The following is a 103,663-nucleotide window of genomic DNA, read 5'->3' on the forward strand; positions in this document are numbered from 1 at the left end:
GGAAACAAAAGAAAAGGACACAGATGATTGTGTGGGCCTGGTGTCGTGTGCACGTGGGGGTCGACATCATTATCACCTTCCATGGTTGGGTCTTTTATTTGGTTGTTGGGTTAAGGCCATTGAATGTGACAAACCTGTTGTATATGCAATGCATGCATGGCGAGTAAAAAACTCTCTCACTCACTGCCATGAAAGAGAGGGAGAAGCTTTTTTGCGACCACGACAAGTCATGGTTGATGTAAGTCCTTTCTTTCAACGATGGTGATAACACCCCTTTTCCTTTTCCTATCTGATCTTCGGCCGACATGTTTGTTTCATTCCTGTACCCAGAACTTGGCTTTGTATTGCACATTATGCAGTGAATCAATGATATATATGCAAGAGCTGGCAATGGGCCACCTCAGTTTTTATTTTATATTATTAGAAGACTCATTGAAGGCTTTGAGAATAATTAAGATTGCTTCTAACTTGGGCCATAGAAGGTTATGGGTTTACATGAAGACGGCAAAGCCTATCTCTTAATGGTCCAAATATATAGGCTACTCAATGCGTAATTAAGCTTCTTCTGGATCGCCTTCCTTGTCCTTATCCTTTTTCTTCTTCTCCCTATATTAATTAGCAAAGGTTGACTATAGCAAAGTAACAAACACGGTTTACTTTCACAGCTATTGCCAAAAATATCATTTTTTTAAAAGTAAGTACGTACATATACATACACACCAAACACCCACAAGTATTACAGATACATATATAAGTCAATATTGTACAATATATAAAAGAAAGTTTTTGTGCTTTCACTACAACTCAAGTTTTTGAGAGGGTTGATTAGTCTCTATGTACATATATATATTATTTAAGTTTCGAGCCAAGGCTTCAACCAATTTGGCAAGTGGGGTTCGTCATTATTATTCCATACTTTAATTAATTTCAATTTTGCTCAACCATATTTAACGGGGGGGTTTGTGAATACTCTGCCGTTAAAAATAAGTTTCTATCGTGACGTAGCTGTAGAGAATACTTTACCTAAATAATGAGTTGCTTTCAATTCATGATCCTCCATTATAACTCTCACCTAGTTTGAAATTTGTCAATGAAAACTTAGGAATGTGATATGAAACGAAAAAACAAGTATGCAAAACAGGCACCCACGTCAATATATGAGAAGAATGAAATTTTACACTGTATATAAGATAGGATAATAATGTTTAGAATAGTAAAAAATGCTAACAATGCACTTTTTAATAAAGTTTAATAGAGATTGTTATATAGTAATGCATAATCGTTGGATGAGATGGTCCCCACCGCAGTTAAAATACAACCCCATTATTTATTTATATTCTAAGTGGAAGATGCCTATCTCATCATAACTTCAACCAATGAAAAGTTGCCATGTCTAAACAAGAGGCTTTAGTTCACGTGTGACATGTTATAATTGAAGGTTGTGGCTCGTGGGGCCTACATTATTAATTTTTTATTACAAGATGGGAACCATCAACTCCTTGCTATCGAGCCGAGCCGACAAGCCGACAGCCCTCGTCCTATATTCTTGGGCTGGGCATGCATAAATAACGAAGCTAGGTGCCCAAAGAGGGCCCACCAAATTGTCAATGGACCAACTATGGACGTTACTCTATTCACACTTCAAAGTTCTCCATTTCCCATTTTTAATTATTTCAGAAATTTGTCAAATTACCATGAATAGGGTTTAAAATTAAACTGATTCCGAAGTTTTGAAGAAGCTGAGCATGACATTTGAGTGTGGGATTCATGTTAATAGTTGTATGATCATTGAAAAGAGCTTGGTAGAATTCAAATTTTTGAACTATTTCTACCTACCTAACTACACACTAGAATGTAGGTTACGTTAAATATTTTGTTTTTCCTACTTTTTTTAATAAGATCATGATGGTATTTGTGCATTCTTTGAGTATGATATTAATTTTCACTCGAACATCAATTTGACTTTAAGCATTAGGTACTTAATAAATTTAGAATCTAGGTGCATGTAAAATCTATTCACAAGCAACTTAATTTTCCAAATATGTCATGCCTGATGATGTGATAGATTTATCGAAATTATAATATAACCTATTCAAACTGCTATGATAAATTTTTATGTATAAGTTATTGACATATATTAAAAAAAGTTTAATTTATTTATTCCCTTCAAGTTAAGCAATCTCTGTGTTACCATTTCTACTGTTAGGTGAAGAAAAACATTGGTGGGAATATGTATAAGAGAGGTTGAAGAAATGCGATGGGAACCCATTGACTGAGCTGTAATGATGGGGTGCATGTGAGAAGCTGAGACTATATGGCTGCTCAGAACTGAGACCCCTCATTGTCTCCGCCAGAGCAATGAAAACTTCAAATAACATTCAAAGATAAAACTAAAATGTGATGAGACAAAATGCCATAGCCAACTTCCTTTCTCTGTCTATTCATTTCACTGCCTTTGCTAGCCTGCCAACACGTTGAATGTTTCAGTCCTCTCCACTATATTATCTACCACCAATTTTTTATATATAATAAATAATTAATTAAGTTATCATTATTAATACAAAATAATTATACATTATAGATATATTTGTTGTTACTTAAAGTATTTCTTGTTACTATATTTAAATAAATTTTGTTTAAAATATTTTGTATAATTTTTAAAAAACAAAAATAACAATGGACATAAACGAGTGACAATAAACACTCTGCTATTGTGAATGCCCCAAAAGAAATAACCTATGAATACATGTATGCAAGTCATATCCTTTCCATTTCCAGATTCCAATTGGTCATTATACTTTTTTCCTATGAATACATGTATAGCACACTTTCATATAGATGTGTACATTTAATCAAGGGATTGGAGAAGATGAGATTGGGGTTCCCTGTCCTTAATACAAACAATGGGGCATCCATTTACATAAAAAGCAGAGCTGAGATGCAGAGGAGTACAATATATTAAGCAAATACCACAAAGTTGAGTCATCCGGTCCATAAAGTTTTCAATTTGGAGCAGTTTTAAGTTGCAAAAAGTTGAATCTTAAATCAGTAGATTCCTCAAAGAATTTACCACCCCGACTTAAACAAGTATATTAGTAGAAAGTGAAAACATCACAAAGCTATGATTAAAACTATGATTAACAGAAATCTTTGAAAAGAAAGTAATGCTGTAAAAGATGCTTTCACTTTCACTGCAACTTTACAGTGCGCATGGAATATAGATAAACAACCAAAAATAGGTCAGAGTTTTCCCCACTTAAAAAGAATACAAAAGCAGAAAGATAATAAAATAAAATATTCAATTAACTGAGATTCAAAATTCTCATGCTCCCCGTCTGCAAAAATATAGTCTTACACACCCAAAAGCCTTATCTTTTCCAAAAACCGTTGTTTTGCTCAAAACTTTTAAAACATATTATAATAGCCTCTCAAATTTTTTTCCTCTCATATTACACGATCAAATGCCTATTTATTATACCAATTCCTGACATAATTGTTCAAGTTCCAATTTATGTTTTTTAATTGTAAAAGCTTATACCTTTTATTCTCCCTATCTATATAAGCTTCCCTTCAACAAACACACACTGCATCTGTACTGGTCTTCCATGGCATCTGAAGGTACAACTTTTATTCTCCCACTTTCTATTCTCTGGTCAGTTTTGTTAAATGTATCTGGTCAATGTTCTATAAAACACACAACTTAAAGTCATTAGGTTACTGTTCATAATAAAACATTATATAAAATTCAGTTACCCAATTTGACATTGTTTGTTTTCTTTCCCTTTATCACAATTTTCATACTACAGAATTGAAGAAGGCAGTTAATGCTACAGCCAGATTATACCCAAGTTGACATGAAACCTGCTTCTAATCCTCTTCTATTCATTTGCTAACTCAAGCAAGAATTCTTCTGGTTTTGGAAGCAGCTGGATCTAGAATTGGTAAGCCCTTCAACACTAAATTCATATTTTAACATAAACATATATAATTACACAATTTGGATATATATTTATATATGTTTGGGCCTATTTATGTTGTCTGATATATTTGTTTTCAACATGATAGGTAAGAAGGATCAACTTCAATTAGATCTCTTTTAGTTTCACTTCACCAGTGGTTGTTGTCAACTAGCTATCTATGGATGGTCTAAGTTGGGATGCCTCATCGCAGCTTATTGCCAACATACCGGTCTTGTGGAGCGCTCAGTCTCAAGACCTTGAAGAAGAATACTACTCCATGGCCAATATAAGTTCAAGTGTAGTTAATCAAACATGTTATCCATATCCCAGTTCTGAAAAAGTGATTGACATGGTTCAGTCATCAGCTGCTACCACTTCTGAGATAACAAACATGATGCCAAACACAAATCTGTCACATAGAACAGCAACCATGCCTGTGAAATCAGGAGCAGCTGGAGCCAGTTGGGAAGATGCTTTAACATCTCAACCATGCCCGTCCCTTTCAGTCAACGTGAAGCAAACTAGCAATTATATGCCTGATTTCAACATGGCCCACCAACAACACCTCATCAATGGCTCACAAAAAAGCAAGGCTACTTGCTCTCCTGAGTCATTTGATTGCTTGCTTTCAGCTACTAATAATAGCAATACTGACACGTCGGTCGAAGATGATGGCATTTCCATGATTTTCTCTGACTGCAGAAATTTGTGGAACTTCAGTTATGGCAGTGCAGTTTCCTCTGGTGAATCTGAGAGCAATGCTTCCAATACTAGAAACAAAGACGTGAGGTATGCAGTCAATGAGCTCGATGAAACAGTATCTCAAAGTTCCTCTGATCAATATCTCAGTCAAGGAAAAATTATAGACTATGAAGTTAATTGCACCAAAAGGAGCAATGATCATTATGAGTTGATCAAAGTTGCTGCCAGTGATTCCTGCTTTAGCATTGCGCAGAATGCTTCTGACACTGAAGGTGGTTTCAAGCTTATCTCAGAGAATTCACCGAAGTCCAAGAAACCCAGGTGGGAGAAGCGTCCGGGTTCATCAAATATCAACTTCCAGGAACCAAATTCATCCGTGTCACCTTGCTTTGAAGAACCCGATCCAGAGGCCATAGCACAAATGAAGGAAATGATATATAGGGCTGCAGCTTTTAGGCCAGTGAACTTGGGCATGGAAGTGGTGGAAAAGCCTAAAAGGAAGAATGTTAGGATATCCACTGATCCACAGACCGTGGCTGCCAGGCAAAGAAGGGAGAAAATAAGTGAGAGGATTAGGGTTTTGCAGAAGATTGTGCCTGGTGGAAGCAAGATGGACACTGCATCAATGCTTGATGAAGCTGCAAACTACCTTAAGTTTCTCAGGTCACAAGTCAAAGCACTAGAAAATCTAGGTAACAAGCTTGACACAATGAATTGTCCTCCTACTAGCATAGGCTTCTCTTTCAACCCTTCTTTTCCTATACAAACAAATTTCCCCATCAGAAACCCTAGCAGCCACATCTAACATTCCCAGGGTTGAAAACTTGAAATGATTAATATCATGGAAGAGAAGATGCAAAAAGGGGTCTTGTAACCACTAATTATTTCATCCAATGACTATGATTAACATATTCTAGTTGATATCATGTCCTAGCCAGAATTGCAATTTTTTTCATTTGTTGTCAATCATGTAATTTAATTTCTCCGCAATATCTACAGTGGGACTTGTTTTAAATTCTCATTAATGATGAGAATTTCTAGTTGCTATCATAAATTATATGCATGCATGAGGGAATTAAGTACTTTTTGTTACCCTAATGCTTTTGATGCCTCCACTGATTAAAATTTTCTTCAAAGAACGAAAATGGTTACAGTAAAAGTAGTGAAAGTAATGAAAGTGAATTACATAACCTTTTTGCTTACAGAAAGGTATAGCAATTATAACACCCATGATTAAGATCAAGGGCTAGAAAGTGATTGCCACTTTTAAGTTTGTTTTAAGATAGTTTAATGCAATCTATGTACTTAAAGTTAATTTTTCTTGGAGATCTTCAAGGGCTTTTTTAATCAGTATTTTGTTAGCAAACCAATGCAAGAGACATTCTCTTAAGAGTAGTGAGCTCAGTCAGTGGTCCTGTCTCCTTGATTCAACCCGAAGCGTGCCCTTGAAAATCACTCTAAACTCGTTGCTCAGCACGTGTATATTCTTCTTTTTTGGCAGGAGTGTTTGTCATAAGCAATATATATATAAAACCTGTGTCTTATTTAAAAGTTCTGAAGAAGTTATTAAATATTAGAGTAACTAATGATATTGTTAATGATGATGACTATGATAACGACGGCTACAACGAAACACGAGGTGGGTTGGCGCTAATGTTATAGAACTTGGATTATTTTAATTTGGCTCCAATTAATATCTTCACTAAGCACATGCCTCTGTGCTTCTGTATCAGAATGTACCATTTTCTAGTGCAAAATCAAACCCTTTCGGCCTTTCGTCTGTCATGCTTAAGAATTATTCCTTCTTTTTTCCAAGTCGCTATAATCTTCCACTTATTCTTCTTTTGACCTCAAGTCTAAGTTTATAAATTAGGTCTTTTATTTTATTTTAAAATTTAAATGAGTTTCTATTTTGTCCTCAAGGCCAATAGGTGAGACTAACCCTCAAGTTGAGAATTGTATTTAGGTAAACCCTTACCTAGAGTGGTGATTTCATATGATTCAAATTCTTGTAGAACGATCTCATGAGGCTTTCTATATGCACTATTTTTTCACCTCAATCTTATTTTTTATACTCATTCTTTTATCCCACATTTCTTTTGTATATATTAGGATAATTGCATAGTGTATGAACAAGTCAAGTAGCTTATTTCTCTTAAAAACTGCAATTCGAAGCGTTTGGATAGGAAGCTGTTAAAATGTTAACTTAAATGCTTTGATTTAACTTAAATGATGAATTTTTATATTATTAATATCTTTTTTAAGGTAATTTTTAATAAAACTATTTGTCATTTTTTAATTAATGTTATGAGGACACTAGTTAGCAAGATCTTTAATCAGTTAGTTAATTATAACTAACACTTGCTTAACTTGTCAACTTTCAATTTTTATCTATATATAGCAACTTCTAGTTTATTTCTAAAGCATCTAAAAGGTTTTGATGGTATTTATTATAAGATTTTTTTTTATATTTTTATGAAACATTTATTATTATTTTTATTTATCTTTAATAAATTCAGTTAGTGAAAAGTTAAATTAAAAATAGTAAAAATAAATATTGATAGAAAAAATAAATTGAATAATAATAAAATAAAAAAATTAGCAAGTTATGGTATTGTTTTGAAAGATCAGAAAAATAAATTAGCTTTAGTTATTTCTATTAATCTATATAATCTACTTAGATATATCTTACAAAAAGAATAAAAAAAAAGTAAAATTTTAATTTTTAGTCACATTTTATTTGCTAATATGCCAAACATTGTCATTTTCTCTTTTTCTTTCTTTCTAAGGTGTATATCCTACAGAACTTTTTCTTTTTTTGTTTTTCCCTTGCAAAAATGAAATTATTTATGCTCATAACATTTTAAAAGAATTGCTGACCTTCAGTATGGTTTTAAATATGTGGGCCTTGGTCATGGAATTGCAGCTTGGATTGAAGGCTAAGGATTGAGAAAGGGAATTAAAGGGACCATCGTAGTTTGGGCTCTTTGCTAATATACAAATTCAGTGGTGAAAAGGGACCAATGAAGGCTTTGTTTGGATTCTCTCCGTTGAATTTGATATTTCAATCAGTAAATTGCGTGTCTTGAAAATTAACGTTACCGTGATATCGATCGTTGTCTTGTTGGCTTTTCCCAAGTGGGAAGGGAGAGAGACATTTTGACTTTGTTGTCATAACTGTGTTGTCCAGATAGTTTATATCACAGTAATACATATTTATTATTATTATTATTATTTAATTAAAAATTAGCCTCAAAAGTAAATAATATTTTTAATGAAAATTATTTATTTTAAATGCTTAAATTTATATCTAAGAGTCGATGTTAACAAATGTGTTACTTTAATTACTAGTAAAAAAAGGTTCTTACCACACTTTATTATTATGATAAATAAGACGAAAAAAAAACTCAACTGAATTTATCTCTTTTTTTTTATTATTATTATAAAAGGAGGATGTAGAGATGATGCGCGAAAAAAAAAAAAAAACAGGATGTGGTAAAAATATTTTCATTTTCTTCTTATAATCTGTCTAGGATTTTTAGGGATTTTGTGCTCAAATGTTGGTGATTTCCCATGTAATTCAAAGGCACCCCATTCTTATCTCCAGGAAAAAAAATGATGTCATATAATAGGAAGAAACAATAAGCAAACACATTTAGACTTTAATTTTTCCAAATGTACTATCTTTCTAAAGAACTCTCTCCACTAATTCTATCAAAGGAGACAGTGATTAAACTGTTGGGTAAACTCTCATGATTGCCAGATTCAGAAGGATAAGTCACTTTTTCTGCCAAACATTGTTTGAGTTCCTTAACTACATGGCTCATGGTTGGCCTATTAATGGAAGTGGAAGCTACACAAGCCATTGCAGTGTCTAAGGCCTTCTTTGCAGAATCAATATCAAATTCTCCTTGTAATCTTGAATCCACAATATCATTGATCTCCCTTTCAGGCTTCATGGAACCAACCCATTGAATTATGTGAGTTTTCTCTTGGGTTTTGATTATAGCATATTGGCCTGTAATTAACTCAAGCAAAACTACACCAAAACTGAAAACATCACTTTTTTCATTCAACCTGTTTAATCTATTGTACCTGCAGATTAAAATTTTGCAACTCACTCAGTGTTTATGCACCAATCAAAAGTTGAAAGAAAATAAAGGTATTAAGATTCTAGACCTTTGCGACTTGAGTATGATTATAGTTGTTTTAAACTGGAATACATTGCACATGACAAAAAAAATAAAATAATTTTTTATTAAAAATTATAATATTTAATATCATCAAGTCATTAAATTACATTAAATTATATATTTTTAATAAAATTTTATTAAATATAATTTCTTATTAGGGTCAATAGTTAAAATAATAACTTACTCTGGGTCAAGATAACCAGGGGTGCCAGCAACCACTGTGGACATATGGGTGTCACCTTCATCGGGGTAGATCTTGGACAACCCAAAATCAGCAAGTTTAGCTCTGAGTTTCTCATTCAATAAGATGTTTTTAGATTTAACATCTCTGTGAACAATCGGTGGATTGCAGCCATGATGCAGATACTCCAATCCTACAGTTAAATCTTCAGGTTACTTTCTGTTCTGTTGCATAAAACTCTGACTCATGTCAAAAGGATTCTTTCCATATATACTTACCTTCTGCAGCATCCACTGCAATCTGAATTCGTTGGTTCCAACTCAATGTATTTTCGTTTTTATCTGCATTTTTTAATCCATCAAGGAATGCATGAATTTAAAGCAGGGAATAGAATAAAAGAGGGAAAAAAACATCATTCTTGGATTCCAATTCATACAAGCATAACTGATCTTTGACTCAGTTTTTGGGCTTCATCTAAATGTATTATTTGAATTGTTTGTTTATTTTTATTGGCAGCCATCGATTGTTTAAAAGTTTTATGAATATTTTTGACATTTATAGAATTAGAAGCATTGACTTTCAATCAGCATATTTCGTCTAGCAGAAGTGGATACAAACTTGAATAAATGTAAAAGCCCCTAAATTGTAACACGTTAGTGAGAAATAAAATTAAATTGGTTCAAATGATTATAATATTAATACCTGATAAATGCTTTGCCAAATCTCCATTAGCCATGTACTCATAGATGAGAGCCATATTGGCGCCATCATCACAATATCCTATAAGAGCAGTCAAGCATTTATGATGAACTATCGCAAGAAGTTTGGCCTGTAAATCATAAATAAAATATCATTAATGAGTATACGCATATATATAGGTATGATGGTATTTGATGTTAATCATAGTACCTCTGCATGAAATTGCAGATATGCTGGAGCTGAGGGAGAGAGCATTTTGACAGCTACTTCAGTATCATCTACACAGCCATAGTAGACTGTTGCAAATCCTCCTTTTCCCACAACCCTTTCAAAATTTCTAGTAATTATCAAGACTTCATCATAAGTGAATTCTTGCTTATTTGACTCTAGTTCCTCCCTTATTCTGGAATATGCACTCTTCTTGCTAATATGAGGAGAAACTGGGAGAAAAAAATAACACCGTCAATGTACATGTATACATGGATAATATGCACGTTAATTTTGTGGTATTTATATTTTATGCATAGAATAAAATATAATGCAATCTTAGATAACCTTGCATATATTTTATCTTCAAGATAAAAGTGCAATTACAAATCAATAAAAAATAATAATTGCATGGCAAATACCTGGAAAGAAAAATAAAGGTTTATCAATCCAAATCCATCCAAGCTTATATTTAAAATTAAATTGAGAATGTTACAAATCACAGCACTTGCTTTTCCTTCTTTTTTATTTGAGAAACGAATGTGATGTTTCCATACTCTCTTGTTCTTGCCACAATTTTCAAACAATGATAATTTTTCTTATTTAATTTCTATCTCTCTTTTTCTTTTCTTCCCACAATTTAAAAATAGAAAATAACATATACCTTGTTGTCTCCTTTTGTATACGCAGAAAGAAATCATTGATACTATTAGTATCATGAAAGCTCCACCAAGCGATGACACCAGTGGAATTACAACCTGATTTCCATTCCTGTTGTTGCATGAACCTAGGGAGCAAAGATTTGGATTTCCACCAAAACTTGCATTTACAATAAAAATTAAACATGTTATGCGACGTTGTCTTACCAAATGCAAACCTTCACCAACATGTTAGTTATGCCATGCATTGTTGTTAAAAATGAGACAAATTGCTAGCGCATGGAAAATGAAGTCATAACAGAAGCAGAGCATAATCTAAAACTAATTTTGAAATGGAACGTACTTGAATTCAAGCAAACCATTATTTGAACGCACATCGAGTTGCATTGGAATTGTTCCTGACAGCTGATTTCCTTCTAGGTTTCTTCAATTAAGACAAAGTAAATAATTTATAAATGCTTCCATAAAAAAAAAAACTCCAACTAAAAAAGGGGTGAAAATTCTATGCGGAAGTGGACTTGGTTGAGATTTTTACGGTAAGATGCACATTGACATTCTTACCATGGTTTTTTGAACAACTCAAGCAAAAAAATTCATTGAAAAATCAATTCCACTTAGGAGAGATTAGCCTCTTGAAAACTCTAACTCTCTATAGAATATCCTCCAATCAAAACAGTTTACTTACAAAACTCTTAAGAAGCGCAGTTGCGAAAGGAAATCTGGCACATCTCCAGTCAAGCTATTGTTTGACAAATCCCTGAAATGGGAACAAATTTTCTTTTACTCAACTTTTGGAACAGGTATCATTTTTTTTTATTATCAACTATATAGCTTGCTATGTGTATCTGATGGATTCAGTGACTTACAAATACTCTATGGACTTCATATTAGATATGCCAAGAGCTATTTTTCCTATTAAACCACTGGAAGATAAGTTCCTAAAAGCATAATTGTATAGTTCATTAATATTATTGAAGACAAAAATATAAAGTTGCAGTTAAAACTAAAGGATCAGTATATGTGTATTTCGTGCAAAACTAACAAGTATACAATCCTTGGTGAACCAGATCCAGCATAGCTGCAGTTAAGACCATCCCACAAGTAAGCCAGTGGAGCACAAGGATCTCCTTGCCAGTTTCTCTTGATCCCATAAATTGACTTTACATCTAAGATAGCATCAACTATTGTCATAAAAATAAGTAATTCAGTAAGTAAGTAAAATAGTAATGTGAGTAATAATAAGATTAGCGCATGTGCATAATGATGTGCAGGTCTTTAATTAATCATAATAAGTTGATACTAGGGAGCAAAATCAACATATATAAGAACATACCATCAGTTTGATATGTTTCTGATTGTGAGAGATCTTTTGTCATATATATCTCAATGGCATTGACAAGAGGAGGAAGAGTTGATCTACTAGTTTTGTTAAACCATAGTTCCAACTGAGGTTCACTCATAGCTGCTACATGATACAGGCTCTGCAGGTATGAAGGATTGACTGGAGCATTATTTAGAAGCTTCCCATTTACAAAAATGTTGAACTCTCTAATTTGATTTGCTTGGAGTTTCTCGATTTCAGCAAAGAATATGTACACATAGTATCTAGAGGCACTATTATTATACTTAGGAAGAAAGTGGAATTCTATATTGTGGCTGACATTTGCTGGAATTGCTGCAGTTCCCATGACAATGGAGGGTGGCAATGGTAAAAAATTGAATGAAGAAGCTCCGTGGTCTATGGTGAGGGTGGTATCTATCTGTTTCCAGTCAATTGAGTTATAAGGTGTCCACATTCTATCATAGAAATCCTCTGGATGTCTTTGGGAAATAAAAACAAAGGGGAAAAGCATGAGCATTATATTTAAAGCAAATTTTAATTAGTGTCCCTGTAGTACTAGTTAAAATATTAAAAGTAAAAAAGGTTATTAATGCATTCCTAGCATGATTTCAATAAAAAATCTATTTATTGATCGCTTAATCAATGCTAAGACCCAGTATTAAAAAAAAAGAAAAAAAAATCATTTTCCCTTTAGTGGTAGTAGTTCCATGATATATGTTGTAACAATGCTCACCTGATTATTTCACCATCCTTTAAGCCTACATCAAACCGTGCCAATAGCTCCAGAGAGTTAACTAGATAGGCATCGCTGTTGAGAACTCTAAGCTCTAAAACTGAAATAAAAGGTGTACCCTTCTGGGTGTTGAATAAACAAACATGAACATAATCTGATGAAGCAGCATAAATGATTTCCTTGGTGATTACACTCGATGCATCCTCAAATACCACAGATCCCCACCATTTGGCTCCAAGATAGATATCAAATTCAGGAAGAGAGTCTTTGCCATCGTAATTTCCATATGCAAACCTGGCCCTCACTAAATACTTCTTGTTACTTCCTTGAGGAACAACAAGGGTATAGCAGTTCCTTGTTCCTTCTGGGAAGCTTCTAACATTCCAAAACTGTTTGTCAAGCAAAGCCTCATATTTTGGTGATATGCTATGGCTTACACCATTGCTTGTGAAGTTAACATCTGAAGTATAATATATGAAAGCTGTTCCATCTGTGTAGCTTGGTTCATCAAGTCCACAATCAATACTAATGAAGTCTGTGAAAGGAGCAAGCATTAGTTCTAAGAACTAGAAACAGTTGTAGGATTCAGAATAACTACAAGATATTACCAAACCTGATTGACTCTGGGCATGAACAATGATAAGAAGAGTCAGAGAAAGTAGAAACATTAAAAGTAGAAAGTTTAGTCCTGCCATTTGTGAACTGTGTATAGAGAATTGAAAACTTGTTACGCATTCAATCTGATGCTGGTGGATATTGAAACTTGAAACCTCCTGGTTATGTTTTTGGGCTCATAAGCATCTCCATGAGATTGAAGAATGAGAGTAAACAAATGATTTACAAGAATAATTGAGCTTTGTTCTTCAATGATGACGTTCATTCTAATCTCCATGTTGAAGTCAAATTTTGCTGCTTATGAAGTTCTTTCACATTTTCTTTATTAAATATTAGAAGCTTCTAAGTTGAATTGTCCAAAATCTCAATCACACTTTTATTGCTTTCTTTACCATTTCTTGAGTTGGACGAATAAGCTTGCAATGATATTTTGCAGGAATTTATTTTTATGTTATGACAAAGAATGCTTGTATATACGCATTTGACCCGACGAATTTTCAAACATGAATTTAATTTAAATTTATATGTAAATATTTTTTAATATTTATGATTTAAGATTTAGCAAGAATAGGAAATTTCTGTAATAATTAATATAAAAATTATATTCACAATATATTCAAATTAATTAACAATGTAAATTTTTTTACATTAATATAACCCTAAAATTAAACTCTTCTCATATTATATCACCATTATTACTCATTTCATTATGTATGTACGCATTGAAAAAATTATTTTATCCATCTATTTCGATCTATTGATTCTTAAAAAGAGAACATTTTCAAGAATTACTTTAAACAAAAACATTTTAGGAAGAATCATTTTTTTCTCGATGCCATATAATTTTTTTACATTAAATATTTAAATTTTAGAATTTTTATAAATTTTAAAATATTATATTACATTTTAATTTAATTTGATTTAATATAATAAAATATGCATTACTAACAATATATTTTAAATTTAATAAAACTATTAAACATATAAGAACAAGGCATAAACAAGTGAGAACAGAACTCCATGATGATCACATCCCTCTCAGGCGAGATGTGTTTGAATAGAAAATAGCAGCAGTTAACCGTAAAATTCAAATCCCAATCCGATGAAATTGTTCTTCTTTTTTTTTTTTTTTTCCGTTTCGCCGCTGAAATCCCTTCTCGCAATCCAAGCCCATGGTTTTTATTTAGGGCCTATCTCGTCTTTGAGTACGTCAATTATACACTCTTTTTTGGCGAATAGTTTTCATGATTGTTCAGCCGATTTTGGACAATGGATGTAGTAGATGTAGAGAAATTTTGATAAGTTAGTATTTTTATGCTATTTATATGTAATTTATGGTAAATTGTCTCAACGGTTTGCTTCAAAACGCCTTCTTTGATGAGGAACTTGTTATTGTCAAAAGAAAAGATGATATAGAATCACCTTTTTGTAGCTTTCAAGCCAGCATGGAGCGTCTTAATCACATTTTATTCATGATGACGATGCAAAGCCTAAAACTTGGTGAAAGTTAAGAGAGGGAAATAGTAAATTGGCTTTAAACATATCATAGATTATTAATGCTCATTGATATTTAAAAATTGTGGCTTTCTAGCACCTCATTGTTGTATCGCAGTTGATGTACTTCATAGTTTTGTAGATTCCAGAGAAAAAAGAGAACGGACACAGTTATGGTCCCTCTTTTTCAAAGTCAAGAAAACATTGCTGTGAAGGTATTTTATTTATTAATGCTCTTAATATTATTGAGTGTAACTTAAGCATGCGTTATTGTTGAAATAATTTTATTTACAGTTTCCTGTCATGTTCAGATTACTATAGAACCAATGCAATGGAAGAAGATTGATCACAATGGCACAGAACTTGAACTCCTTTTACAGATAGCTTTGTCCGTGACTACTCAATCTAACTATTAAATGTGGGAATGGAGAGAAAACGGAAGAAGCCAAATGGGATTTTGTTTCTTCATGTACTTCATTGACCCATAAGATATATATTTGCATTATTTGTCACTAGGTATGACTGTATGGCGAGGATAATGTTAAGTAGTACTTGCATTTGATGCATGTAGTTTTTTGGCTAATCATAACATTTTCAGCAAATTATTATTTAAGAAAATAATGTTGTCAAGACACTATACGATAATGAAAGCAAGTTGTTATTGTATTTTGTAGCATTTTCGGTAGTTTCCCTAAGAAATTTCCCTTATTACTCAGGCTATGTTTGACCTATGTATCTCTTTAACAAAGCTAGAGTTATGGTTTCTCTAGTCCCTACTTGAAGTTCACTTTGGTATTTTGAGAATATTTGCTACTTGAAGTTTTTGGATTTGTTATTTTCTTGTTAAATTGTTCTATGTTTGATATTTAAATTGATTCTTCGTCGTTTACCTAACAGACATGATGGTCCGCTATACTGTTTTTCTGTCTTAAATTTTAGTTTGTTAGTGATTGGTGAAGACAAAAAATATTCAATTCTGAATTTGTATAAAACAGGTAAAGTTGTTATCTGACTGTTTGTTTGGTACACATTTATTTGCCAAAGTCAGTTTGGAATCATTTCATTTATTCTTCAACTTGCAGAGATGTATTCTGACGGAGGGAATTTTTATGACTTCACTTCTCTTGGTGAGTAACTGAGCATTCTGTTTCTTCCCTTTTAGATTGGAAATCTACTACTTAGTTGTAATGCTGCTATGAATTACTCTTTCTGCTGAGAAATAATTGGTAGGGGAGGAAAAGAGAACATTATCTTGTTTACCCTTTCTTTTGAATTAATATAATGACTACTTGTCATTCTGCTTTATAGTTCGTCTTAAAGGTGAATAAAATTTGTGTAATTTCTTATCTCATGCTTATGGTTTCATTGTTATAATTTGGTATAATTTAAAATCAAAGCAGTTAAGAGGTAGGTTTGGTAAATTTTAGCAAAACATTCAATTGTAGACAAAATTTCATTTAAAAGAATGAACAAATAATATTATTTTAAAATATGAAATTTTGTTCACACCTAGTAGCACACTCCACTACAATCACCACTTCCAGACGCAGAGTCTCATGGAGGACAAGAGTAGCATCAAAACAATAGTCAATACAAAAAAAAATGGGGCATGATACTCACTTCTCATGCAAAATCACTCCCATTCGGGCTTGATCTCATTCTGAAATTGCTAGAGGAAGATCACTTGCTGAACACATCTCAATCTTCACAGGCTTAAGTTATTTATTATAAAATGATTTTATTTCTCTTATCTTGCATAAGCTTTTATCTGGCCAGGGGAGCGAAATCAGTATTCAAATCCATAGTGAACAGCGAATCTCTTGTATCGGTAACACGGCTGCTATATTTGGTTCGAGATAATTCTGTTGCTAAAGACTCCTTTAGTTCAGCCACTATCACACTTATGGTTGGCCTTTTGTTGAGATTTGAAGACAAACAAGCCGTTGCTATTTCTACTGCTTTCCAAACTGAGTTACTGTCAAAATCTCCTTCTAACCTTGAGTCAACAATGGCCTTGATATCCCCTTTTGCGATCAAAGAGTTAACCCATTGACTTATGTGAGTCCTTTCTTGATTCTTTGCTATCACTGGTTGGCTTGAGATTATCTCCAAAAGAACAACTCCAAAGCTGTAAATATCACTTTTCTCTGTTAACCTGTTGGATATGTAGTATCTGCAAGACAAGATATATAACCCAATTTATTTTCTGTCAGAATTTGTATAGATAACTCTGAATATGCACATAGAATCACTCTATTTTCCATGAAAATGTTAAATCACAGGACAATTATAAATAATTGAAGTACTTACTCTGGGTCCAGATAACCAGGAGTACCAGCAATTACAGTTGACACATAAGTTCCCCCGTCATTTGGGATAACTTTGGATAGACCAAAATCAGATAATTTTGCTTGGAAGTGTTCATTCAACAATATGTTCGTAGATTTTACATCTCTATGGATTATGGGTGGCCTGCAACCATTTTGCAGATACTCCAATCCTGAGACCAAATTTTATAGCAAACATTTTTAGAGAGAAAATGAGTAGTTAAGAAAACACATTCCGAGTTAAGTGTACTTCCTGACCTAAGGCTGCATCCAATGCTATACGAAGTCTGTCTTCCCAGGTCAAGAATTTTGTTTTGCTGTGTATACCTGCAGAACAAAGTTCTATAACTTCCTTTCTATACAAGAAAAATTTCCATATCGAGAGTTTTTTTTATTTTTACTTTGTTCTTTGATCGGGTATTCCCACAGGCAAAGTGGTGAAACCAACCCTTAAACCGAATGATATTCATATCCAGAATTTCAAAGTTTAGAATTAAAAAGTGATTAGGAAATTTGCCCAAATTTAACTAGAAAACAAATTTATTTGGGAACTAACCAGAGAGATGCTCTTGTAAGTTTCCATTAGCCATGTACTCGTATATGAGACCCTTATTGGTTCCTTCATTACAATACCCCACAAGGGATGTTAGATTTCTATGATGAACTCTCATTAAAAGTTTAACCTGGAAATAAAAAATCACAACAATGTTTAACCATATTTATTTGTTGATCTCAAAAACTTAGTGTAAAGTGATAAATAACTCACCTCTGCCTGGAACTGTTGATAACCATGAACTGACGATGGAGAAAGCATCTTCACTGCAACAGGAATGTCATCAATATAGCCCAGATAAACTGTTCCAAACCCACCTTTTCCAACAACTCTATTGAAGTTGTTGGTGATTTTAAGGACATCAGAGTATGAATATATTTGTTTTTTGAATTGCAGAAATGAATCATCTTGTTCTGTGTATTGCCGCGAGATCTCACTTTGATCATTTTCTAGCATCCAATCTGTTAAAAATCATGCAATAGTTTTAAACATTAACAGGTCAAGATTGAATTTGTTTCGCAAATTATAAATACAAATTACTGAACTTTTATGATGGAACTTGGAAGCATCACCTTTTGGTTTTCTCTTTTTAAGGGTCCACAATATAGCTGCCACGGCCACGATAAGGATCAAAACCCCACAAATTGAAGCTACTATAGGTGCAACAATGTTCTTCTTCTTTTTCTTCCCCTCGTTGCATTGACCAGATTCACATAGATGGGGATTTTGGCCCACACTAGAATGAAAATCACAGAAGATTTATGCAACTCTTGGTAAATCTCCCAAGTAATTATCAATTAATTTTTTAACATGTACCCAATGATATACAATCAAAAATCAATTAACAAAATTTTTTATTGAAAATAATATTTTTAATATATTAAATCTTGAGATTTTTATAAAAAAAGTTATTGTACATAGATTTTTATTATGTCCCTGTTAACACACGTTTGAAAAATTATTAATAATTTTATTATTAATAATTTCAGCAGACACTTCAATTTATTTTGCATAAACGACTGTCTACGGAAAAGCATAGCCTGATACTGATATTTAATGTGAAAACTAATTTAATGAGTCCACAGATTCAATTCTTCTTTAGATGGGCTTCAAGCGTTCAGGTGAGTGAGGTAAAATTTTGTATAGCCCATGATGACCCCATGGATTCAGAACAACATAAAAAAGTATGGTTGAAAGATAACAATAAAGAAAAAGTTTTGCTTCCATAAAAGAACCAAAATATAACTAATTGACAATTATTACCACAAATAGCAATAACAATATTATGAATTTGAGGAATTACACTAAGATCCTATTGGAAGTGAAATTAAATATTTTTAACGATTGTATTAAATTAATAGAACACGAACATGATAAGAAGAATGATGGCGGTAGTTGTTACATGTCTCTTTTGAAAGAGACGAGAGTGTTTAATGACTTATTTTTTAAAGTATAGTTTAAGTGCTAAAACTATTTTTTTATTTTAAAAATTTAAAACTATTCTTAAATTGAGTAAAAATTAATTTATTTTTATTTTAGCTAAACATATTTTGTATTAAGTTTCTTCATTTAAAAACTAACATCTATTCCAAATAGGTCTTTAACTTTTCATTTAATAAAATATCACCCCAGACAGTTATTTACCTTAGCAATAATGAACCTTCCTTAGATTTTTGAAGTAGCGTCGAGGGAATTGCTCCAGTGAGGTTGTTGTTCTCCAAGTTTCTGCCAAATTAGAAAATTTGTAACGTCCTTTTTATTTTCTGATCTAAAGGATCAAACAGTTGTTCATATATGTAACTAACGAAGCAACTTACAAGATCTTCAAGTTTTGTAATTGAGACAGAAAATCAGGAACTTCGCCAATTAATCTATTGTTTGATAAATCCCTGGAAAAAAAAAAAACTTGCCTCATTATGTTTAATTCCTGACACTGTAACTACATAGCAGAAAGAATCAAAAGATTTAAAAAATAAGAGGTTTTTCTGGTCTTGTGTTGGACATAAATAAAATACTCACAACTTCTCCAGCATGGTGAGCTTTGAAATTGAAGGATTTATCTTTCCTGACAATCCACTTGAAGATAAATTCCTGTTTGGTAAAATCAATAGTTATATGTGTAATTATTATCCTTGAAGTTTTATAAAGCTATAACATTAATTTGAGAAGCATGACTTACAAAGTTGTGATTCTTGGGGAATCATTTCCACGGTATGTACAATTTAAGCCATCCCACAAGTAGGCTAGAGGGCTACATGGATCACCTTGCCAATCTCTTGTCACCCCATAAATTGACTGGATCGTTGTAATTGCATCAACTATTATTTTTAAATGCAAAAAAAAAAAAAGAGAGTAAAAGTTAATTTAGATCATGTATATTAATTAGTGTATACACTAGAAAACGGGTTTAAGATATGAGAAATCAAATTTTCTAGGCTTACCATCTCCTTGGAATGTATCTGATTGCTGAAGTTCTATTACTTTGTAAATTTCGATGGCATTGATGATGGGAGGCAAGGTTGAATTCTTGGTCTTCTCAAGCGAAAATATAATTTCTTTCCCACTCAAGGCTTGCATGCTATATATTGTGTTTACGGCTTGGTTATCTGGAATTAAATTGTCATACCATAGAGCCCCATTTTGGATGATGTTGAATTCCCTTGTCTGATTCTTTGCTAACACTTGAATCTCCAGGAAGTGCATGTAAAGATAGAATTGCTCATTTTGATCTTTTGGCTCCCAACTTATTACTAATGGAGCACTTGCATTTTTTGGTGTACTTGCAGTGCTCATGACAATAGCTGGTGGTTTGTAATCGTTCTGGTTTAAAGAATCAGCATCAACCGAAGCACTTAGTTGTGTCCAATCACTGTTGTTACCATAGCCATTCCAGTAACGATCATAAACATCGTAGCTGTACCTGTGAAAAAAAAATCAAAATAAGTCTAATAAAATGAGTTGGTTTTGCAGGAGAAAAGAAACTTGGAATACCAATTTTTCATTTTTACTAAATATGGTCTAATTTAATGATTTTTTAAAAATAAAAAAATAGATTAGCATAAATTTCATATATTAAAATTTTAGTTATTTTTATAAATATCATATAATTATATTTAAAAATAAAGTATTTATTCCATCTCTTTTTTCACAATTTTATAAATGAATGAGAGTAGAAAAAAAGATTACAATTTGAATTAAATTCATTTTTCAATGCAAAGGTATGGGTTCATCACCTGTAGTCTTCGTCTGAACCATAATTCCACCGTTCGTAAGTTTCCAACGATCCAAACTGAGGGACATAAGTATCATTTTTCAAAGTCCTCAATTCTATAGATGATATAAATGGTGTCCCAGAGCCCGTATCAACCAGACAAATGTGTATGTGATCCAATGAAGATACATGTATAATCTCGTTGCTTTGGTCTTCATTTGCATTCTGAATAGTCACTGTAACCCACCGGTTTGGCCCAAGAAGAATATCAAACTGTGGTAACTTATTTAGGCCATCATAATTTCCATACAAAAAAACAGTCCGAATCAGATAATTAGAGCCTCTTGTGATGTTTATTTTGTAGCAGTTCCTTCTTCCTTGCGGGAAGCTTCTGAGATTCCACAGTTGTCGCTGATAGCGAGTTTTGAGTTCAGTTGCTATTGTTCTTCTTACACCACTATTTATGAACTTTGCATCTGAAGTATAATTTACACCTGTTGTCGTCACAGTATAGCTGATACCCGCAGCACCCCCGCAATCTATGCTGATGAACCCTAAAACATGTAAAAATGTGTTGGACTTGGGCTTTGATTACCTAAAGTTTTATGTATAAAATAATCCATTTTTAACCTTTGTCGAAGAACACCCCCATAAGAATTTTTGTGTGTAATAACTTTTTACTACAAATCAAAATTTAATACGTTAATAATATTAAATGTTACATCTTTAAATAAAAATTTACTATTTATACCACATGTTAGAAAAATTGTAAAACAATTTATGTTACAATGAACTTAATGTTTTGTTATCAAACCTGATTGATCTTGGGCTTGAATCAGAACTGCAAGAACTAGACCACCTAGAAAAGAAACAAGGAAATTCATCGGCATTCTCATTTTTCATCACCTCCTGGTTTTTGAATTTGGATGGCGTAGAATGTGTCGTGACCATTTATATTTGAAAAGGAACTAAGTTTTGGCGACATAGTCTATGCCAACAACATGTAGTTTAAGTATAACCATTTGCTAATAATCAACAAACATGTTTGTGTAAGACCAGAACATCCATTTGCTTGCCTAGAAATTCCTGCCACTTGATCAATTATGCATCAGCATTATAAAAAACAATACTAAACTCACAGTTCAATCAATGTAAATGAAAATAAAAATTAATTAGGGAAGAATATATCAAAGCATGCGTTCTAACAAATATCAAATCATGAAAGTTTATTACGTAAACTTAACATTTAAGTTGGATATACTTAAGTCAATAAAATGTTGATATATATTATTATTAAAAATATAGATATAAGAATATTGTGTTGGGAACAACAAAGGGCTTAATAACGATTAAATCACTTACATATCAATATTTTACCCGTTTAGTATATTTAATGAATTACACCAAATTTATAGTATTAAAAAAATTTAACAAATCATTGTGGATATATATGTTCTTTAAATAAACTTGTATATTTCCAACGAGTAAGTTTTTCATAAGTTGATTTTAATAATAAATTAAATATATTTTTTATTTTTATATTTCAAAAGATTTTAATTTTATTCTTTTAATTTTTTGTTTTAGTTATTAATTTTTTAAAAAAATTAGCTATTTTATTTTTTAATAACTATTATGATTTGATTAACTAAAGAATTGTTATATATCAATTTTTTTATTTTTTTTTACAATTGGGGCACATCAAAATTAACAAATTAAGAACTAAAGTTAAAAAAAAAACTAAAATTAAAATCTCATAAACATATAAAGATTTTTAAAAGAATAACTTCTTAACCACACAATGCGATAATTAAATACACCCACTTTAAAGCATGTCAAGGATTGACCAAAAACGTATGTGACTTTTTTTCTAAACCTATGTCTAAAAGTACATAATAAGAATTTATATAGTAAATTGTTATTAAAAATTATAAAATATTACAAAATTTAATGAAATAATTTTAAAAAATATTTAACATTTAATAATTTTTTAATACATATTTTTAAATATATGGTAGAAAATAAATTTATAATTAAAAATATATGCATGCATTGATGAATAAAATAACTTGATTTTTCATAGTTTGTTTGAGAGTTATTTTTTTTTTTTTGGAGAAAAGAGAGAAAAAATTATATAATGATTATCTTTGTTATAGTGTTTTTAAATGAGAAGGTGAAAGTTTATAAACTTTTCTAATATCATATTTTTAATTTTTTTTAATTCTTCTTAGTTTAAGAAATTTTGTATCAACTTTTTTTTTTCGTTTTTTCTTTCCTTTTTAAACTCTTTTATTTTCTCATTTTTCAAACTTTCAAACAAAGTCTAAAGTATTTTATTTTATTTTGTTATATTTCTAGCTACAATAATTTTCTGGTACTTAGTAGTATTTGTTTTTCAAAAAATGGGTTCAAGTAGTATTAATTTTGCATTTACTATATACCAGCTTGCTTTTATTGAAAAAGATTCGCCACCAATTGACTTAGAATTAGAAAGTATCAAAAGAAAAGTCATTAAAACAACGTGATTTTCAGATTACTCGTTTAGAAAGAAAATGGCTATTTTGTCCAATTTATTACATATAGTGTATGATAATCATGTTATACAAAATTTAAACGAAGTTGGTTGATTTAATCAGTATATATGTAATTTTTCTTAAAATAAAAGATCAAACTCAAATTTATATATAAAAAAAATAAAAAATTCGTTTAAAGAGTTAACCCAACTATATTATATGAGTATTTTCTACTACTCAAACAAAATTATTTCTAATAAAAAATATTTATAATTTTATTATAAAAATGTTATTCAAATATTCCTTACCATATCTAGTAATTAATAAATAGAAAAATAAAATATAAACCTAACACTCAACCTTATTCCGGTAACGGCTACATTTAAAATTAACATTCACTAAATGTTAATTAAGTATCAAACATGCATGCGTAACCCCTATTAAAAAAATATCTCCACTACTATATGCTAAGTCTTGGCTTAAAATATGTCCAAAGTGTTTCATTAAAAATTTGTCATAACAATAAATATTTTTTTTTACTTGTATAAAATATTAATCTCTCTAGTTAGATTTTATTTTTAAAGACAAACAAGTTTACTCTTTTATTTTTATCAATTTTCTTATACATAAAATCTTCAAATTGTTATTTTCTATTTAAATATATGGGGGAATGCAGTTGAGACATGAAATAATTTTAAAAGATTAAAAGTAAAAAATTCAGCAAAATCTTGATAAACATCCAAATATTTTATGAGATATAAAATTAGAGTTAAAAAAACACTTATATACTTTGGGTAAAATTTTTATTTTAATTGATAAGTTTTGAAAATCAAACAATATAATTTACGTTTTGTTATAAAAAAATTAATAATTTAATGTAGAAGAAACTTGTTGAAGGATTTAATTAACTGAAAAGTTTTAAAATCTATAAAACGGTATATAATTTACATTGGAGAGATAACAATATAATTAAATTAATTTTATATTAGTTAAATTATTTATTAATAGGATACATTATATTATTAATGTAAATTATAATATTTAATAGGCCTTGAATTTTCATTGAGAAAGCTTCAATCTATAAATCTTCTGACTTTTGTCAAACATCTAGTTTGAAGATTTGAAATTAAAAATAAAATATACTATTTTTACGTTTTTTTTTTCTATAGTTGAATTGGAGGTGATCCAAATTCAATAAATAATACAGACTAGGACGAGTCAAAATGTACGGAGGCTCACGCTAAACCTTCTTGGAAAAAGATCTCTTAAAACTGTAATAAATATTTTTATTAATTAAATTAACTTTTTATCTATAAAATGTAAGTCCATAATTTTAAATAAGAGTATTTTAATTATTTTTATAATTTTTGACAAAATTTACTGATTATAATTTAATTTCCATTTACATACACGTGTATTTTTATATTTCCATTTTTAGTCCTCTAATTATATTTTATTTTGTATTTCAATTTTGGTTTATGATAAAATTGAGGTATGAAATAATTTTAAAACTTCACAAGTAAAAAATTGAGTGAAAATCAATAAAATTTCAAATTTCATAAGATATAAGATTAGGATTAGAATTTTATCTTGAATATTTTGTCTTTTTTGATGATTTTGAATATCAAATAATTTAATTGGTTTAGTTAAAATTTCAGGGAGAAAAAATTGATGAAGGACTACATTTACTATTTTTAGAAACATAAATTAATCAAATAAATAAATTTAAAAATTTAAGTTGTACATAATTTAAATTAGAGAAATAAAAATATAATTAATCCTATTTTTATATTACCAAAATTATTTATTAATATGATACATTATATTATTAATATCGTAGACTTATAATGATATAAATAATAAATTAATTTGACATCTAACAATTAGTAGATGACATTTTTTTAAAAGTGGTGTGCGTTTGAAATTTCATTGAGACAACTTCAAACTCTAGATTGGACAAAAGTAAAAGCTTATATCTTCTGACTTTTGTCAAACATGTAGAGTTTGAAGATTTGAAATTAAAAACATAACACTATATACACGTTTTTCCCCCTTTATATTGTTGAATTAATGGGAGGTCATCCAAATTCAATAAATAAAAATGAGAGAGAGAGAGAGAGAGAGAGAGAGAGAGAGAGAGAGAGAGAGTTTTAAATTTGAATAACACGTAAGCATACATATCCTGAGTTTCAATTTCAACCAACAAGAAAGTTGAATGAAAAAAAGAATTCCTTAAAACTGCGATATATATATATATATATATATATATATATATTTAAAATAAATAGGATCTTATTTTTATAAAAATAAAATGTAATTTTTATTTATATAAAAATGTAATTTTTCAATTTTAGATGAAAATATTTTAAAAAATTTCTTAAAGAAAATTTTAATTATTTCTAATATTTTTATATTTTAAAAAGTATCTTTTTAATTTAATCTTATATAATATAATAAAATATTTATTATTACTAATAAAAAGTTCTACACTTTGATATTTGATTTTCTTTGTATTAGACAGATAACTTATCACTATAAGGAAATTATTATTTATTAACCAAAAAATTATTACTTATTAGAATAATATTTATTAGTATAATCTACATCTAACAAAATTTAAATTATTAATAAAATTTCTAAAGTTCTATACTAGCAAATATAATAATATACTAATATTTGGATGTTAATAATATATACTAATATTCTGTAGTAAGAAAATTTTACTAATATAATATATCATATTATTAATGTAAGTTTAAAACATTTATGCTAATAATTTAATTTTATTAGAAAAAATATAGTAGCAAAGGCTAACATTAAAGTGTTAGTAAATGATTTTTTTGTTTTTTAAATCATGATTTGAGACATACGCCTATTTAGATCTTACCTCTTGCACACGCCACACTCCAATCACCGTTCCCAACCCATACACTTAGATATTTAGAATACCCGGAGGACTATTCAAAATCAACTTTTTTCAACTTATTTTGATAAATTTTATCATTTAAAGCACAATATATCGTTAACAAAATATTAAATAATCACTTAAATAGCATTCTAAACCACCTATGCAATATCACTTCCCCTAAAATGGCTTGATCTCATTCTGATCAAACTGCATGAGGAAGACTACTTCACCAATTAGCTCATCTCCATCTTCGAAGAGTGTGCAAGTTATTTAATATTACAACATTATTTTATTCTTCATATATAACTTGGGTAAGCTTTTTACCTGGCCAGGGGAGTGACTTCAGTTTCAATATTCATAGTGACAGGTTCTAGTAAATCTCTAGGATTGGAGCCACCTTGCTTATTTCGTGCTAATTCAGTTTCTAAAGTCTCCTTTAGTTCATTCACTATCACACTCATGATTGGCCTTTCGTTTGGATTTGTAGAAACACAAGCCATTGCTATTTCCACTGCTTTCCAAGCTGAATTAATGTCAAAATCTCCTTCTAACCTTGAGTCAACAATGCCCTTGATGTCTCCTATCGTCACCATGGACCTAACCCATTGACTGATGTGAATCTTTTCTTGATCCCTTGCTATTACTGGTTGACTTGTGATTATCTCCAAAAGAACAACTCCAAAGCTATAAACATCGCTTTTGTCTGTCAATCTATTGGATGTGTAGTAGCTGCATGCAACACAAAGCATGTAATGTTACCCATTTTATTGTGTCAGAAAATTGATGGATAGGACAATATACATATAGAAGTACTTACGCAGGGTCCAAATAACCAGGAGTACCAGCAACAACAGTTGACACATGAGTTCTCCCATCATTTGGGATTGTTTTGGATAGACCAAAATCAGATAATTTTGCTTGCAAGTTTTCATTTAGCAAGATGTTTGTAGATTTTACGTCTCTGTGGATTATAGGTGGCTTGCAACCATTTTGTAGATACTCCAATCCTGAGATAAGATTTATGCATGGCAAACATATTGAGTGGATAAAATGAGAGATAACAAAATGACAAAATTTATGTGTTGTTTAACTGGTGCCAATAGTATTGCCGATCAATTAAAAGAGTTTCATAAAGTGAAAATCTAATTAATTGGTGAACAACACTAACAATATTTGTTGAACTCCACATAAATTTTGCCATTATCAAAACTCAGATTTTTAGTTTATTTCCTGACCAAAGGCTGCATCCAGTACTATACGAAGTCGGTTTTCCCAGGTCAAGAATTTTGATTTGCCTTGTTTATCTGCATGAACAAGTTCTGTAACTTTCACTGCCTGTTGACTTTTGTTGACTAGAAGTTAATCATACGAATCATATAATTGTCCAACAAGAAATATATTTTTTTCGGGAACTAACCATAGAGATGTTCATATAAATTTCCGTTAGCCATGTACTCGTATATGAGACCCTTATTGGTTCCTTCGTTACAATAACCAACGAGGGAGGTGAGATTTCTATGATGAACTCTCATGAGAAGATTAACCTGGAAATCAAAATCACAACCAATGTTTAACCGTATGTATTTATTCTTGGCCTCATAAAATTAAACTTGGGTGATTGTGAAGTGATATATAACTTACCTCTGTTTGGAACTGTTGATAACCATGAACTGAAGATGGAGAAAGCATTTTCACTGCAACGGGAGTGTCATCGATATAGCCAAGATAAACTGTTCCGAACCCACCTCTACCAAGAACTGTGTTCAAGTTGTTGGTGATTCTTAGGACATCAGAGTATGAATATATTTGTTTTTTGGGTTGATGCCAAGAATCATCTTGTGTTGTGTATATCTCACTTCGATCCTTTTCTACCATCAAAGCTGTTTAGTATCATACAACAGTTTTGAACATTAATAAGTTAAGATCATATTTGTTTAGAAAATTATCAATTAAAATTACGAATTAATCATTTATGATCGATTTTAGCCTCACCTTTCGGTTTTCTCCTTTGAAGGGTCCACAATGTAGATGCCACGGTCACCAGAAGGAGCAAAATCCCACAAACCGATGCTAACAAAGGTATGAGAATGCTCTTCTTTTTTTTCTCATTGCATTGACTAGATTCACATAGATATGGATTTTGGCCCACACTAGCATGGAAATCACAGAAGATTTATGGTTCAATTCCCAATAAAACATACAAGTCATCAATAGTTTCAGTAGTTGCTTCAATTCATTTTACTTGTGCGATATTCGGCAGATCAACAACTCTATGGAAAAGCAACAGTGACACCAATATATAACATGACAACTAACTAGACATGAATTTCAGATTCAATTCTTCTAGTGATTGGTCATGAACAATAAGGTCTATATAGAGGAGAGTGGTTATAATTTGGCGTAATCCATGATCCGATGGATTAAAAACAAAACAGAGTAAGCATGATTAATAGACTATTGCCAACTATATATTAGACACAAACAGATTCTCATAAAAGACTAAAATATAACTATCTGATGATCATCACCATAAATAACCATATTATGAATATGAGTGTCTTCAGCAAGATCCATACCTTAGTGACAAAGAACCTTCCTTAGATTTTTTAACCAGTGACGAGGGAATTAAACCGGTAAGGTTGTTGTTGTCCAAATTTCTGCCAAAATAGGAAAACTATAATATCCTTTTCCATTTTGTTTATCCAAAATCACACAATTGCTTCAGTAACTAACGAAGTAACTTACATGATCTTCAAGTGTGCTAATCGAGATAGAAAATCAGGAACTTCGCCGTTTAAGTTATTGTTTGATAAATCTCTGGAAATCAAATAATAATTTGCCAGTATGTTTAAATCTTGACATACGGAGTGAAAAACATCTTGACCAATAAGTATATAACAGAAAAAAAAAACAAAAAAGGATTCAAAATACAAGGTTTTTCTGGTCTACTCTGTTATTGGATCAAGTGAGAGAAAAATAGAAAAAAAAAAAAAACTCACAATTTCTCCAACATGGTGAGACTTGAAATTGAAGGATCTATCATTCCCCACAATTCACTTGAAGATAAATTCCTGTTTTGTAAAATCAATAGCTATATGCGTTATTATCTTTCCAGTTTTATAAAGCTACAATATTAATTTCAGAAGGAAAACTTACAAAGTTGTGATTCTTGGGGAATCTTCTTCACCATAAGTACAATTTAGACCATCCCACAAGAATTCTACAGGGCCGCATGGATCACCTTGCCAATTTCTTGTCACTCCATAAACTGACTTGATGGTTGTAATCGCACCAACTATTTTTTTAAAAAAAAATGAAAACAACATAGTTAAAAAGTAGTTTAGATCGTGTATATTAGTATATAAACAAGAGAAATGAATTTGAGATATCAAAAATCATATTATCATTATTGGCAAACCATCTCCTTCGAATGTATCTGATTCGTTGAATTCTATTATTTTGTAAACTTCAATGGCATTGATGATGGGAGGTAGGGTTGAATTCTCCGTCATCACAAGTGAATATTTAATTTCTGTCCCACTGATGCCTCCTTGGCTGTATATAGTGTAGCAGCCCAGATACGGCGGAGAAAAATTTTGAAGCCATGGCTCTCCATTCTGGGTGATGGTGAATGCTCTTGTCTGATTCTTTGCCAACAACTCAATATCTGAGAAGTGCATGTAAACAAAAAATTGCTCAGTTTGATCTTTTGGCTCCCAGCTTATTACCAACGGAGCACTAGCATTTTTTGGTGTAACTGCGGTGTTCATGACAATAACTGGCAGGGTGTAATTATTTTGAGCTAAATTACCACCAGGATTAGAAACCTCTAAATTTGTCCAATCATTGTTGTTTCCATTGGGAACCCAGAAACGATCATAAACATCATCCTTGTACCTGTGAGAAAATCAAATTAAGTTTAATAGAATAGCTAGAATCCTTTAATCAAAATATTCGGGTCTAGTTTATATAAACATTCACTTACTTGGAAAAGAAAATAAAATGAAAAAAAAATCAATTTTATTTATAAATTAAAATTAACTCATACACTTTAACTTTTGAAGAAAAAAAATGGAAAAGAAAAGCTTCTAATAAAAGTTAGTATCCATATATAAACTGGTTTTTAATTTATATGAAAAAAATTAATTTTTTTATAAGTATTTACTTAGATGCTTATTCAAATTTAACCTTACTCGAAAAATATGATTTCACCTGTAGCTGCGTTTGGTTGAACCTAAATCCCACCGGAAATAAGTTGCGAGTGATCCAAATTGTGTGACATATATATTACTCTTCAAAGTCCTCAATTCTATGGATGATATAAATGGCGTCCCAAATCCCTTATCAACGAGACAAATGTGTATGTAATCCAATGAAGGCACATATATGATCTCTTTGTATTTCTCAACTGATGCATCGGTTATATTCACTGAACCCCACCGATTAGGCCCAATAAAAATATCAAAGTGTGGTAACTTATTTAGGGCATCATAATTTCCATACAAAAAAGTAGTCCGTATGAAATACTTAGAGCCTCTTGTGATGTTTATTTTGTAGCAGTTTCTTCTTCCCTTTGGGAAGCTTCTCACATTCCACATCTGTCTTTCAAAGTCACTTTTCAGTTCATTTGTTATCGTCTTACTCACACCAGTATTTACGAAATTGGCATCTGAAGTGTAATTTATGCCTGTTGTTGCCTCAATGTAGTTTATATTTTCAGGAGCTCCACAATCTACGCTGATAAATCCTAAATCATTAAAAAAGATGTGAGGAGGGGATTTCACGTTATATATAATTTTTTCCATGTACAATGTTATATAAGTTTAAAAAAAATAATAACTAGAATAATGAAGTTCATGTTTCGTTACCAAACCTGATTGAGCCTGAGCTTGAACAACTAGAACACAGAGAAAGGCAACGAAGAAACTCATTGACGTTCTGTCTGATGACAGATATAAGAGCTCCATGTTGTGACTTTTACTAGAAATCATAAGGAATTGTGATTTGGCTACGTAAGGTGACAATAAACAGTTTTTAATTCTTCAATTCTATTTTAGATCTGCTCACTCATTCTTCCTTCACTGTCTGAACATCCACTTGCTTACTTAGAAATTACTGTCAACGTTCATCATTTGTCACTGATTCTGCATCTTATAAAAAGTGAGAATTTATATTCATATAACAAGTATGTATAATAATTCATAAAAGAAAAGAGACAAGATGGAAAATATATATATAAGATAAAATGAATTAAGTAATTGGATTAAATAAAAGTCTAGTATATTATAACAAATAAAAAATTTATTAATAATTTTAAATAAGTCGATAGTATCCAAATTGTTATATATTATAACAAATAAAAAATTATAATTTACTTGAAAGACTCCATTACCTATTTAATCTTTTAAAAATTCATTTAACATCAATTCTAATCTTTAAGAAATTATAACATCTAATAAGTTATCAAAAGATTAAGAAATGGAATTAAAATAATCATCAAGAAAACTGAGTGTCGAATTGTCAAAGTCGCAACCTCTAATAAAACAAATCCACTAAATCAAATTTTTTGCAACTTCAAGTTATCATAATTTTTTCATCTTATTTTCCTTCAAATTTTAACTTCAACTTCGTTCTTTCTCTTTTAATTATCCAGTGAATTCGGCCAGTACTAAGCAATTTGTTCTATCAATGAATACATATAAGAAGTATATCGATATAATGGAAAAAAGCTATATGAAAGAAGAATACAACCCACCGTGGATGCGGTGGTCTTTCCCAAATTCGGAGGTGCATCTCTTCTCGTTTTCCACTGACCTGTTAGAGTTAGAGCCTCGTAGTAGTACATATAGTCAGTGATGCTCAAAAGTCAAAACCGTGTAACACGGCTCATGGCTCAGTCAATACGTAAAATGTCGTACCTAATGCTCAAAACCGTACATAACACGGTCAGGACTTACTGGGTTCCAGAATGATGACCCATTCAATGATTTAATGTTCATTTCATCTAACTTTAACATAAAAAGTGGCATTAAAATCATTAAATCATCGAGAAAACTGATTAGTACAATGTTGTCAAAGCCGCAACATCTACTAAGATAAATCCAACAACTTTTTTTTCCCTAAAATCACGCTATCATAATTTTTTCATCTTTTTTACCTTTAAATTCTATAATAACCCACCGTGTATGCGCTCCTTCTTCGTGTAGAGAAGCTCCTCTTCTCCTTCTTTCTCCACCGACGATGACCCAGTGCTTTTGCCCAGCCTCGGTGTCACTCATCACTCGTCAACGCTTTATGCAGTCGGAGTCAATGCGTAAAATGTCGTACTGGGAGATGCATGTGATGAATGAATGCCATCACAATGTCACATTAATTGTCCAAAGAAATCGAATTCTCCCGCCATAATCCTCATTTGTCGTTTTCATATTTATTTTAAAACTAATTATCATTCAATTACTATAATCGTTTTATCAGTTTTGACAATAATATTCTAATTAAATTATTTTTATCATAATAACTAATAAAATTAATATTTTTAAGGCATGTATATCAGTACTAATTGATGCTTAATATGAGGTAGAAAATAGTTTTATTTCCATTGTCCACCCTCCACCCACCAGCTTATACTTCTCGCTCCTATTAATATCCTATCACTAATTATTATATCGTTTATTATTAGTTGGTATACTAAAGGCAGTGAAGGAATTAAAAGTAAAAAATATAATAAACTACAGAGAATTAAAGAAACATTAATACATTTTTAAGTTTTATTAATCTCAATTTTTAGGGTTGAGAATAAGTAGTTAATAATAGTAAAACTTTATTAGAAAGAGAAGTGTTTATTATATTTTTATAACTCTAATATAATAACTCTGTATTTTTTCATAAAAAATTTTTATTTGTAAATGTTTAAACTCAATCTTAAAAATTAAAGTTAACAAAATCTTAAATTTTTTAATGTATTTTTATTTTAAATTCTTTAATTAATACTTTAATTCCTATTTTATATTTTTCTCAGCAATTTTTTATTGTGTGTTTACAAACACCTTAGACGACTTGAAATCATTCGTTACACACCTTGTTACGTGCATCAAAACTATAAGTTGTCTAATATGTATCTATGAACATATGATATAAAAGCATTAGATACACATTATATTATTATATGTTTTAAATTACTTAAGAAAACAAATATTAATTTTTTTATAAGTTTATAAATAAAAAAAAATCTATGATTTTTAAAAAAAAAAATTATATGTCTATGAACGAGTTAGGACCTTTTTCTTTTATTGGATAATCCATTTAAAAAAGTATATTGTATAGGTTTTACAATATTAAATTAAAATATTAAAACATCACTTAATATAAAAAAAATTCTAAATAATTTAACTTGGAGGGAGTACAACCTTTTCTATTATATCCATAAAATTTCCTGATGTCAGCTCGTGTTAATTACAGTAGGGTGTTTAGAATTCAATTTAAATCGATTTTAAGACTAAAAACTATCCAATTCAATCATATATGAAAAGCACCCGCAGTTAGAAAATAGTATAAGCATTTTGTCACTTGCGTCATTTCCTTTTTATATCAGTATATAATATTAAATTACGCAAACCGTTACCATTTTTCTAGCTATTATGGACAATATTTAAAGACAATAATTAATTAGCATCTAACGAAGTCCTCTAGAAGCTAAGTATTCACCTCAGTGATTAACGAGAAGGCAGAAAGGATTAAAAGAATTTCAATATCTTGTGCAAACAAATGTTTTAAAAAAACTACAACGTCTTCTATAGTTTATATAAGATTTGATTTTTTTTATTATTTAAAAAATTAAATATATACCATTTGAATAATCCACTCGTTAATTAAAATTTGAAACTTCATGACATTGAAACTTAAGCTCGCATCTCTTGGTTAAAATTTTCAACTGTAAACTAAATTTAATATGAAAGCAAAATAAAAAATGATGTACTATAAAAACTATAAAATTACCGAACATGACGTGAGATTGTTCCGAATTAATATATAATTTATTGAGTTTAAATTTTAGTAGATGGAATTGTTTTAAATACTCGAAGATTTTATCGCTTATAATAATTTTATTTAACTTGAACTGTAAAAAAAAATAGAAGTGCAAAGTAAAAATGACTTATTTTATAAATTTTATTCAAAGAAAAATAAAAAGTAGATTTTCATCCCTTATTATATAACACTGCACCACAATCACCACACCCAAACACATTGATCGCACGGAGGACTATTGGCGGAGGGTAGCCTGTAATAAAGTATCACTAGGAAAAATTACACGCAAACTAAAGTACCCTAACTTCTTATGCAATATTATATCACTTTTGGTATCATTCTGAAATTGCATGAGGAAGAACACTGCACCCCACTCATCTCCATCTTCTAACACTCTTTAGTTATATATATATATTACAACATTATTTTATTCTTCTTATCTTGAGTAAGCTTTTACCTGACCAGAGGAGTGAATTCGAAATTCAGATTCATGGTCATGACCGGTTGAACTGAATCTCTTGGATTGGCACCTCTATGCTTTGTTCGAGCTAATTCTGTTGCTAAAGACTCCTTTAGTTCAGCCACTACCACACTTATGATTGGCCTTTCGTTGGGATTTAGAGAAACACAAGCCATTGCTATTTCTACAGCTTTCCAAGCTGAGTTAATGTCAAAATCTCCTTCTAACCTTGAGTCAACAATGCCCTTGATGTCTCCTGTTGTAATCAAAGAGCTAACCCATTTAGTTATGTGAGTCTTCTCTTGATTCCTTGCAGTCACTGGTTGACATGTGATTATCTCCAGAAGAACAACTCCAAAGCTATAGACATCACTTTTCTCTGTTAGTCTATTGGATATGTAGTAGCTGCATGCAACACAAAGCACGTAACTCAGTTTATTTTCTGTCAGAATTTATGGATAAAACGCTAAACACCCTGATTGAGTCCCAACAATTTTTCAGGAAAAATGATGGATAGGCCAATAATTGAAGCACTTACTGAGGGTCTAGATAACCAGGAGTACCAGCAATAACAGTTGACACGTGACTTTTCCCATCATTTGGGACAATTTTGGATAAACCAAAATCAGATAATTTTGCTTGCAAGTTTTCATTCAACAAAATGTTCGTAGATTTTACGTCTCTGTGGATTATAGGTGGCTTGCAACCATTTTGTAGATACTCCAATCCTGAGATTAGATTTATGTATGGAAAATATATTGAGAGGGGAAAAAGGTTAAGGAAACACATATTTTTAAGTTTAATTACTTCCTAACCTAAGGCTGCATCCACTGCTATTCGAAGTCTGTCTTCCCAGGTCAAGAATTTTGGTGTGCTGTGTTTACCTGCACAACCACAAGTTCTATAACTTTCTGTACGCGTTGCTTTTTGTTGACTAAATCTTAAAGTCAGTCATGCAACTATAATATTGTTGTCCAATAATAAAATTTCCATATCCAGAGTTTCAGAATATAAAAATGAAATGGGAATTGATATAAACAAATTTTTAACAAGAAATTGATTTCATTTAGGAACTAACCAGAGAGATGTTCAAGTAAGTTTCCATTAGCCATGTACTCATATATGAGACCCTTATTGGTTCCTTCATTACAATAACCAATGAGGTAGGTCAAATTTTTATGATGAACCCTCATTAGAAGTTTAACCTGGAAATCAAAATCATTGCCATGTTTAACCATATATAATTATTGCAGACATTAAAAACCTAGTTAAAGTAATTATAAATGACTTACCTCTGCTTGGAATTGTTGATAACCATGAATAGTCGATTGGGAAAGCATTTTCACTGCAACTGGAGTGTCATCAATGTAGCCCAGATAAACTGTTCCAAATCCTCCTTCTCCAACAATTGTATTGAAGTTGTTGGTGATTTCAATGACATCACAGTATGAATATATTTGTTTTTTGAAATTCAGCAATGAATCACTTCGTTTTGAGTATTGCAGTGACATCTCCCTTTGATCCTTTTCAACCGTAAAATCTGTTTAATATCAAACAGTAATTTCGAACATTAACATGTTATGATTGAATTTGTCTGGCAAATTATGAATATTTTATGATGGAACTTGAAAGCATCACCTTTCGGTGTTCTCTTTTTAAAAGTCAATAATATGGCTGCCACGGCCACAAGAAGGACCACAACCCCGATTGATGCTCCTAAGGGCGTAATAATGTTCTTCTTTCTCTTCTTGTTGCATTGAACAGATTCACAGAGATATGGATTTTGGCCCACACTACCAGAAAGATCAATCACAAAAGCATTATGTTTTAACTTGTGTAAACCTTACGGAAAAATATTAATCGGACAGAGAAAAAGATAATTTCCATTATGTTTTAACAATATTATGAGTTTGAGGATTTTTAATTAAACCCATACCTTAGTGACAGAGAACCGTCCTTAGATTTTTCAATTAGTGCCGAAGGAATTGATCCAGAGAGGTTATTGTTCTCCAAGTTTCTGCCAAAATAGAGAAACTATAATATCATTTTCTATTTTCTGATGCAGTTGTTCCAGTTGCTAACGAAGTAGACTTACATAATCTTCAACTGTTGCAATCGAGATAGAAAATCAGGAATTTTGCCGTTTAAGCTATTGTTTGATAAATCCCTGGAAGACAAATAACTGGTCCCTTTTAAGTATGTTTAAAATTTAAATCTTGACACAAGTACGTAACAAAAAGAACAAAGCTTTAAAATAAAAGGTTTTTCTATTCTCATCATTTATTGGACCAGGTGAAATCGAAAAACTCACAACTTCTCCAACATGGTGAGATTTGAAATAGAAGGATTAATCGTTCCTGACAATCCACTGGAAGATAAATTCCTGTTTTATTCAACAAATGGCTGTGTTATAATTCCAGTTTTATAAAGCTAGAAAATAAATTTCATGAAAAGCATGACTTACACAGTTGTGATTCTAGGGTAATCATTTGCACCGTAGGTACAATTTAGACCGTCCCACAAGTAGGCTACAGGACTGCATGGATCACCTTGCCAATCTCTTGTCACCCCATACACTGACTTGATTGTTGTAATTGCATCAGCTTTTTTTTTTGTAAATGCAAAAAAATATAAATATAAAAAATGGTTTGAATAATTTATATTAGTGTAAATCAGAAAACTAGATTTAAGATATAAGAAACAATATTTTCTTGACATACCATCCCCTTGGAATGTATCTAATTGCTGGAAATCTAGTACTTTGTAAATTTCAATGGCATTCAGGATGGGAGGTAGAGTTGAATTCTTAGTCTTCTCAAGTGAATATTTAATTTCTTTCCCATTGATTGCTGAGTTGGTTAATATAGTATTTACGTTCAGGAACAACGGAGAAAAATTTGGATAATTAAAATTTGGATTACTCTCCACGACGATGTTGAATTCCCTTGTTTGATTCTTTGTTAACTCTTGAATCTCCATGAAGTGCATGTAGACATAGAATTGCTCAGTTTGATCTTTTGCCTCCCAACTTATTACTAATGGAGCACTTGCATTTTTTGGTGTAATTGCAGTGCTCATGACAACTGCTGGCAGTTGGAAATAGCCCTGATTGAAGGAATTAGTGGGAACTGGACTACTTATTTGTGTCCAATCACTGTTGTTGCCACTGTAGGGATTCCAGAAACGATCATAAATATCGTACGGGTACCTGTTCAGCGTTCACAAATCATAGCAAGTCTAATTTAATGCGTAAGATATTTAGGATGCTTTTGAAAAAGGTTACCCATAACTTATAAAATTAGGATTTGACAAAGGATCATAAAAATAACTCATGATTTTCGGATGCTTTTTTTAGTTTATATTAATAAGCTTGTTCATGTACCTTATCAAAATAAGTTGGTTTTAGTTTATGTTATTAAGTTTCATGATCAAACTTTATAAACCCTTATATATAATAAGATTTCATTAAACAATTGTTTAACTAAGATATTACTCATAAACAAACCTCTAAAATAATTGAAGTAATTAAGGATTCACCTGTAGTAGATATTTGAGCCTAAATCCCAGCGAGAGTAAGTTTCCAATGATCCAGAAACAGTGACATAAAGGTCATTTTTCAAAGGCCTCAATTCTAGAGATGATATAAATGGTATCCCAGAGTTTGTATTAACCAGGCAGATGTGTACATAATCCAGTGAAGGTACATGTATGATCTCCATCTCTACGTCAGTTGATGCACTTTCTATATTCACTGAATCCCACCGGTTAGGCCCAATAAGAATATCAAACTTTGGTAACTTATTAAGGCCATCATAATTTCCATATAAAAAATTAGCCCGAATCAGATACTTAGAACCTCTTTTGATGTTAATTTTGTAGCAGTTCCTTATTCCTTCAGGGAAGCTTCTTAGATGCCACATTTGTCGCTGATAGACACTATGGAGTTGAGTTATTATTGTCCCACTTACACCAGTATTTATGTAACTCCCATCTGAAGTATAATTTATGCCCGTTTTCGTAGTTTCAGTAAAGTTGACACCTTCTGGACTTCCACACCCTATGCTGATGAATCCTATAACATAATAAAATAAAATAAAATATGCAAGGGATTTCATTTCATGCTTCAGCTAAAATTTAACTAAATAAATGATATAATGAGGTTCATGTTCTGTTATAAAACCTGATGGATCCTGAGCTTGAATAAGGACTGCAAAAACTAGAGCACCCACAAGAGCAAGCACCAAACTCGTCCACATTTTCATTTCTCGTCACCTTCTATAGCTAATGACAAATACACGATATTATTCCCAATGTTCTGACTTTATAGTAGAAAAGGAATTGTGTTTTGGCGACGTAGTCAATGTCAACTACATGTCTTCCTTAGATACTGATCGATTCCCAAATGCTGAACGTTTCCTTGTTATATTAAACTATATGCATCATGAGACAATAATAATAATAATAATAATAAAATCAATGGTACAAATGTGCTTAGATTTGCTTTTACATATTCTCATGTAATGAATATATATTGTCATATAAGATTTAAAATCATATTTTTGAGTAAATATGAAATATAAAACAATCCAAATTAGTCACATTCATTACAAAGTTTGAATAGGAATATATAATTATCCTCGTCATGTTGACACTAACTAATCTCAAGAATGTTATCCTAAATATGTCAAAGATAAAATAAGTGAAGATACATCGAAATTAACAGGAACAAGTTATTGAATTTTATTTTATTTTTTACATTTAAAGTGAAATATTATTTGTCACTTCTGATTTTAGAGAACAAAATAAATATTGATTAAAATAGTTATGTCTATAACTTTCACATTTATTGTTCTCAAATAAAAAAAAAGTTATTTCATTGAGTATATAAAATATTACATCATTTAAATAACATAATAATTATTTTTTTATATTTAAAATAATATATCATTCATTAAAATATTATGTTACTAAACATACACTTATTGGTTAAAGCAACTGGAAAGTTGAAACTGTATTTTATATTTACGTAATTTCTCAGCACTTTGCGGGTGACATCCCATCAAAACTCTGTCAAATTGAGTGGAAGTATGAGTGGCAAAAGATAATATTTAAATCGACTTCTGAAACCCCTCTTTATTTAAAAAACAAAAATCCTTAAAAATACTAATTGAATTTTAAAATTTTATAACATTAAAAAAATATTTTTGTACTTTTAAGTATTTAGAAAATTTTCAGAGTGATTATTTAAAAGATTCCCCTCCACTCCGTATAAAATAACCTATCACTGATACTTTTTTTAAGTCATAAAAATATGTCATATTTATGTTATTTAAATAATAAGTAAACAAACATATTTGAAAATATATTTTTATTGTCACAAGTGATCTTATCTAATTCAAATAAAATTATTTTTAATAAATAACATTCACAATTAAAAATTAAATAATTATTTTCTCCAATTATGTTAGAAAATCATGTTATTCAAATAATAATTACTTCCCGACTTCCCGTCATATCCTAAGGAAAGTTTACATAAAAATAAAATAAGATTAAGAAAATAAAAATAGCACTTAATATATAAAAAATATAAATTAATATATTAATATAATTTTAATGTACTAATTATTGATTTTATTATCGTAAATAATTTATATTTTTTAAATTTAAAATTAAAAATATGTCATTCTTTTTTTTTTTTAAACCCTCACCCAAATATATCCAAAAAAAATTTGCACTGAAATTAATTAAATTTAAATGTAATAAACTTATGGAACCCCTATAATTTATTATACGAATTTTAGTATACACCATTTAAAATTTGTCCATGATGCAAGATGAACGTCACGCGACAATGGAACAACTAATTTTCATTTAATCCAAAAGTAATTGCCATAAAGTAAGCGAAGAAATAATCAATTTTTTTTTGTAATGAAGAGGATTTGAAAAAGTCAAAACCTAAAGCAAGTTGTATATTCATATTCATTACAAATATCATCGTCAATTTCATCATCTTTATCCCTAAAAAGGAATTTAACTAATAATAATAATAATTAATATGAATGACCTTTAATAAAAAGTATTGTAAATGATTTTAACTGATGAAAAAAATATATGAATGAGGAGAGTCAAAATTATTTTAGGACAAGAAGTTATTTTGAGAGAAAGAAATTTCACTTTTATATAATAACTAAAATTTGTTCCATACCATTCATGATTCAACAATATCTTCCTTTTATCTAACATCAATCTAATCACAAATTTGTTATCTATTTTTCTGTGTGAGAGAGACCTATTTATTGGTATTTTGTGTGTGACATATCATCAACTTTCTTTTTTAATTAACTCAATTTCATTGAAACAGTGGCAAGAGGTGATATATAAAAAATCATATATCAAATTATAACTCAGAAGGTAACATAAAAATAAAAATTATAAATCATGATTAGTTCATAATTTTTGTATTAAAAATAATATCAAATGAATTTTAAATGTTTATATTTGTTAAATAATAAAGATAGTTTTATCCGATTATTTAAGAAGATTCACCGTCCTCAAGAATTAAGTTGACGGCTTCCAACAAGAAATCTTGCCACTTTGTTAAGACATTAATCAAATTTGATTTATCATTTGATTAAAAAATATATGTCATCATATTCAACTTGATTTAAATATTTGGTGGAATATTTTGTAGGATTAAGTTGTTCTTGATTGTGTTAATTTTTTTCAACTCAAAGGTTATTAAGTTGTTTTTTTAAATTGTTCAAGATCTAAGATTTTTATGTTTCTTTTATTTAGCAATATTTGTTACTATGTATGACTCCATTTCAAGAATTACAGTGAGATCATCGAATTTTTTATTTTTATTTTTAACTATCATGATTCTTGGCGGTGAGAATCAAAGTAGAATAATATTAAAAAAGAAAAAAGAAAAAAAAGTCTGAGTATGCTTGTTTATCTTTTTAAAAACAGTATTCTATTTTTTTTTTTTAAAAAATTATATTATATATTATTTTTAAAAATAAGAAACTGTTTTTAAAAGGAAAAAACATACTTTTATTTTTTATTTTATTAAAAATTTTCATTTATTTCAAGTTTATTACTTAATTTTAATAACTTAATACTTTAATCAATTAATAATAAATTTAATTTATAAAAAATTTAAATTTAAAAATTAGATTGATAAAATTTACTTTAAATTTGATGTTTAGTGTGATTTAATCTCAACTCACTTTTAAATGTTTTATATTATACAAAATTTGAGATACAAGATATTTGAATAATATCCTATGAATCAATAGTTAATTTATTAAATATTTTAATATATACTAATAAAATTTATTTTATTAAGTTTAATATTTAAGTTAATCAATCATTTCTTTTATACACATGAAAAAAATCAGTTTATACAATATAAGTTACGTTTTTACTCTTATACTAATATTATTTTTATTAATTCAACTATTAAATTATTATTATTATTATTAATGTTAAATCTTATAAAACTAAAAAAATAATTAAATAAATTTTAAATTTAAATTTTAGTAAGTATAGATTTGTTAATTACTTAAAAAAAGTTATCATTCATAATAATGTGAGATGATTTAAATATGATTGTTTCAAGTGAAATATATATATATATATTATTTTCTACGTTAATATATATAAGTCTAAAATTTTTTATACTTAATCTTATTCTTTCATATAAAGTAGAGTGAAGTTGTAATAAATTTTAAAATTACATTGGTGTGAGATAATCATGATATATATATATATATATAATTTAAAATATTTTTGGATTTGTACACAATTACATTAATGTTTTTGTAGATTGCCTCGAAGAAGCAAATCAATTCAATGGCTAACACAACCGGCAAATATAATTGAAGACATCTATACGAATCATAGCTGCTCTCACGAACATCAAGTCAACTCCGTATGCAAAACCCACTGTTAGATGATTTATTAACGAGGAATTCAACCTTCAAATTCAAACCTTGCGGCATCCGTAATAACGTATAACGGATGAAGATGAAGACTGTCTAGAGTTCAAAAACGAATTTCAACATTGTTGGCTAGTTTTTATATTGTATTATATTAAATAAAACAAATTTAAAAGATAAATTTTAAAATTAAAGAGAAACCTATAGAAATTAAACATTTAAATCAAGATATATATATTTTTATTGCTATAGTGAAGCAAAATTTAAAATTTTGAAAAAATTAAATTAGGGTTGATTAGTATTACAATAATTTTAAAATTTAATTTGTCTATATTGTTTTTAGACGATCTTGATCCATTTATTACATGCACACGTATATGCTAATCCCTGACAAAGTATTATATATATGCTTCACTTTCATATTCTAATAATTCCAATAACAAGCACATAACATATCAGCAATGGCAAGCAACTCTCTCAGGTTTACTTTGATGACCATTTTCCTCTTTTCCATGGCTCTCTCTCCCCCTTCACCATGTGACTCTGTACGCATTCCATTAGCAGGTAATTATTAAGCATCGTCCCAGTTTTAGTTATTAAAATTATAATATGCGTCAATAGATTAGAGATCATAATTAAATTGAAAGTTTCAAGTGATATATATGGTTTGGATGATAACTAATGAACTCCGTTTTGTTATGCAGTGAAGAGCCCAATATGTCCAGCTTGTGTGTGTTGCACTCCACCACCCCCAGGCTCTTGTTGCCAGCAGTGCTGTGCTTCCCCAATTCAAAACCAATCCATTGGTCAATCTCCATGATGAGGATTTAACTTTTTCATGTATTAGAATCCTAGTTTTCATGTATAAGATCCTAATTATCATATATCCCTAGTACGTTTTGTTTTAATAAGAGGGTCAATTTGATAATGTATCAAGGAATTCCTCATGTTCCATTTTCATTTTTTATTTTTTATTTATAATTTGATCTCTCTTTTACGTATATATACAAGACATTGGATTTAAACAAAAAATCGCTCAAATATTACATATTCATGTACGTGCATGCAAGAATGGTTATCCTAACTTACCACACTCTTAAAAAGTTATTGTTGCACAGTATTTATTTTTACATCACTTTCCTTAGTTCTTGTATAAGAGGTTGCGTCTTAAGAAGTTAGAAATTTTTGAGATATGTATTAAAGAGAGAATCGGAAAACACAAGTATAGATGCACTTGTCATGATCGTTGAGAGCTGAAGAGATTTCCTTGCCGTCGTATCAGAAAAGTTACACCGTTTGAAAATTGAATATTCACCTTCGAATATCTATGAATCGACACTTTCACTGCACCAAAAAAGTTAGGAGTGTTACGGAATGAATTGAGTTAATGAAAACTGAGAAGTCATTCAATTTAATTTTATTCATTTTCTTATTTACCATTTAATGGATTTGATTTTTATCTAAAGTATTTTAAATTTAATTGATTTTTATTTTTTATTTTATTTTTTCAAGACACGCAATAAAAATAACAATAAAAATTAATTCGCAACACACAGATATATATACGTATATAGTTGGCAAAACTGATATTTATAGTTGTCCACATCTTAGCTCCATAAAGTTGATAGAGTCACTGGTCCCCTAAACTTGGCAAGGATGCCTCACAATTGCAGCTGTTGACAATCTCTAGTCTCCATTTTTTACTTTAAACCTTTTGGTATGATATCATGTTATATATTATTTCTATAAAATGATGTCATCATTAATTTGGAAATCAAATATAAGTGAAAAAAATCTCATATTTGGTAACAATACAGAAGTTGAATAACGTACAAGTGGATAGTTTCCCATTACCTATTGCCTTAAAATTTTGGATTAACGTAGAATCTAAATCCATTTGCATGACTACTGGTGACCCAAATTACGGTGATCATATGTGTTAATACTGAATACTGCCTTGTCTCCTCTAATTATTTTTACAGTAATAGATGAGTGCAATAAGAGAGAAAAGACACGTGCATTTTGTGGGATCCACAAATAATGAGACTCATACAGGTACTATAATCAATAATAACAAGGGTCTATAGTGAGCAACATACTCTAGGTGTCTCGTAAAAATCATGTATCATCGGTGACTATACATATTATTACTGAGATTTTTTTTCCCATTAACGAGTAACTTAAGCTTACTTGATCTGTGAAATCTGTCTAATTCATGGATTCAATACACGTCGAAGTTTAAACATCAACATAGTGTCATAAACTACCTCCTCCTATACAGACTGGATTAATTATAAATTCCTCAACCACTCCGTACTTTTCTACAATCAATAGCTTAGCTTCTTCTTCTTATCACAAAACATATAAACGTTTGCCTATATCAAACAGTGAACTGTTTCTGAAATTGCATGGCTGGAAAATGGACATGCCATTGGACTTGGAGCTGCATGGTGTGGTGTGTCCTTGCATATACCGTTGCAGAATTTACTGGAAAGTCCATAGTTATGGCCACAGACGAAAATTATATGCATCACAAACAACAAAGAAGGAAGCTAGATGATGTTACTGGTGAGTGTGGATTTTCTCTTCTCTGAGCTTGCAGAAAAAATTGTCTTGATAATTTTTATTTACTTTAATACATAAAAAAAAAAAAAAAAACAAAACATAACGGGTTAAAGAGAAGTACTACAATCTTTGCTATTACATCCCTAAACTTTTCTGATGTGATCTGGTGTTAAATATAGGCTCTATTTGCATTGATTGTGGGATACCAGGAGACCTAGCCTATACTGATGACAAGACTCAGATTCATTACACTTCGGATACACAGTATATTCAAACCGGAACAAGCAGAAACACATCCTTCAAGTTCATTTCTCAAATAACCCAAAGAACTTTCAGAACTGTGAGAAGCTTTCCTGAGGGTAAGAGGAATTGCTACACGCTAAGACATCCAGAAGGGAAAAATACGATTTACTTGATCAGAGCTTCTTTCATGTATGGGAACTATGATGACTTGGATCAGCTGCCAAAATTTGATCTTTATATTGGGGTTAATTTATGGGACTCTGTGATGTTTAACAATGCCACTCATGTGGTAATCAAGGAGATTTTACACGTTCCATCCATGGATGATTTATATGTTTGCTTATTGAACACTGATATGGGAACCCCTTTTATATCAGCACTGGAGGTGAGACATTTTGATCATTCCAGTTATAGAACCAAGTCTGGACCCTTAGCTTTATATAGACGTTTAGACATTGGCTCAACAACCGATGAAATAGTGAGGTGAGCTACTTATCAATGAAGCTATCTGTTGTATATGTAAGCACTTAGCAATTTAAAGGATGTTAAGCCAAGTATCTAGATAAACCATTGTGATTCAACTTCTATTATGTGTTATGATAAAAATTGAATTTGACTTTCTATGATTTGATTTCTATGTTATTTGATAACATGTAGGTTTGACAAAGATGTGTATGATCGAATGTGGTACCCTTACAACTTACCTGACTCTACACCAATCAATACTTCCTTCATCATTGACTCCTTGAACCACACTGCATATCATCTGCCATCAACAGTAATGAGAAGTGCTGTGAAGCCAACAAATGAAAATGATTCCCTGGAATTTGAATTTGACACTGGATATCCTGCTTCAGAGTCCTATGTTTACATGCACTTTGCTGAAATACAAGAGCTTCAGGAAAATGAAAAAAGGGAATTTGACATTACATTGAATGGAAATTTATGGGCTGAATCTGTAAGTCCCAAGTATTTGCATTCAACTACAATATATAGTGAACAGTCCATTAGGGGAAGTAAGCTCACATTCTCTATGCACAAGAAACCAAATTCAACTCTTCCTCCCATGCTAAATGCAATGGAGATTTACATTGTTAAGGAATTCTTGCATTCACCTACAAACCAACAAGATGGTTAGTTGTTTCTTCCTTGCTTCTTTGTATTTCCTTTTTTGTGTGTGTTTTCAAAGTTAGAACATAATAGTAAGAATTTTTAATAAACCTATAAAGCATTCATGTTTCTTTACTTGACCGTTTACACTAGTTGGTAACCAGAGATAAGTGGCAATGACATCATATGCTTGTGAGGAATTGTAGTTAAGGCTATCATGGACATCAAAAGACATTACATGTGGACATCGTCGTTGGGTAAATCATGGCAAGGAGATCCTTGTGCACCACTGAAATACACTTGGAATGGTCTAAACTGCAGCAATAATGGTTATGATTCGCCCACAATAACTGCATTGTAAGTTTTGTTTTCCAAAATTCAAATTTTCATTCAATAAACATTTGACCAACATATTTAACTGTATGCATGCAGAAACCTGGCCTCCAGTGGATTAGGTGGCACAATAATTGCATCCTTTTTGGAGCTCAAATTCTTAGAATCCTTGTGAGTATTAAGTTAGCCACAGCATGACTCGAATCCCTCCAAATTAGGAAAACAGAATATTTGTTCCCTAGAGATTATAATTAACATTTGACATGGATTCTTTCAGCAACAATTATTAGTCTACAATCATTTTAATTTAAACAAAAACAAATCTTTGTTTTTCAGGGATTTATCAAACAATAGCTTAACAGGATCACTGCCTGACTTTTCACAACTGCAATACTTGAAGACCCTGTAAGTTATATAGATTTCGTATCTGATATTTCTCACTGGAAAATCAAATAAGCCAATTGATATATGCTATCTTGGCAGAAATTTATCAGGGAACAGGTTCTCAGGTGAAATTCCTTCACTTCTCAAGGAAAGATCAAAAAATGGTTCACTTTTATTAAGGTTTGTTTTCATTTAAAATCATCGTGTTAATAAGTTATTCACTGACCAAAGCTTCACACAATCACATGCTGCTGTGGACCTAACCCTTTCTTGTGACTTTATTTTTCTTTCCTTCTTCAAGCTCTTACATAAAATTGATATGACCATAGGGTGGATGGATATCCGGAGCTCTGCCTGATGGCCCCATGTGAAGAGGACAAAAAGAATATTTTCCCACTTGTTGCAGGCATTCTTTCATTAGTGGTCTTCTTAATTGTACTGAGTATTGTACTTACTATCATTTGGAGACGGAGATGCAACAGAAAATCAGGTCTGAAAAATAAACAATATATACATACATATATACATTACTTTGGAGCTAAGTGGAGGGTGTCTATCATAGTCATTGACTTCAAAATGTAATAAACTCCTCTTATGCAAAGCCCACACTACCATTTTGCAATTCAAAATGACTAAGAAATATTTTAATTAATAAAAGTGAAAAAAAGTCGTACATTTAAATTACGATATGTAATGTAAAGGACGTGACTTTTTGATAATCATGAACTTTGATCACTTTGTTCAGCATCAAAGCAAGCTGTGAGATCAAGCCAAGAAGTTGTACTGAAGACAGACAGTAAACAGTTCACGTACTCTCAGATACTGGCTATTACCAATAACTTTGAGAAATTGATTGGGAAGGGAGGATATGGAATAGTTTATTACGGTTCTTTAAATGATGGCACACAAGTTGCTGTCAAAATTCTCATGCCAAAATCACCTCAAGGTTCTCAGCAGTTTCAGACTGAGGCACGTTTCTCTCCATAGAAATTTTAAAAGGTATATTTTGAATTTAGAGAATTTTTATTGCTAAAATACATTCCACTTATTTTGCAGGCTCAACTCTTAATGCGTGTTCATCACAGGAACTTAGCTTCCTTTCTTGGATACTGTAATGAAGTTGGACACACGGCCATCATCTACGAATACATGGCTTATGGGAACTTGGAGGAGTATCTTTCAGGTATATTTATTTGTTATCTGATTAATCACTTGATTAAGGACTATATTCAAGTAAACTTGAAATCATACTCTATTTTGCGTCTGAGTAGATGCTAGGAGAGAACCATTGAGTTGGAGACAGAGGATTCAGATAGCAGTTGATGCTGCTCAAGGTTAGCAGTGGCACCAACTATGTTACTTAGTTCATTCCTTACTTTGCCGTGACTAAAGGATATTGAATTACTGATATTGGAATCTATATGTGTAGGTCTTGAGTACTTGCATCATGGTTGCAAGCCGCCAATAATCCATAGAGACATTAAGACTGCAAACATTTTACTTAACGAGAAAATCCGAGCAAAAGTTGCTGATTTTGGTTTCTCAAAATTTTTATCAACTGAAAATGAAAGTCACATATCAACTGCAGTTGTTGGCACATTTGGATATCTTGATCCAGAGTAAGTTTTGTCATACAAAAACAAGTTAAAAAGGTATATAAGCAAGAGGACTATGAGTTTAAATTACCTAGGCATTTTAAATAAAGAACTCACTCAAGCTTAAGCCCTTTCTTTCCCACACTCTTAGATTAGGCCCGCCCGCACTCAAAATTACAATACAAGACATAAAGAAGGATTTAAGTTGGACACAAACTTTTTTCGACCTATTTATGCTTATTAAAGTCAATGATTCAGATGAGTTTCCTGTTACAGATACTACACATCCAGTAGGCTGACCGAGAAAAGTGATGTCTATAGTTTTGGTATTGTGCTTTTGGAGCTAATAACTGGGCAGCCAGCTATAATAAAAGGTCATGAGAACACTCACATTGTGCAATGGGTTAGCCACTTTCTTCCAAGAGGAGATATTCGACAAATTGTTGATCCAAAGATGCAAGGAGATTTTGATTTTGGTTCAATGTGGAAGGCTGTGGAGGCAGCAATAGCTTGTGTGCCTCCAATTTCTATCCAGAGAGCATCAATGAGTAACATTGTCACAGAACTGAAAGAGTGCTTAGAAATGGAAGCAGCCCGAGAACAAAAAGGCATCAATGAGCAAATTTCTAATTCAAACTCGTTTTCAATGAATGTTGTTGATCTTGAAGCTGATTATGGCCCGGATGCAAGATAATGATCAAGAATCTGTTTTCTAGTTTTTTCCTTTTATTTTTTGGCTATATATATCCAATTTTATATAGTGATCAAGAATGTGTATTATGGCCTGGATGCAAGACAATGATCAAGAATGTGCTTTCTATAGTGTACAAAAGAGGTCAAACCCTGTGAAATATGTAACATGATATTAGATGATAATATAAAACCATTTTATATTGGTTGAAAAACGTCTCAACTTTACTCATCATTTTTTGTTTTAAAAAAATGTACTGCCAAGTGCCAACTCATCAACTGAATAACTCCAGCGCATGCAGCACCCTCGTGACCAAGATTACTGTATGCTTCCTCCTAAGCACAAAATTTCAACAACTTTACTCACCGACCACCATAGTAAATAAAAGAAATAATGTTGACAGATACGAGAGGAGAGTGTGTGACTAGAAAGTAAAATCACGTGTAAGGCCGAAACGAATGGTCTCAGAAAACAGAAAATTATCCGAGGATGATCTTCAGATTTAACCACTCAACGTGTTCTCATTTAATAGCCATTCCCAACTTCAATCTTCATTCATCAATAGGGGTGATGAACGATCATTTCAGTCGCCAAATTAGTTCCTAACTTATTACTATAAATTCACCATGCATACACTGCAGAAAGCCTCCATGACCTTATTTCATTTTTAGCCAAAAAAAGATGAATAGCAGTAGCACAGAAGTACTTGTGCTCTTTGCGCTAGTCTTTTTGGCATGTGGGAATGCACAAGATACCCTTGTGCCAGCAATCTTTACATTTGGTGACTCTGCCGTAGATGTGGGGAACAATGACTATCTTCCCACCCTTTTCAAGGCTAACTACCCTCCCTATGGAAGGGACTTTGTCAACCATCAACCCACTGGGAGGTTCTGCAACGGGAAATTAGCTACAGATATTACTGGTGTGGGAATAGCATCAAATTAGAAACTTGCTTAGCTTGGATAATAATGTTGCACATATATTCATATGTATAACATAAGTTTCATTCCTGTTGAAATGATGTTTCCTTTTGCAGCTGAAACACTGGGTTTTAAGAGTTACGCACCAGCATATCTTAGCCCTCAGGCATCAGGGAAAAATCTTCTTATTGGAGCAAACTTTGCCTCAGCTGCCTCTGGTTATGATGAAAAGGCTGCTATTTCGAATGTAAATTTGGAACGACCAACATAGACACACATACTCACACAAACTTTAGAAAATTCACCTTTTTTTAACTCTCTTTTTGGCAGAATGCAATTCCATTGTCCCAACAGTTAAGATATTACAAGGAATACCAAAGCAAGCTGGCCAGGATAGCAGGCAGTAAAAAAGCAGCATTAATTATTAAAGATGCATTGTACATATTGAGTGCTGGCAGTAGTGACTTCGTGCAAAACTATTATGTCAATCCTTTGCTCAACAAAGTCTTCAGTCCTGATCACTATTCTGCGTACCTTGTGGGTGCATTTTCAAGCTTTATTAAGGTACTTTGTTTTGCTATTGTTACTCTACAAACTATGGCTATTAATTTGAATAACAAGTGTGTGTTCGGCTTAGCTTATTGTGAAGAAACAATTTTATCTCTTTGCTAACTTCTTGAGAAGACTTTTGTAAAGTAAGTGGTTATTTCTTCAAAATTAATATCAACCAAACATGAACTAAGACATAACTCATAAGCAATTAAGCATGATGAAGTAATCAACATTAGAATACCACACCTTCACAAAAAAAAAAAGACCTTTTAAAGATGCTTTTGTTTTGAACACAGGACTTGTATAGACTGGGAGCCAGGAAAGTTGGAGTGACATCACTCCCACCTCTGGGTTGCCTACCTGCTGCAAAAACCCTATTTGGTTTGCTTGAGAATGGTTGTGTCTCAAGAATCAACAATGATTCCCAAGGATTTAACAAGCAAATCAACTCAACTGCAGCAAGTCTCCAAAAGCAACTTCCTGGTCTTAAAATTGTTGTCTTTGATATTTTCAAACCCCTTTATGAGCTTGTTCAGTCCCCTTCAAAATTTGGTAAGCAATACTTGGACTAGAATACAATTGACCTATGGTTATTGGTTTTCATCTCTTTCTGTAAAAGGATGCCATTTTATTCTTCTAAACTGTCTTGAGATAATATTCAATAGGTTTTGTGGAGGCAAGGAGAGGTTGCTGTGGAACTGGGATAGTGGAGACAACATCTTTATTGTGCAATCCAAATTCACTAGGAACCTGTTCCAATGCAACCCAATATGTGTTTTGGGATAGTGTTCATCCTTCACAAGCTGCTAACCAAGTTTTAGCCGATGCATTAATTGTACAAGGCATAGCCCTTATCACTTAAAGTTTGTTATTTCTCGAGTCTAGAGAAATCTGTATTCTATTCAATAAAATCATAGGAAAGTTCACATTAACTCGTTTTGAAGTACAGTGGTGTGATCATAGTACTTTGTTATCCTTTCTCCAAAATTTAGTCTTGGCCATTGGGAAAGTTAAGGAACACCGAGCTCCAAATTTGGAATGAAACTATATTTGTTTATGAATTCGATATTGCTTTGCCCTTCACCATAAAGTAACAAATTCTGAATGAATAACCTCTTCCACACTATCCAAATTCATTCATAAGCACATAGCCACGGACTCGGCCTAATAATGAACATAGTAATAGACATGAACTCAAATAAAATTTTAAATTTTTCTTACAAACAATGATTGCTAGGACTTGGAGCGAGATCCGATGACAGCATAATTGCTATGAGCCTGAGTTTTTGATAAACTGGGTTATCGATTTGATTTATTTAGGAATTTTGTTTTGAGATTATTTGTTTATTTTGATTTTATAGTTAAGAGTTTTTTATTTGGTCATGGATTATTTTACTACCAAGGGGTTGTATTCTCTTTAGTTCTTTTATTTTTTTGGGCTTTTACGTTCAAGTCCATATTGAATTTAGGGTTTATATAACCTATAAATGGGGTTGCTTTTCCAACTTTTTTTCCCTTTACACCACTATAATTTTTTTTTTCTAAATTGGTCCTGACCAAAATTCTGAAAATAAACATTTGAAATTATATTAATTTCTAAATTTATAATTTCACACTTCCAAAAATTAATTTCCAGAATTAGTAATTATTTCTAGAAATAATTTTTCAAAATTAAGATTTTTATTTTCAAAAATTAGTTTTTCATACTTGTGGAATTAACTATTTCTAAAAATAAATTTTCAAACTAAAATTGAAAATAATACAAACAAAAGCTTGTTTTATTATCATAAACGATATTTTAAAAAATTATTATTTTTTGTGAGGTTTGAAAAGAAAAGAAAAAGTTGCAAAAAGCAACTCTTCCCCTGTAAGACAAGCTCTCTTGTATACACTTGTGGGCTTTTTATTAATATTAACTTTCATGTGATTTTCTTACTTGAGTCGTGAAGTAGTCGCCTTAAAGGGGTAACATTGTAGTTCCGTTGTATGTCAGCATTGCTCTTTGGAACTTCCTACGAAATCGACACGAAATGTGTTTCTCTTTCCATCAATGAAAATACTAAGTTAAAAATTAAAGAAGGAAACTGGACAGAAATCAAACCACGTGTCTCCTTTAAAAGTTACATGCAAAAGTTTTTATACTAAAAGAAATTTCAATTTGCTATTAATGCTAACAAATCTAGTTGTGATGTTATTTAAAGCTAAGTTCACATTAGCAAAACTTTAACAATTTGAGAATGCTATACTGTACTAAAACAGAGTTACAGAAGTCACGACAAATGAAGTGGCTCACGGTTCTCACTGCAAATTCACTTAATTTTAAAACGTGATAACTGGTTAATCATGTCACCCATACAAGGTATGACATTGTACGAAGTCACAACTCGTAAAGCAATTATTAAAAAGCAATGCAACCAATATCATTTTCCATGTTAAAAAGTGCTGTACTGCGATAATCTGAATTAAAAGACTATTGATGAGTGTTACACTGCCAATTATTGAAAATGCATTCTTATTTGATACACACATGCTGTCTGAACTGGACCTAATGGCTAATTTACACTGTCTACTGTACCACCAAAATTTCTTTCACAGTCGGAAAAGGTAAAATCTCTTTGCAAATATTAAGTTTTAACAAACTAACTATATGATGCTGATCTTCTACGTCTTTGATGTCTAGCAGTCACACTAGAACCTTTTAAAGCTTCTGCATATTTCTCCAAATCATATTTCTCCATGCCTATGGAATCTGAGAAAGAACTTTTTCCATGTCCCCTGAATTTATTTGAGCTTTTCATGAAAGTGCTATCTGAATTCCTCCTATCTCCTTCCTTCAAAGTCATCAACCGAGAGAAATCAAGGGATGCTCTAGATGTGACAATGGGAGTTACAAACTCACTCCTAAAATCCTTGGTTGCAGTTGATGTACTCGGCCGTGTAGATAAGCTATCTTCTTGATATCCATATTTTTCTTGTGACGAAACATGACTATGGTGATGGCTACAATCTTTACCTTGTATCAGTTGCCTAAGCTTGCTAAAAAGTTTAGTCTGGCTTATGGTGTTAGTTCTCGCAGTGGATGAATTATCAACAGAAGAAAAATCATCACACTCTCCGAAGTCAGTGAGTGAAGAAGCCTGTGAGGAGGACCAATGGTCTATATCAAAGTCCACAATGCTCCCTGGTGCATCAGCATTTGCATATTCTAGTATAAGTTGCTTGGCTTTCTTCTCAGACGTGGGGCTTAAGCTTTTGCTCAAGTCCTTTGCAACTGTTTTACCTGGTGGCGGCTGATAATTCCTTAGTTCATATCGTAAGCAAGCATTTATCCATCGCATATATACTAATTCCTCAAGATCTGCACACCGATCAGATTGTATTTGCTCAATTTCCTTCATCAAGAGCACATTTTCTTGTTTAAGACACTCGGTTTCTTGCTTCACAGCATCTGCCTGCATTTCAAAAAGCATAAGGTAAAATTTGCAGTCTAATAACCGAAGGAAGAGAGTATGTGACTATAATCTCCCTACCTCTGGGTCTATTAGAACTGCATTTGCAAGGATCTGAGTAGAATCCAATCTTTGAGCTAAGTCACAATTTTCTATCTGCAATCTTGAATTAGATTTCCTCAATTCTTCTGCTTCACACTCAAGATACTTAAGCTTTTTCAGCTTTATTTGAATATCTTGATCACAAGCAGCATCTTTCCACTCTTGGTCTTGCAACCTGGCAACTTTCTGTTGAAGACTTATGATCTGCTCCCTATTCTGTTCAGCTTCATACCTAATTTTCTTATTGAGCAGTTTGACTTTCGCTTTTGCAGCCTCAAGATCAGCCACCACTTCTGCATGATCAGCAACCTGTTCCTCTAACCTTCGATTCTCAGACTGTAAGGTCTTAACCTTCAGATTGAACATCTTTACCTCCATATTACTTGCCTTCAATCTATTTTGGAGCTCAATTACTGCTGTTTCTTGCTCTCTAAGACCACAGTACTCAAGGAGTTGAACCTCAAGATTTTGTTCCCTGTCTTGAAGCATTCTAATCATGTTCCTGAGTTGACTTATCTCTTGCTCACAGTCATCCTTCTCAGGTCCTGTGTATGCTTTAGCAGATTCTACTTTTAAACTTGGTGCTTCCATATCTTTTCTAAAAGAATTTCCAACAACGGTGGATCCAAAGTCTAATTCCTTAACAAGATCATTAAATTCAGGCAGGAGGAGCTCATCTTTATCTCCTTTTTGTGTAGTGTCAGGAGAAAGAGCAATAGGAGAATTGTCACTTATCACCTTGTCGATGCATGTTTCTTCCTGCTATAAAAGGAAATTTAATAGCCCTTTTTAGTTTTTATTTTTCAAAAAATCTTGAAAGTTTTGCTAACTTTATGTAGTGTGTATCTTAATTTTGTTAATTGCTAGTTGCAAAAGGGTAATATTTTCTGTTGTAACAGAGCATATACTTGAATCAAAAAGGAACTTACAGTACATAAAAATTTTCCCTCTGAAACAGTGTTGCAAGTACTTAATGTTGCCCCTATACCTCCTCCTAAATTAACTATACTCCCATGACCTGAGAAAGACAAAAAAAGAAAAGACACTTAGATTCATCATTCAAGAAAACAAAAGGGGTAAAAAGAGAGAGAGAAAATATTGGTGTGAGACAGAAACAAACCAGAACGCCGCCCCTTGCGTGGCTTGGAGGGCCTGATTCTTCTGGGTCTAAGGCGTGAGTAGAGAAATCCAGCAAACGAAAGAGCCAAAGCCAAACCAACTTTCAGTAGAATAGGCTTCACGCCCTTCTCCTCTCTGATCATCATCATCACAGTTAATCTAATTTCTCTTTAATCCATGAAGAGAGAGAAAGATCACATAGCTCCTCCTCCTCATCATCATCCATCTCAAACCAACGGAAAAGGCGGCATAAGATTCATTTATGGTTTATGCCTGGAAACACAACAAGGATCATATAAACAAAGTCCACATATTTATTAGGAAAACCAAATATACACAAGACCAGTAACCATTCAATTCATACGAATCACATCAAATCATGCGAGGCTTACTAGTACCTCCCTAGTTAGATTGATTCTACAGACAAGAACTTGAAACCAATAGTTAAAATAAATAAATAGCACGTGATCCATCACTACGAAAACTAAATGAATAAGCAAAAACTCAATTCAAAATTTAAATACAGAAACAAACAAAGAAGTGAGTAAAGGAAGATCAATACTCAAAACCCAACACAAATTAACATGAGAAGGCAACAACTCAAGTGCCAAGTACAGAAAAGTCTCTGACTTTGGAGCTTTACTTAAAAAGGATGGACGTTGTTCTTGGCAATTGCTTCGGTTGCGTGTCAAGTTGTCCCTCTCATGACCAAAACAACAATTGGGCTTAAATGAAAGTATTCAACAAAAAATTATGTCTTTACCAACAAACCTTGGCCACTGATTCTTGTCTTATGTAATGGCGATGGTGATGTGGAAAGTGGTCATGTCAGAGAGAGGAACTGACCCGTGTTTGAAGTATAGGAAATTGGAATTATGAAGAGAGAGAAATGAAAAGAAACGAAGATTCGATTGAGTTCACAACGAAGCAATTACCAATAAGAAACAGAAACTGCAAAATAACGCATACATTTGGAAAATCCATGTTCTTATCTAAGTTGTTTAATTTTAGCAATAGAGGTCTTAGCTGTTGCTGTGTTTTTTATATTGTTATTGTTGTTATTCTGACCCTTTTTTAATTTAATGTTAGTAAGGCAAATGCTGACTAAGTAAAAAGTTTTTTTTTTTTTAATGTCATTAACATTTTCTAATAAATTGTAATATATTTTAACATAATTTTTAATAATTTTTTTATTTTTAATAAACACATTTAGCATCCTAATTAATAAAGTTATTTTAGTAATTAAAGTCTTTGTTTGTTTTTATCTTAAATTTTATTTTGTTAAACTGTAGAAAAGTATTTATAAGAAAAAAATAATATAAAAATAAATAAATTTTTTATAAGTTATAATTAATTTATATTTTTAAAAAAAAATTTACTCTCATTTTATTTTAAAAATTAAAAGTAAATAAATTATTTTTAACTTATAATTTTTTTATATTTTTTTCTTATATATACTTATCAACAAGTTTATATAAAAAGAATATATATTTAGTTTAATGATTTTGTTTCAAAGAGGTTAATAGTTTAATAGTTTTAATACATTATTCTAAAAAATAACTTTAGAATATGAATTTTAATATTCAGTTTATTAGATAACTACAACTAGAAGAGCTTGAAAAGGCGAATCTTCCATTATACAACTCTCCCTTTGTTTGTGTGATTAATCAATAATTCAAGATCATGTTGGTGTCATTGACTTCTGCCACTTTCGGTAAATCTCAAGACTCACAGGTGATTGAAAAAAGTTGAGTACATTATTAATTTGGTTTTTGTTATTTTAAAAATTTATCAATAGTTTTTGACATATATAATTATTTGAAGTTCTGTAGTTTCAAAAAGTCATTAAAATGTTTTATAATTTAAATATAATATTATTTGTTAACATAAATTTTATTTTCATTTTCTTTTTAAAAATTGAAAAAAATCCCTTATTTGTTTTGCTTCTTATTTCAATTTTAATGTTAAAACTATCTGTTTTGATAAATTTTTTAAAATTGTCCATTGTAAAAATTTATTTTAAAATTAATCAATCAGCATTAACAAAGCTTCTTTCGAAGGATGAAATTGGAATTTGAAGGGTTGGGTGGTGGCGCCATAATTGAAATTCATTTTTGTTTGGGGTTTCGGTAACCCATAAACCCAGAAACGCATAGAAGAGGGTTTATGCGAAAACAAGTCATATTCTCTACACTTGAGATTGCATCATGAGGTTACTAAGAACGATCCTCATCACCCACAAACTCCACCTCCGCAACCCTAAACGCATTTTTTCATCTGTCGTTTCCCACCGCTACTCTTCCGCAACCCCAGATTCTGATGAAACCCACAACACAAGGAACCAACCCACTAACGGTTGGAGCAGTTATGGAAACGTCTTCGACACCCTAGTTGCGCACCATAGCGACGAAGGCGAACTTGAAGAGGAAAACCCTAGAGGGAGGGCGCTGAGCCTGAAGACGGCAGCGGGTACGAAGAAAAAGGGGAAGCTGAAAACTAATTGGGTTTGCTACCATTGTGGGTACAGTGCAGGGCAATGGTGGGGAACATGCCCCTCATGTAACTTAGCTGGAACCATGAAAGAGTTTAGCGAAAGCAAATTAAGTGATGCTGATAATAATAAGGCCAGAGGTGGATTAACCGTTTCCGAGGATGCAGTAGGGTTGTGGCTCCCACAACGAGCCGATGAGTTGCGCCCCGTTAAATTGGATGAGGTTAATCGTCGATTCGATTACCGCCACTTGAGAATTCCTTTGTAAGTTCCCTTTTTCTTTTAATCTAAAAATTGATCGTGTAGTAAGTAATTGCTGAGTCTTCTCTCTGAAGTAATTAAATGAGGTTCATGGTGTATTTATCAATCTACTGTTTCTATGAAAATTTGTTATGGTGCTTTTCTCAAGTGTTATACTCTACAGTTTGCTTTGATTTCAGCTCTGGTCCTTTTGGAAATGAAGTTTCTACAGTGCTTGGTGGAGGTCTTGTACCAGGTTCAATCCAATTTTCGAGTGTCTGATGATGATATCTTTCTTAATTCAACTTCTCTCGTTGCTTCAGCAAAAAGTGAATTTAATTATTCGTGGCTGAATTTATCTATAATTGTGGTTTTGAAGGATCTATGATTTTAGTTGGCGGTGACCCTGGTATTGGAAAGAGTACTCTGCTGTTGCAGGTATGTTAAAATTGGATATAAAGCCTGTTGATCAACTTTTGTTTATGGTCCTGTCAACTGTCAATAATGTCTAGTTCAATTGCGATGTTGAGTTGGAAGATTGCAGCAATGATAGCAGAAGAATGCAATGATGGCGATGATTCTTCAGTTCTATATGTCTCTGGTGAAGAGGTTTGCTTTTAGTGGGCCTGGTCCATGTATCTCTGCATGCTAAATCTTGTATTTTTTTTCCTATTAACTGAAGATAGTTAATCTATGATTTCACTACTGTTTAAGGTTAATAATGTAGTTTAGCTTTTGATTCACAGCTGTTCCTTAGGATATCTGACACATTTTTATTTAACGTGCATTTTTTCTATTTGACAGAGCCTTCAACAAATTGGCATTAGAGCTGATCGCCTTGGGATTAAATCTAATGTTTTTTTGTATTCAAGTACTGATATTGAGGTATACTGTCTTGATTTCTGCTAATTAGTTTGGCTGCTTGTGTTTTCTTATAAATGAATTTTTATTGTAAATTTTTGTCTTGACACTATCAAGGACAACTTTCACGTTGTTTTTACTTTCCCTTTTTCATGGTGTTAGGACATATTGAACAAAGCTAACAGTCTCTCCCCTCGTGCTTTGGTTGTTGATTCAATACAAACTACTTACCTGAAAACAATACTGGGAAGCGCCGGAGGGGTTATGCAGGTTTGGAATCTGCTGAATTTAATTACCTGGAAGAGAACTTACATTTGTCTTGGATATTTTAACTGTGCTGTACTACCCACACCACATCTATTGACTTTCTTTTAAAATGCTATGACAGGTGGGCCGTGGCATAGTTTGAATTATTTATTTATGTAATTAACTTTTACCCTTTTTCTATTTGTTGGAAATAATGATCATGTCAAGTACAGGTTTTTTTTCTTTGGAAAAAAGGGTAAACTCATGATATAGTAACTTTCTATTGCTTTCTTGCTTAATTTTATATTTCTTTTATTTAATTGCTCAAATGAATGGTTTACTTTCTCTTGTCAAACCTTATTGTTTTTATCTGCTTCTTTATAAAAAATTTGTCTAGGTGCATTACCAATCCTTATTTTTCAGCAAAGTCAAATGCTGGTTGTGGTACATGACCTTTTATAGGTACGTGACAGGTGAAAGAATGTACTACAGCTCTGATGCGATTTGCAAAAATGACTAACATCTCAGTTTTTTTGGTGAGCATGCTGTTACAAATTTTGTGAATAATATTTAAGTGGTGAATTGTATGTATTAATGCATTGTCAAAGTTCTGCTCCCTATATACTTTCTTAAAGGAAAAGTGATTGGATAGTTCCATTTTTTCCGACTCATGGTTTGATCCCCCTACTCAGTTGAGCAACAATTTACATTTGCTATTATTGTTAAAGTGAAAATGCTTTTAGTCTTTGTGATTTGTGATGTATTTCATTATAATTTATCTTTGGGCATGTCTTTTAATATGGCCTTTGAATTGTTGACTCTTGTGATGATCTTTTTCACTTTTTTTTTTTGTTTTATATTTTAGATTGGACATGTGACCAAATCTGGAGACATAGCGGGACCTCGTGTCTTGGAGCATATCGTTGATGCTGTTTTGTATATGGAAGTTCGTACCTTGTTATACTGTTCTTTCTTTGGATAGTTGTTAATTGGTAAAGCTGATTTGTGACTATCAATATTCAATATACTATCAACTTTCAAGTATTTGGCATTAAACATTTTAGGTCTTTTTTCAAATAATTGCTAGTTATTTTTACAACATTACAGTTGAGCTAAATGTCCATTTTTATTGGTAACATTTTTTCTCCATATTATTTGTTGTTGGGTTGTTGAAATCATCGAATTTCATTACAATTTTCTTCGTCCTAATTGTTCATATTAATGCTTAGGGCGAGAGGTGCTCTCCATATCGTATGCTTCGATCTGTGAAAAATCGGTTTGGATCCACTGATGAGGTATGGTATGACTATTGCCTATTACGTAGTTCTTGGAAATTCACTTACCTACAATACAAACACAGAATAAGCAATAAGCTGTTCAAAGCAAACAAAATGGATACTGAAATGACAAGTAAATGCATGAATATAGAAAAATTAGATGCTAATCATTATCATAGTAGGAATATTATGCTAATTATGCATGCAATCCATGCATTAATCTACATATGCACCTGATCTTTTATATCTGGCAATACATTTAAATAGTTTAAATAATTGTAGTATTGAGGCATGATGCCGTGATGATTTATGATGTATATAATTTACTGCATAAAGTACTGAAACTTAAACTATATACCATTGTAAAAGATTTAACATGTCCACTTCTTATCATTCCCCAGTCTAACTAAATAGAAGAGTGCCTTAGTTGTTTGTTATTATAGCAGTTTTTCAATGGTATTTGGTCTTCTATTTTTATTTTACCTTCTACAATTGTGATGATATGAGAAAATTGATGTTTGATCTGTTCTGTCTTTGATTTATGTGATCAGCTTGGAGTTTTTGAGATGTCACAGTCAGGACTCCGGCCTGTTTCAAATGCCAGTGAAATGTTTCTCACTGAACAACACACTGATTCAATTGTTTTAGCTGGGCTTGCTATTGCTGTAATAATGGATGGTTCAAGAACTTTTTTAATTGAAATTCAGGTAATTTTCTTGTGTCACTGTATCAAAAACTAAAAAGCTATCATGGATTTTCTTCAATATTTAAAAATTCTATTAAGAAACATCACCATTACACATGCCTTTAATCGTGGATATATTACAAGCAAAAGCAGTGATGTATGCTTTGGTATTAGATGATAAATACATTAATAGCAGATTCTTTTTTTGGATGGTGAATAATACATGTTGATGAAGCCTTTCAAGCAGTGTCGTCAAAATTGTGCCAATCCTACAATCTTCTTGAGGCTTAGTGATCATAATCACGTGAGATTGGAATATGTTGGGATTGCAGTGAATCATGATCTTTCTCCCTAAGATCATAGGATCTATGATTAGAACCAATCTTAGCTTTTGGGTCTGATACCACTATGCATTGCGTTGCAGTGGTCAGCCCTATTTTGTTGCATTGCGTTTCAGTAACGAAGCTGTTGCGGATGCTATTATGGTGGAAATTGCAGCTTTTTGCACTTATTTGCTGCTACTATGAGATTTTTTGAAAACCCAAAATTATCCTAATTTTTAAAAGTTGCAGAACCATGTATTAGGGGGGTATTTTGTAGTTTTTAGGTCGAAACAAAAAAGGCTTTAAATGGGTTTAAAAAAATCATTCATGTGTCTTCACATTTTTGTGCTCTCCTTTTTCTAACCCTCTAGTATTGTGTGACCAATCAACTCAGTGCTCTCCAGTGGCTTTGAGCAGCTGGTGTTTTCTGGTTAGGTTTTGATGTCTTTGGCAAACTCTTTGACCACCTTTGTGTTGCATTTTCTGCCTCTGTTTTTCCCTTTGTTTTGTTACTGTCCTGCACTGCAAGTTGTTCTCCTATCATTTTCCTTTTCTCTTTTTCTGTGTCCTTTTGGTTTTGGTTTCCAATTATTTTTTATTTTTGTCTAAATCTCTCCTTATTCAGTTCAAGTTTTATTCGGTCTTCAATGTATTATTACTTTAAGGCATCAAGTTAGATGTTTAAACTTATTTATTTTCTTGTTTTTTATTGTTATATATTTATATATTTTTCTTATCTAGAAAATGCCATGAATTGTCAGTTAAATTATGTGATTTAGAGGTAAATTTCTTTATCTATGTTATTTTAAATTCTTATGTATATGTTTAAGTATAGTGTTATATGTTTGGTAGGATTCTATAATCTATTTTATGATTTTTTACACCCTTCCTGATCCTAGGTAAGATTTCGATTTTGACAACATTACTTATAAGTTTCAACAATCTTTACTTATCATCTGGACACTTTTGTTGGAACTTGTTGAGTTGAATCCTCAAAGCTCTAATCCCTTTATTGTGGTTGTGTATCTCTTATTATGTGTCTATTAAAAAATTTATTCAACCAGTTTTCAATTGTATTTTACAGGCACTTTGCCTTTCACAGTGCCCAGTACCAGCTTCAAGTTCAGGGCTAGTTAATGGGATCCAGGCAAACAAAGCTAATATGATTAAATGTGTACGTTATTGTTGATGATTTTATTAACAATCTTATCCTTGCTTACCATACGGTAAATATTTTCTCCTTTATCTTAGTGTGAAAATGAATGAAAGGATGCTTGAAGTTGATATTGATTTTATTGTTTTAAATATGATCTGCTGCAAAGAAATTTGATAAGGTGTGCACTGTTCTTGAACTGTAGGTTCTTATGAAGCAAGCAGGTCTTCAGCTCCAAGAAAATGTAAGCTGATTTATAAATATGATATATCCTTCTGACTCTCTTGTTCATGTAACTCTGTGTATTGTCCTGTTCCATCATAAGACACACATAACGGGAAAATAGATGTTTTTCACAGGAATAAATCAACTAAATCAAAACAGATAATGAAAAAAAAAAAGTTATGATATAATAGTACGATGCTAATGGTAAGGATGGGGGTGTCAATAAATATGCCCATCTTTTCTCTAACTTTTCTTAATATATTGATCTCTTCTTTTGGTTTCAAGAATAACAAAATTATATAAGCTCAATGATCCACTCAAGACCCAAAAATAAGGGCAGTGACTGGCACAAAGGACCGACAGACTAACCTAACAAGGTTTTAGACCATTTACTAAAATTAAAGGAGGACATGTCAAAATTCAACAAAAAATTGGGTAGAGTTTCTTCTAAAGCTTGGACATCCCCAAGAGCACAAATGGTAAATGGCTCTCAAAGATGGATCTGAACTAGACACTGCCTTTTCCTTTACAACATAGTGAACATGCATTATCTACTGCAGCAGAAATGGGACTGAAGCACAAAATCATGGCTTATCCATAAACGAAAACTACACTTGAAAACATATTTTTCATGAATTAAGAGGGTTAAGTTACTCATGTAATCTCAGTGAAATTGAAGAAAACGACTCAAAGGAGTGTTGTTTCCAAAAGACTCAAATATCTTTAATTCTAAATTTTAATCCTTTAACCATCTTTTCTTAATGGACTATTACAACCTATCTCACTTTTCTTTGGGAGGTGGTGAGTTTAATCTGTCTCTTGGTTTGAGAATTTAGAAGTTAAATGTTGTAGAATTTCTGTGAATTAATAAGGAATTAGATTGGTGTGAAGTGTGAACCACAACAAATAGTATTTTCCCTACTGGCTTGTCTTTGTAACCTGTTCAGGTTCATCTGGAATTCCATTGTCTTCCAAAACATTTGTCAATCACTCCGTATTATATAAACCAGTTATAAAGTCTGTTCTTTAATGCTAATAATTTAACTAATGGAAATATTTTTTGTATTCTTATGTTCTATTTCCTTTTCTTGCCTTCATACAACAGGCTGTGTTTTTGAATGTTGTTAGTGGACTGACAGTGACAGAGACTGCTGGAGATCTTGCTATAGCAGCTGCAATTTGCAGCAGGTTCAAGTTCTAATTTATTTGAAATGATATTCATTCTAGTTGATCTGACAAAGTGACAATGCCCCATATAATATGTGGATTGAGTGGTTATTGTTGACCATTTTATGCTTCTTGTTTGGGGAAGTAATTCTTATAACTAATGTTCAATATGTTAGCTAGGACTGTAACATGAATGCTTCTGTTTTTTAAAAAAATATTCTAGTTTTTTTTTTTTGTTGTATTTATTTATTATCTTGGTGGTCTTTTTATTGTTTCCAGTTTCTTGGAGTTCCCCATTCCAAAGGGGGTTGCATTCATTGGTGAAATTGGCCTTGGTGGAGAGCTTCGCATGGTGAGTTTGTTGTTTTTGTTGATGCTACTTGCTACTGTGATATATTTAAAGGTCAATTTAGAGTTTTCAATAGCATAGCGGTGAGCTGACTTTTATATTGAAGGGTTTTAAGGTGCGATTTTCCATCGTATTTCCATCTATGAAAAGTCCGTCCTTTGTGAAATTTTCAGATATGTTGCTTGTTAGATTTCATGTGTTGTGATGTTTTGTGGCATTTTCAGATTTCTAAGTAGTGATTAAAATGCTGCAAGATTATATTGTTGAACTCTGCTGTTGAGTATTGACTCGAATTATCTGGTCGGTTTTAGTTCTGATAAAACCATAGCTTGATACAACACGAGCACTTTATTGCTTTATGCATTAGAGCTTGTGATAAGACTGTGAACATAATTGCTAATAAAGTTGGGCACAAAAAGGCCCTAAAAGTCTGCTCTCGTAGGCCAAACGCTAAATTAGGAGGGAATAACTTGTATGAAGCATCTAAGGAGTAAGGTCTGGTTAGAAGAGAGATAAGACACGTGATCAGATCTGTCTAAAATGGGGAATTTTCAGCATAGGGTTATAGGAAATTTCTTTGGTTGGGGGGGTATTGCTCTTGCAATTCTGTATTCTCTTCTAGCTTTTCATTGGTAATTCAATCTCCCTCTATTAGATAGGAATTGATTCCAATCAGTTGACATGCAACTGAGTAAAACCTAAAAAATCATATCCATTTTTTCCAAACGATCCTAAGCTTTATTACTTTGCATTTAATAAAGATGTGGTAATCTAAAATTACACTTCTGTTGTGCTTTCTAAGAAACGCTGCTTGCTTGTATTCATCAATTCAAAATTAAATGAAGTATTTTATATATTTTCTCAAGCCTTAGCCTGGTGGATTGGGTATTTTATGATACAGGTTCCTAGAATTGATAAAAGGGTATACACGTTGGCAAAGTTGGGTTACAAAAAGTGTGTAGTCCCGAAGCAAGCTGAGAAATTTTTGAAAACTGAAGGTCTGGAAAACATGGAAGTTGTAGGTTGCCAGAATCTGAAAGAGGTTATTGACGCTGTTTTCAGAAGATAACTAAGAGAAGCTGCTGGTGTTATTCGGATCTCTTTCTTTTGATTTCTAAGATGTAAGATTTGACTCATCAAAAGTTTGTAAATACAGATGCAATCATTTTGGCTTAAATACCGCAAGAGATGTACTAGATTTGGTTTCATCTCATGTCAATTATCTAATTTGATGTTACTTGAATTAAAATGTTCATGTAACTCGAGTCTCCACATTTTGATGGCATTATAACTTGGTGTTATATTTGTGGTCTGTATACGCCCAGTTTAGTCAGCCATATCTGGATGGTTCTGCCCGTCGGAGGTTTGGTGTTCCTTTTTTTCCTCTTTTTCTCCTGTTATGTCTTGTGGATTCAAGAAGCTAGGCTGATGGGTTGAGGATAGTAACCTTGCCCACATCCGATCAGTTATCACAACCCTCTTCTCTCCCTCATTTATCAGCTGCAGTTACAAAAACAAATAAAAACTCATTCTATTTAATTTCAAGGTGAACTAGTAATGGAATGCAAGAATAGCATCTTTGCAAAACCAATATCTAAATAATACAGAAAGGTGTAAAAAATATACAGGTCCAATCCAGATAGAGGATTTGAGATAGGACCAGCGTAAGTGATTGTTATCATCGGCCAAGTTGTTTGATCCATGTGCCACCTAAGAATGGAACCAAAAACTAGTGGCGCGATAGCAACCATATTTGGGCAGAGTCTAACACTTACATGAAATGGAATGTAACAGTTTCTGCCATTAACTGGGCCGACGGTAAAGCCTGTGTATCCAGCCATTGCACCATGAACAGCACTTTGGGCAAGGAGAGTGCAGTACACATTATCAGATGCATTACTTGGAATGGCTCGGATCATGTAAGTAGGATCTGCGAGACAATATATTGAGGATCACAACATTTTTTTCTATAAGAAATGTACAGTTAAAAGAAGAGAGCTCACCAATGTACTTCAGATTTATAACCATTTTTTGACGTTTTGTAAAGTGATCCTACGACAGAAATAAATATTTTATTGAAAAAACAAGAAAGAAAAGGAAAATTCTACAGCATGAAAAATCTAGCAAATTATATAAAGAACTTGTTTGTATGTATTTCGACAGAAAATTCACAATGCCAAACATTGCCTTAGAAAGTGACCACTGGTGATGCTGTGATTAGGAATACCTGACAACATTTCTAACAATTGAAATGACTTAATATATCTATGCTACTATCTAGGAAGTCTAGAGTGAATTCCCCAACTTCAAAATTGCCCAAACAAAATAAGTTGAGGGCTATCATGCAGGAAAATTTAACATATTGAATAATTATACTAAACTTGCAGAGTTTTAACCTTAATTTTCTGGGACAACCACAAGCCAACATCTTCAAGTAATTTGTCAGCAGAAGCATCCTGCTTATTAACAGTAGATGGATTGGCAGAAAGAAGGTCCTGACCTGCACCTTCAGCTATTACTATAACCATGTGGCCTTGTTCTTTCAGTCTTTTCTCAATGAACTCCAAAAGTCCTCCTGCACCCTCAAGATAAAAGGGTGATTCTGGAATCAAGCAACAGTCCACATCTCTGCTGGCAAGAGTTGCATACATGGCTATAAATCCTGCATCAATGAGTCAATATCTGGTGACTATAACAACCAAGTCAAGACCCAACTAGATATAAGAATGACAAGAACTTCTTTTCTTTATCTTCTTGTTTTGCTCAAAGGAATGGATGAAGCTTACCACTGTTACGCCCCATTAACTTAACAACGCCAATACCATTCTCAGCGCTTTCTGCTTCCACGTGGGCAGAATTGATAGCACGCTGTGCCTCTTCAACAGCAGTGTCAAAACCAATTGACTTGTCAATAACCTGATTCAAATACAGAATGGCACTAAATAGGTGACAATTTAATGCAAATCCTTTTTCCTTTCTAACACAATGACATAAAAAAATAGGATTTTTTCATTTAAAGCATCCTTACTGGGATATCATTATCTATGGTTTTCGGAATTCCAACCACTGCAACTTTCATGCCACGGCTTCTAATCTCCTGCATAAATAACTAAACCTTATGAGTACAAAATAAACATTATTATATCTACCAATTACCAAACATTTAAAGCATACAACAAAATACAAATTCTGCAAAGCAGTATTCAAGCCACATTCATTAATTACCTCAAAAATCATAGCTGCCTCCTTTTGAGTTCCAAATCCTCCTAGTATATAAACCTGATTAATGCCCCGATCCTGAAGGTTATCCACAATCTTTGAGGTATCATGGCCCCCATATGATGTCCCAAGGATGGTTCCACCCCGTTTGTGGATATCATTAACAACCTTTGGTGTTAAAGGAACTGTATTTCGAGAATAAAAACCAGTATATCCTCCCTACATTTAACCATACACTAGATTAAACTTCAATGATACACCCTCACCCAAAACCTATCCAAAGCCCATAAAAATTTTAAAAAATAAGGTTGCTAATCTGTAACAGTTACAAATAAAAAAAAAACATAATAAATAAGTGATGGTAATTAGTACATAAATGATACCTCTATTCCCAGAACTTTGTGCACCCCATACATATGGTATAAGCCACAAACAATTTCTCTTATCACTGTATTCAGACCAGGACAAAGACCACCACATGTAACAATACAAGCGTACACTTCCTCAGAATCAAAATAAACCTGCCAAACATTCAAATCACTGTTGTTTTCCCACAAATCAACAAAGTCTCAGTTTTGACAACGAAAAAGAAAAAAGAGGATAAAACCTTTTGAGCAGGTCCAGCACGCCGAAAATGGGTCCCTCTGGGACTATTTTTATGTACAACTACCTGCACAAAGGAAACCAATTCGTATAAATAATTCTGAAACACTGCAAGAATGGTACAAAACTATCTACACAAAGTAAAAAATTACTGACCTGTTGCGCAACTGTATCATCCAAATTCACATAGTATTGCCTGTGGAAACAAAAATTAACCAACTTGATCACCAAATTGAGTTACTAAACCAACTCCAACAGTGACCATACAACATAGTAAATCAACAACACTAGATAGAATCTAACGTTTAATACTGTTTCACTTACTTAACAACTGAATAGAAAGGATTGTCTTGTAAAGGGTCAGGATATGTCTGCATGATTAACCAGAATAATAAAAACAAGTTAAAAATCAAACAAGTAAAATATAATTAAATACATCCACTTCAACTAGACCATAAAGTTCATTTTATTGCTGGCAGAAAGAGAGAGTTACGGGAAGATCAGGGATGTAGTCAGATAAACGAGGAACATCTTCGAGTACGAACCCAGAAGCTGTAGTTGTGATTTTATGATGGGAAGTGGCAGAATCCATCATGGTGATGTTGGATACTGTAATACCACAATTCGATTTTGGTATGTTTTCGTGGGACTTGGAGGTTGCACTTTAAGCAGCACACCTGAAACTGAAATCCTTGCAAACATCAACATATAAGCACATGGGTGATGCCATAATGAATTTATGTTGTTATTTACGATATATTCATGTGCCAATTGCCATTAAATATAAAAGAACAAAACAAATGGACATATTCATGATATATTTCGTTTAGATCAAAGAAATTGAAACTACCAGTTGTGGACGGACTTTACGTTAGAAGCAAATGAGTCTCCTGAGCTAAATTATTGTCTCTGACATTTAGTATTTGGTTCCTAGTTTTTATTATTTTATTTATTTTGTTCAGGGCCACCCATTTGTTTTTCTTTTTCCGGAAAATGCTTATTTGTAAAGCTATTTTCCAATTTACAGAAATCACCTACCCAAGAGCTCACCACTATTTGAGACGAAAAACCACCAATAATCATTGATTAATAACTTATAAACGTAACGGAGTGTTGGCTGCTAATTTCTTAACCTGAAATTGTTAATTATTTTTTAAAACCAAAGTTAAATGGCTCTTCCGTAAAAAAGAAGATTAAAATGTTAATTATTTTCCCCCCGTTTTCTACTTTTTGCCCACAGTGTAGGATGCAGTCAAATCGAAAACATTGGTTCGTTTCCCATGGTTTTTCCTACACATGCCGCCACATAATCAGAGAGAAAGTAGTTATAAGAATCAAATTGAGAGTGGATTTTTCTGGAGTGATGGAGGTTAATTGAAAAGTTATTATTAAAAATAATCATCGTTTTTCTTTGTCCCACCAATAAAGTGAAGTTCTTTCTTGTTTAGTCTTCGACTATGCGCCGTTAAAGTTGAAGCCATTCTTTTAACCATGTTATTAAACATTAAAACATAGAGTAAAACATTTCGTGGGTACTTTAGTGTGTTACTAGTAATTGGTCTAAGTTTATGGCTGAAAATCTACTAACTCACCGAAGGGCCCAACGTATTGGAACCAAAAGCCTCTTTTTCTCTTGTCTTCGTTGGATTCGGATTCATAGTTTTGGCATTTAGCAGCCACCTTTGTTGTCTCAACTCAACTCAGGAAATTCATTCTCATCGTCATGTACAGAGCTGCAGCTTCACGTCTCACCCTTCTCAAGGTCACTACCAAACATCTAAAATGCTTCTTTCTCTTTAGTCTATAACGACCCAACCCCATTGCTTGGGGGGGTGTTTGGGAATTCAAGTTTTTGGAACCCGCCCAGAAAATATATTTTCCCTTTTTATGGGTTTTCTAGCTGTCATTTTTTTTTAACTTGGTACGTTGTGAGACAATGTTATTTTTCTTCTTTTAATCATGTAGGAGAATCCTGCGCAACCGGTTTTGATGACTCCTACATTGTTTTGAGATGACACATTCATTGCATGTTTTTACTTCATTTGTTTGTTTGATGTTTCAATCACCTTTTCCTTGGAAAATGCGGATTATATTGTTTATTGCATGTTTCAGTGGTTTTCTGTTTCACATTGCATGATTCAATCTAACGAGACTCTATTTGGTGTAATTCAGTTGTGTAATTAAAATATGTTAGTCGGTCAAAGGAAGAACATTGGAAGCCTCTAGGGTTTGCTACTTCAAAGTGCAGCAGCTACAAGGCCTGCTTCAGAAGGTTTATTCAGCTGGCTTACTGGAGAATTTTCCAGTACCCTTCCTCCTCTTGACACGCCACTTACAGGGGTTTCCTTCCCTGCTCCACTGCCTGATTATGTTGAACCAAGATCACAAATCTCCCCAATGGTCTGAAAATAGCATCGATACCTCATTAGTATGTGCATGTTAATAGTTTTCCATACTTTAATAATGACAATGTTACTTTTACTTCTACCACTTTTGTAATTGAAGTATATGTTTTGGTTGTCAATTAGAATCTTGCAGCCTCAATAGGGTTATATATTGAAAGTGTTTCCCTCTATGAGACGCGCTTGTCTAGCTGGGCGTCGCACTTGCTAGAGAAAATGCCTTTCTGGAGGACGACAAACCGAAGTCACTTTTGTGTTGTAAGAGAAATAGAAGCAATTGGTGGTAATGTAGGAGCCTCAGCCTCTAGGGAGCAAATGGGCTACACATTTGATGCTATAAAAACTTTTGTTCCACAAAATGATTGAGTTGCTAGTTGACTGTGTAAGGAACCCAGCCTTCTTGGATTGGGAGGTCAATGAAGAGGTATCTTTGTTTTCTTGTGAATGTATTCTCTCTTAAAGACTGTTCTTCTAATTCTTATATTTTGTTCACCTATAGTAGTTCTTGCTGATCTTGTTAAATCATCTCTTGGTACAGCTTCAAAAGGCAAAAGCAGAACTTGGAGAACTATCAAACAATCCCCAGGGCTTACTTATGGAGGCCATGCACTCTGCTGGTTATTCTGGAGCATTGGCTAATCCACTTTTGGCTTCTGAATTGGCACTCAACACATTAAATGGCTCCATTTTAGAGGAATTTTTTGCTGTATGATCTATTATTCTTTTTTATATTGCATGAAAGCCACTGTTATTATTGTTCATAATTTAAATTTCTGGCAGTCTATTTGATTATCTGGATTTGTTGGATATGGAAATTTAGGAGAATTATACTGCACTTAGAATGGTACTTGCAGCATCTGGGGTTGACCATGAAGAGCTGTTGTATGTTGCTGAGCCTCTTCTCTCTGATCTACCAAATGTTGGCCGAGCTGAAGAACCAAAATCTACATATATTGGGGGTGATTTTCATCGTCAAGGTGAATCCGGGATGTGCATTAAATTGATACACTGTCACCTACATTTACTTATGTTTCTGCTTTTTCATTTGTCCCCTTTCAAATGGCGTTTATTATTACTTATCTACTAAGAACTTTTGGAAGGGCAGGGTGCACATGTAGCTATTGCTTTTGAAGTGCCTGGTGGCTGGAAAAAGGAGAAGGAAGCTATTGTTCTGACTGTAATACTGGTACTCATTTTTTCGTCTGAGTCATTCTGATTTCAAGAGATAGCTTGTCTATGGATTTGCAAATTTTCTCTTGCTGCCATCCTTATTCCTTGCACATGAAAGGAGGAAAGAAGTAATTGAATATAAGTGATAATCTGAGTACTAAAGATGCTTATGGGAGGAGGTGGATCATTCTCAGCAGGGGGGCCTGGAAAAGGGATGCACTCAAGACTCTGAAGTTTTACCTATATCTTGTAGTTTACAACTGACTTTGGTCTATAATTTGAATTGCCTTTCCCTTTTCTTAGCTATATGAAGTATATTTCACTATCTTCTGTTCATATATTAATATATCTTCCCTGATACTTATCTTGTTTTACTTATATATACAATGGAATCCAGATCTGCGTGTCTTGATGAATATCAGCAAATTCAATCTTTTTCTGCATTCAACAGCATCTTCAACAATACAGGGTTATTTGGCATATATGCAAGCACAGTAAGTCACAATCTTTGTTAAACATAGATGTGATGCCTCTTTTTTACTTTGTGTTTTTCTTTTTGAATTTTGATTCATTCCTGTGAGAGGATACTTGTGACTTCTGAGTTAGTTTTGAATTTTGCATGGCGTCTGAATTTCCTTTCTATTATCACACTTGCTCATATCATGTCATAATTTACACAAATTAATTTTGATACTGACTACTTTTTCTCCTTTTAAGCCGTTTTGAATTTTATATTGTACCTTTAATATTTCCAGCTTGATGTATGAATGGTGAGCATTTTTTCTAATTTGTCCATGTAGAACTCTGATTTTGTTGCAAAAGCTGTCGATTTAGCAGCCAAAGAATTGATAGCAATCGCATCTCCAGGACAAGGTTTTATCTGCTTTGTTTGTGTGTCTCTTGTTGTATATTTGTTAGAATCTTGTTTTTTGCCAAATTAAATTTAGGCTTCATGCAATGACAGTTCCACAGATGCAGCTTGAACGTGCCAAAAAAATCCACTAAATCTTCAGTTCTAATGAATTTGGAGTCCAGGGTACCCTCTCTCTCTCTCTCTCTCTCTCTCTCTCTCTCTCTCTCTCTCTCTCTCTCTCTCTCTCTCTCTCTCTCTCTCTCTCTCGCTCTATCTATCTATCTATCTATCTATCTATCTATCTATCCACTAAATCTATATATATTGATCGATCGATCTATATATATTTGAACTTTGATAGTTTGAATGATGTGGAATTTCTTACCTGAATTTAAAAACCCCTTAAAACTAATGTAACTGTAACTCTATTTTATCTATCATGGATTTCTTTACTCGGTGTAGATAGGGGAATTGGTTAGTTCAATTATATATAGTTGTTATATGCTGAAAATTTGTTGCTTTTACAGATGATTGCATCAGAAGATATATGAAGGCAGATATTGACTTATGGAGAAGGGTAAAGATCAATTAGAGACCTTTTGCTCCGTTTTCTTGAATCCCAAGAAATCTTTCTATTTTCACTTAAATCATCCTGCCATTACTTTCATGCAAGAAACTTTAACTTTGTTAAAGAAATGGTTTAAATGGAATAAAGTATGATTGATTTGATGTTGCTAATTTGTAATATAAGAATTTGTGAGCGACCCATTTCAGGAAGCCAGTGGAGCAATTCTTGGAGGCAGAAGATGGAATCACAATGAATGATATCACTAAAATGGCTCAGAAGATTATTTCATCACCTCTCACTATGGGATCCTGTGGGGATGCTAATCCTATTATTAATTCAACCAAATGCTTTGGTAAATGATAATGCTATTACCATGTCTTATGTCATTAATGTGCCTTGCAGTTATCAATGTCCCCATTATGAATCCGCAGCAGAAACTTCCATGCAAAATGAAATTGCTACTCATTCTCAACGATCCCAAAATCCATTTTCCAGTTTTGTGTGTCTCTCCTTTTTATTTTTTATACCATTATCTCGCGGCGTTTTCATTTATTTTATCAATTAATTTATTTTCTCTTATTTCTATTATTATTTTTTTGAGAATACCTGATTTAGTTTGTATTTTCTTTTTCTGTCCACTGTTAACAGAAAGTATTATTTCTGTTTACTCGTTTGTTTATTTATGCAAGAGTTCATGTCAATATCAAGTATTGTCTTTTTAATTATGTTCTTATTGTTTTCTTCATTTTTAAATATTTAACACACTTATCAATATATCACGAACGAGAGAAATAATGGATAAATTATATTAAGAAATTTAAAAAATATATTTTTAAAATATAAAAAGCATTAATCATATTTGTTAAATAAATAAAAATGGTGCAATACAAAATTTAATTTGTTAATAATTATTTTATGATAATGATTAAAAAACAATAAATAGGAATTTTTGTTTAAAAGTAATCAAATATATTGATAATATCAAACACACTCTATTTATTAATAAAATTTGTTTTATTTTTTTTCCATTGATCATTTTTAACGGAAATGAATAGCAAAATTTTGGTGAAGTTGATTATCCAAAGTCATCAGTAATTCAAGGAGCACTATTAAGTGTTATCTAACTATGTTTCATCAAAGCAAAATTCAGTTAAAAATCATAATTATAGTAAGAGTTATTATAATAATAACAAAAGTGGGGGAAGAAGGTGACAGACACTGAAAAGAGAAAGGAAGATGTGTGGAGTAGGGGAAATGTGCAGACAATAATGCCACTCATTCTACCCACACCATACATAGTTGAATCCAACATATCATCATACACATAACATCACTCATTCCACATGCATCAATGTTGGTTACATTACATGTCAGTGCCTAAATTTACCTTAATTTAGGCATAGGAAGAATTTTACGAGGATAAATACTTTTACAACAATCATTTTCCTAATTATTATACTTTAAAGATTGGTTAGTTAAAATCAACATTCAGGATGGGCCGAAAATGAAGTTTGGGCCATCTAAACTTACTCACTCCAACCAAGCCCAAGGTCCAGTAATGGGATACAACTCGCCACTCATTTGGTCTTGTCAGGCACTCTAGGGTTTGGTTGCTTCCCTATATATACACACTGCAACACTCGAAGCGTTGGGTGTCTCAGTTGCCTGAGTTATTGTTAGTGTTTGGATCATTGTGATTTTATGCATTTAAATTTATGTATGATAGTGATTCTCTTCCGCGGGGATTGTGTGTATCGGTGTTGTGCTGCGATCAATGCACTCTTCCGAAAGAGTTCCCTGCAACATTCATTCTTCTGAGAAAATGGGCAGTTGTGTTTCATATTTTCTCGTTCGAAATCACAACAATCATTTTCCCTACATTTCAATCTCCCCCTTTATTTCTCTCATTCAATTTCCTTTGCGTTAGTATTTGTCATGTGTATGTGCTGCATTTTATTAAGGGTTTTGTTAATCTTGGAGCTGAACAGCTAATTGAAATACTTATTGTATTTTTATTAGTCGCAGTAAATTCGAAGACCAAGTCTTTTGGCTATTGTTGATAAAATTCTACCTACCTTCGGAGAGTTGCCAGTAAAGGTTTTATGGTTCATGAATGACACATCTCCTACGTGGTATTAGAACAACATCTCGCCAAATTTTTATTTTGGGTTGTGGTTGGTCGTACCAACTTGCCCAGATATATATAAATTGAAAGGACCAGACTTTGAAACTTGGTATGCGGCGGGGGTTGGAAACGAAATCATAACACTAATATTTGCTACAAAACTCTGGTAATGGATCACATCTTTCTGAAGCGGAATCTCGTCTTGCCCTCTACAATTATGTAGACAGAAACAGAACAGCTATAAATTTGCTATATATAAACAAGAAACGCTGATTTATGGATGACTGTAAGAATAAACGTCTCATCCTGTCCAATCCGTCACCCAAGAGAAAGTCAAATCCAAATTAACTAGCAGACCTGTGGGCCGAAGCTCAGCAAACGAGTAGTGCATCAGGACCATGCAGGTCTCGAACCTGCAACCTTCGAGTTATTAGCACCACGACGCTCTAACCAACTGAGCTAATAGGCCATGTTAAAATTATAAATTTAACTCTATTTTAATATTATAAATACACATAATTAAAACAAAAATATAACATTTAACATCAATTTTATTAAGAATAGGATCCATTGACACTAGATGTAAATCTAAAAAGATTTATAGCAAATTACAACCGTACAAATTAAAAATTATATCTTTTTACGCATTTTATTGCTTTAGTTAAACAATATATAACGTTTTAATCGTTAAATTATTAATTTTTATGGTTAAAATTTAGTGTAAGTCATAATATCAATATATCTTAACCCATTTTATTACCTATCAGCAAATAACAAATTTTTAATGTTAATTTAAGATAATTGTCATTAATTAAAAATTTTAATCATCATAAATGAATAGCTTTTTTTTTAGTAAGTCTCACAAATTTAAGATTTAAATTTGATCATATTTAATTGGAATTTTTTTAAAAGAAAATTTATCTATTTAGTGCTTAGCTTATTGATTATTGGTGTTTGTTAGGTGCATGTCTAAAATAAATATATTGATGTCTCTAGATGTATTACCATTAGAAGTAATTTATATTATGAATCCTTTCCGCATACTCAAAATTTGTGATAAGTTTCATAATTTTATAACTCTATTTGTCAATTTAAAAAAATAAATTTCTTTTATATACAAATTACATAATGTACTTTAGACCACATAAAAGATTAGATCGTTTTAAGTAAGAAATACGGCTTTGTATTTAAAACAGTTGGAAACCGTAGTTTATATAGGCAAAAACTTTTTCTATTATAGCTTTTGCCATCGGGGACTTCCAAACGCAAAACCACTCAACACATTCCATAAATAAATATCCATATAAATTTTTTTTACCATAAGATGATAAAACCAAACCAGAATCTTTAATCGGTACTAAAAGTAACCATTTGGTACAAGAAAAGAAAACTAACTCTTTCCAAGAACTTAGTACACTATTAGACATTCTATTGTGTGTAAGTTGAAAGCACAAATAGACAACCAATTAACTTAAGCTAAAATGGCATGGCTAAATAACCCTGTCAAAAACAACAATAATCTTGAGTATTTGGGTTGGTTGAGCACTTCATTCTAACACCACTAATGCTATTTCTTGCAGCCATCATTTCACTGAGTGAAATCCTTGTCTTAAGCTGAGGTCTTTGCTTTGGAGCACTGTGAGACCTTACTTTTGCCTTAGATGATTGAGTATTGGCCATGTAGTTTGGGGAATTGGAGCAAGGCCTAACGAAGGTGTCTCTACAAACACTCTTCACTGGAGTAGGTGGGGTATTTGGTGTTAGCATACAATCTGCAAAACGAGGGGTGCTCTGAGCTGTGGATAACATGCGCTCATCAACATTGAAGTACCACTGTAAACTTTGAGGATGTCGGAATTCATGAACTGATACTCGACTTGGAACTGACATTGCTTGATATTGCAGGTCTTCTCCACATTCAGACTTTGTTGTGGCAATGCTCTTAGATCTTGAATGGAGCATGTGAGTGTCAATCTCAACAACTTTTGGGTTCTCATCAAATCCATTCAAGGGTGTCTTAGTATAAATGGGTACCCTTCCATTTCTTGTTTCATCAAACAGTTGCTGGAATATAAAAAGATTTAACACGCAAAAATTAAGACTATAATTGTTGATGGAAAGATATTCAAGTTAATTATTGTGAAGGATTAAAGAACAAGTTTATACCAAATGTTTTCTGGAACGAATTTCTGCATGAAATCTATTCTCCTTGTACATGGAGCGACGAGCTCGCTGCGATCGGGCAACAGCTTGAGCTCTTATCATAGCTTGCATACTGTGAAGAGTTGCAGCAACCCTTTTACGCACAAGAAACCCTCTAACAAGAGCCTGTATCTTAACCAATCCTTTGAGTGCTCTAAGAGCCTTTCTCGCCTGAATGCAACAAATTTTATGAATTTTGAGTTGAAGTACTGACAGAACATGTTTAAAATTTATAGCATAACCAAACCTTTTGCATTATAGTTATAAATTAAAACACTCAAGTGGTAGATGTTGATATTAGCCTTAGTAGAAAATGATAAATTGATTAACATTACCCCATAAAAGAAAAAGGGACTGTTTCATTGAGAATGTAAAACATGTATCTGAATTGTGACCTTTTGAGGACAAACAAAGGAGTAACAATCAAGCAAAGCACATATTTTACCAAAAATAATTGTTGCGTAGACAAAGCTACAAACATCACCGTTTACAAGACAATATAATTCAGCAAATGGATTTTGTGTAAACAGAGGAAAAGACAGCATCACATGAGGTAAAAAGCAGCACTGAAACCAAATTAGATTTGAACTTGCCTATAAGATAAAGTAGGTGTGACATACCAAATAACCTCTGAAAAAAGATTGAATCTTCACAGAAGCCCACCTCTCTCTGCTTCCACAAAACAACGTGCCTCTCTCATAGCTTCTCAACCTCACAACAGCATCAGCCACATCAATTACGTGTTTGTTCTTCTCATCCTCTTTTTCAGCAACATAGGGTCTGATCCAAGCATGATCAAAAGCCGTAACACTCACTTCATCCTTCCCTGATCGTTTCTTCTCATTCTTGGCATCACCCAGTGACTCCGAACACTCACAACCCTTCTCTTTCTTCATTCCCAACAACCCCTTCAACCACCTCGAAGCTTTCCCCATAATTCCCCTCTCTCACTAGAGTCTTTGTCTCACGATCTGGAGGGAGAAACAATGCTATAGTTCAACTCAGTATGAACCAAGTGGTGAACAAGTGTAGTAACCAAATGGAAACAAGTGGTGCAATTTTGAGAGCAAGTTTAGGACGTATAGATTAATATAATGAACTATATAATAATAATAATAGTGACAAGAATCAAACCTTTACAATAATTAAGTGGAAGGATGAAAATGTATATATTTTTGAAGACAAACCTCTGACACACTTGGTGGATGAGAGACAAAGATTACAGACAAAGAAGGAAAGTGAAATTCTAAGAGAAAAAAGTGGTAATAATAACTGGGAAAAGCCTAACAAGTTCTTAAATTCAAAAAAAGCGAAAGAGCGTGGAATACCCTTTCTTCCTACTCACTCCAATAATGGTCATTGTTAACCTACAAAAGACACTACCAATTAATTCCTAGTTTCCCACACGCTTCTGTTTTTCCTATCACTGAAAAGTTTTCTCTCTCACTCTTAACTTATTGTAGCAACGTGTACTACAAATAAAAGATAATAGTATCTGACAATCCCATAATGTTTTTTGGTTCAAACCATTCAACGCTCGTTTACCCTCTTTGTTGTACGGTAATATATCAGCATAGCCATTAAAAGGGCACCTTTGTATCCTCTTTTTGGTCCCAGCTAATGGGTCTCAGATTTCAGATTCTTTCTTGGAATGGAAAAGATCTTTCAGTTTCAGTATCTTTCAACAGTGATTGCAGAAAACTTTCTCATTCTGACCATTATACTTCCATTCTTACCTTCTCTGCTCAAGTTTCTTCTGTCATAAAACCTGAAACTACACTTGCGTGAAAATGACCTTTCTAAAACAGGTGACGAATGGAGCTGTCGATGGAATTTTCGTCACCAATGCAATCAATTCTAGATTTTTTTTTTTCCCTTCAGATTTCCAAAGTTTTTGACTCTCTTGGGGTAAACAAAATTAATAGCACGTTATTAATCATATTTGACTATGAACTGTTGGATTCTTTCTGATTCAAATTTTGAGCATATTCTTTTCTGTTATGATGTGTGGTTTCTGTTTTGATACAAAAATTATTGTATGATTTTAATTGAGATTTTTTTGTTGAAGGTACATTTGAAAAGAAAATTAATGCACGAAGAAAAGGGTAACAATAACTTGTTCAGTTTTTTTTTTTTTTTTGGAAATAAATAATCACTCTTTAAATAAGGTAATTAAGCACGCGCGTAAACCAAGACTACTTTGTTAGTTTCATGTAATTTTATATTATTTAAACACAAAATTATTTGAAATTTTTTTTTATCTTACTTTTGTATTTGAAAAGTATTTTTCTTTATCATTGTATCCTTTAAGATAACCTGTTAAATTCTAACCCGTTTGCATAGGTTTGTATTCCACAAAAATTAAGTGTGGTTAGTAAAACCTCTTAAATAATTTGACTATTTATATTCACATTCCACAGTTCCCAAAGGGTTCCAGCTCTTCGTAGCATGAGTTCAACGGAATGTGTTATTGGTTTGGGTTGGATTATGGATTTATGTATCCAAAACAAAAGCTCTCTACATTTTTTGGCCCACAATGTAACGAGCCTAACTTGTTCAGATTGGACCTTTTAGCATTGTTTCCTATTTGGGCCATCTCGGGCTTATTTTGTTCTACCTTTCAGCATTCTAATTCGGTGACAAAAAAGAGGGTTTTCAAAAGTTGTTGACCCTTGACCCAAAAAAAGTTGTTGACTGTCCTTTGGTTGATAATTTAGTGGTAAGGGTTCAAACCGTGACGTATGATAAAACCAAGAAAAATAAGATTCATGTATTTTACAAAGAAAAATATATAATATCAAATTTGTAGTTGCTATTAATCACATCTTGCTTTTGGCTCTTGCCTTAATTTTCTTTGGTTATAACTTTTTTGCGGATGATTTGTTCATGAAATTCAATCATATATTCTCATACTGATCTTAAATTTTACAAATATAAAGCATCAATCATCTATCAAAACTTGGCTCGAAAGCCTCAAAGCTTATATGTATATAAATGTTCCACTGTCTTTGTTTTCAAAGAATTATGGCTTTATACTTCAGGGGTTTCTTTTCTTTTGACCTTACAAATTTATAACTATTATTATTGTGGACTAATGCTAATAGGTTGGCCAGGTTGTTGCGGCAGAATTGACAAAAGCTTTTGGACTTACGCATAACACTAAATGCAAGACTCATAAATCTTATGGAATTTTTGGTAGATCTCATCTCAAGACAAATGCTTTCTCAAGCTATTGTGGTTTTAGGCTGTACTTATTTAAAATATCTATATAGGATCAGTAATGCATCTGTGACATTACTCAAACAACAAAATCATTGCTGCTGTTAGAAAGTGTTCAAGCAAATACCAAAATGGCATGGTTGTTTATTTTCCTATTTCTATTTTATGGGGCAATGGTAAGCAGTTCTTGTCTTACTTTCCTTAAACTGTCTCTTAGGTCTAAACAAAGGATTCTAACATAAACGATCTGATAAATATTGTGGCTTAGCTAGATATTTTTCACCACATACCTTTAACCATACGATCCCACACTTTTGAGAAGATATTTTTGGGTACGTACTTGGGGGAGAGTGCTTGAAGATTTTATTGCTTCCATGACACTATTAAAAACGGTACAAGATCGTGGAGGATTGGTTGAGCATTATTACAATGTGTATAGAAAATGCGTAGAAAATATCATTGCTTGGTGAAAGCATTATGATTGAACATTAATGACGGTTCAAGAGTGGGGACTCATGGGAAGTTTTCCGTTAAGAGCGTCTATGAACTTTTAGATTCGAATCACGAGAAAGTGAAACAAGAAGTGGCTTCTCATCTCCAATTACGAAGGGCATCACTGCATTGTTTGCTTTCTGTGGCATGTTATGTTGCCAACAGTAGATTTACTACCAATAAGGTTCCACATAAGTGGAGTAGCTGCTCTCCACTATGTTTTTTCCTTTTTAAAAAAATAAATTGGACTCAAAAAAGTATTTATAAATAACTTATATTTATCTCGAATTAAAAAGATGAATGAAGACTAAAAGTTGAGACTTGTTAAACAAAAATTGTGTCATGTTTCACTAGCCACTCTTTTAATTCACTGTGCTCTTTTAACTGTGAACTAGACTTCTACGACATATTGCATGTCCTTGGTCTTGTACTATCTCTAACCGAAGTTTCTGAGTGAGTTCGTTGGTTGGGATTTGGAGAATTGGTTAATTAGTCCTGATATGACTAATTATAACCCAAATCCTGCTATCCATAAGTTTTCCCCTTGAATTTTCTTGTGTTTTTTTGCTTCTATGGTTGTGCTGTTGAACTATGCTCCACAACCAATAAAAGGTTGGAAAGTGAGACCTCAAAGCTGTCATATAACATTACCTAATTTCTATTGAGTCTGTTTTGTTAATAAAAATATAATATAATTATTTTCCTTTCCCTGAAAATGAAATGCATTGCCCTTCTTGATTGAAACATCTAAGATTGGAAATCATTTCATTTTAATAGAATGGAAAACTAGAGATTGTTTAGTTTAAAAATTTCAATTAATCCGTTTTAATTAATAATTACTAAATATTATCACATTATTTTATTTCATTTTGTCTTTATGATTTTATAAACAAGAATAACAAATTAGATTCCATGTTTATTTTTATATCATGTTGACGATAGAAATGCTGCTTTGTAATTATTAATGAAAATGTATGAATTAAAACTAAAAAGCAAATAACATTCCTCCAAGTGTTTAAAAATATATAAATCAATGTGAATATGAATGTTACTAAAGAGCAAAGTTATGCCATTTCATCGGGCCAAAAATTCAGAAAAAATCAACTTATAACATATTTAAGTTCATAATTAAATTACATAAATTCACATACACTTATAATTTTTCGTTGAATTCATGTTTACAAGTTGTTCGAATATTCTCACCACATACTCTAGTGCTTTTTCTTGAGGTTAATTACATGTCCCATTTCAGCCTTCAGGTGCCATTAGGAATTAACCACTTTTGATGTTTCGTCCTCAAGGCAATTGCAAAGATTGTGAAGTTGTTTTTGCTTAAAGTGGCCCACTAACGTTGAATGAAAACTACCACTTGGTCTTTTCCTCTGTTTACCCCCCCCCCCTTCCATCATCTTTTTGTTCATGGTGGCTTATGTTTAACATCCCATTATTTCAATGAACGTTATGCTCTTTGATTTCTTGCAAATTAGAGAAATTATGATGGATACGTTTATTAAAGATGATGGTGGTATGGACGTAAGTAGTGATGAATGGCAGTGGTTAGTACGACATGAATTGCGTTAAAGAAGACGAAGATGGTATGGACATTAGTAGTGATGAGTGGTAGTGGTTAGTACGACAAAAATTGCATGGGAAACAACATTGAAATGATTTCGTTTTGAAAAAGAAATATCACTGAAATAATTCACATCATCTTATACTTTAGACTTACATATAATTTCACAATTGAATACCAGTAGAAGTTACTACATTCAGATTTAGATGGGATTTAATAATTATGTTATTGAAATAATTTAAGATTTTAAGAACTTCATTATATTGCTTCATGAAAATTAATGCATGCAGCATGTTCCTCAACCTCATATGTTAATCATTTGAAACCCGCTTAATTTAAATAATCAGCAAAGCATATATAATTCAGTTCTTATGTAAACAAAATTATATTTACTCAGAAACAAACAAATTCCATCCTACCAAATGAAGAATATGGTAATGTATGTTTTATAATTTATTAAAAATTTTACGAGTGTGAGATAGCGTGTTTGATATATAATATAATTACGTTATTTAAATAATTAAAAAATTGGTGATCTAGTGCAATTTTTTATTTTTTATATATATGCATTTTAAAAATACACACAGAAAAAAAAAATTCTTAAAGTTGTTCCTAAAAGTTATAAAAAAAATCCTATATATTAATATATAGATCGAGTGGGTGCAGTAATTTTACAAACCCATTTTTTACTCGTGGACTCCAAAAACAACTTATTTTTTATACTTAAATATAATTCCAGAATTGAATTTATTTATTCATGAATCTATTTTGTATAAATCTATTTATCAAGTAAATCTTTAAAACACTTTAAGATGGTGTGAGTTAGACATTTTAATTTTTTCAGTTTTGAATTTTTTAATAATATTTAATTTTATAAAATATTATTGACTTGGTTTTTTATGGAAAAAATAAAATAAATATCTATTTATAAAATTAAAGACTAATATTATTGTTTCTTAAAATAGAATAAAATGTCTTAATGCTAGGCTTAAGGATTTCCTCTCTCACTTTTCATAGTTAAATTGGTGTGATTTCATGTGCTCAGAATAGCCCTCCTGACAAACGAATGCATAAAGGAATAGCCGCTTGACATAGTGATTATATTTTGACTAACAAGACCTCCCCATTGGCCATTAGAATACTTGTATTGGTGAAGGTGCCCAAAATTGTTGCCGTTTCCCACGAGTACTGCTTTGTTTTTTATTTGTCCATAGAGAAATCAAACCCTAGTTGACCAGTTTCACAACCTTGACCCACTTGTGGAAAATGGGAAAATATATACGGATTAATAATTAATTAGTACAAGAAGTAGTGTGATAGAATGTTCGTGAAATAAAAAAAATGGGGGGGGGGGGGTGTTCTTCCATTGTTTCATGATCATAATTTCATAACTTCGCCAATCATCGTCAGTATATAAAAGACGGTGAATAACTGAATATTTTTCTGCCAGTGTCCAGAGCATGATCTTTCTGTACCCTTTAAAGGATCCTGGTCTTGAGTGCCACCATAATAGTCTGAACTCTGATTGAGCATAGCAAAAGCAAAAAATATAAAGCCAAAGATAAAAATAAATAAAAATGAAAATGAAAGGATTCCCACTTACACTTGTATGATTACATGTTTGGCTAAGAATATAAGAAGGGTTGGGTCAAAGAACAAAAGTTTCAAATGGGTGATCCATTATCATTATTCATATATATATATATATATACAACTACAATATATCACCCTTATTTTCCCAAGCCCCATTAATTACTTGACTTTTTCCCCCTCAATAATCTAAAAGCCTCTTCTCCATATATATATCTCATGGCTTCAGAGCCTTTTCTTGCTAAAACTATCCGCCTGATAAGGTGGATCCAACTCCTGAGATGACAGAACACAAGTTGAAGGTGATGACTCCATGATTTCTCTTGTTCATACTGTCGTCTACACATACGGCACACAGGCAGAAGCCAGGCAAGTTATTGATGAAGCCTATACTAAATTAGTACCTATTTTTTGTTCCACTTTTTCGGAAACATCTAGGAATTGATGTGGTTGTTTCTTTCCCGTAGCTAGTTAGTTATTAGTTATTTGTCTTCAAAACATTTCTGAGAAACATGTTGTTTAAATAGAATTTAATTAGAAGGACATTGAAGTCTATGCAGAGTTCACTTTACAATAGGTAGAGGCTAGCTATTAATTAGGATGGAATCAGCTGTATAATTGCTTTCTTTTCATGTTTTTCACCTTTTCTGGGTGCATAATATGTTTGTCCTTTTATGATATTTGGGTTTTATTTGTCGCGGACTGCTAATTCAGTAGAACGTATTTTTTTATTTATTTTTAATGTTAATTTGTTGATGTGAATCTTGTGAAGGGATCTTTTCTTTCTAAAATTGATCTATGTAAAATGCTCTTATACACCTAAATTAATTTCTTGCTTATTTTGTTTAAAATATAAGGATTTGGGCAATATGAGAGAGATTACAAATGTATTGGTTTAATTATTTGCGGTAAGAATGATTAATTTCATCCTAGCTGCTTTGTTTGCAACATGCTTCTCTCAGTTTAGAGCGCTTGAATTTTCGCATGAATAATGAGATCTTGAAAACATTGATTAGCACTTTCGCTAGTAAAAATAATCAGATTAAGATATTATCAGTATCAAGGATTATCAAGGTTTCCTTCATTTTCAAGCTTTTTTGGCGATCAAATATTTCCTTTTCTGTACTTTGTGATAGGTCACTACTGCATAATGGTGTAGAAGGGAATTCCGAAATTAAAATTGAACCGTAGATATTGCTGATTTCTAAGTTAAAATGACGCTTGGGCATATATCATAGTAAGCTGGAATTTATGAGTTCAGTTTATGCTAATGAAATTAATTAAAAGGAAACGAAATAAAGATTGAAGACTGAACATTTTCTGTGAATATTGTAGGATATTGTAATGTGACTTATCCGCAGTGTTGACATGTGTATGACGTACGTAATGTCATTAATAATTTTTTAATAGATCTAAATAATTCAAGAATTTCATAACTGAAAAGAAAGTTTTCATGCGTAATAAAGTTAATTCATATGGTAATGCAAAGAGTGTAATATGCTTTTTCGAAATTATAAGACACATTTTCTTTCTGCCTCTAACGCACGTGCAATTCCATGAAAAGGATCATTTTTTAACTGATCTTTAGTTTTTAAGTTGTAATAGCATATCTAGTCCTTCTTCGTCTCAAATCTTGCACGACTTCTATGGCTTTAATATCACATTTATGATTGTGATTATCATAGTTAATTACTTCCTCAACCTAGTGCGTTGTTTACTTACTACGTAGTTACGTAGTCGTGCTACTCTATACAATATCCATGCACCACGTAATGCAATATTTAAATTGGTAAGTTGAAATTTAGTGGTAAAATAAGTTTACTGTTGAAGTTTTAGCTCTTACGAAAGTACTCGTGGGGATAAACAAACTCAATACTCCCAAAAAATAAGTAGTGCCATACCAGAAGAGTATTCGTACGTCAACTACGATTTCACAATTACTTTAATTGGGAGTTTGATAAAAGTGATGATATTTATTTGAATATATGAAGAGTGTGTATCAAAAGTATATAAATATAGTCAGACAACAATTAATGCAAAATTATCAAGATATTTTTTACTATATGTGCAGACATTGTTTTGCAATAAAGAAACATTTGATTAGTTTTAAGATTAAGCATAAAGTTTATATATGAGTTATAATTTGCATAATTTAAGACTTACTTTAGAAAATATGGAGTATATTGGGTAAAATCATGTATCTATAAATGAATTGTGTTTGAATATGATTTTTAAGTCTCAAATTATGTGGTTAATAGAAAAAGAAATAAAAATGATTGTTTTTCCATCTCCCAAATTATGATTCGTAAACTAGAATCTAAACACACGCACTATTGATTTTATTTCAAAATTGATAAACATGTTAGTACAAAATTTCAGTTCAAGCTAGGTTGCAGCCTCAAGCGCGATTTCATGACTTCAAACTGTTTTGTGCGCATGATTCAAACTGCTTAAGTGTTTTAACTGGGCAAGCCTATAATGCTTTGTCAAGCAATTTAGAGCACACAAGGAAGCACAAGAAGGTCCTGGAAGAGGAAAACGCAAAATAATGAAGGTGTGAGTTGAGTTTGTGCTGAGCCACCGTCATCCTACAAACACCCTTCTTCAAACTAGAATGTGCTGTTCTCTTTTATCTCATAATTTCCGTGTTAGATTTTTTGCTTTTGATGTTAGAAACATTCAAACTGTTATTATTTTGGTCATAAAACCTTCTTTATATACGCACTCCTTGTCATTTATCTACACATATTTATGTTTTATTTATTAAAATATAATGTTCTTAATTAACGCATTAATATATTGACAAATTGTAAACCGAACAATAAAAACAAGAGTAAAACTTTCTCACTCTATCCCTGCGTTCATGAAGTACTCTACCTTTCAGGGCATAGACAAGTCATGGATCCCAAGATAGAGCTTTTATAGAGTTGGAGACATATGAGAGAAACAGCTCAAGGTTATGAAATAACATTTTTACACAAATTTTTTTCTAAGTCGAGCCAATATATGGGGTTTAAATTTGAAAAAAAAATTAGTGATACAATAGGATTTTTTATTTTTCTCTTCCTTCTTAATTGATAATGAATAAAATTTTCACACTCAAGCAAGCAAGGAATGTTACATGAATGTGAAGAAGGAAGAGATGAAACGCAAATAAAAATAAAGTTAGAAGTGTGGTAAATGATGAAATATAAAAATGAGAGAAATGTAAAAGAAATAAATATAAATGAGTATACAATAAAGAGTTGTATTATTCTTACAATATTTTTATCTTTCTTTATTACATTACCCGTTTAATCACTTTTTGATCTTTTTTTAATATATAAAAAAAATCTTTTACTGTAAGATTAACATTTCTCTTTGATAAATACGATGCGACGATATCATTATTACTCAAGTTTAGGACAAGTTGTGGATATGTGGTTATATCAACTTGACAAGTTATAATTAAAATTACAAAAAAAGAAAAATTACATTAATCTTTTTTAAAAAATTAACAATAAATGCATTTAAACTCTCCTTGATTTGAAAATTATATCTGAATTCTTGATTGGAGATATATTACACTAACGTCCCCTTGTCATTAATGAAATAAAAATACTGTTAGTCTTTCTTGATTAATATAAACTGTAAAAATGACCTACCCTTTCCATCATCTCCTCTTCTCTGGGACGTAGCCTTTTTTTCCTTTAAGTTAACGATCTTTCATCCATGAGTCCAGTACGTGAGGGTCATATCCCATCATTTTTTTAAAAAGAATTGTTGGGGCGAGAAGTAATGACCATGAGCTATTGACTGTTAAGTTGGGCTAGCAATGATCCAATTCATAATAAGCCCTAAATCTCGTTTAGGTCCATAACTGGGTTCCAGCATGTGTGTGAAGACCAATTCCCTTTTGAAGCTTGGAACAATAATACACCCAAAAAAGAACAACATTCTTGTATGTAATATTCAACACACAATTAAAAAAAAACACTTAAAAGTAAAAGCAACAACAAAAGTTGTCCTCCAAAATTTTACAAAAACTATTTTTGAAAAAGAGAAAGTAGAATAAAAGCTATGGACAACATTGGCTCAAATATACACCTGATTTACGTAAAATTGAAGAATGTATTGGTCCATTTGTCCCCTTGAGCGGAAGAGATTACCCACATACATTGATATAAGAGTAAGACTTTGGGCAATTATCCAAGTTAGGCACCTCCCAACGACAACGACCATTAAATTCTCTCTAAATCGCTTTCTATTAACGCATTTCTACTTATGGCCATAGTCATAGATGCAATGCTTCTTCACTCTCCCTTTATGGTATCACTATTCTTAGTATTGCCCTTTGATTTGTTCATGTAAGACATTTTACCTACTTCGAAGGAGTGTTCACACCTCCAACAACTATAATCCAAACCTCACTGTCCTGAGCCCAATATAATGGACGCAACTATGGTTTATTATATCTACCTCTTCTCTCGCATTACCAAAGCAACTTGACAACTATTCCTTAACTAGAAGGTTTATTTTAAAATCAATAAATTTTAAAAAATTCAGACATGCTTTGAAAGGAAGCAGCATCTTGGGGATTACAGCCTACCTTAAATTGCAATTGAACAAGTGGTGGGTTGGTTGTTTAATTGCAAAACAAATCATGTACCTTTTTTATCATCACAAAAAACAATTACTGGTTGTTGCTTGAATAGGGCACTGTCATCTGCATTTTGACATTTGTTTGACGTGAATTAGTGAGTTGGGAGGAAGTCACGCCTGGGCATAAAAGGAACTACGTGTACGTCACTTTTGCAAAAACAAAAAAGACTTAAGTGTCTAAATCTTGTTGAAAGAACTTCCAGTATCAGAATTTGGCGCTTTAACATGATTTGAAAATTATTAAGAAATGGAACCACTCCCACCTACAAAAGGGACTTCTTCAAAATACAAACCAAAACAAGTTAATGGTTACTCAACAGTAAATCACAAGTACACACATCCGTGAAGTTTTCCCTTCCCTATTTATACAACCCATAAGCACTTCAAATCTTCAGTAAAAAAAAAGACACATTTATCATCATATTACTCAAGTAGTAATGCTAGCTACAAGTTTCATTCCATGATCTTCCTCAGAGAAGAACCAAAAACGTCAATTAGAAGTCTTAGTTTCAGCTGTGGAACAAGCCTCAAACTTCCGTTCAATTCATTGTGGAGCCAAGTGACATCTTCTCTTGCTTACTGCCAACTGAAAACAATTTAACATTTCTTAAAATTAATAATCACAACAAAGGAAAAAACAACGAACCAGCTATTCCAAATTAAATCATGAGATTCCAACTCACGGGTAAAAGCAGAAAGCTCAGAACTCTTCAACACCCGCAGCCTCTTCACTGTTGATACGAACATCCTGCCAAGCATACGTAGACATTAAAAAAAAAAACCATATAATAATTATCTTTGCCGCCAATCATTGTTTTCTAGCAATAACTAAATCATAAAAAAAATACCAAAGGCAAAAGCCAATTGCAAGAGTTATTTTTAATTATTTGTATTTTTAAGAGGGGACAGTCGTACAGGTGTTTTCATGTGAAAAAACAGACATGCCACGGCACGTAGCGCTTCGGATTTATTCATAACAATTGGCAAAAAGATTGTTTGATATAAATATATAGTAATTGTTAAGCACATGGAATCTAACTAATTGCTATTACAGTTTTGAGAGAAAAATGTTAATTGGGCATTGGTCGTGACGCATCAAGTGGTAGAATATAATATACTATAGAATAGAATAAATAAAAATGATAGTACATAAGATGGACAGTGATATGATGCTTACTGCCATGGCACATCCCCAACCAGCATCCTGTCTCCTTCATTATCCTCATAAACAAGAGTATACTCCCCACTTCCATCCAATAAACCAGTAATCGCTTTCTCTTCCTCCTTGTTGTGAACTCCTCCAGCAGAGGAATCTCTTTGAGCTGAACACCAGTGAAAAAAGACAAAATGAGATAACTTCATCAAGCTTCTTTCTCAAGGTCTGGAAAGTGAACTATAACGTGGAAAGACAAATTTGAAAGCAAAATGGTCTAAAGGGCCAATTAAAAACGTTGCTTTAAAAAACATGTTTGGTGAAAAAGATTGACCATAAGCATTCAATGTTGAATTAAAGTAGCCCCAACCCCAAGTACATACATAGCTAGACATAAAAAACATGTTTACTATTTAGGTAGCTATCCCTCAAAAGGAAACAAATTTCCACACTGGGAAGATTTATCTCAACTATTAAGAGAATAAACAACTGTGATTAAATTGACCACGAGCACAATCATTGAATTAGTGTGTCAACAAAAATTACCTGCAAGAAGGCCTCTGAATAGCTCATCCACAGCAGAAGAGAGGCTTTCATAGCTGTCGTAAGCATTGAGGTCCACTTTTCTCCCTATTGGTACTCCATCCATGTTGATCTTGACAAACAAACCTTTACCATAATTGTCAACAGGTTTTTTACCTGCAACCTTGTTATGCTGCTCATGCTGTGACTCAGGTGGTGCCTTAGAAGCACTGCTGCTGCTTGCAAGGTTCTTCCTGAAAGAGCGAATTGGAGGCCAACCCACCACTGGTGCAGGAGCAGTTCTGTGTTGTGTGGGACCACAAAGAAAGTTAAGTTGGGCATGAAAGTGAACAGTGAAACTAGCAAAGAACCAGGCTAAAAGTTAAAAAAGAAAAGATTCGGTGAGGGTAAAGAGCATAATACACTAACACAACCCTGCAAATTACTTATCAAATTCACATATTTAGTAATTGTACGTATATTTCTTTTTTTTTTTCATTTAAATCAATAGCCTTTCCCACGAGGGACCAAAGAAATTTAAAACCCAGAGACAAGAGAAGAGAGAAGGGGGGGGGGAGAGGAATAGAGACAGGGTCAGATATTCACATGCCAATGTCAAACCTCAAGGAAGATAACGAAGGCACATAATAAATGACAGATAGCATCAAAAAATCGATGTAGACATCTCTGAAGCAAACATGGCAAGTAAGTATAACAGAACAAAAACAGCCAGTACATAGTACAAGGAGGGAGATCAAAGCTTAAAATTTACCAATTCTTTTTTTTTCTGCGGACGAGGATTGCCTATGCAAGGTTATAGAAAGCACATAATAAATTGCAATTAATAATGGAAAACTTGATAGTGCAACACGGGTTTGTGAAACACTAGATCTATCATATACGGTACATGGACCACACAAGAAAAAAATATGAAACAACGTGACTCTGGAAATGAATATCCTCTGTCCAAAAGTTACAAAACATAGATACAAGATAGAAAAGGTGGAGTACCTTTTCTGAGAGGTGTTGGGCTGGGACACAGCTGTATTTGCAGAAGAGGGAGAAAACACTTTGTTGTCACCATTCTGCAACTCTACCACCTTAGGGCAACAGGCCTGTGACCCTTCCTTTCCCATCACAGGTGGGGTTGATGGGAACTGAAGAAATGTTGAACCTTTGTTGTTATAGCCTGTGGAAGGTGGCCATGGAGATGGTAACATAGCACCAGGCCCAGTTGGGGTGTCCTTGCTTTGGAACCCATTGTTAGCACTCAGTATTGCATGAGACATGGTAGAAGAGAAGCAACCAAGAGAGAGTAGAGACTCTTCTCTTTCTGTGTTGCTGTTCTTCATCTTTCCACTGTGAGACCAGTCCTCACCACCAGGTGGACCAAGCCTCAGCTCAAGCTTCCTCTCCTCTGAACACTTTCCTTCTTCTCTGCTCTTGTGCCACTCTCTCTCGTTTGAGATCAAATCCAACAGCTGAGGAGATACCTCGTTTCTTGACCTTTCATCCATCCCTTAAACCACACTGTTGCACACAACTCAAATGGAAAAACTCCCCCTTGCTCTTCCTTTTACTCACCAAATATATGCAAGAAACAAATTCGAGAAACTTCACTGCTTCATGCATCAAAAAACACTAGTTAGAAACAAGAAGTGAAAAACAAGTGTCTTGTTTCAAAAGCTTACAACAGAGAAAAAAAAAATAGACACTAAATGATATGTAGTATATATAGGCTTGGTATTAGAGAAGTATCCTTACAGGTCTAACTAACCACAGCTTAAATCCACGAAGTACCACCACATGTTGTAGTTGTGAAAAATAACAGCTTCTTCGCAACAAGGTTCAACCTTTAATATATGAGACTCTGAGGCAACAGCTAAAAGAACCTACAATAAAACCTTAAATATCTTGTCCACTAGAAAACGTTGAATGGGCTAAGGTAGCAGAAATATGATCACAGCTCAACAGAAACCCCACCAAGAGAAAGGAAAAAAAAAACACCCCAAAAGCAAAGGTAGAGAGGGAGCTATAATAGCATGGGATTGCAATCTAGCTTTGCTTTAAGTCTTTTATTTGCACGCTTAGTGGGTTCTCTACTTCTCTCTCCTCCTGCTTTCTCTCTCTTTCTTCTTTTTAAGGAGAGAGGAAGGTTATTTCAGAGGAGGCAAAAAAGGGACACAGAGTGATAAAAACCAGAGAGATTCCACCTGCCCAACCCAACCCAACCCAACACCCCAAGAACGCAAAACAGGAACGGAATTAGAACATAATGCACGCAACCTGAGCTCTCATAAAAATAACGTTAGGTTGTTTAGCACAGGAAGTAAAGCATGCTGTGCTGTGCTGTGCTGACCTCTCCTAAAGATACTCCTCTTCCCTTTGACACACTCCCCCTATACCCCATCACCCTTATAGCTGCTATTCCTTTGCCTTACTAGCACACATCCCCAAACACACACTTTATTAGTTCTGTGAGAGAAAGTGACTTGCATTCTAGTTTAAGATTTTCTCCCTAATCACACTCATTTAATTTTGCACCTTTTTTTTCCTTTTGGTTCCGAGTCAAGGTGAATTAGTTTACTTAAGCACTTCAAAGTCCAAAGAGAGGGACAGTGGCACGCTCGAGTCCATGTTGGCACAAAGGGACAAAGCTTTACCCTTTTAGTACTGATGCTAATGTTAGCCCACGTTAATTTCAAAAGATAATTGGTTATTTTAAGATTCACTTGGTTGGATAAGATTTGTGAGACAAACACAATTTGAGGACTAAAGTAAAAAAATAAACGAAATTTTGGGTGCTTTTGAGATGTCAGGAAATTGATGGATGGGATAGCAAAGGTTGCTTTTTTGTTTTCATTTTGGAGGGAGAGGATTTGCATGATCCATATTTGCAGGGCTTCTGCAATAAAAACATGCAGATCCCATGATCTTGTCTCCTCTGCACTCCCTCTCTCTCTCTCCGTCCACATATCCCCATATGAGTATTCAGGGTGGGTTTTGCTGTGCCACTATTGCATCGTGTTACCAACACTTCATGCTCTCCTTCCCGTTGATTTCTCTTATTTTGCATTGGGATTTATGTCATCCACTTTAATCTGACAAAAAGTTCAGTTTGTGTTTTTTTTTTCTTTTATTTTCTCGTAATCTAAAATATGAAACAAAAATGATAACTCTAAAGTCTGCTCTTAACAGCTCAAAGGAGAACCACTTTTGTTTCGTTTCTTTTTGTTTCATGATAGACGATATTATTTACATATTAATGTTTATTTTGGATTTTGCTATAAGTAAATTTAAGAGTTTGAGATTGAAAGGGTAATTTGCATGCAAGTGTGATTTTCAAAAGTAAGTTAAAGTAATAAGTTTATTTATAAAAAGAGTAAAATAATTGTTCAAACATAATAAAATATAATGCCTATTATTAGTAGTAAATAGATCTTAATTTTAATTTGTTATGCAATTTTTTCTCGTTGAAAAGAAAGGTGTATTAATTTTAATCTCTGTCTTAAAACGATAAATTATTTTGGTTTTACTTCAATTATAGACAAATTGATTTATAATTTGTGAGTTTCGTGTCCAATATCAAAAATATCTAATTAAAAATAGCTATTTTTAATTATTTCTACAAGCCTCGGAATAATTCTTTCAACTACGTACAAAACAACCCAATTTATTACAGAAACCAGTTTTAATTGACTGAAATGCGATAATAGTGGCTAACTCAAAAACAAAAAACAAAAAAAAAACAAAGAAACAAACATAAAACTAGGTAAATAAAGTTAGATTCGCATAAAAGGATAAGCAAAAACGTAGTCTAATCTCCACTGTACACGATTGCGTCAAAAAAAAAAATAGATTGAAAATTAAGTTGTGTTAACTACCCTGCAAATAATTTATAGAACATTATTCAAAAGCTATGCAAATTACATTATCACTAATTTATTATCTTGAAAAGACGCAAAACACGTCTGCTATACGTGATGCCTTTTGTATAATATAAAAAACAATCAATGTCTCCTAAAAACAAGTCTGTGAGAGACTAGAAAGATGTTAGTAAGTTTAAGTTTTTTAATGCATGTTGGTATACATATAATACAGAGAGAGAGAGGAGGGAGAAGAGTAAGGATTAAGATAGTTTAAGAAACTTTTTTGTTAAAGTTGTTTGTATATATATATACCGAATAAATAAAGCTTTTAAAATTAATTAATTTTTTAAATATAAAAACATCACCTCTAATATCATAGATATACAATTAAATCTAACATTCTTAAAATAAAAAACATTATCATTACATACGTTCTTTTTGTTTATTAAGCCTTTTTTTTTTTTAAAACGTGCCTACCACGCTGCAAATTCTTAACAGTATTGTCGTTTTAAGTACACTGCTGCTGCATGGCAAAGTTTTGTTTTCCCTTTCCAATTCAGGTTAAGACATTTGTCAAGGCATTGATCAATGAGGTATTCACGTGTTTCCATTACTGCTACTATACACCATAATAGCTATATGAACCTTCCAATAATTTTAATTCCGTGGGCGACACTTTCATATCTTCTTTGATGTAAATATTTTCTGTGCGAATCTTTCAAAATTTGTAGAAAATGAAAATGATATTTCTTTAAAGCATATCGGTGAACACGAAAACTCATTCTAATAATACACTGTTTTTATAACATTTATACAGTTTGAGCTTTGTTTTTTATTCATTGACTACAGTCTTGAAAAACTGATAATTCATATAACCTACACATTAATGTTTGGTATTTTAACGAAGTCATACATAATTCCAGGGAATAGTGTCGGAAATTGACAAAAAACAAACATAAATAACTTTACGTGCTAAAAGTGCCGAATTTGAAAATACGTTCAAATGATGAATACAATATTCAACAAATTTAATCAAACAAGCTAACTACATTTGAGTAAAATAATAAAATAAAACTAGTTTTGAAGTAAATTTAATGATAAGAACCTATAATCATTATATAGGATACGTGAACTAATTAATAGCGATTAACAATAATTAGTCAACTTAATTTGATCCAAGTACAAAAAAAAAAAAATTTAATTAGTTCAAATGATGAATACCCTTAAAATGTTGTATGTTTTAGAAATTTTCTGAGTTTTAACTTTATGCATTTAAAATGTCCATAATTGTTAAATTTTATTGATTGATCTTAGTATTTTCCTCTTCTTTTATAAATACGAAACATATTGATTTGTAATATGCATGAGTAATTCCACCAGAGAACGGGTAGTCTTGGTAGTGCTAGAGTTATTGACAAGTTAAACATGGTGCAGTTGTTGATTCGATAATCGATATGAGCTGGCCCGTAACCTTTGTGAAGGACGGTGGTGCTAATTCCTCTGTCAGTGAGCCACCCTTCCACTCTTTCTTCTGGGGCTGTACTGAAAACACTCAAGTAAATACACAAAGATGCTGTCCATTTCTTTTCTTCCTCAAATTATGCCAATTCAGTTGGATGATTTGCTCCACTAGTTTACTTAATTTGATACTGTATACAAAAAAATAAATAAATGTTAAAAAATATATTTTAAAACTAGAGTAATCCCTCAAAACTATTTAAAAGAGGAATTAAAATGTTTTTTTTTCAAGCATGAAAAGTTTCAAACTCTCCCTTTCTTTTTCTTCTTCTTTTTATATACATTCTTGTTTTTCGGTACACTCTGTTTAGATAAAGTTCTTTTGAATGAAGAAAGAAAAATCAAGAAGAAGAATTTTGTTAAAAAATAATACTCTTTTTCTTGTTTGGCTACTCTATCTTCTAGCAAGAGGGAAAAAAAAGGTGAGAGTATGTATTATTATTACAACTTTTATATGTATTTAAAAAAAAGACAAACAATAAAATAAAAGAGGTTTAAAAAACTTTATTATTATTATTAAAAAAAATTATTATGAAAACAATATATCTCTTACACAAAAGATAGTAGCAATAATTTAAACTGAAAAAAAAATACAAAATGATTACATTGTTTGATAAGGATGTTGTACCTCCTCAATTATTTGGCTTGTTCGTACACTGGTGGCTGTATCATAGCCATGGTCGAAGTTAATAAAGTAGCCTATTTAGGCCAAAATTTTCTCCTCTCTCCATGTTCTCCCGCCACTATCTTACTTGAGCCAACGCTCATTTTTTGAAAAGAAAAATATGATTAGCAGGAAATCATATAATAGATAAGATATTGTTCAGGAAAACATTAATAATCTTTTTAAAAAACTAGATTGTTATTATATATGAATTTTAAGTAAGAACTTAATTTTGACAAAAAAAATGTTTACATTATCAATCAATTAAAATATTACAATTTTATAACGTCTGTCTAATGTCGTAATAATTATTTTGACAATTATGATTTTTAATAAAAATACATCTTTTATAAAGTATTTATAATTTGAATTGTATGTTTGTATTTGAAAATAAGTGTAAGAAGTTAATGGAGTGAAATAAGAGAGAGGGTGTGATTTATGATTGATTGTATGTTTAAATTTGCACTCCTGATTTTAAAGAAAGAAGGATCCTAAAAATAAGCATGTTATCCGAGTTTAAATGTGAATTAAAAATTTCTTATTTAAGGTTGGGTGACGAAGGTGGAGGAGACACTAGCAAGTACCAAACGCGTCATTCTCTGCGCTTCGTTGCTAATAAACCCACCATTCTTAGTATTTCACAATTTATTTTTATTTTACTCTAAATATATATCATTTTAAATAAGGGGAATCTAGATCAATCTGGTGCGGCGCGGACCACCAGATCAAACGCGAATGTCAATGAGGATGAGAGATAATTAATTGGGACTCCGTCTCTGCCACTCACTCTGATGCCTTAACCTCAGCCGTCTGATCTCACGACTTCATCATTGTCATTACTTCTTTTCCCAATTAATTCCCTTTTAACCCATTTTCTTTTCCCTATTTCTTTAACTAAAACTAGCTATTTTTTCTCTTTCTTTGGGTGATAATATTTTGACTAAAACATTATTTTGTATTAAAGAAACAACAAGAAGAAAAAATTGTCATCTTATTTTCTTTTAAAGAATGAATAGTTCCACATTAAAAAAATATGAGTCTCTTTATTTTGAAGAATAAAGTAAAGAAAAAAATTTGATTTTTTCTCATTCTCTTTCGCCCCTTCAAAGAAAAAAAGGGATTAACGTATAATAAAAGAGATCATACAAAGGAAAATCACCCATGTTAATTTTTCAATAAACAAATGATTCATAAGAAGCTCACGCTGAGTTCAATCCTTTTTAAAAAAGCAACTCCTAGAGCTGCTAGCAAGGGTCGCGTTCTGATCCTTTATCTTGTTTCTTTTTCAGTCCTTGAAAGTTGTTTTAGTTTTAAAGAACCGGATTCATGCAAACATATGTGTTAAGGATGGATTCCCGAATTGATTAAGAATAAATTGATGACAGTGGCCCCCTCAAGTGCGATCATTGGACAACAACAGCTTAACCTTTTAAGGCAAAAATAAAAGGAAAAACAAAGTGCTGTGCGGAGAGTGCTTCATTTGTATATATCACATGGTACATGTTGTAAACCCCTCTTAAACCGGGTTAGTTCAATTCAATCACGACCATTAATAGTGTCCATTAGACAAGGTATCTATTCTAGTAGTTCTAGGTGTACTGCAAAAGAAAAAGTAGAAAATCGAATTAGCTCATTTTAAAGTTAAATAATTGGTCCGAATTAAACCCCCAACATTAACTCCAATTCGAACCAATAAAATTTATGAATAGTTGGATGGTGAATTGAAGCTCAATTATTTATTCACTGTGTAACGCACGTTGTTGCTCTATTACTCACACGTTACGATTAAAAAATCTTGAGAAGAATTCAAGTTTTATTTGGGAAGATAACCCATCTTTATTTAGAAAAAGTGAGGGAAAAAATCTGACAAGTGTTTGATGATAGAAAAAGGGTGGCAAAAGGTAGTAGTGAGTAAGCGAGCTCGTTTATCAAAACAATCTTTTGGACCTCTCATGTCTTGTACTTGTCTTTGGCACTTTAATTTGCTAGGTGGAAGGGTTATAGGTGGTTGAGCATAAGGAGATATATGGGGGGTTTGGGTTTGGGTTTGGGTTTGGGTTTTGATTTGTGTGTGTGCGCGCACTGTGGAATAAGATGTTGCTGGTCGACCATTCCACGTATATGGACTGTGTGAGAGACCACGTCTAATTTTCTCCCACGTTTTCTAACATCAAAATCGTCTCACACTGCCACCAAAGATGACTCCAACAACTCCAAACCATTTAACTTTGATGCATATCCTCAACTTTGTTTGTGGGATACCCCACCCCACCAATTCCTTTTATCTAGTATTATATTACCATCATTGATAAGATCACTTCCCCACTATTGCTAGTTTTTTTTTTCCTACTTCGATTCATTCCCACATCCCCCTTTTTCTTGGGCTTTTTATTTTCTCTTTCTTAGTTTTGTTCTTCGTTTCATTGATTGCCCCCATCACCCTGTCTTTTTGATTGTTCTTAGTGTAGTGACCTTTTTTGTTTGCTTGCTTTTATGTGAATAATTGGCTCATGCGCCGCTATAGTACCAAGAATGTATGTGTGTGCATGATAGGTAATGGGATCCACCTTTAGACAATAGTGTCTTTGTTCCTTGGAAGAAAAAGAGGGTTCCCCTTTAGATTGCTCAACCACAAGGGCCTGTTCGGGTACAATAAACCACTCCTCTCATGCTTCAATGCCAATAACTTCGATGCCACCGACTGTACCATATGCATGAAAAAGCTGGAAATTGCCCTGCGAGGTCGAACTATCACTGATATTAGCTATTAGATATTTTAAGTGACATAAATTCAAGATTCGTTTCAACATTATTTGAGGTCATGTTTTGGGGGAAGGAAAATCAATCCAATATCTATGTAATGCGATGCATCATGTGTAATTTCTGAACATGTGTTGCACGACCAAGCTAAGATTCGAAATATTAATAACTAGTACTGCTCGGATTTAGTTTCTTTCTGTTGTCTAGTATTTTACTTTTTTCATAATCTTATTTGAACGATATCTAAGTACGCATAAGAATATGTAACAACAGTGTCCTCTTATATTGCTGTGTAAACTTGAGCAGAAAAAAAAAAGTTTTAATATGGCCTCACAAATTTATAGATAGGTTTTAATGCATACAATTTGATGTATTTCTTGCACATGTTAAATAGTTTAATATCATTTTTTTAATAAACATTATAAAGGCACGTGTATGTGAAAAAAAATGCTTTAACTTAAAAGTTACATTTATTTTTTAAAACAACTTTTTAAAAAGTTGATAAGATAAGCGATATTTTTTTTTAGAAAAAAAAACTAAATTGAATAAAACACGCTCTAACTCTATGAAAAGCTTAATCTAATCAACGTGGTAGTAGAATTTGGTTTTTGAATTCAAATTTTCTTTCTTTCTTTTTGCCTTTAAATTTTTAGTAAAAATTAACAGGAATAGTTCGTAAATTTAGTGATGACTCGGAGAAAGAATTTCAGGCTAAAATGCAAATTAAAAGCGAATTAATGACAAGTAGAAACAGCAGCCACTGTTAGTGAAAGATTGTTCTAATTTATCCATTTATCGGTCTTTGTGCGTCAATGTTCGTTGGCTTAAATGACTTTCCATCATCAAAAGATTGATCTTCCTCAATTGAAGACCAAAATTTAGTCTTGACATAAATAAATTACTTTTACCAGTAGTACCATATAGGATTGCCTTTTAAGAGTTGGTCTTCTTTGAATTTGATGATGACTAGGTAATTGAGATTTTGTTCTAAATTAAGTCAATAAAACAAAGATTCCCTCTCTTGAATGTACACACATTGTTTATTTACTTTGTTATTTTAAAAGTATAATAGAGTTGGTCATGTCATGATTTCGATTGTGTCACTCGGATTAATCTTCTTATCATAATTTTTATGTGTAATAAAATCGACTCAGGATCCCAAAGATCTCCTTTTATCTTATGAGGGTCAGAATTATTGTCTACATACTATGTATATTGTTCTTTCTCCACGCTTTCTTCGAGTTCAAGCTAACAGGTCGTTAATCCATGACTTTTAATAGGGTTTTGTTAACTTGATCTTTTAAATTGAGTTTAAACATTTATTAATAATTCTTATATAACAAAATAACATATTTATTATATCAAAGTTAACAATTTTGTTTTAATAAGGTTAAAAATCCAAGAACGTGAGACAAATGTTGTGTAAAAGAAAATATTAGAGATTTTATCCGTTTTCTTTTGAACTTTAGCCTCTTTGCACTTTGCTGTATTTTATTGGGTATGCGATTTGATTGGCGATCTTCGTGGTGCTTTCAGCCGTCTATGAATCACAACTGAAGGGGAATAAGATCACTCTCTCCGAATGCAAATCACTACAAATAATGCTTTTTCTTTGACAATATGATGCCTTCCGAAGTTTAGTAAAATAAAATTTTATAGAAATAGTCTCGGAATTAATAAGTACTTTAGTAGATGCCGTAAAATTCAAGAATATTATATGTTACAGACATGCTAATACCCTGTGAGTCACCTCTATCTATTTTACTCATTTATAACTTTATGATTATAAAAGTGACTCTATCAAAGGGGGACCATACGTTTGTATAATTTTACATTTGTTTTTTCTCCAAAAGCAAATGAAAGGGTTTTATGAATTTATGTTGAGTGTTTTGTGATATGAAAGCATCAATCCTTATGTCTTTAGGACGGGTACTTATGCCCGGAATGATTGCGACGAGGCATTATGCACCACTATAATATTTGGAGCATAAATGGCTAAAGTTTATTCTTATTTAGAGGGAAGGACGAAGGAGTAGAAGACCTCTATGAGTGACACATGTCTAAAACTCTAGTTAGTCAACAAGGTAAAAGAGGCTTTGAAACTTATTTGGCACTTGGTCTTCAAGTTCATCTGTTTCTATACAACTTGCGCATGTGTGTCTTTTAAATTTATTTTAAGGAAAAAAAAAGAAGATGATGATTATCCTAATTAATTCGGTTTGCTCTTTGGTTTTCGAACAAGGTTGTCTAATTCAGGGGTAGGGGTGGGGCAATCGCACCCCAAACCAAGTTTTTATTTGAATTACCGTATGTATTTTTTTTTCTTCAAATAAATGAAGTCTACTTGATCTCTAAAAGGTTTAGAATGAAGATGTGTAAATGAATTATGTATTTGACACCCCACTAAATTTTTTTTATAGTTTTGCCCTGCAAGATGCTACCTAGCTACGAATTGTAAGATTTTTTTTTGTCCAGAATGAAATGGTTCTCTCTTTTTTCAAGAATGAAATGATTCTGTTTTTACTGGTATGAAAGGATTTATGGACTGATTCTCTCTCTTTTCCTTCTATATCATTTGAGTAGTGGAAGATTAGGATTCTTACAAGATCACAAGTTCTCTTTTTTTGGTATTAGTCGGCTTATTTATTGTACTTCTTGAACTTTCAAGAAATTGTCTTATTTAGAATTATCCAAATATTAAATTAAAACGACTCCACAGGGAACATTGCACTGATAAAAATGAAGGAATGTACAAATAAGTATTTCCCGCATGCATATTTGCTTTTGATAATGCACAGCATCAAATGATTGCTTTGAAATAATGTAGCTTTTATTTCTGACCTGACTTGGAATAATGTAGATTTTAGTAACAGTAATGAAAATTCAATGCATATAATTACACCCGAAAGGGGTTCTTCTGTTCCCTTTTTTTTTGGGGTCAAATTTTGTCTCACTTTCGGCAGCTTAATGTTGGAAGCAGCTGTAGGGTATTGGGCCATGGGCCTTCACTTATATCTATAGTGACTCGGTTTCTCCATGAGCTATTGTTAAGAAATCAGTTCTCCAAGTGCTCATCATAAGATCCGTGTTGATTCTTATTTGGGCCTTAACCGAAGCCCTTGGCAGGTTACATAAGCCTTTCCTTTTGTTAAATGAAATATATCATAAACAAGGCCTTTACATATGTCATGATGATACAGTATTGGGAAAACGCCAATGTCATCTCCGCCACCACGTGTTGGGGCTCCGTCTCTAGGCTTTTTCTCTTCAATGCTTCTTTTTATACAAGACTGGAAAGATAAACAAGAACTACAATTTATATATACTTTCGAAAATATGTTTTGGAAAATAATTTTTATCCTGTAATTTAAAATTTTAGTTCCAAGGGAAAAAATTGCAACGAACTAGAAAAAGACAACAAATACCACCCAGAAAATATATCAGAAGCAAAAAATTGATTAATATGACATCTTTATGTCCCTTACATAATGAAAGAACACAGAATCAATGAAAACGCTACTAAGATATGATGACATTCATGTAAGACTCTTGAGAGTTCAAATACATTATATGTGAGGGTTTTTAATTAAAGGGCATTATAGGAAACCAAGCAGATTTCATCGTGCTAATAGGTGATTTCTTTGTTGTCCAAAAATGCCCCTTGATGGTAACTTGTCGGCAAAACAAATGAGGGAGAAACCAAAACAACAAAACTTGCCTGA

General features: G+C 32.2%; 12 protein-coding genes, 1 non-coding gene and 1 pseudogene across 26 annotated transcripts; 6 read left to right on the forward strand and 8 right to left on the reverse strand.

The window, feature by feature from the left end:
* The first annotated feature begins 4,137 nt into the window (after positions 1–4,137).
* LOC113856004 (transcription factor bHLH87-like) lies at positions 4,138–5,466 on the forward strand. The gene has a single exon (XM_027487630.1). The coding sequence runs from the start codon at positions 4,138–4,140 to the stop codon at positions 5,464–5,466; it is 1,329 nt and encodes a 442-aa protein (XP_027343431.1).
* A 2,776-nt stretch (positions 5,467–8,242) lies between these two features.
* LOC113855455 (probable LRR receptor-like serine/threonine-protein kinase At1g05700) lies at positions 8,243–13,543 on the reverse strand. Its single transcript, XM_027487097.1, has 13 exons — positions 13,289–13,543; positions 12,676–13,210; positions 11,934–12,421; positions 11,643–11,781; positions 11,467–11,538; positions 11,286–11,357; positions 10,944–11,024; positions 10,606–10,760; positions 9,945–10,174; positions 9,738–9,864; positions 9,314–9,376; positions 9,039–9,228; positions 8,243–8,756 (listed from the first exon to the last, which is right to left on the reverse strand). The coding sequence occupies exons 1-13, from the start codon at positions 13,368–13,370 to the stop codon at positions 8,342–8,344; spliced, it is 2,649 nt and encodes an 882-aa protein (XP_027342898.1). The 5' UTR covers positions 13,371–13,543; the 3' UTR covers positions 8,243–8,341.
* Positions 13,544–14,438: 895 nt separating this feature from the next.
* LOC113856617 (LRR receptor-like serine/threonine-protein kinase IOS1) lies at positions 14,439–21,771 on the reverse strand. Its single transcript, XM_027488521.1, has 13 exons — positions 21,690–21,771; positions 20,898–21,429; positions 20,106–20,584; positions 19,844–19,982; positions 19,684–19,755; positions 19,482–19,553; positions 19,309–19,389; positions 18,237–18,400; positions 17,878–18,113; positions 17,668–17,794; positions 17,370–17,438; positions 17,095–17,284; positions 14,439–16,957 (listed from the first exon to the last, which is right to left on the reverse strand). The coding sequence occupies exons 1-13, from the start codon at positions 21,769–21,771 to the stop codon at positions 16,549–16,551; spliced, it is 2,652 nt and encodes an 883-aa protein (XP_027344322.1). The 3' UTR covers positions 14,439–16,548.
* Positions 21,772–26,349: 4,578 nt separating this feature from the next.
* LOC113856616 (putative leucine-rich repeat receptor-like protein kinase At2g19210) lies at positions 26,350–32,109 on the reverse strand. Of its 2 annotated transcripts, XM_027488520.1 has the most exons (14): positions 32,049–32,109; positions 31,167–31,437; positions 30,506–31,040; positions 29,712–30,190; positions 29,450–29,588; positions 29,293–29,364; positions 29,039–29,110; positions 28,870–28,950; positions 28,286–28,443; positions 27,935–28,173; positions 27,711–27,837; positions 27,529–27,597; positions 27,111–27,300; positions 26,350–27,022 (listed from the first exon to the last, which is right to left on the reverse strand). In XM_027488520.1, the coding sequence occupies exons 2-14, from the start codon at positions 31,282–31,284 to the stop codon at positions 26,614–26,616; spliced, it is 2,688 nt and encodes an 895-aa protein (XP_027344321.1). In that variant the 5' UTR covers positions 31,285–31,437; positions 32,049–32,109; the 3' UTR covers positions 26,350–26,613. The 2 variants fall into 2 exon arrangements, with proteins under 2 accessions (XP_027344321.1, XP_027344320.1); XM_027488519.1 differs by lacking the exon at positions 32,049–32,109 and having other exon boundaries at positions 26,614–27,022; positions 27,935–28,178; positions 28,279–28,443; positions 31,167–31,293.
* A 2,662-nt stretch (positions 32,110–34,771) lies between these two features.
* LOC113856618 (LRR receptor-like serine/threonine-protein kinase IOS1) lies at positions 34,772–39,040 on the reverse strand. The gene is made up of 14 exons (XM_027488522.1): positions 38,959–39,040; positions 38,316–38,850; positions 37,499–37,986; positions 37,243–37,381; positions 37,090–37,161; positions 36,874–36,945; positions 36,715–36,795; positions 36,417–36,571; positions 36,335–36,372; positions 36,071–36,301; positions 35,857–35,983; positions 35,594–35,662; positions 35,317–35,506; positions 34,772–35,183 (listed from the first exon to the last, which is right to left on the reverse strand). Exons 1-14 carry the CDS (start codon positions 39,038–39,040, stop codon positions 34,772–34,774), a joined length of 2,691 nt encoding a protein of 896 aa, XP_027344323.1.
* A 6,001-nt stretch (positions 39,041–45,041) lies between these two features.
* On the forward strand, positions 45,042–49,847 carry LOC113853796 (putative leucine-rich repeat receptor-like protein kinase At2g19210). Its single transcript, XM_027484422.1, has 13 exons — positions 45,042–45,286; positions 45,463–46,009; positions 46,184–46,659; positions 46,843–46,993; positions 47,069–47,140; positions 47,306–47,374; positions 47,453–47,533; positions 47,683–47,843; positions 48,099–48,322; positions 48,410–48,536; positions 48,625–48,687; positions 48,783–48,972; positions 49,225–49,847. Exons 1-13 carry the CDS (start codon positions 45,127–45,129, stop codon positions 49,640–49,642), a joined length of 2,739 nt encoding a protein of 912 aa, XP_027340223.1. The 5' UTR covers positions 45,042–45,126; the 3' UTR covers positions 49,643–49,847.
* Positions 49,848–50,277: 430 nt separating this feature from the next.
* On the forward strand, positions 50,278–52,102 carry LOC113853799 (GDSL esterase/lipase APG-like). The gene is made up of 5 exons (XM_027484430.1): positions 50,278–50,561; positions 50,676–50,806; positions 50,890–51,123; positions 51,408–51,663; positions 51,777–52,102. Exons 1-5 carry the CDS (start codon positions 50,321–50,323, stop codon positions 51,971–51,973), a joined length of 1,059 nt encoding a protein of 352 aa, XP_027340231.1. The 5' UTR covers positions 50,278–50,320; the 3' UTR covers positions 51,974–52,102.
* Positions 52,103–53,512: 1,410 nt separating this feature from the next.
* On the reverse strand, positions 53,513–56,795 carry LOC113853797 (protein CHUP1, chloroplastic-like). 7 transcript variants are annotated; one of them, XM_027484429.1, is made up of 6 exons: positions 56,425–56,565; positions 55,783–56,054; positions 55,592–55,680; positions 54,642–55,421; positions 54,003–54,548; positions 53,609–53,942 (listed from the first exon to the last, which is right to left on the reverse strand). In XM_027484429.1, the coding sequence occupies exons 2-6, from the start codon at positions 55,928–55,930 to the stop codon at positions 53,751–53,753; spliced, it is 1,755 nt and encodes a 584-aa protein (XP_027340230.1). In that variant the 5' UTR covers positions 55,931–56,054; positions 56,425–56,565; the 3' UTR covers positions 53,609–53,750. The 7 variants fall into 7 exon arrangements, with proteins under 7 accessions (XP_027340227.1, XP_027340225.1, XP_027340230.1 ...); XM_027484425.1 differs by adding an exon at positions 56,153–56,198 and having other exon boundaries at positions 53,614–54,563; positions 54,642–55,424; positions 56,425–56,489; XM_027484426.1 differs by having other exon boundaries at positions 53,513–54,563; positions 54,642–55,424; positions 56,553–56,795.
* Positions 56,796–57,884: 1,089 nt separating this feature from the next.
* LOC113853916 (DNA repair protein RadA-like) lies at positions 57,885–66,082 on the forward strand. Of its 4 annotated transcripts, none has more exons than XM_027484620.1 (15): positions 57,885–58,536; positions 58,713–58,768; positions 58,892–58,950; positions 59,050–59,121; positions 59,317–59,397; positions 59,536–59,643; positions 60,093–60,155; positions 60,485–60,565; positions 60,849–60,914; positions 61,448–61,603; positions 62,989–63,078; positions 63,263–63,301; positions 64,388–64,470; positions 64,729–64,801; positions 65,700–66,082. In XM_027484620.1, the coding sequence occupies exons 1-15, from the start codon at positions 57,989–57,991 to the stop codon at positions 65,865–65,867; spliced, it is 1,743 nt and encodes a 580-aa protein (XP_027340421.1). In that variant the 5' UTR covers positions 57,885–57,988; the 3' UTR covers positions 65,868–66,082. The 4 variants fall into 4 exon arrangements, with proteins under 4 accessions (XP_027340421.1, XP_027340422.1, XP_027340424.1 ...); XM_027484621.1 differs by having other exon boundaries at positions 57,968–58,536; positions 58,907–58,950; positions 65,700–65,867; XM_027484623.1 differs by lacking the exon at positions 61,448–61,603 and having other exon boundaries at positions 57,968–58,536; positions 65,700–65,867.
* On the reverse strand, positions 64,820–69,538 carry LOC113853918 (ATP-dependent 6-phosphofructokinase 3-like). Of its 3 annotated transcripts, none has more exons than XM_027484625.1 (13): positions 69,471–69,538; positions 69,114–69,303; positions 68,945–68,991; positions 68,777–68,816; positions 68,625–68,687; positions 68,401–68,538; positions 68,024–68,236; positions 67,827–67,895; positions 67,585–67,714; positions 67,195–67,460; positions 66,802–66,850; positions 66,574–66,728; positions 64,820–66,298 (listed from the first exon to the last, which is right to left on the reverse strand). In XM_027484625.1, exons 2-13 carry the CDS (start codon positions 69,213–69,215, stop codon positions 66,125–66,127), a joined length of 1,446 nt encoding a protein of 481 aa, XP_027340426.1. In that variant the 5' UTR covers positions 69,216–69,303; positions 69,471–69,538; the 3' UTR covers positions 64,820–66,124. The 3 variants fall into 3 exon arrangements, with proteins under 3 accessions (XP_027340426.1, XP_027340425.1, XP_027340427.1); XM_027484624.1 differs by having other exon boundaries at positions 65,895–66,298; positions 69,114–69,305; positions 69,431–69,509; XM_027484626.1 differs by lacking the exon at positions 69,471–69,538 and having other exon boundaries at positions 65,895–66,298; positions 69,114–69,372.
* Positions 69,539–69,916: 378 nt separating this feature from the next.
* LOC113856005 lies at positions 69,917–73,973 on the forward strand (annotated as a pseudogene).
* Positions 73,974–75,348: 1,375 nt separating this feature from the next.
* LOC113856741 lies at positions 75,349–75,496 on the forward strand. Its single transcript, XR_003502975.1, has one exon. It is a non-coding gene; the product is annotated as a small nucleolar RNA snoR135 (small nucleolar RNA).
* A 1,745-nt stretch (positions 75,497–77,241) lies between these two features.
* LOC113853919 lies at positions 77,242–78,875 on the reverse strand. The gene is made up of 3 exons (XM_027484627.1): positions 78,561–78,875; positions 77,905–78,111; positions 77,242–77,802 (listed from the first exon to the last, which is right to left on the reverse strand). Exons 1-3 carry the CDS (start codon positions 78,873–78,875, stop codon positions 77,242–77,244), a joined length of 1,083 nt encoding a protein of 360 aa, XP_027340428.1.
* A 10,981-nt stretch (positions 78,876–89,856) lies between these two features.
* Positions 89,857–93,555, reverse strand: LOC113854912 (auxin-responsive protein IAA26). 2 transcript variants are annotated; one of them, XM_027486244.1, is made up of 7 exons: positions 92,895–93,555; positions 92,437–92,749; positions 92,142–92,223; positions 91,155–91,432; positions 90,633–90,777; positions 90,139–90,203; positions 89,857–90,041 (listed from the first exon to the last, which is right to left on the reverse strand). In XM_027486244.1, the coding sequence occupies exons 2-7, from the start codon at positions 92,645–92,647 to the stop codon at positions 89,995–89,997; spliced, it is 828 nt and encodes a 275-aa protein (XP_027342045.1). In that variant the 5' UTR covers positions 92,648–92,749; positions 92,895–93,555; the 3' UTR covers positions 89,857–89,994. The 2 variants fall into 2 exon arrangements, with proteins under 2 accessions (XP_027342045.1, XP_027342044.1); XM_027486243.1 differs by having other exon boundaries at positions 92,142–92,749.
* Between the last annotated feature and the right edge of the window lie 10,108 nt (positions 93,556–103,663).

Source organism: Abrus precatorius, unplaced genomic scaffold (genome assembly GCF_003935025.1).
Source record: "Abrus precatorius isolate BTA unplaced genomic scaffold, Abrus_2018 Scaffold11, whole genome shotgun sequence".
NCBI classification, from domain to species: Eukaryota; Viridiplantae; Streptophyta; class Magnoliopsida; order Fabales; family Fabaceae; genus Abrus; species Abrus precatorius.

What these genes read in the sequence shown, in the direction of transcription:
- LOC113853796 (XM_027484422.1), top strand. Translation starts at nt 45,127, where the DNA reads ATGGCTGGAAAATGGACATGCCATTGGACTTGGAGCTGCATGGTGTGG. An exon ending in CTGCAATACTTGAAGACCCT is followed by an intron (nt 47,375 to 47,452) that starts GTAAGTTATATA and finishes CTATCTTGGCAG; the next exon opens with AAATTTATCAGGGAACAGGT. An exon ending in AATGGTTCACTTTTATTAAG is followed by an intron (nt 47,534 to 47,682) that starts GTTTGTTTTCAT and finishes ATATGACCATAG; the next exon opens with GGTGGATGGATATCCGGAGC.
- LOC113856004 (XM_027487630.1), top strand. Translation starts at nt 4,138, where the DNA reads ATGGATGGTCTAAGTTGGGATGCCTCATCGCAGCTTATTGCCAACATA.
- LOC113853797 (XM_027484426.1), bottom strand. Translation starts at nt 55,930, where the DNA reads ATGATGATGATCAGAGAGGAGAAGGGCGTGAAGCCTATTCTACTGAAA. An exon ending in AGGGAAAATTTTTATGTACT is followed by an intron (nt 55,425 to 55,591) that starts GTAAGTTCCTTT and finishes TTCCTTTTATAG; the next exon opens with CAGGAAGAAACATGCATCGA. An exon ending in CAGTTCTAATAGACCCAGAG is followed by an intron (nt 54,564 to 54,641) that starts GTAGGGAGATTA and finishes TTTGAAATGCAG; the next exon opens with GCAGATGCTGTGAAGCAAGA.
- LOC113856616 (XM_027488519.1), bottom strand. Translation starts at nt 31,284, where the DNA reads ATGATTTCTAGTAAAAGTCACAACATGGAGCTCTTATATCTGTCATCA. An exon ending in CTCACCATGTTGGAGAAATT is followed by an intron (nt 29,111 to 29,292) that starts GTGAGTTTTTTT and finishes TTTGATTTCCAG; the next exon opens with AGATTTATCAAACAATAACT. An exon ending in AGAAAACCGAAAGGTGAGGC is followed by an intron (nt 28,179 to 28,278) that starts TAAAATCGATCA and finishes TGTATGATACTA; the next exon opens with AACAGCTTTGATGGTAGAAA.
- LOC113854912 (XM_027486243.1), bottom strand. Translation starts at nt 92,647, where the DNA reads ATGGATGAAAGGTCAAGAAACGAGGTATCTCCTCAGCTGTTGGATTTG. An exon ending in ATTCAGAGGCCTTCTTGCAG is followed by an intron (nt 90,778 to 91,154) that starts GTAATTTTTGTT and finishes ACTGGTGTTCAG; the next exon opens with CTCAAAGAGATTCCTCTGCT. An exon ending in TGAGCTTTCTGCTTTTACCC is followed by an intron (nt 90,042 to 90,138) that starts GTGAGTTGGAAT and finishes AATTGTTTTCAG; the next exon opens with TTGGCAGTAAGCAAGAGAAG.
- LOC113853799 (XM_027484430.1), top strand. Translation starts at nt 50,321, where the DNA reads ATGAATAGCAGTAGCACAGAAGTACTTGTGCTCTTTGCGCTAGTCTTT. An exon ending in ATTAGCTACAGATATTACTG is followed by an intron (nt 50,562 to 50,675) that starts GTGTGGGAATAG and finishes TTCCTTTTGCAG; the next exon opens with CTGAAACACTGGGTTTTAAG. An exon ending in AAAAGGCTGCTATTTCGAAT is followed by an intron (nt 50,807 to 50,889) that starts GTAAATTTGGAA and finishes TCTTTTTGGCAG; the next exon opens with AATGCAATTCCATTGTCCCA.
- LOC113855455 (XM_027487097.1), bottom strand. Translation starts at nt 13,370, where the DNA reads ATGGCAGGACTAAACTTTCTACTTTTAATGTTTCTACTTTCTCTGACT. An exon ending in TCATGCCCAGAGTCAATCAG is followed by an intron (nt 13,211 to 13,288) that starts GTTTGGTAATAT and finishes CTCCTTTCACAG; the next exon opens with ACTTCATTAGTATTGATTGT. An exon ending in AAGGATGGTGAAATAATCAG is followed by an intron (nt 12,422 to 12,675) that starts GTGAGCATTGTT and finishes TATTTCCCAAAG; the next exon opens with ACATCCAGAGGATTTCTATG.
- LOC113856618 (XM_027488522.1), bottom strand. Translation starts at nt 39,040, where the DNA reads ATGAAAATGTGGACGAGTTTGGTGCTTGCTCTTGTGGGTGCTCTAGTT. An exon ending in GGCTCAAATATCTACTACAG is followed by an intron (nt 37,987 to 38,315) that starts GTGAATCCTTAA and finishes AACGCTGAACAG; the next exon opens with GTACCCGTACGATATTTATG. An exon ending in TGTTAATGTTCGAAATTACT is followed by an intron (nt 36,302 to 36,334) that starts GTTTGATATTAA and finishes ACGGTTGAAAAG; the next exon opens with GATCAAAGGGAGATGTCACT.
- LOC113853916 (XM_027484620.1), top strand. Translation starts at nt 57,989, where the DNA reads ATGAGGTTACTAAGAACGATCCTCATCACCCACAAACTCCACCTCCGC. An exon ending in CTTTTTTAATTGAAATTCAG is followed by an intron (nt 61,604 to 62,988) that starts GTAATTTTCTTG and finishes TGTATTTTACAG; the next exon opens with GCACTTTGCCTTTCACAGTG. An exon ending in TTGGTGGAGAGCTTCGCATG is followed by an intron (nt 64,802 to 65,699) that starts GTGAGTTTGTTG and finishes TTTATGATACAG; the next exon opens with GTTCCTAGAATTGATAAAAG.
- LOC113856617 (XM_027488521.1), bottom strand. Translation starts at nt 21,771, where the DNA reads ATGAGAATGCCGATGAATTTCCTTGTTTCTTTTCTAGGTGGTCTAGTT. An exon ending in TCAAGCCCAAGATCAATCAG is followed by an intron (nt 21,430 to 21,689) that starts GTTTGATAACAA and finishes TACATGTTTTAG; the next exon opens with GGTTCATCAGCATAGATTGC. An exon ending in TTACAAAACTTGAAGATCTT is followed by an intron (nt 19,390 to 19,481) that starts GTAAGTTGCTTC and finishes CTAATTTGGCAG; the next exon opens with AAACTTGGAGAACAACAACC.
- LOC113853918 (XM_027484625.1), bottom strand. Translation starts at nt 69,215, where the DNA reads ATGATGGATTCTGCCACTTCCCATCATAAAATCACAACTACAGCTTCT. An exon ending in GTGCTGGACCTGCTCAAAAG is followed by an intron (nt 68,539 to 68,624) that starts GTTTTATCCTCT and finishes AATGTTTGGCAG; the next exon opens with GTTTATTTTGATTCTGAGGA. An exon ending in TATAAATCTGAAGTACATTG is followed by an intron (nt 66,729 to 66,801) that starts GTGAGCTCTCTT and finishes ATTGTCTCGCAG; the next exon opens with ATCCTACTTACATGATCCGA.
- LOC113853919 (XM_027484627.1), bottom strand. Translation starts at nt 78,875, where the DNA reads ATGGGGAAAGCTTCGAGGTGGTTGAAGGGGTTGTTGGGAATGAAGAAA. An exon ending in CTTTTTTCAGAGGTTATTTG is followed by an intron (nt 78,112 to 78,560) that starts GTATGTCACACC and finishes TGTTGCATTCAG; the next exon opens with GCGAGAAAGGCTCTTAGAGC. An exon ending in TTCGTTCCAGAAAACATTTG is followed by an intron (nt 77,803 to 77,904) that starts GTATAAACTTGT and finishes TTTATATTCCAG; the next exon opens with CAACTGTTTGATGAAACAAG.